At 30.7% G+C, this 144,179-nt stretch overlaps 4 protein-coding genes across 7 annotated transcripts; 1 reads left to right on the top strand and 3 right to left on the bottom strand.

Moving 5' to 3' along the window:
• Positions 1-43,927: 43,927 nt before the first annotated feature.
• Positions 43,928-65,702, bottom strand: LOC112679361 (heterogeneous nuclear ribonucleoprotein L-like). The gene is made up of 6 exons (XM_025549139.1): positions 65,640-65,702; positions 45,961-46,714; positions 45,408-45,561; positions 44,905-45,010; positions 44,713-44,826; positions 43,928-44,643 (listed from the first exon to the last, which is right to left on the bottom strand). The coding sequence occupies exons 2-6, from the start codon at positions 46,536-46,538 to the stop codon at positions 44,297-44,299; spliced, it is 1,299 nt and encodes a 432-aa protein (XP_025404924.1). The 5' UTR covers positions 46,539-46,714; positions 65,640-65,702; the 3' UTR covers positions 43,928-44,296.
• Positions 65,703-69,167: 3,465 nt separating this feature from the next.
• Positions 69,168-99,793, top strand: LOC112679380. The gene is made up of 5 exons (XM_025549164.1): positions 69,168-69,428; positions 75,703-75,935; positions 76,950-77,166; positions 85,705-85,854; positions 99,193-99,793. The coding sequence occupies exons 1-5, from the start codon at positions 69,336-69,338 to the stop codon at positions 99,325-99,327; spliced, it is 828 nt and encodes a 275-aa protein (XP_025404949.1). The 5' UTR covers positions 69,168-69,335; the 3' UTR covers positions 99,328-99,793.
• Positions 99,794-103,748: 3,955 nt separating this feature from the next.
• Positions 103,749-113,794, bottom strand: LOC112679337. Of its 3 annotated transcripts, none has more exons than XM_025549105.1 (4): positions 113,614-113,794; positions 112,309-112,406; positions 109,219-109,428; positions 103,749-104,217 (listed from the first exon to the last, which is right to left on the bottom strand). In XM_025549105.1, the coding sequence occupies exons 3-4, from the start codon at positions 109,360-109,362 to the stop codon at positions 103,978-103,980; spliced, it is 384 nt and encodes a 127-aa protein (XP_025404890.1). In that variant the 5' UTR covers positions 109,363-109,428; positions 112,309-112,406; positions 113,614-113,794; the 3' UTR covers positions 103,749-103,977. The 3 variants fall into 3 exon arrangements, with proteins under 3 accessions (XP_025404890.1, XP_025404891.1, XP_025404889.1); XM_025549106.1 differs by lacking the exon at positions 112,309-112,406 and adding an exon at positions 111,399-111,654; XM_025549104.1 differs by lacking the exon at positions 112,309-112,406.
• A 14,111-nt stretch (positions 113,795-127,905) lies between these two features.
• On the bottom strand, positions 127,906-137,707 carry LOC112679307 (leucine-rich repeat extensin-like protein 3). 2 transcript variants are annotated; one of them, XM_025549056.1, is made up of 3 exons: positions 137,546-137,707; positions 137,356-137,481; positions 127,906-129,051 (listed from the first exon to the last, which is right to left on the bottom strand). In XM_025549056.1, exons 2-3 carry the CDS (start codon positions 137,372-137,374, stop codon positions 128,195-128,197), a joined length of 876 nt encoding a protein of 291 aa, XP_025404841.1. In that variant the 5' UTR covers positions 137,375-137,481; positions 137,546-137,707; the 3' UTR covers positions 127,906-128,194. The 2 variants fall into 2 exon arrangements, with proteins under 2 accessions (XP_025404841.1, XP_025404842.1); XM_025549057.1 differs by having other exon boundaries at positions 137,356-137,460.
• Between the last annotated feature and the right edge of the window lie 6,472 nt (positions 137,708-144,179).

The following is a 144,179-nucleotide window of genomic DNA, read 5'->3' as shown; positions in this document are numbered from 1 at the left end:
AAATAAGACAATTATCAATAAAATGTTACATACACTTTTATGAAGTGTATGATATTTAATTAATTGATATAGTTATGAAAAATAATTTAAGAAAAGTGTATAGAACTAATTATTGTCTTGAAGTATTTAATATTGAAAGGTAATAAAAGTTGATCGGAAGAATTGTCCCTTCCCACTCACCTGTTTAGTTAACTTATATTGAACACGTCACGAACATAAGATCATTGCACGCTTATTTAGAACATCAGATTTTTCATTTATTGAAGTATAATAAATCGGTTTTTAAATCCAAAAATGAATTTAAGTATAACCGTATAGTTTACAATTAAAATTAGATGCATCATTATAGTATTTAGTATTAAAAATCAATGACGTTTTTATGGAAATCCATTGTTGATCGTTTTTTTTTTCTTGGTAGGCGATACGTGCGAAAGGGGTAATATTTTCCGTAATTGGTTGCATAAAAATATACCAAAAGAATAACCAGTAATTTATTTGGCTCGATAACTCTAAAGTATTTACCGAACCATTGATAAACTTAAGACTATTTTTGGCAGACAATAGTGACAAATAAACACAATAAATGTTTAGAGAGGTATTTTTTTTTCATCTTTTCATACAGTGAATTAGTTAATCAGTCTTCTGAAATATTAATGTGAAATAAAAAAAAAATCAATTTGATTTCGCCGGGGCTTTTAGCATTCGGTTCTTTCCCCGTTTTTATTTTTATACGAACGACACGCAAAACGTGTCAAAAACTCTTGGGACGGTATTTGAACTTTAATTCGATTTTTCGTCAAAACATGTGTTTCCGTTCGCATTAGTGGATGTGTGTGACTTACGACGAATGAACCAACAGGGGACTTTGAAAGGGTTCATAGCGCATTGTGTAACGGTGTCATACTTTGTCGTATAAACACTGATATCGATTGATACGTTTTTGTGGTAGAACGACTGAAATGTACAGCGGGAAGACTAAGGAGCACTAAGACTCGAAGATAATTTAATGACTTCGGTCGCGTACGCATGCAGAACTTGGTTTTAACAACTTTTTAGGATTAGCTAAACCTATTTTATTTTATTTTTTATAATTTTTAATTAATCGTAAACGAAATAAATGGTTGGTAAAATATTTGGCCTATGATACGCACCAACTGCAACGGTACCGTATTCAAACCGAATTCAATGCCAAAATGTATGCATTTTACGAAGAATGTCATATATTTTTCAACGACTTGATTAAATAATTATTCAACTGTGTTGAGATCTTTTGGGCTAGATGCTATTAGGACATCATTGTTGTTCTTATTGTTCATATAAAACACTGTCTTAATACAAGAACTCACAGACGCGTGAGTACGTACTTCACTGAGTGTGTTGAATCGCAAAATAACGTACACTCCCCTCAGGCAATTTAATTTTACTTTTATTTCTTTATCGAGAATATATTACATTTATAATGTAATAAGTTATTTGATAAAATAATAGGTTACAAGATGTGATCACACTATAGAATAAGGTGCCTATTAATATCAGTTCAAGAAAAAGGGAGTAATAGGGTATAAGGTAATAATGAACTAGAGCCAAATTATTTTTGGGGCGACCTAAGGGAATATTAGAATTAGTGAGTTAATAAAGGTCGGAAATTCAATGGCTAAGATGATTTCGTGTGTTTCATTGACATTTAATATTTTAAATCTTAATATGAGTGTGATTACTCACATATCAAATATAGATTAATTGACTGAAACGATTGAAGGATAGATATGTTGGACTTTTTAACTAATCCTTAATATTTGAAACCGTTTGTCATGGTTGGGCGCATAATTTTATTTTAGTTGTTTATGATATATTAAAGAAGAGAAGATGTCACAGAAAATCTATGCTTAATTTGCGTTAATTTTTAATTTGATAGGCCATGTTAAGTTTTTTTATGTCCAGATCGATGGCTAGGTATTTTTTTTTAAGTTTTTTTGGAATCTTGTTGTTATTGATATACACAAGAAGACCGTTGATGGAGCGTAGAGGAAATATAATAAGGATTGATTATTTTTCATTAATTTTCATTCTTCAGATTTACAACAATTTTTAGAGTTAAATGAGAAGGATTTGAAATGACTTTGAAACGTTATTATCGTTGAAGTTGAAGGACAGTATAGCAATAACGTCATCGAATATAGCAAGGTAAGTGTAATTTAAATGCGGGATATCGGAGGTAAGAATATCATAAAGGGTTGGGACTAGAATATTTCCTTTAGTTATACCCAGTAGCGCAAACTAAGTGGTGTTTTAGGTTTCTGAACATCCCCCTTGAATTTATAGACATTTTATTCGATGACTGTTGAAAACATTTTTTTAAATGAATAGCGTTTAAGTGCCATTATATTTTATTCATAAGGTTTATTAAAACACATTGTAATACTATTATGACAGTTGAATGTAAATCATTGTATGTTGTAACTTATAAATATACATGTTTAATATGTTTTTAACATGTTCATAATTACTTTTATTCATATTGTATATAGAAAAAATTCTGAAATGCATCATCAATTATCATGAAAATAAACATTTTCTTACAACCATGTAAACTATTATATTATCACGATGATAATTATAACCACAAGTGTGTATTTTTTTTATTTTTTCCAAAAAACAGCAATACATCCGCCTCCTGGAAATGTTACACTAGTTGGTACCTAATCAGTGTCGTGATCAGATAAAAAAAATATCTAGATAAAGGTAAAATAAATGAAATTTAAACCACCTAGATAAAAATAAAGTTAAAGACAAAGATTGGGCAAACAATTAATATATCTAAATAATTATAGATAAAAATTAGATACATTTTTTAAATTGTATATATAATTATAAAAAATTGAAAACATGGTTTTTATTTTAAGAAGATTTTAAATAATATTAAGGTAATTCAATTTTATTAGCACCTTAGATAAGTATAAAATAATACAACTAATATCGTAAATACTATGAATATTTTTAAATATGAAATAAATACAAAAATTTTTAGAAAAATTAATTTCAATGACGAATGACTGAAAACATTAACACATAATGGAAATAGAAGATGGTAAATTGCGGCAATTTATTTTATATATCTTCTATATATACTATATATACATATCGCTAGGATAACTTATATATACGTTTATCGTTTAATTAGGAATAATATGTGTTATGACAGCTATTAGTCTAGAGACTCTTAGAGTATTAGGCATAAAAATAAATAAAAACCAATTTTTAAAATTGAAAAATATTATTATTATTAAAAATTATTTTAAGAGACCTTAATGATCACGTGTACCTAAGGGTTAGCATCTTGTCGCTTATTTTTAAAACATACTTTTTTCAAAAATTCATATCTTGAAATTCGTCCATCTTCTTTCATTTGTCGCCGTTTGTTGATAAATTTGTATTTTTGCGTTGTCACTTTATTTATTTTTTGTATTATCCCTTCTTCTGCACTTTTAATTTTATATATATATATATATATATATAACTAACTTATATATAACTAGTATTATCAAAAGTAAAGAAATCGATATTACCAGTATGTTTTGTTAAAACTTAAAAATATATTTGAATTTACCTTACCACTTTGTACGCAAGACGCAAAATTTCATAATTAATTAAACAATATACGTACATAGGTACAAATAGGTAGGTATATATGATTTAGCAACTATAATAAATAGTATATTTAGTAGGTATGTATATAAAATAAATTGCCGCAATTTGTATAATGTGTCTTATCAGTTTTTACAGATTGTAAGATCTTAAATATTTTTCTGCCGCAATTTACATACAGCCGTAGAAACATGATAATTAACATATAGGTCATCAATTTTATACAGACGCAACAATTCACAGGTATCAACCGACATCATGCTTGACCTTTTTACCGGAACAGTTGAACGCCACGCGTAGAATGTGTGAACTTGTCGACGATGTGCGTGGCAAGAAAGAGCAATTCGACGGAGGACGGCGATGACCTGTAATACAAGAAAAAAATAAACCACCAGAGATTTGTAAAATGATAAGCGGGCGCCATTCTAATGTTAAGATCGTTAACGCCTGCAGCGTGTCCGCGTCGTCGTGGTCGTTCGGATTCGACTCGACCAAAACGGGTTATCAACCGTGGGCAGTTATTAATAGCGTTAATACACTTAAGTATTTAAGAACATTTTAACAGTCGTTCCCGTCGCGACAAATGTGTTGTCTCGTCGAATGCAAACGATTGCAGCGGCATCCGGAGGTTGCGCCCGCGTACGAGTTACCGATTTCGACGGTCGCACACAAACTTTTTTACTTGAGTGAACCGAAAGAACGGACGACGAAACGAAACGTAATAGTCTACTCCTGTTGTAGTAATGCAGCCGTTAAAAAATAACGCGTGCGCAGGGTCTCCACGCCACCTTAGACGATCAAACGCAATGATCACGGTATACGGATCCGGCGAGAACTTTTGAGGGCCCAGGGGCCGATCGGTTCGGGTCCCTTTTACTTGCACCTGTTTGACTAATACTACTAGTATACGTGATCTAGTGAAATAAAAATATTGCATAAAAGGCCGAGACAGGATTTTCTTTGGGGGGGAGGGGGGGTTGAAAAATGTTTTCCCTTGGGATATTTTTTTGTAACATTGCAGTCAGTGATTTATAATGAAAATTATTGATTTTAATATATATTTTTCCTGATTTGGTGGTGGTTAAGCCCCCCCCCACCCCGTGGATACGCCACTGATGATGAGAATAATATCGTCGTTGTTGCCGCGTTATATGATCGTTCGGAGTTTCGTTATGTGTTTATTGTGATCGATGACAACATCCAGCCACAAACGGATCAATAATTATTAAAACAAAATATCTTCTTAGTGTTGGCTGCAACACGATTGCACAAATTTTCCTTTTTCGACCCAACTAATTACACCACGATTGCGCCCAGATCCTTTTTCCTAATAAAATCGCAACACCATTGCGCACTAAATAATAATATGCGTATATGTACTATGTATAATCATTTATGTACAACATAAAATAATGTATACAAATACATACTTTTTATATATAATTTTCATATAAATGCACTCAAATGTATTACATATTAATTCACAATTTTTCTTCACAATTATTACAGGCTTAGAACTGTCAACAAATTATCATCGTTGGCTTGATTAAAAATAGTTCTTTTTTCTATACTAATAGTCATAAGTCGATATTATTATTATAACCATCATTAGCTCAATCAACTTTTCATTTCGATTTTGAAAAAGTGAATTTTGTGAATTAATAGTTTGAGTGCATATATATGCAATATATAGTATGTATAATATACATATATATACATTGTATATATATGTAATATATACGTTTTGATAATTGTCGATACGTTTAATGAAAAAAAAATTCTATTCAGTATCATTGGAGATACGTCGTTGTACTACTAATAAATACTTAAAAAAATGAATAATTTATGCTAATAATCAAAATATCACATTTTCGGTTGTTACTTTTCTTTAATACTAGACCCTCGATATAGTCCAGAGATTTGATCGCATCTGAGTGAACGTTTTTACTACTCTGTGCCGATAAAACTGAAGCGGTTAAAGAATGTTTTTATTTTCACCCCCTTTTATGATAGGATTGTTTACTCGACCAAGATGGTTCGAATCGATGTCGAAATAAAACGGTAAATTATGTTATTAAATGGTGCATATTGGGGTGGAAAAATTCGAAATCCAACCGTACTACGACTACAACCAATATGTTATGTAAACACACGGACACGCACGTATATCGACAATATTGTTTCCACAAAAAGAAAAAATAAACAAATCGAACCTATAATTTATCAAATGTTTGAACGAAAATGAATGAAAATGTTGCATGGTAATTGTATGTAATAAATAACTATGTTTCTACTAGTACTCTGCATAGTACGGTCTTAATTAGTCCGGACTGGATCGGACTGGACCATAGTCCGGTTTAGTACGGTCCCAACATACAATAATTATTGAATCGTCGGTTTGGTCTGGTTCAATAATTTTTAGGAGTAGTTCTGTCCAGTCCTCAAATCAAATGCATTATTTCCAGTCCCGGTTTAAAAAAAAAAAATTAAAATCAGTCCGGTCCCAATCATGGTACTTAAAATCTAAATAATTATATTGTTATGTATACAAATAAAATGAAAAAAACCTATAACTTTAGGTATATATTTATTTATAAAGTCGGGTAGTCCGGTCCAGTGTAATACTAAACGCATCATATGGTGTGGTCTGGGCTAATACAAACTGAACCTTACGGACCGATCCATAAACGGTTCAAAATGTTTTAAGATTGGACCGACAGTCTAGTCCACGGTCTACTTTATTAAATGCTATTTAATTACTGGTCCGGTCCGGGCTAAAAATAATATGAAGCCGTCGGTTTGGTCCAATTTTGGTCTTTGATTAAAGTTTAAGTGTGATCCGGTCTGACTTCGGTCCCCTGGTAAAATTTGAAGTCCGGCCTGGTCTTTAAAATAACGGACCTTGCAATGCACTAGTTTCTACGATCGATAGGAAACGATAATTAACGAGCAAAACTATATCTTAGACTATTATTATTTTACAACAAACGAATGTGTTCTTAAATAATTTTCTCGTGGTAGTACATAATTATTTATTGTGTACTTTGCAGATTTATAATTGATTACGTAAACGAAAACACTTTCTTTGTCAATATACAAATCATAATAATGTTTCAAAGATTTAATTCACCATAGTGTAATCACAAAAGTATATTTTAAATGAATTATAATAAAATATTTATGTAATAGAATTTATATAAATGATATACAAATAATCGCTATCGTTGCAACAGTATAGTTGCAAACTTGTAACTTTATTAATTACACATTTATCAACGAGTATTAATTAAATTGCATAATAACTGTTCAGTTCAACGCGGTTAATTCAGTGTTATTGTGTTTAAATCAAAAGTTACCAGTATAACGGTTATCTGATTAATACAGGGAAATTTCGGTTTTATTAGCATAATGGAGAGTACTCGAGAATTCATTTATTTGACATTGTAAACCGATGAGCTCTCATGAATCTTATAATATTATGGTTTAAGAAAAAAAGGCTGTATAAATATTCAAAACATTCTTGTTTGAAAAACTATTTTTTTATAAAATCATAAATTACAATTACCATATATGGTAATAATAATAAAAAAAGAATGTTTTTGATTTTTATGTATAATTTATAAAAATTCATGCAAACAAATATAATATAATATAACATGTGATTTTTCGTCAATATACTTATGATTGATGTTTATTGATTGTTTTATTATTTCAGATAAAAAACTAAAATATAATTACGTTTATACTTCCATTATTGTAGCTACTATTTTAGAATAAATAAACTTCAAAATAACGAAAAACCTTTCATAATCACGTATTCAACGAGATCTATTCGGTTTAGTATAATTTTGGTGGTATTAAAATATCGGAGTAATTGTTGATAATATTATTTCATGATTATATCAGATACCTATGCAGGACGGATAATTTAATATCGTTAAAAATCTTCTCGATAGTAGAACAAATAAAAATAAATAAATACAAATAATACATGATAATAATAATAATCAATATGCGTACGAAGTATAATTTTTAATCACTACACGAAAATCGACAATTAAGACAGTATGGAAAGGGGAAAAAAATGAACGTGAAAGAATGAATCCAAACCGATTAATAAACCAAACGAGACATCAATTATTGAAGCATATAACCTGCATGGACACGATAAACTATTATTGTACGTAAATGTGGTTTAGCCATAAAACGAAATAAATGTAAGCATTTTACCCGTAAGCGGCCGCAGTCGTGGTTTGTTTGCCACTCGCATGCCCTTTGACATTGCACAATTTTCAGGGTGAACAGATTATTTGGCGGAAACCTACGTCAGTTATTTATTACGGTTGATTGGTAGTAACCTATGTTTTGGTGAACCTTTACCGTAACACATTGCACAAAACGCGCTCGTACGTTATTCGACGCGATATCATTCTTTGATATATTTTCACAAGTCGAAAATTAGGTTTTTCAAACGTTTTAGCAGTTTCATACTACGGAACGCGCATCAGTCGAAATTAAAAAGAATTAGTCATGTATACCACTCGTGTACGGGCGTGCAGTGAAAGCCGGTGAAAGACGACGACGTAAAAATGACGTCCAATAAATGTTATGATTGCAGACGTTCCCCAGTTATTGACGTCTGTTAGAAGTCAAGTCGAATTATGATATTCAACAAGATTGGATGAAGTAACGGATAAAAATCGAAGACAAATAATTAATATTCTTCGGGAAGCCGCAGGACAAGGAACAACTGATCATCAAGAAATTAAAACAAATATAACTGCAAATCTTAGTTGTGACAGTAAAAAATGCGAATGCGACCAAAGGCAACGTTGTGCTATTTTAAATGTCCCAGTCCAGTTATAATCATAATCGTACAAATAACCGATTATTCTTTAACTCGGTTTTCAAATATTTCAATTAAATCAGCTTACACATCATTTATTAACAAACAAACGTTTGATAAAAATAAGATACCGACTAAAAATGTTAATAAAAATAAACAAATCACACTTTAATTTGACGAAAATACATGGTGTTATTTAAATAAAGAAGCAGCATAAGATAAAAACTTATAAGTTGTACTATTATCAAAGTAGTAGTCAGATCAAAGTACTTTAATTTATCGTTGGTTTTGTCGTCGTTTTGTCATTATTTCTTCATTCATATGCCATGTCATGTTCGTAACAGTTGATCAAGTTGGATAAATCGAACAAATTTCAATTTTGAATTAGCAAAGAAAATTGTGATACATTTTCACAAAAATATTTTTTTGTTTTTTCTAGATTCCACCGAAAATGTAAAATATGTTGGCTTTGCAACAACGTTTGATGATTTTCCTAAAACTCTCATGTCATCCCATTGTTGACACGAAATTCCATCTAAGGATATAAAAGAAACACTGTCGGATCTTCGCAATATTTTATTTTTTATTTTTTTTCATTTAACTCCATCAACAAAATCCTCACAAATACTTTTACTGTTACATACTGTTAATATCATATTATACTTGTATTAACTTATTTCCATATCTCCGTAATTAAAATTAAACTATTTAAAAAAAATCAGTTATTGAATTGAAAAGCCAATTAAAAACCTTATAATTGCTAATCACGGGTTTTGGCAGCAATAAACGCGTGATATCATGATCGAGTACGTCGATTTGTGGTTACTTAATCGGAAAAATGATGCTTTTATCGTTGAAAATTACCAGAGACTATTGTAACTTTAGAACTTTCGACTTTAGAACTTCTGTCATTATATTATCCACACAAGTTACCAACTGCACCACTCTAAAAAAAAAAATAAATAAATAAACAAACAACGAAAAAATTACTACACACACATACTTCGTATGCATCGTATGTTACATTCTAAGTACGGAATTGTACGTTTCGCAATGAGTACAAGAATTTTTGTACACATCGCGAACTATACAATGTTACTGTGCATATTAGATAGTTTGTGCGAAGTACAATTGAATCGTGAATTTCAAAAAGGGTCTTAAGTTTTTATCAAAATAAACTGCTAAATTTTTTTTTTTATCGACATATAAAGACCGATATTTTTTAATCGAGAAGTGCTCATATCTCTTTTCTATTATAACGAATTAATTAATTATTTTTATTTAATAAAATACAGGTATAACCCCATAATAATCATTACGATTATCTAAACGACTTTAAAATTATTGCATATCCTAAGACTGAAATACCGTCGTTGAAAAAAATAATTTTAACAGACTTTAGTCCATAGTGCACTACAGTATTTATACGTGTACCTTTTAGTATATTTAAAATGAGAGCATATGAAAATAATTTTAATTTTAAAACTTTGACGAAAAAATGAAAAGTATTAATTTAAGTGCTAATTCGAGTCCAGAGCTAATGAAAAAAATTACAAATAAATAATAAATTACGTACTCGATGCTAAATATCTAAAAAATAAGACTTCATTAGACTAGGTACAGACGTTTGAATCACAACAACATTATGAAAGTAGGTGAAGTTAATAAATTTATTGATTTTCCATTAAATGGATTTGAAAATAATGAAGTTAAATATTATTGTACTTAATAATAAAATGTACGATATTCTTGAAAAGTCTCGTGAAGAAAAAGGGGCACGGTGGACTACATAAAATTGTTTATAATTTAAAGAATAACTACGTTACTATATCTCGTCCTTAAATTATTTTCAAACAATTATTTAACGTGTTTAAAAAAAGATTAAAAAAAAAAAAAAAAAAATGGTAGTAAGTTTTTAAACCTGTTAAACCTATTTATAAACCTGAAAAACGTAAGGCATATACATAAATACTCCTATAATGTAGCGTTTCTCGTGTTAGTTAATCCGTCCAGAATATCATATGCAAAACGTCTACACAGTACAAACACGCACGTATACACATCACTGCGCCTCGTACGGGTGTTCATAGTTTTGAAATTACAAGAATAATGTAGAACGCAGAAACAATAGATGAGATTATGACGTAACGTAGAGCAGTGTCGCGTAAAATTCACACGAGATAATCTTTGTCGGAAGAAAGCAGGGGATTCATCTGAACGAAATTTGTATTGCAACCGGGTATGCTAATATAGGTACCGGGGATCAGAAAGTGATCAATACGGACCGTAACTAGTATGTGATCATATAAATCTTAAGTAAATTCGTTTTATCCAGATTTCGTGTAGACCTATTATATAATATTCAACATCATACTGTTATTTTTATTCAAAATATTAACAGTTATCGGACTTAAACGTTTCATGATTATTTTCATTCGAAATGGTAACTGGTGAGTACTAAGTATGTGACAATAATCTTATAAGATTATGTTAACAATTCTCAAAGGAGGCATTTCAAAGGAGCGAGGAATTAAATAAAACACATTTCTACCGCCAATAACTAAGTGCTGCAACTTTACATTTTACCCAACAAGCAAAAATGTTAAAAGGTAGTTAAAATACAAATAAATATAAAAAAAAATATTAAAAAAGATAAATTTCTAATGTTATAATATACATGTATTATTATTATTATTTATTTGAGACCTTTGTACAGAGACAAAAATTCTGTTCAAGCGATGGTAGTAACGTACGTGTCATATCTGTTTCCACGTCCGAACGATTCTTACGAACCGCTGAGATGAACAGACGTTGTAATATTTTTGTGTGTAATGTATAAATGATTCGTGCGATTCGTTCACAAGCGAATCTATTACAAGACGCGGTGATTGCATTGTCGAATCGTATACACTCGCGAGCTTCTCGTCACGTACGACGTTCACCCGACTTCAAATCACATATTAATAAACAATTAATCATTATTTGTTCAGCCACGTTAAACGCGCACGTCATTACCGCCGAGAACGATAGACATTATTAATATTATTTCGATTGTTCAAATGGTGTTTGGATATCACGGGGTACGATTTGCACGGTAATTGCAGCTGTTTTGCCGACGAGTTTGCCGAGTGTATTAATTTCGATTCCGTAACGATTATGTTCCAAGCACAGCAACATTCTACAAAAACACGTAAACGCAAACGACGAACAATGAGTAATACGACACGACGAGTGGCTTTTCAACGGTACAACTATTCGTAATTGCAATAGTGTGACGTAGATTATATAGTGTCTTGCGAGACGGTCAATTGCTCAGAATTTGTAAAAAAAAATAAACGCGTGCAAAATTTGTTTATGTTTTGAACTTTTTCTCTTTCGTACTGCGTTTTCGACAGTCCAGGGTCGTGTTATAAGGGATTTTTGGCTGCCGAGGCATCTTCAAAATGCTACCAGGAAGGTTGGGGCGGGTGTGAACGTGTTGATCAAAAAACAGAAGTGTTTTTTATGTAGGCGTACTAGAAGTGCGGGTAAAATCTTTTTTTATTTTATATTATACATATTGTTAGGTAGTAATAATGTGCAATATCTGCTTGAGAAGTTTACAGCGTTATCGCCGTTTTGGACTTATCACATACATTTAAGCACTCTGAACTCTTTAAACTTCGGTGATCAAACTTAATTGGTATTCTAAACATAATGTTTTTAAATTTTTACTAAAGAATTTTGGCTATAAAAAAAAAAAAAAAAAAGTAACTAATAAAATATCCAACACCCTCTCCCCCCTTCCATCATAACAAGAGTATAGATTGCAGCAATAATCCACCGTGTTTACGACCAACGAACAAGTTTTTTATGAAGTTTGTTCTTAAGTACGAACAGCATCACATGAAATCCTTTGAATTAAAATAAAATAAGTCGCGAAAAACTTGTATGCGTATTACAGTATGATATTAGGAGATAATCTAATATTTAAGCGAATATTCATTTAAATTAAACGATATGAGTTTTTTAGTTGTTATACTGTAAATATTAATCATAACGACCTAGAACATTTACCGAGGACATATTAGCATTTAAAGACATTACATAGTTTTGAAATATTCTAACGAAATTCGTGATGTTAATAGGTACTTGAAATTGACATATTAGATGATTTATATTTTGTGAAAGTCAGAAAAATTAAAGTTCAATCTACCTTATAAAGAAATGTAGTTCTACTGTATTACACATATTTAGAATCATTTAACTTATTCATCCGACCTCTTTTACTTAGAATCGTTTTTTTTTTTTTTTTTTTTTGAGAGCAATGATACATTGGTTTTATGTTTAAACGACCAATGCAATCACTAATTCAACCATCCTAATAACTTACCCGACCTTGGAGTTTCACCCCTTTTTAATATATTTTTATATTTTTATTTCGAACACGACCTCTAAAAATAATCATTTAAACGTTTTTGGAATTACAATGTTCACTCATTGTTAATAATAATTTGAAGTTGGCATATTTGCGGTATACTTGCAGGTAAGCAGTAGCGTATTTCCAAATATTTTATGAAGGAACTTTAACATTTTTTTTATTTAAATAAGTGATTTCATAATATTATAAAAAATTCATATGAGATATGAATTAATAATTATATTATTTTATTGTTATTATAAGTACAAATGAAAATTTATTTACAACATCATGATGTAAATTAATTTTCTCTTTCTCTATACCTTTGGAACAAGTAATTTAAAACTTTTGAACCTTTTTTCTTCTGGGTGGAGAGAGTTAAAATTCGAAATCTCCCCACCCCAAATATATACCACTGCAGGTAAGTTATGGATAGAGAATAATTTCTCTTCTCTTGGGTACGTGACCGAAACACAGCCAACGAAAAGCGTACGGAATGTTTCGCGAGGAAATAATCGAAGTTCACCCCATGAATATAATCGTACATTTTATTCCGTCGAATGGTTTACTACGGGACGAAATATTAAAATCGGCTAATAGAAAAAAACAAGAAAAAACAAAGCGGTTCCGCGTTTATCTTTGAAATTTAAACGTTATTTAATAACCGGAACATCAATTAATCGCTAATTATGTATATCACTACGAAGTTATTATAGTCAATGTACACTTTCCACAACGTATTTATTTGGATAGTGATTGAACAATAGTTGATTGACACTGTGTGCGCAAGTACATCTGCCATAGACAATCGATAATGTATTTATCATTGGGCGCATTCAAATCCGTTCAACGATCTATCAATAATGTACTAAAATAAAAAATAAAATCAATCGGCACATTTGTCGGTTCGACAAGGAAACGAGAAAAATCTTAAATTTCACCACGTTACCTATCTACCGTATAAGAGGACAAAAATTTAATAGAATGTTTCTACGTAAACATCATGTTATTGTATGCGAATAAAACTCCTTAGTTGCACCAGTGATGGGCCTTATCAAGTGTGCCGTGTGTACTGTCACGATGTATAATTGAAATGCACACTCAGCCAGACATTTCCCTTTTTTGAGTATCATTATTATTTCCTTTAACAATATAATGTTCAAATTATTCCGATTGAAAACAGAATTAATAAATACATTTTATAATACCATGGAGCACTTTCATGGCGATGTAATAAACGTAAAAATTATAAAAAATTTTTACTAAAATATCAGTACAAATTATTAACGCAAATAATAATTCCATTTGTGTTATTGTGGAAACTTTTTGGTACAAATATTTTTGACTCTAAGCAAAGGAAACAACTTAAAAAAAGGATATCTGTAGTTGGTTTGGTTGATGGTTATATTATCTGGGTTCAAAGAGATAACGTGCAGTCAACAACTATTATAGATAATAAAAAAAATAAAAAAATAAAATAAAAATTAATAAATGATTCATAGTCGTAAATTAATATTCAATAATTAATGATGAATAAATATATAATATAAATGAACAATAAATATATGATAATTTTATTGTAATAAGTCGCGATTTTATTTACTTTATATACCTGATGATGAATTTTTGAATCGAAACCAGTAGAACTTTGCAAATATAATAATACTTCAGGCCAAGGGCATAGCTAGAAATTTCATCAGAAGAGAGCAACCAATTATCAAAACATTTTTATAGTTATTTATCAGGAGTATTTTTAATTTTTACATGTATAACATTTTAATCTTATTTTATGATATTTAATTATCACTTACGAAATAGAAAAAAAAAAAATATCATAATATATTAAAAATAATATGCGAAATTGTGCTGTTGAAAAAAAAATTAAAATATCTGGCATTAGGTAGGAAACGGAATACTTAGAATATGATTTAAAAATATATATATTGGAAAAATAAAAAAAAAGTTATGTGCAGTTTAAATATTGGGTCATATAGTATATTGGGAATTTTAAAATTGTGTTAAAAATTAATATATTTTTCAACTATAGTCATGCGATATCAATTGCCTCCTTCCCTAACCCTTGGCTACATCCTTGTTCTAGACTAAATATTTTTATTTTTTTTTTTACCTATTTCTAAGTATAAACTATTTAATTATATATTATTATCCTTTGTAAAAATTGAGTTATGTCCAGTTCGCCGACAAGAATAGAAGTCTTTTTCATAAAAAAAATTTTTTATTTCCTGGTACTTGTAATTCATAAGAATTTAACGTTATATTTGATTTATTATTATTATTTATAAAAAACAATAAAATATAAAATTTACCATGAAATTTATACATTAACGCTTGTCTAAATAATCAATGTCCAAGACATATTTTCAGGTGTATTAAGATATTATATTATACCCTTATTCCCTCATATTCCTCCGAAAACTCAAAATGCAAACATTTTTTTTTTCATTTTTATTTAATAATATATTATGTACTATAAAAATAATAGCGAAAAAAAAATATGAAGCATGAATGATTAAACTTTAATATATGACAATATTACTGTTGATGGATACATATATGAAGTGAAATATGTACTTTAACAAAAACAATATTTTGTGGTTTTAACTTTAATCTCGTGAAATTTTATTGCGGCATAAATTTCAGTTTGGTTATAACTAATTATAACTAATATTATCCTTTTTAGTCAGTACAACTCCATATTTTTATGTTCAGTGTATTGTAAACAATATATTATCAAATCATGTCCTATTAATTCGCATATTATATTTGCATATAAAATGTCTGGAAATTATTGATTTACAACATTACTTTTGTATACATAATAGTTGGCCAAGAGGCGTCAGAACACGATTAATCATTTCTTTTAAATTTAAAGACTTCCCTTCTTCCATCACCCAACCCATAGTTATATATACTTCGTCTTTTTCACTAGTAAATCCTATATGTCAGTGGCACATCTAATAATAAAATGTTCTAAGGGCTCTCCCATGGCCATTGATCTTATGTTACATTTTATATCAAAAGTCTTAAAAGATAAAATGAAATAGTTTTGGCAGCAATCCTTTGTTCAATAATTGAATAAATTCTATATAAAGAAATTAAATTTTTCCTAAGACAAACCACTTACATGATATAACACAATTATGTTGCATTAGTTTGTAAGACCAGTATCAGTTAACTTTTGAAACATTCAATTCAAACAAATTGGTTATTTAATAAATGTAACAAATAATTTTGATTGAATGGTTTATTATTGGTATATACCATTTCATAAAACGTATTTTATTTGAAAATAATATAGTATAGTAAAAAAAAAAAAAAAAAATATATCAAAATTTTTTTCTTCTTAGATTCTAAAACAGTCTGATACATTTGATTATTTATGTTATCTAAAACTTATCGTTATTATTAATTATAAATTATAATTGATAACTTATCTGCAAGTTTTTTTGACTTTTCTGAATAACTGTAGAGATTGTTTTTGTTAACTAGATAAATTAAGTATTATCTTTTACACGATTTTTATACACATTTTTAACATGATATTTACGTACTTTACGCAATGCATATTTCATAGTATCTAACCGGTTGGTTGTACAATCTGAATAATTATTAAACTAAACAATGAATCTTACATTGGACTCTGATACAATAAGCGTCGGATACTGGACTTGATTGCTTCTCTTAAACTAATACATCTTTCTCAAAATTCTATTTTGGAAATGTTCAAAAGATAAAATGTTGATGCATTTGTAGATTTAATAAGATTTAAATACATTTAACCAGGACTTGAAATCGAAATACAATTTTACAATTTTGATTTTGATTTCGCTTATCGATATCAATCTTTTTGATTTAATAATAAAATATTGATTTTAAGATTTTAGATTTTAAATCACTTTAACACTTTTGTGATTTTTGTATTGCTATATTTTCTATTTATATGTTTTTTTTATCTGTAATTAGTGATGCAAATTTATATTATACAAAGCTTTTTCCAATAAGGTTACTTTATTGGGATGAGCAGTTCGTATGTGTGTCTTCAAATTTTGGCTAATACTTCCTTTAAGAATGGGTCTGATGTCGATCCATATTAATTACTCAGATACTGCCTATAAGAAAAAATGATGGATGGTTTATTTAAAAAAATATAAAAATGTAAATAATAGTAAATAATAACAGACAAAAACGAAGAAATATATACAGGATTCGCTACAATAAAGTGTAGATAGTTTTATGTAACTTGTATTACACCAGTTGACAAATGACAATTGATAAGTCGAAGTCACGGACTCGCATTTACAACTATACTGTTTGGTCGTATAGTAGAGCTAGGCTATATTATATGTGTTGTATAAATTATAGTTCAAAATATCTTTAACGATTTCTATCGATATTTTAAATTAATATTTAAATCGATTTCTAGCCCTGCATTTGACAAAAATATAAATGTTCAGCATTTGTTAATATTTCACTACCAATTTATTACTAAGAATAATAATTAGAAATAATTAAATATAATAAAATATAATAAAAATAATAAATAATAATAATAATAATAATAATAAAATAATTAAATATATAGCACCATCAATAGTTCAGCCCGATGCTCAAAAATAACGTTACGTGGTTACAGCTAGTTCTGATTGAAAATTTGAATTAATTTTTTTTTTCATGCCACAACACGAACAACACTCCTTAAATTTTAATGATCACCGAGTTAGGTAATAATTTTCTAGTTTCCTCTTTTTTTTTTTTTTTTATTTTTTTTTTTTACTGTAGTAACACCGATATATTGCAAGCCGGTAGAAATACAATTGTTTTCATTATTAAAATTGGTTCGGTACAATACCTATAACTGAACTTCACGATTTTCGTTTTTCATTACTGTTTTGTTGTTAACCATTTATTGCTTTGTGGATTATTGATTACAGGAACTATGTGTTTTTAATATGATTTTGCAGTAAAACAGAAAGGCTGAACATTTGACGATGTTTTAGTTTATGGTTACGAAACTCCTTTTTGGTCAAAAACAAATAAAAATCATGAATAAAAAATAATATTTTATTTGTTATAATTTTAATATTAAACAAGATAAAATATTCTGAATATTTAAAATCGTCAAATATTTAATTATTCTGAATAATTAATTTGATAAATTTTGAATAATATACAACTTTTAAGCAGCAAAATGTTGAGAACAATATAATATTTATAATAATAATTCAAATATTATAAATAGTAATAAAAAATGTTAAGTTAATAACGATTATCATAAAAACAACAATAAAATATAATAATATAATACATATATTAAAATACCATGATATTACAATTGGAAATATGAATTTGATTTTGGGTCTGAATTTGTTATAAAATACGAAACACATCGATTAAAATTAAGTTGGAACGTCAAGTTTTCTATGATAAATATATAATACTCTTATAAGAGTTAAACGTGATTGTGTGGACTAAAAAATTATGAATAGTTAAATAATAAAAAATTAATAACAAAAAATTTAAATAATGATTAAAAATAAACAATAATAATCAAACGAAAAATAAATTAAAACATTTTTTTCTGACTAATTCTCAACTCTGCATAAAACATTATTCTTCTTTATTTATTTATTTCTTCGTTTAAACAAAAATGGTAAATATTAATGAATTTTCCAAACGAGAATCCTAATATTTTCTCGTATAATTAAAGTGTATAGTGTAATTTGATTTTACTTTTTTTTTATAAAAATCCTGATCCCTCGATTACCTACTATTATATCAGTAAAAAGTATATTCTAAAGACTATTATAATGAATTACACTAAAACTACTTATTTCTATAAATGTATTAATTTTTTTTTTACTTGGAGTGTATTATACTCGTATTTTATCGTACGCTTCATATTAATACTAATCCACAGATTTATAATATAAGTTACTGTAATAATTCTAACGTACTTTTTACTATGTTATTCATAATTGTTTTTTTTTTTTTTGTAATTCTTATAACGCAACGGTTTTACAATATAATATCTTATAATTATAGTTACCCATAAACAAAATTATTCACAAAAATGTATAAACATAACGATACCATAAAAGTTCGCCATAAGTGCACGAACTGACCGTGATATTATGTTCCACGAACATTACATTACCATGACGTTTATTTTACATAAGTGCCAACCGAGATGCTTGCAGTTCTGCATAAATCTTGCTTAAAGTTTTATTTTCAATTTTTTCCAAAAACATCATCATGTAACGTTAGCGGTTCAAGTGCAAACATTTCAACGTGCATTTTTCGTTATTCAACGCGTCGTGGTTATCGCGTGTTCACGTGCATAAAACCTCTTGAAGAGCTCGAGAGTAATATTATTATCGTCACGTCTTTTTCGACGCGCAAGTACCGGATTAATCAGCAATCGTTCGACGTATTACGATCAAAAATGAATTCGACGAATCAACATTTAAATCGAAAAATGTTTTCATCACCTAGTTATTACTCACAATCATCTCAATCCGGCAACAAATGACCATACGATTTAACACGTGCTACTCGTAAAACTTTGTATTTTGTTGAAAAAAAATGAATAAAATAGTGTTCATTTTACTTGTTTTATTTATTTATTTATTTTTTTATCTTATTCGGTTTTTTTTTGTTCTTGCAGAACACGAATTATTATATAAAAAAAAAATATATAAAAAAACGAATCATCAATACACAATATTCTTTACTAATCGGAGTTTAATGATTGGGGCGATCCTCGTTTGTCGGGCGCTCGGTGGACATTTTCAAACACCTTAAGCGGTCCACGAACGAAAAAGTTTAAGAACTACTGTATGCCGTTGTGGTGCTGCATTAAATCGGCTGAAGCTTTTGATGTCGTCAAGTTGATTCGCCGCACGAGACGTCGTTTTTCCGAGATTCCCAGACTTCCGTTATGCGATCCAAAGACCCATAGACGTCGAATAATAAAAATAAATATAATAATAATAATAGTATTAACATTCATAATAATAATAATAATGACACACTCAGGGGTCTCCCCGACTTGATTGTTGTAATGATTTAAAATTTTTCGGCTTGTAGTTGCTGTGAGAAATATTTATATATCTTTTTAAATCATAACTTATTATATTATAAATATTTAATATTACCTCTTCGATGGTTTTGTCGACCTGCCTGTTGAAAACCGTGGTTGACGTTTGAGGAATAAGATAAGGAACCAATTCGTGCTTTAAAATATTAATAACTTTTTCTTTTACTCAGTTTTAATAATTTTATTTAAACTTCTTTTTACACACATTAATACACGTATTTTAAATTTTTACAGAACGTTTTTACGACTAATTATATCTTTCAGCATAGACGATCTACGTAGTATTTTACACTCGCCTTTGACCTTTTATACATAATGACAACAAAAACGCGTCTCTCCTGTGACTAAAAACTATGCTCCTTGTATATGATGTTGTGTGTGTGTGTGTGTGTGTGTGTGTGCGCGCGCGCGAGTGTGAGTGTGTAATATCTTATCTTTAATACTTACGACTTATTCTTATACTTAATGGCTATCGATTATTATAATTATTTTATTATACATTACATTTTAAAAATGTATGATTGATTAGACGCATATTATCACACTATATTCATTTTTCGAGTTCACTGGTGATTATTGTAATTTTATTTTACTTTTCGTTTATCAAGCATTCCGCGGATGAACGCGAAAATATACCAAATACTTTTATAGGGGGATTTTTATGTTTATGTTTAAAAAATATTCACTCGGAAATGTTAAAATCAGTAGAATAAATTAATTGAGTATTACTAGTACCATTATTGTTTTTGCTATTTCCAAAAGATATGGTAAATATTTTCCAATGGAAACGCATCGAAATAACTTACTACAAAGCTCGCGGAAGAACACGTTCCGGTCTAGAGCTTTCGTAATAGCGAATTAATCACATGATTGCGGTTTAATGCATCCATCGGTGACATTTCAGTGGTCTGCTTTGTTTAGGAATAGTTTTGAAAACAGCTAATATTTTAAGTGCAAACGAAACATTGCGCCCGTTTCTCGTCGAAACATTTATTTACCGTTCAAAAGACTCAGACCACGCACTGTTGTAATGTCATCGTATCTACCGGCGGCGCCGTTCTTTTAGTATTCCTTTTATGCAACGTCAAAGCCCCCCCCCCCCCGAGTGTATTGTATGCGTTTGCGTCCTTCCGTGCACATCACCATTGGTTGGCCTTCTCACAACGAACGTCAACGAGTGAATGTACCCTCGTGCGGAATCACCATTCACACGTTTCAGCGAATGGCACACGCAAAATTAATGATTTAATTTTACAGTGGACGTGTACTGAGTTCGTTAGTCAGTTATTTTGAAGTCGCTAGGTATGTAATATTATAGCTCTACAACTCTAGAAGACAATATGAGACTAGGTCTTTACACAATTAGCCCTCGACTTCCTCAACTTTGTGAAAACCACCAGGGCCAAATTTCCTAATCAGTTTTTACACAAATCATTATTGTTTTTTTTTTTCAATTCTTTTTTTTAAAAATTTACATTTAAACTTTAAAGCGTCAATGTTTATTGAATCCTGAAACTCAAATAAATTGTAGGTGCACTTATTATTTTTCTGTGTACTGTATTTATTTGTTTGTTACTTCAAGTGTTATTCTAAAATACGAGTACACAGTTAAGATTATTTATTTTTTGATGTTAGAATGACGTGGTGTTTGATTCTAGTGGCTTAAGGTGACATGAACGAGAAAAGGATGAGAATCACTGTACTATTTGTTCCACAATGTGTACCTACACTATTTAATGTTATTTTATTTTATTTTTATCGAGTTATTGTGTATTTTTTTATCGACTATCATATATGTATAGTTGAACTCATTCTGACATGGTAGTCAAAATCTAATATATATCTATTATACATAAAGTTTTAATTGACGACTCGTCGACCATGAATTAACTTAAACAACTACTAAATCATAAATATTAAATTGCAATGGTAATCAAATTATCGCAAGCGCTGCGATATCAAAAATTGGGAAGAATAATTTTGAGTGGTTTAATTTAATTCATATGTTATACCTTGTCATTTATGTACACACAATTTTTGTTTCAGTACGTAATTAAATTATAAATTATTTAAAACAATTATCTTTACACGCAAGACGAGTAGTAAGTATAAAAGTTGAATGTGGTTGTATTCTGAACGTCAAGGCAATAAATCTTGCTATAATTTGTGTAAAAAAGTTTACAAATATTTCTATGACATATGACTTAATATATCCTGCTCGTAATATTCAATTCGTGATCAATAATGGATTACGATAAATTAGAATTGATACTCTTATTCAGTTGAGTAATAAAACGGTTTGTCATTTCAAACATTCTAATGAGGCTGAACAAGATTTAACAAAAGTGAAAGAATAACTCAGATTAACCCAACACGGCTTAATTCAAAGCGTTAAAACAAAATGTAACTCTGTATGATGCTGGTTCGTCTTTATGCAAATATATGTGCTGTACATGTCTTAGCCGAACGTAGTAAAACAAAAGTTGAAATGGCAAGAAAGTTAGAAATTACGGAAAATGACTGAATATTAGTGGATAGTCTATTAATTTTGTTAAAACTACAAATTACAAATTGTTAAAATCCTTTCATGTGCCGAAACACATTTTTCAGTAAAAATGGTCGGACCACTTTTATCAAATGTGATTGAAATACATTTAAATATAAAATAAAATGATAGCGAGTTCGTTGAATATTTTAAAGAGACATTGGAATCGCAACTTAAAGGACGTTTTCTACTGAATAACTTAACAGACATTTTATCTGCATGAAAAGTTTCTTTATTTTTGGATCCACGATCTAAAGAATTGGAACTTGGAGAAATCGTAGTAAGAAAAATGATTCGATCCAAAGTAAAAAATTTACTATCTAAAGTACCTAAATACTTCGGACAATAGAGTAGATTTTGATGTTTGTGCTAAAAAAATAAAGAGCACTTAAATATTTATATTGTGATAACATAGTGATGGGAAAGCAGTAAAAGTTATAGAGCGTTAAATATAAATTTATAATGTTGCTCAAACGAGACACGGCTTGTTACAAATATTGTCATGGATATCAAACAAGGCTTGCAGATTTGTCAATAATAAAGTCCATATAACATTTTAAACAGCAAAATAGTTTTGTTTGCATTTTTTTCGTATTTGTGCAGCGGATTAAATTATCATAATTTTTTAAGCTTTTATAACTATAAACAGCTAGTAAACGTAGGCATTTGTACGTTGTATTACAGAATATTTTGAATACATATTATTAGAAGCAATGGCACAAATGTCAAATTCGAGCATGCAAAACAACATGACAGAACTGTCTGTAGACGAACAGCAGACCCCCACACGAATCGGAGGATGGTTCAATTGGATTAAATGGAATAGATGCATTGATCACGGCAAAAATCAAGAAGACAGGCGAAATGCTTCCAAAACAGAAGCACGAACATTCCATAATGTATGTTTGAAGAACGGAGATGAGGTTTCCAACGAGAGGGTGGAAATTTATCCAGGTTTGTAAAAATGTGATAAACTATTATTCTATATTGGAACAAAAAAGAAAAACCACAAATTATACGATATGAAATAATGTTTACACGTTTAGAAACTGAAAACAAAGGACACCAGACCGATGACATGTCCACAACGCTGAATGGGATGTGCTCCAAATTAGAAATAGCAACAAAAGGTAGGCTACTAATTTATTCTCATATTCGAAAAATTTGGTATAACATACGGTGTATGATTATATGTATGGTATGTGTATGGTTTTTAGTTATAACTGAGTTACAAGATAATAATTACATCTTCTGCAATGAATTATCACTTATGAAAGAAAAATATCATACATTGGAACGGAGAATGAAATTTATCCAAGGCAAAACTATTAAATTCAAATACAGTTTAAAATAAATTTAAAAATTGTATTATGTTTTAAAATATGTATTATTTATAAATGTAGATGAATACATAATGACGGTGCAAGATCAAAAGGTGAAGAAACATGAATCAGAGAAAAAATACAAAGAAATGAATATCCAGATGAACAAGCTTGTAAATATTGTTGACTCGTTAAAATCAGAAAAAAAATTGTTAATTCAGACGGTCAGAATGATGGATAAGGAAACCAAGAGTATTTTATTTTTTTTTTTAATTAATTAATTAAATGATTTTTAAGTATTTTTTTCAACCGAGGTTAAACATAAATAATTTATTCTTAGATAATAAAAAACAAATCGCTGTGTGCATAAAAGATTATAATAAATTCAAAACTCAAATGAAGATGGATTTGGACAGCTATAGAAAACATTTATATACTTTAGGAAGTAATGCATCGTTTATGTTTCTATAATTATTTTCTGAAACAAAAATGTATTTAACACATGTACATTTTACATTACTTATTAAGATACAACCACTGAAGTTATAAACTATGAGGACATCGACGACATGGTTCATCGTAAATATGACAAGTTAAAACATCGACTGTTTATGCTCGAAAGTAAGATTGAGTCTTTTCAAATATTTTTGTGGGTATTTATTACAATTACTTTACAAATAAATTTTAGAATCGGAGGAGACAAACCGAAATCTCATATATCATATCAGTGCTGAACAAATGCGACAAAATGTTATGGTTACGTCAGGAGCGTATTTAAAAGGTGAAGTGAACGATAGAATGGCAAGCGTTCATCGCGCAACAAAAAGTCAACAAGCTCATTCTATTCATTCAGCGCCATCATGTGAACCGGAATCAGAATCACTAAAAATACCTCCACCTCCTCCACCACCATTTAAGCTTCTGAAGCTACAATCTGAATCCCCTAATCAAATTCCTAGATATGCAATCGATACAGAGATGTTGCAATCAATGACCAAACAATTAAGGAAACCTGATGGTAATAATGTAAGGAAAATCCCAAAACGAAGTGATATGATAGTTTCTACTAGAGTCACAAAAAGTGCTGAAGATGATGCTTCTTTGCAACCACCAGCACTTCCATCGACAATCATAACGTCAGAACCACATAAATTGCCTTCAGAAAAATCTAAATCCCTTAATCAAATTCCTAGATATACAATCAATTCAGAGATATTGCAATCAATGACCAAAGAATTAAGGAAACCTGATGGTAATAATGTAAGGAAAATCCCAAAGCGAAGTGATATGATATTTTCTACAAAAGTCACAAAAAGTGCTGAAGATGATGCTTCTTTGCAACCACCAGCACTTCCATCGACAATCATAACGTCAGTACCACTTGAATTGCCTTCAGAACAACTAACACCTTCGGTAATATTAGGAGACACGGAGTTACCAGCTGTGCTCCCAGCTCTACCAGACCTTCCATTACCGTTACTAAAATCGGAGTCAACTGTAGATCCACCAACATTTAAAATAATTCCATTTAGATTAGTGAATTCGGATTTAACTGATGCAGCTGATGTCAGCATAACCGATCCTTCCACTGACATCAATAGAGTTACCTTTAGAGCCACTAGCGCTAGCAGAAATATCACTGTAATTTGTAGAATCTGAGTCACTTGATGTGTATGACAGGCACTTAAACCACTCCCATTACCATTATCATATACATTAGTGCCTCCATAATTCTCCCCATATTAGTTTTATAAGCCTTAGGTTGTACAGTAAACTAGTACTCTTGTACTGAACAAGTAAGATTTTATTTTATTTTGTAGGAACAATTTTGAAATGATAAAATAATCTTACTCGTCTTTCATAAATTTGATATATTTAGAGAATTTACCAGGAAATTCAACCTTTTTTTAAAATTTTTAAACGACACGGTTCTTTAAAAAAAAAAAAAAAATATGACTTTATTTTGAAATATTACAATCTATACAGGGTGTAAAATAAGCAATAATTATGGTGAAAAGAAAGAAAAACTATGAATTAATGATAACATGGTAGGAAATCTTTCATTAAAGACACCTAGTGGCTTTACAATAACATTTACAATTTATTACAATGATTTAATTTAAGCAATTTATAAAAATTTTAAGTCGCGACACCAGTTCCGCTTGAATCGTCTAGTTTAGATAGTCGTAAAGTTGCATTATAAATATAATCGAGAAGGATTATTGTTTTTGCAGGAAGATTTTTGATAACTTTGTTGGTTATGAGATCGTGACCAAGAGATTTTCTGTTGGCCAGTTTTTTTATTATACCACTTATTTCAGCTGGTGAGGTGGGTTTGGTGGGTAGTGCCATAGGTAATGGGGAGTAGAGTGATTGAGCGACCGTCTCTAGGTGCAGAGGTGGTGGTGAAATTGAATGTGGAACGAATGCTGATGATAGTTCCTCAGCTAGTGTGTCCGCTTTTTCCTTGTCAGTAGTTGCTAGAGAGTTGTTTGGCCGGCGAAGAGGGGGCGTGGTTTCCTTTAGTCGAAGAATTCATTTAGTTTTGCGCCAGAGAGAGCCGTTTTTTAGTGATAGATTTTGTAGATAGTTTTTATATGGGTCATTTTTGTGTATTTTTAGCAGTGATTTAAGTTTGTTTGAAAGCATGTTGTATCTTGTCTTATCGTCTGGTTAGTAGGTTCGCTGCCAGGTAGACCTTACTCGACGTTTCTCAGCTAATAATTGCCTTAGCTCTGGGGTTAAATTGTTAATTGGGCTCTTGCTTGGTCTCTGAGTTGAAGAGTCTTTAGCTGCATTTTGTATATTGTTGGTAAGTAAATTGATTGCGCTGTTAATATCAGCTGATGATTTTAACTTAACATTAAGTATAGTTTTTTTCGAAAGAATATTTCTGAATGTGTTCCAGTTTGTGATTCCAGGAGTGATGGTTGGTCGATTTTGTTTCAATAGGGGTTGTGCTCCTATGTGAAGAAGAACTGGGGTATGATCAAACGCTAGATCGTTTAGATTTGTAACGTGTGTGATAAAACGATTTGGCATGTTAGAAACGACATGGTTAGTAAATAATATATTAAAAACATAAAATAAATAAATAATATATATCATCTATATATCATCATGATTAATTAATAATAATCTGAGGAAATTTAGATATATTTTTCAAAATTAGCATTACTATTTTCTAAAACATGCATTCCATCATCATATTTGAGATCTTTAAGGAAGTAATCAATATTTATGTTTTATTTATTAAAATTATAATGCTAAGATTGAAAAAAAAGTAGGGGTCCAACTAATTATTATTAATTTATTATTAATACAGGGTGCGACAAAAACCTCTATGATTTGTGAAACTTATAAAAACTAAATCAAATTAAACATAAAAAGAATTATTTTGTTTATAAATTAGACATGTAATGCCATCTTATTTTAACTATTTTTAAAAATTACATCTCTTAAGTGGTGGCTTACATTTTCAATACACTGACTGGACGTTCCTCGGTAGTTTTCAGTGATCCTATGGATCGTTTCAAACAAGATGGCAGAAACTTTCTGACTAATTAACACTCCTTTAGGGCTTTTAAGGTTTGAGGACAATGTAGGTACACTTGGCTTTTGAAATTGTCCTTGTGGAAAAAATCGCATCGACTCAAATCTGGTAAACGTGGTACCCACCCAATCTCACCAAGTAATATGATAAAATGCCCATGAAACATGTAACGAGACAGCATGTTCTCCTACATCTCTATCACACGGGTACGTCTCGCCTTAGCGGAGTGTTGACGGTTTGCGGAATGGATATTATCGATTAGTCCATTGATTAGTAAATGCCCATTAACATCATAATATCGTGAGTAATTCGCATTATTATATAAATTTTCTTTGTGACCTCAGTAGAGAGGAATATTCATTGTAATCGTATATTTATGTGATATATCTCCTTATAATTATTATACTGTGAGACGAACATTTTTTATTATGTGTTTAATATTAAAATGATAAACATATTTTTTTAAATAAAGTTAACAAAATTAAGAATTCATATACTGGCATCACGTTTTGTTACAAACATTTCTCATATAATGCTGAGTGACTGATGCGTTGTGTGTGCAGTTGCACCATCTTGTTGGAATAAGAATGAAACAAGAATTGAAAGAACTATTGACAAGATAATATTTGGTTTCGACAACATGGTACAACCATACACATAACGCATTGGTCACTCAGCATTCTGCGAGAGAAAATTGTATAAGTGTATTATCAAGACTTGACTTAATGACACTGGGTGACCACTTCGTTCACCAGGTTAGTCCGTATAATTTTTTCTGTATGGTTTTTAAAAGCCATATGTATCTATATCGTCCCCAAAGTGTGAAAGTCTTGAAAGAGATTATAACCTAGGATGTTGATGCCATTCCGTCTACCGAAAAATACTTAATCAATGTATTGAAAATGAGGCCCGTCACTTTAGTGATGTTATTTTTTAAAATAATTAAAATAAAATGTAACCATATGTAAAATTTATAAACATTTATTTTTATATTTGATTTGATTTGGTTTTATCATAAGTTTCACAAATAAAGGAGATTTTTCTGCCGCACCCTGTATTTGATATATTTAATTCATATTTTACATTAATTATTCTGATTAATTGTGTTTTTTATATATTTTGGACAATTATGAATATCTTTATCGTATTAAATGTTTTGTAGTCTTAGATCTCTTGGCAGATGCCACGATTGCAGTGATAAACTTATATATTGTACTGATAATACCGAACAATCCAAAATTATCTATTACGTAACTTAATCGTCGTCTTCTGCTTTTCGTATTGTATGCGGATGGGCCGACGTCGGTGCCTTATTTCTTGTGTTTCCAATAACAACATCACGACGTCATAGCAGACGAATCTACTTTCGACGGTACGTTCTGGGACGACACCACAGGAGCACGCATTCTTGGTGTTGTATGGTCTTATATATGAATGTTTACAAAATGTTGTAGCTATTATTTCATGAGGTAAAAACAAACGAATGCCCAGTCATCTCCATTTCAAAACCAATATAAGGCTAAGGTGATCGTGCAGTCGCGGAGTATCGTGACTAACGACAAGTTTTGATTAAAATTGAATTGTTTTTTTTATTGTATAATTGAAATTATTATAATACAAATTTATTTTAAACTAAAAAAAATTACTTATTTTTAATTTTTTCTAATATTTTACGAGTGTCAAATCTCTAATTTGTGTACTGAAGCGTTTGTGGCGAGAAAACACTTTTGTCAAGTAGCAAGACGTTTCTGTACTTACTTTCTCATTCAGTACTGGTTATTGTGATCAGTTGTTCGAGAGTACCTAAAGATACATTAAAGTTATAAACTATAAATCATGTAGCACTTGTTAATTTATCCTTTTGTGCAGTAATATTTATCGTGGTCACCAAAAGAAGAATTAAATAATTTTTAACCAAAGTTATCAATATTTTCTCGTTTGACGGTCTGAGACTCAATAACTGAAAAATATCTGTTATGTACGTCAATCCTTTACGTGATGTATACAACACTTGGGTAAAATATATATTAGAGTGGCCTTAAGTTATAGTTGAAGAAAAAATAAACGAGTATTTTCCATTTCTCACTCACTCATTTTGTTCATTGTTATGAAATAATGAGTTAAATTTGGTCATGATTACTAACTCCCTTCACGTGCTGCTAGGGGATCGAACAATTGCAAAATAGAGTTGGTTTATCTTTTTTTTTACATAATTAATAAACTATTAAACTTATTATAAAAATTTACATAACTTAAATTATAGATAATTATTTGATATATTATATATATATATATATATATATCAGGGGTGGCCAAACGGTCGATCGCGGACGATTTCAGAGTGGATCATAATAGAATTTATTTTTAGGCCACGTGCACAAAAATTAATCGTAGTAGTTATGAACAAATTGTCAATAAGTTTTACCTGTAAAGCTTTTATATTTTATTCTGGTTCATAAAAAAAATTTCCAAGAAAATGGATTTTCAAAGCTGAAGTATATTTTCAGTAGATCGTGGCCAAAAGTTTGGCCACCTCTGATATATATTATATATTATTATGATAGTTATTGAATTATAAATAACTTAAGTTATAGATATTTATATATTTAATAAAAAACATAATATGTATACAATTTTTTATAAATCTGTTATTTTATATAAAAAATATAAAATAACAATTATTTAATTTATTTTAAAAAAATAACTTTTTTTGTGGATTTTTTAAGTATAACAGAATAAAATGGTTGATGAAACGACAAAATATCTCATGTAAGAATGATAAAAAATAAAATTTTCTAAAAAATATTATTTAGTAAAAATGCATTGGAATGATTGTTTTATTATAAGAGTTAACTAACTCAATAGTTTCATTAATAATATAATTTCGATGACTTTACCCGACTCTTGCCATAAAACAATCAACCCAATGCAATTTATACTTGTATTTAATAAGTATATAATTTAGAGTTTTGCAAAAATATTACAATACACCTATGTCTTAATTTTTCGCGAATCTTAAATTTGAAATGCACAATTTCGTGTTGTGTAAATTATTTAACTAAACAATTTCCTCGTTTCCCTGATAACAGATAAATTTTATCAAAATAGTTAGTATAAATATGAGTTTTAATATAATATATAATATTCATTATGTTTACCTCAACCTGCAAGATGGAGTTGTATTGCTTAAATGTTAGTAACGGTCAGGTGAATCCACGATGAAAACATTTAAAGGAGTTCAGGCCTCTTCTTCACACACGATTTTTCGCCGTGAAAACTAACGGGTTAATTGGCCGTGTGTAGGCACGGTCTCTGCACAACAACCGTATGCACCGTAGCGTTTCTTCAGTGCGCCTCGTTTACGGACGGTACGATATACATCGGTGTAGTGTGGTAGTGTATAAGGGCGGATTGGCGAATGTTTTCGACTAGATATGTTGGATCGAACAGGCACATGCACAGCAAATGTAACTTTCCACCTTCCTTCTCCAACCATATTTTAGGGCATGATTTTACATACGTTTCGAAATTTGTTCAGTTTCGCCCATAAATTAGTAAAATATAAAAAGTAAAATACCTATAATTATAGTTTTTCGTTACTCAGATAAAATTGACCTATTCCAACTTGAAATTTTATCCTATTACATATTTAAACGCATAAAAATAATATCCTTAATTTTTTTGTAATTTTTAAATGTAATCTTTCATTCAATGTTCTAATCCTTTTATATAAATATTAAATAAATTTTATTACTCCTCCAAAATGATATTCATCACCGTTTCAATACGCACACTAAGTTTTATCAGATACTCAAGAATTGCATCCCGAAATAAAAAATTTGATAGACGAATACATGAATTACGTCCGGGTTTGTTTAAATGATTACATGTACGATGAACGTGCTTTAAAGCATATAATAATTTTAGTTTGTCCGTTAATTCAAATGAAAAATGAAGGTTTTATTTAGGTCAAAGTTGGTGGAGAAAAATTCAAACGGTTGGCTTAAGTCAAGAATACAAAAAAAAATTCAAATATCAGTATTATAGTATTATAGTCTTAAAATATTTTTTTGGTCTCCAATTTTTAAAACCAGATGAAGTGGAGGATTGTTTTACGGACGATATTGTATCAATTTTACCCGAAGATGAAAAAGTACAGCAATTTTTTGATTATATATTAAATACATACATAAAGCCTGATTGTGATTTTCTGCCTTCTGTGTGGGCAATGTATTCATGCTCTATAATTCGAACTACGAATAGTTGTAAAGCCTTTCACTCCAAGTTTAAAAGTATGTTTTACTCAACACACCCGAATATATTCTAATTTATAGATGTTTTAAAAAATGTACAAAAAGAAACTTATATTAAACAGCGAAGTATTTATGTAGTTAAAAGCAGACGGATGATTATATGTGAAAAAAAAGATTATTTAAGACAAAATATGCCAAAACATGAAAGTGGCCAATTGACCCGTCTTGATTATATTAAGAAGAACATTTTTACCAATTTTTTAATTTTTTAATTTTTTAATCATAATTTTTTTTATTACTGTTTATTTTAATTATTATATAACATTCCTATAATTTAAACCTACACATTTCATTTTACTTACATATAATTGCATTAAGAACAATAAAAATCAATATTTTTAACCTACCGATAGTCATAATTTGCTATCGACAGTCCTAAGTCTGTATGAAATGGGAAGAAAATTAATGTTTTTACGTTGGGACGCAATTCGTATAATCGTTAAATATCTTTGAGACGCAATTCATGCGGAAAAGGGATTTCGAGACACAATTAATGTGTAGAGGTTTTGTCTCGGTGACGAGTTTACTATAACGGTGTCAAAAAGACGCAACCATATTAATAGTTATTGGAAAGATAGCGATTTATTTGATAAAAATTAGCAGGTTCCTGCATAACATTCAAAAGGACTGATTGTTTTCAGTAACACGCGGCATCGAATATGATACACTGACGCAGTTTTATATTACTTTTTCTCAAATAAATTTTTTATTTTGTTTTTTCGTACAATTATGGACAAATGGTTAAGCAAAAAAGTCAATAACTCAAAGTCAAGATGAAACAGAGAAAATATCTGTGTCAATAGTTAGAAAAAGAAAATTAAATGATGATGAGTCTTCAACAAGTTTTTCTCAGTCAAAACGAAAAAAAAAAAGTTCAGAAAATATTGTTCTGAATATTTGCAAATAGGATTTTCGTGGAATGGAGACAAAGAACATCGATGACCACAATATGTTATTTGTAGATGTATACTTATACATGAGAATATGCAAACGAATAAACTACGTTGACATATAGATACGAAACATCCAGTAATTATGATTATACACTCGAATTTTATGAAAGAAAACCAGAATAATCTCTAAGAACATCAAAAAATAATGTTTTTAATTTTACTGCTATTAACCAAAAAGTTATGTACGCTTCATATAAAATAAGTTTACTAGTTGCTCAAACTGGTTAGCCTCACAAAATTCTTTGATTTCATCTGCAATAAAAGATGCGGTCGGGATCATATTTGATAAAAAAAGTTTAAAAGCAGTTAAAAAGTTATCGCTTTCAAATAATCGACGGAATTTCTCAATGGATAGAAGATGAACTGATCGAGATAGTTGATATGAGTAGATGATTCTCATTACAACTAAATATGACGTTACATATCATATGAATCTCGCGAGGATTTGCTGTGCCGTGAACCGATTATTCGAGGTACTAGTAAAACATTTTTAATACTTTAATACTTACGAGTAAATGGCAGCGAAAGAAATTTAATGGACGAAACGTGTCGGGTTATGTACGGATGGTACCCGGGCAATGTGTTGTAGGAACAGTGGTGTTGTTACTAAAATTTGTGAAATCAATCTTAATGTGCCATGAATGCACTGCAATATCCGTGTGGAGGCATTAGTATCGAAATATATGTCGGATTATTTCAGAATTGTATTAAACTCGTCTGTTAAAATAGTGAATTTTATAAATTCGTTGAAATCCCGTTTATTTGAGAAGCATCGCGAAGAAACGAGTAATATTCACAAATCGCTTTTCCTTCGCACTGAGATACGTTGTTCATCGAGGGGAAAAGTTCTTATAAGACTCGTCGATCATCGAACTTCGCGATGAAGTCATGTATTATTTGGACGAGAAAAACAATTACGTACAATTCTTACGTGACGAGAAGTTTATTTTAAATCTTACATACTTAGTAGATACATTTTCCAAATTAAATTAACTTAATTTACATTTGCAAAATATGGATGGAGATGTATTTTCAATCCACAACAAAATTTGAGCATTTATAAAACACATTTTGCTGTGGAAAAAAAATGTTAAAAATAAAACTGTTGACTGTTTTAAATCATTTTCTAATTTCTTAATTTAATATCAAATAGAATTTGATGAGAGCATTATTACATCAATATCTGATCATTTAAATACACTGAAGTTACAATAAATTTAATTTGCATACATTGAAAGATAAATCTTCAAGAACATGACATGAAAAATGAGTTATCGATAAGAGATAAAGCAGACAAACTATTTGAAGATAGTGTACTTAAAATGAATTTCAATCAAAAAAAATTAATAAGTTTCTGGTTGTCTGTTTAAGAAACTTATCCAACTGTTTCCAACAAAGCTGTAAAATGCTACTCCTATTCACTTTATCATATAAGTGTAAGGTAGGATTTTCGGTAATGATAGCTATCAAAAACTAATCACAGAGTATATTGAGACTGTCAAACTCACTGCAATTCAATTTCACCAATGTTTAAGTGGACATCGATGAAATTATGAAAATAGGAAACAAATACATTCTTCACATTAAAATTATATACTAATTAAATAACTAATATACTGTTCTCTTTTTTTCACTAAATAAATAATTATAAAAATTTAAAAATTACTTTTCTTAAACAAGTATAATTTTTCATTTTTTGTTGTAAGCAACTGATCCATACAACAGAAAAAAAAAATCATTAATGTAACATGTATTGTGTAACATACATTATTATAACAAATTTTCTATCATTTAATTTCAGTGATTATATATTTCATAGTATAAATATTTATTTTTGTTATCATTTTGTTACTAATATTCAATGAAAAATCAAGTATGAAAATATTCGTAACGCATGTATAATTGTTTTGGTTTTGTCATGTTTTTTTTTTTTTTTGAAAAAGTCCTTTTGCTTTTCATATAACGCTGAAATTTAATTTGTGAATATTGAAACGTTTATTATTTTAATTACAATACAATTATTACTTAATAAAAAACGTTAAATATATTGTACGCCAATATTCGTATAGATAAAAAATAATATTATGTATTGGTTTTTCTTAATCAACATTAGAAAGACTTACGTGCTCCTGTATCATCCGAACACGAGTTACATCGACATTTAACACACGGGTACAAGGTACGTGGAATCTAATTACACGAACTTTAACACCGTTTCCATAAAAAACACGTACGTTCATGTTCGTAAATATGCGTGAAATAGGGACTCTTAACATAAATTCGCGGTAGATTTCCGTATCAGCGTATTATATAGAATTCAAAGCTAAAACAATGTACTTCAATGAGGTTACACTGAATATCCGAACAATATTTGTAAAACTAATCAAATTTCGCTCGTAGAATCGTCACGTATTCAAGCATCCACTTGCGTTGTAGTATGTGCACACAAGTCCTGAGAAATTAAAAATAAACCGAGAAGTGTATACCTACACGACGGAAGATTCTGATAATTAACGTACACCACATTGTTCGTTGCACTACTTTAATACTGTATTTACTTCCTATTTTATTCACTAAAATAAAAGGAAAATTTTGAAATGCTTGTATACGATAGGACGTTACAAATCTCTAGAGTTTAAAAACAAAACGGTGATCAGATGAAATAAACTATAAACAAGCTCAAGTCACGTGCCACAATGAGATTATTTGACCTTTACAATTAACTTAAATAAAAATAAAACCCTCTAATTAGTAGCGAATGTTTAACACTTGTTGCCGAGAAAAAATAAAATCACCATACATAAAAAAAAAACTTATATTTAAAAAATTAATTTCTATATAATTATTTAAACTGCAGAAATATCTTACTTCGCATATTTCAGTCCTTTATTTAAATACGTATCACCACAGCATACGCTGCAACAGAACAGAATTCTATATAAAATTTGGCGTGTAAGTGTTTTCAAATGAAGTAAAATAGTAAAAAAAATAATATAATATTATACCAGTACTCACATAGTGCATTGGTATTGCAAATGTCTTCTTTTGTTACAGAGTAAAAAGTAGGTAAGTAAATCTATGCCAAACATTTCAGCATCAATAGAAGAAATTAAATAAAATCGGTACTTTGATGTTTTGGACGAATAATTATTAATTCTTTTCATTCAGCTTTTTTGAGCGTGAGATAAAGTTGCAAACTTTATACTTGAAACTTGGTAATTATGTGAAATCACGAAATCGTAGATGCTCATATTTATTTTAATACGATGAACAACTAAATGCCAATTAGCTTGCGTATTGTTCTGGAAGAAAATTTTTTTTAACATATAAAATAACGTTCAAAAGATTTAATACTTTTAATGAAAAATGTCTTTCCATTATGACATTATACTACTTATCTTAACGCTAAAATGTATAACAATTGACAGGCACAGTGTATCAGCTTATTAGTATTAGGTAATTAAAAGTGAATTTATAAATAGTTTCGCAATTTTTTATCCAAAAGTATTATTTGCTTTGATATTTAAAGGCAATCGCGGTGGTCAGTGCTCTGAACTCTTTCTTCTCATAAGTTTTTTACGAGTGATGTACATTATTTTATAAACCAAGGTGAAATGAATTATGTTCCGTCCGCATTTTATAATTCTATGTAACGAGAGCTACAGTGGCGTGATTTCAGTATTTTTTTAGAGTAGGCCAGTAGTAGTATATATTTATCGATCTTGGGACCGAGGAAATCCATTGTTCTCCGGCTCGTCCAGCTGGTCCTACTGGAAATGTCATCGACACCGACTCGTTCTCAATCGTTTGGTCCGTATTCGAGTGTACACTAAGGTGGCCATATTTAAAAAAAAAAATACAGAACAAAATTAATAATTGTTTAATTTTTTTTTTTATTAATACTCAATGTCTTAATATATATATTATTGATTTTTAATTGTGAAAAAACATAATTTTTAATAACACCATATAAAATTAAATTCATGTACTTTAATTTTTTAGAAAAAAAACTTATTAATTCGTTTTGATGATGATTGTTCATAGATGTCTTCACTATTTGGTTTTTCATATTTTTCTGAAGAAGTAATTATTTTTAATAATTGTGGGTGTTCTAAAAGAAATGTATGAAATTCTGTACATGAAATATTTTTAAAATGTTGTTTTACAATTATTATCGATCTAATTGTGTCCACAAGAAATCGATTTTTTTCATCTGTCCATAAAACATTTGTAATTAAAAACACCTATCTTCGGCTTTTGAATCATTTTTCCAGTTTTGCATTTTAACCTTCATTACACTAATCACATGATTAAATTCGTCAAAAAGTTTATATTCATTAAATTTCAATGTTGGATTTTTCTTAATAATGTATTTAAAACTTTCTTGAATGTCATTCCAAATTGGAAAATCTAGTATTTGAATCCAACGAAAAACTTTTAGTAGTTCGAAATGATATCCTCATTTTTTCACGTACGATAAAAACATGTCAAAAAACTCATCAGTTATCTCGATAAATTTTTTTTCACTGTACAATTTGTTTTTATCAAGATCTGAAATAAGTTGAGCTAGCTCTGTTGTAAAAAAATGTTGATTTTTCCGATTTTTTATTTTACCATATAACATTTCAATTTCTTCATACACCTCGCATTCCGATATATAATCACCTTCTATGCTCTTTATTGTATAACATACCACCTTCAACTAACTTTGTACAAAATATAACCATGCAATGGATATAAGATCATTAAAAAAAGTTCTTAAAACTGCAGGACAAATTTTTTGTGACATAAAATATGATTTCAATGCAGGATATAAATCTATTATTCTAGAAACAGTTGGATGTTGAGATAACCAACGCGTTTTTAGAGATCCTAAAATATTTCTATACTCAATAATAACAAAATCTCAAAAATCCTTTAATTTTAAACTGTATAAACTGTATAAATATGAAAATACTGAAATATTTTATTAATTGTGAGTTCAATGTCAGTTGGCAAAATATCAGCTCTACTATGCATAGCGTTGTGCAGAATATGAGCACAGCCAATACCGGAAGTATTTTTTTTATAATTTTTCATTTGGAATTGTAAAAATGTTACTTGCGCCTTTTCTCGAGACGCCGCCAAAATTGATATTGCAGTTGTCACCCAAAAATACAACAACATTATTTAATAAATTATATTTTTTTAAAACATTCATTATGTAATCTGATAAAATATTTGATGTTTCTCCTTGTAAATTCATAAATTCTAACACTTTAATTTTTACCCCTTCTTAGAGATTAAAATACCGTATTAGAATTGGAACCAGTTTTAATTTTTTATGGTTTGATGTGGACACCATAATTGTTAAAAATTTAATAAATTTTAGTTCATCTAACATTTGTTGAATGGCAAAAGGAGCTATTACAATCACAATTATAGATTCACATTTTGTACGAGCACACTAAAATTTTTTTTATAATAATTATAATATAATATAATATAATTATCAAATATTGATGTTGTACAATCCATATACCTAAATGAATGATTGTGTATGATAGTATGATATGCAAAAAGACCCTCTTCTGTCGCAAAACGTTTGCTTTCATTTGTTGACTGTATACTAGTGAAAAAATTCGTTATCTTATTTGAAGAACTGCTTGATACAGCCAATATTTCTTTCTTTTGTTTAACATGTTGTATAATATCTAAATGATTACCATTTTCTATTGAAAAAACTGATTTACATATAATACATAAAACTTTTCCGATTTCATCACTATCTCTTAAAAACGGAAATTAAACTTTCAAGTCGGGAGTAAATATGCACTTACACTTAGGCATTTTAAAAGATTATTTTCCTAAAATTTTAAATTATTATATTAATTATCAACAAGTCGACAACACTCAACGATTGTTAAAACCAAACTAATAGCTATTCGCTATAATAACGATAACCGTATTCACAAAACGGATTTTCAGTGATATACATACGTTTTCGTGGTTTAAACGCAGAATAAATTGAAAGGAATCGAAAGTATAGCCCACACTGATAAATTTAGATAACCCCAAGATTACAATTATAACCATTATTCATTACTTTCGTAAATTTCGTTTTCAAATTAATTTTGTTTAATCAAGAAAACTGGATAAAAAGAGCCCCGAAAGAAGTTTGTTAGGACAACAGAACACAACTCTTAAATAAAGGACAATCCTGTAAAAAATAGGACGTATGGTCACCCTAGTGTACATGCAAAGTTTGTGAACTCATCGTCCGTTTACAACATTTTTATAAAACCACGTTTTCGTTCACTTTTGTGCTGTGCCGGTGTTTTAGTAAGTGTTGTTTTACGCAGTTAATTGCAATTTTGTTTATTATTATAAAGTTTTCCTTCATTCAGCAGCTATTGTGAATAACGTGGTTCGATTCATTGTCATCATCCAGCAGTGTAGACTAATAAAATCGTGAGCTCGATTAACTAAAATTTTACGCTTACGCACGGAAGTCGTTTTTTTTTGGAAAATTCGAATCCTGCGCCTGTGCGTATGTTAAACGTGTACGCGCGATCAAATCGGTACTGAAAGCGGGTCCATATTATTATTATTATTATTATTGTTACGTTGAGTTAGATCGCAATGGCCTTCCGACAAAATGGGCAAAACTGTTTTTACGGTCTGAAAATGGTTCCTCGACGGTCGACCGTTAACTTTGTCATCTAGCGTTGAACAATATAAAAGGATAATATGACGCTCGTTAACGCGGAATCGTTACGTCATGAAATTAATCATACGGCCGTAAAGGTGTTAATCATTTATAGTTTAGCGTATATTTTAAGAAAAATTGCTTCTCCCCCATATTAATTTTTTTTGGTTTAAATTTGAATGCATATTATCGTGTTTTATGCATACAAAGTAATAAATAGTAAATGCAGTTAACCGGACCTCACGGTGTACACAAAGTACGTTGTCCGAAATATTAAATATACGGATTCTAGAAGTGTGTACCTATTAAACACTAATAAATAAAATCAGGCGCGTACACAAAAAAATATTTTGGGAGGGGTTTTAGGTTCTAAATTTTCATAATTATATAATATATATACAACTTTTATTACATAATAGCATATTTAATAATTATCCTGAATTTTAAGAGGGGTTTGAACTTTTGTCTCAATAAGACTATTATGAAGGTGTTTTTCAGAAATTCGTTAAACCAGTCATAGGTATTGCTATATTTTGTAACATGATTGGTATCGTTTTAGCGTTACGCTAACATTATTGTTTTATAGCTTTTGTAAATTATTTAATGATCTTGGAATTATGAAACTAAGATAAAAAAATTTGACTAGTTATATCCTACAATAATTAGATTGTTTAATAGACAATTTCACTCAAATTTTCGATATAAAAAATTAAAAACAAATCATTTTTGTTAGAAAAAAAATATGTATAATATAAAAATTTAACAAATCTGTTAAAATAATAACAATTTTAAAAACTATAATTCGTCTTTCGAATTTTACAAGTTTTCATCCGTGGTGTTGCATGACAAACAGGTAGGAGTTGTATGTTCTTAACATATATATACATCATCTAACGAAAATCTGAACTGACATAATCGATAATTCGAAATTTGACCGATCATAATATCCACAAATATATGATTTTGAAGGGTTTTTGTATTTATTTTAGTTTAATAATATTTATATAAGAGGTATATGGAGTTTCAAAACAATCTATTTTTATTTGAACAAGTGCTTCCTAATATAAGTTTAATGTTAGCGAAACAAACACCGATACTGATGACAGGTTAAGCAAGACAACTGATGAGGACTTACAAATATCTATTAAATTTTAAATGATATGTTAATAAGTTTCATATTTGTACCAGACATAGGTATATTTTTTCAGTTTAAAAGTGAATAACATATTGGTAGGTAACCTTATTGTTATGTTCAATTTGATTATTAAAAAAAAAATTATTACTGATATTGTACTAAAAATTATAATCATATGGAAATTCAACCGAAAAACAATGCGAAAATCAATGACTAAACTAGTTGTAAAATTACAAAATTGCATCGATTTCGATTTCTGTATTGTAACTTTTTACTTCACAATTCTGTCATTACGTTCGCACAGAACGAACAAATGCTGATTATTTTGATATCAAAACATATGATTGATAGTTATTAAGAAAAATATAAGCCACACAATTTTAATGAATCTTTGAAATAATTTATGAACATTTCGACTACAGTTCTAAAAGTATGAAATTATCAAAACTTAAATTTATACTACTGTTATAACGATTAATTTTCTTAAATAAATATATTAATCAACAAAATGTGACGGTGAATTCGTACTAGTTAAGATACTCCGAAGCAAAACCATCATAACGATGGTGGAGGGTAACTGGATGATATTCCCCAAGCCCAGTCTAGGAAAATGAAAATTTGACCCCTTTAAATTATTTTTCTTTTTGAAATATTTATACATTTAGTTAAATAAAGTTAAATTTATAACTAAGCATTTTAACATTGCATTTTCAATTATTCTAATTTATAAATAGTTTTAACTATAATTTATTATGAATATTTCCGGTGTGTGAAGGACGATACAATTTTATCCAAATTTACGTGACAACAACCAAGTTCTTATTTTCTACAACTGTTTAGAAAATATCTAAAAATAAATTAAATTTTTATTAATTATGGTAACTGATAATAAATTGCTGAGAAGTTATTAATTTTTTTATTAATTATATCGATGCATTGAAATTACATTGATTGATTGAGATTTGGAAAACTATATTTACAAAAATTTAGCAAACTTGAAGTGTATCTTTTTATCTTAATCATATATTATCATAATTATCGAATTAGTTCCATGCCCTAAAAATTCTTAGGACCTGCTCTGAAGTACACATTATAATGTTATCAATACAAAAGAGTTGCAACAATTTAAAACTATATTACATGCACAGAAAAACAATATAAATATGTATTACAAATATTACCATTATGTAAAATATTTGTTTTTAAGTTCTGCGACTTTTGAAATTTTAATATTTAATTAGTAAACCCCGAATCTCATTAATGTTTTATGACCTGTTATTATTTTGGATCTGGTATCAAAATTAACAAAACAATTGTATTGTCCAATCACAGTGGATAAAATACTTTCTTATAACTAACAAAACGTATTTATTCGAAACCCCAAGAAAAATATACATAAATGTAAATATAAATTAATGCATGTATTTTAGTTAATAATAAATTAATTTTAATTAATATTTTAATTTTTTTTTTTTTTATAGTTTTAATATACCTACTTTGTGTTTATAAACAATCTCGGTTATTTATGAAAAAAATTAATTCAATTCAACGTGTAACAATAGTATTTTTATTCAGAGAAAAAAAAAACATTCCTTTTCTACTTTTATTTCATTTTCTATTTTTATCCCCACTTTAAAAAAACTTATAAATTTTTATATCGCTCTCACTCTCGTCTATGAGCGTTGGTGTGAGGACGTAATAAAAAAGTGTAAGATGGACGTAACGATGTACATCATTCGACATTGTCACATTTTAGAAATTAATAGATAAATGTTCTTTCTATACGCGGGTAGAAAACATATATAAATTAATAAGGTATACATTTAGCAATATACCGATTTGGATTTCTCATTGATCAACCTTTAAAAGATACAAATTTTGATAAAATAACTTTTATCTCGCTATACTCAAGTATACAACACATTCTCCAGACCTTTTAAAGAACTCCTTGTGGCAAGTCCGTCCTTGCATGGGTACCGACTACCGTGGCTTGATAAATAGGTCATCAATATGTGCGTATTGACTGCCAAATATTTAATATTTCACTCTTATTTTAAAATTAGCATTCTCCATACGTGTATCAACAAGTGTCAAACATCAGTTCATCAAATTCTGTGTCGATTTCACTTTATTTCAACCTTGCTCTACTCCTGAAATAATCATAAGTGATTGAATAGCTCATTGATATCCGAAACCTGACTACGATTAGGAGTAAGTGCTATTATATTTAGCTTCCAAGACTGTCCAGTTGCATTGATTGTTTTTCAAATATTTGTGGCTCCGGAATACCTAACAGGAAGGTAGGTATTCAATTCAATTCCATATCCATATCTCTCGCCCTACTCTCTTCTCCTCATCCATTTCGTCTTTCTTCCATATTCTATCTTCTTAATTTTTTCTTTCCTTTCATGTTGAATTATAACAGTAGTCTGTCGAAAATCCTGAGTATTTCATCTTCGTAGACCGGTGAGTCGCAATCAACATTAGTCGCATTCCCTATTTCATTTCTTATCCATCGCTCACATATTGCATTCTTCCGACTGCGGGTCCACTGCCAGATTGGAATTCAGCCATTTTTTCGCGTTCAGGATAGTCATAAATTGATCCGAATTCCGTAATGAGATTACAATTTTTACTACTAATAGTATATGAAATAATCACCTGAATAAAATGTTTACGATTTCCCGTGTTACAAAGCGATGTTCTTGGTCATGAGACGATAAAATACTGTTATTTTCTGTATACAGCAGTGGTTCTCAACGTGTGGCCAATTTTAATTTGAAAGAGCGTCTTATTTAAAATAACACAAATTAGTTTGGAATTCTTTTGTCACTTGCATTTATACCATGCGAATTGTTTTGAATCAAATAAAAAACTATGCACCCTCGATTTCGAAAGAAGAGGAATTACTAATAATAGCATTTCCATGGATACTATTATTATTTGTACTTAAAAGACTGATAATAAATAATAAACTGTTTTTTTTTTATAAATGTTGTAAATGTGTGATAAACTAATTTAGATATAGACTCTATATCCATATCTATCTATATAATAGAGTGTACAAAAATAATAGATAAACTATAAAATATGAATTAAATAAGTATAATATATATACATTATTATTTTAATTATTGTTATGATAGTTAAAATTATCTATAGTTAAATTATTTAAATATATATGCCTACTAAATACAGATCAGTTATTTTTTAATCTATTCATTAAAATATACTAAATACAATTTTAAATAAATAGTAGGTAACGGTTGCTACTTATTACCTAGATCATTAATTATAATTAATTCATAATTATTGTCTTAGAAAATTAATACAATTTAATATTTTTAAATATTATATTCATAAATTGCTTCTTAAATTAAATTTAAAAAGTTTTTTAAAACTATGCACTCGTATTTCAGTAAAGTATGTATCGTCGTTCACTACGATGTCGGATTCACATTTGCCACGAGTGCTGAGTACGAAAAACGTTCGATGCGAACGTTTTGAACGATTTGGAAGCACTCGCCGGACTCACGTAGGATATGGCGTATACTCCCACCACCTACGTTTTCTCGACTATGCTCAAAAATGAATATTGTAAACAAAATTATGTTATCAAATTATTTTTCTATTATTTACTTGAATACGGATGGAATGAAAGTACACCGCGTAAATAGGAGTAACACATTATATAGTTATATTTTATTATTCGTTCAAATAGTTTATCGACGTTGCATCGCGAACAGGATGAACGAAAACAGATTTCCGAATGTTTACGCGTCAACCGGCAGTCCCGGCTGCACGGTCTGCAGGTTCTGGCAACGTACCCGACACACCACTAGATCCATACTGGGCGTCTACGGGATTTTCGGCTTCGGGGTCAATGGCCTCCGTCACAAGGTCCCTCGTATCCCATAACGTCCAGGTAACGTCTTCATCGGTCGCTCGAGTTACCCGTGACACTTTATACTTCACCGTGGATACGAGTTCGAGTTCATATCTGTGGAACAACCAAGGAGTGTTGCGCGACGTGGTGTTGAAAATCAGGGCGGTCGAGTCCCCGGACTTTTGCTGCATCTTCGACCATTTCGAAAAGCATAATTTCATCAGGAACGGGAATTCGGATCCTACCACAAACATATAAGCCATCGAGTGATAAACATTAGACGACAAGGCAAATGATATCAATAACGTACTCGATGATTCTAGCTGCATGTGATTCAGCAACAGTATAGCCTTGGCCGCCAGGTCGACGCTTTTCATTTCCAAAAGGCCCGTCGAACATTTAGCACCGGGCTGCTTTTGAGGTACTGAAACAAAAGAAAACAATAAAATCACTGCGCATATTTGTCACGCGTGAAATCAAAGTGTTTCGATGAACGACTAACAAATTGTTATCGATCGGACCGCGTCCTTGCAACCGAGGGTGTTTATCACTGCCGTACGAATCTGCGAGCCGCTAATATCCAACGGTGTATTGAAGAAATGCAAAATCTATTGAGCAGTTTGAATTATTTATTATAACAGTATATAATATCAATACGTCGACGCAGTAATATATTTAGGATTTTTCGTTAGGTAGGGGCGAGAGAGTGTCTACTTACTCATATCACTCTATTTACGTATCTAATATATTTTTAGTTGTATTGGTAATTCAATTGAGTTCTATAATAAAAGGTAAAATAATTTCTCTCGTCTTATCGATTCAGATTTTAAACGTCAATTACAACAAAAAAAGAAGAAATTTAGGGTAACAAATACGAGCCTCTCGGGAAATACATCACTGCGTCAAGGTGATTGTAAGAAGAAACTAAGGGAAACAACTACGAACCTCTCAATAAATACACCACTGCGTCAACTTAAACGTTATAATATATATATATAAATTTACCTTCGACGGTGCTGCGATTCGACGCTCGTTTACAACATTTTTTATGTACGAAAACCTATTCAGTTTACTGGTATCGTAGTATTTCTGTGCCGGCGTCCCGTCCGACAGTCTGATGATTTTTCCTTGGTCGCGTATATAAGAAAAATTGGAATATCTGAAATGGCCAATGGAAATCATGTGATGTCGACAGGTATAATAATTATTCAAATGCTCTTGTAGTCAACGATAAGAATTAATACATTAGAAATTTAACTTTCAAATTTCAAAATAAAAAACGTTTAGAAATTGCTTTGAATAACTATACTATTTTATTTCATTCAATACATTTGGGTCAAAATAACCGAATACGATACGCATAGAAATCACACCTGTACGAGTGACATAGAATGATGAACGTCTAAGGGCCGCCAATTTTAACTTTTTTTTTCTTGGTGTATTTAGTGTTATTGGAAATGTTTTTCTTACAGATGGCGAGAATCAAGATTGGCATATAAATAAAATTCCCCAAAACCGAGACTGTTACGATCCAAACATTTGAAAATTGATGGCTTACTTGACTTTCAACTTTTTGTGTTGATCCATTGGCAACAAGTGCAGGTAAGCCACACAACGTTTGGCGGCCTCCACGTCGTTTAGTTCGACGAGAACCTGTCCTTTTCTAAGTATCTTCACGGCAGTCACGTTGCCGTATAGACAGAATATATTGAATACCATGTCGCAATTGATTTTGCCTTCCAGCCCGTGTACGAGCAGCGTTTTTCCGGATCCTGCGCGCCGCGTCTGTGACGATGACGACCGGCGGAACGGCGGCACGGATGTATCTCCGCTGCCCGACTCTGGCTGCCTGCCGATCCACTGTACTTTGTTCGACCCTTGGTCCCTGTGAACATCCCTAGCACGAAAAACATTATTATTACTCTTACCGTAACTACGATTGCCTCTTTCGACCAAGAATGGACGTGATCGTCTGTCTTGAACGTTCGACACGTATTCCATGGTCGAACGGCGTCCTGCGGTTCCTTCCATCTGTCGTCCTCCATTATGAACCGGGCGGCGTCTGTAATCGGTGCATTGGTGGCGGGTAAGGTTCATCAACATGCGTTGTCTGTCTTCCTGTTGTTTTCTCTCCATTGCGAAAGAGTAATAAGTAAATGGTCAGTGACAGACGAAAATAGCGAAGGCTTCAAGATGACCGTTTTCAACCGTGAGTACGCGTGAAATTAGTAGAAATCTACGAATGAGATGAGATAGGCAATCGGAGTACACACGTACGTTTTCATGGTTTCGACTAACCGGATGTTATTCAGCTGTTTAATAAATAGCCAGTAAATGAAAATTACACGATATTATAAATTGCTATTATAAAACAATGGTCTTTACAATTTATCAATCGTTAAAATAATTATTAATTTCTAAGCTATTATTTGTATTATCTATGTAACATTATAATATTATAAATAATCAGCTAAACATTTAGTTAACTTAATCGTAATTATATAGGGGAAGCCAAATTCAAGCATTATTTTATACAAGCTATTTCTATGTATACTATCGTACGTTTTTTTAAAATCTATATACAACTGCCACATATTCTGTCGATATTCATATTTTTTCTTGATCTATCCTATGAACAATAGTTGCTCTGTTGTTGACTTTTCTCTTCTAAAGCCACATTGATAATCTCCTACACACTCTTCCACATACGGTGACTGATCGCACCACCGCAATGGGTACCGTACGATTACGTGCGATCCTTTTATCGGCAGTACCTTTTTAGGGGTACGATTGTGCCTGCTGCAAAATCTTAACTTCTGTGCAACGTTGTCAAATACATTTTTATCGAATATTTTTTCCGGAACAATAAAACTTAAATTTCATTTTTTGACTTCACTCGCTATGCCTGCCGGCTCCACTTTTAAACTCGAGTGCCACTGCAATTATTGAGTCTAACCGAGTTTTTATACAAACAAGACTATTGCAGATTGGATTATGCTTTATACGTGTCAAATTATTTTTTTTAGAAATTTTTAGTTAAAAATTCATAAAAAATCCAAATTAAATAGCTATCTTAATCGAATTATAGCAAATAAATAGTTAGAAATGTGTTACGTTAAAAATAATTATCATTTGTAATAATTGTAATAGAAATTTGACAACGATAATTCCAATTTCACGCGCAGTAGTACACTTTGTGCATTTGTACAAATTTACAAATTGTAAATTGTTTTAATCACATAGTATGTTTGGTACAATTTATTTTGCATAAATATGCACACATAGTCACCACAGAACTTTTTTAATTATCCCTATGAATACTCAACAGATCCTTTAAATACATAATCGATTTTTCGATCATCATGAAATATCGAATAGTCCTCACGTCATATTTAACAGTAGTCGTAATCTCATATTAAACTTTTGACAAATCATTGTTATTTTATATGTTTTTTCACTTGATCATTTTAGACGTGGTCATGGGGGGTAAAACATTATACTGTTGTATTTATCGGAATTTTTGTAAATACATCGTATATACCCGACAAACTTTCTCACCGAAATCCAAATCCAAATCTACTACACTAAATAATCGTGAATCAAACTAAATAATGTTCGGAAGTATTACCGATGGGTAAAATTCCTATGAAATTCTTTCGACGTTATGTTTTAAATAAATAAATAACTACTGAGCATGCAAATGATCAATGTACTAACCGTTTAATATTTTATGATGAAAAAATAATAATAATAACAATAAAAGAAGTTATGTAATGTAATATTAATTGTGCGCACAATCGACCAATATTATAAACGGTAGCACTGTTATGTACCGTTATCCTGGACCTAAATCGGTGACAAGTAACAAATCAATGTAAAAAAATACACACGGAACATAGCCACACAAGTTTACAACGTATTTCGTTTGTGTACGCGCACGTGTGCGTGTGTGTGAAAATCAACTGTACGGTAAAACGTAATTTTGTGGTTTTTTTTTTTTTTTTTATCGCAATGGAGAAAAATTCATTTCCGTTTTAGTATTTCGTCGTTGAGTGTGGATCCGATGCTCGTAATCAATCACATTGCACGTAATTGATGCGCTCCGCGCGTGCACGAGCCCACCTGTGTATACACGCAGGTACACGTGCAGTGCCCGTTTTATTATTATGTTGAAACTATATTTATTATTATAATTATATATTTTATTAATAAATTATGTTATGTTTGTATCCGACCGCGGTCCGCGTACGTTTTCCGTACCGCTTTTATACGTCGAGTACGCGGACTATCATTGTGAGCGACGATTCGATCGTCCGAAAACAGCTAAAAACCCAAAGAAGAAAAATAATCGAATCGACGAAACAATCGAATCCGTCTTCTTAAAGTTGCCCGCGTCCAACGCCGATGTCGGTTCGTTTCGTTCGGTGCGATACGTCATCTCGAAAGTTCGACGAAGAATCGGTTTGCGGATCGGAATAGGTAGTTCTTTGGTCACACTAATTGTCGTGGGCTTAGAACGATAAAAAAGAGGTAGGTACCGGCTTATCCAAAGTTAGTCAGTCTTTGGCTACAAAACGAGCGTTATCGTCGAATCATACGCATCGGGAGAACAGCGCATCGGACCGCTCTCGACATTCTTCGTCTCCAGAACCTCTGTGGGGCTGACTTTTATGTCCTTGACGGGATTTCGATATCGACCCAATACCACCGGTTGGTGCACTATCACCCTCTACGGCGGATCACTTACGCCCACCTCGCACCACTTTCGCAAACACGATTAAGAACAATCACTCGAGACTATTTTTCAGTCCGTCCTACGAAAATAAGCGGGTGATCCGGATTGTTGATCACGTTGACCATGATCATCAATCGTTTCCATATCGTTTTTGTGTTGAATTTTACATTCAGGCTGTATTCGTGCTTACAGCCACGGTCCGGTTGGCCCGAAATGTAATTTTGTCAATGAATACGTAGGTTAAATTGAAGATTTATTAATGTTGTTCGGCTATACATAAAACGTCAAAAAGGAAAAAAAAAAGTAAAGCTATAAATCCTGTCATGGTCGTATTTTTATTTATGTACCCTTTGGCGAGGATACATTCGAGGAAATTTCACACCAAAGTATAAATGACACTATCTAACAAATAGCAAATCTTTGTAACTATATGTTAGATAAGATTGAAAAAATAAACAACAGATATATTAAAAAATATTGGGAAAAAAATGCAATCACACAATACAAAAAATATTTTCTTGTTTCACATGATAAATATTGTATGTAAGAATATTAATGGATTCGTTTATTTACATATCACGTGAATCTTTGAAGTTTTTTAAATTTGCACTATATTCGTTTTTACAACAATTCAGTAGTTTTTATTTTCTTAGATTTTCTATGTAGAGTTTGAATAAATCAAAAATCATAAGACACAAAAACTAACATAGAAAAAGAAATTTAAACTGCCGCTGGAGTAATTTGTGAACATTCAATTTTCTCTTAAATGATTAGAGGCGTAAAGATATACACTAAAAAAATTGGTTACAGTATAAGTTTTTAGTTGTATTTCTGATATTTTAGTATTTAGATAGATCATTGCATTTCAAATTAACATTGAAATATTTAAGCAGTATTGTAGATTGATGTGAATCAAAAACATACTATGGTGTAGGTTATCAATAACTCAACAGTAAAATTGTATTACGTATCTTAAATATATTACGTGTTTTAAAATATTTATTATTTTCTATAATCTTAAGAGCACCCCGACTAAATAATATTAATGTTAAATGTTGTGATGTGTAATTTGTATGCAGACATTGTGATTATATCATCCTAATCAATTATTATTCAGTGTTTACAAAATTTGTAACTAACACTAATTTAAAATAAAATAAATAAAATGATTATAGTTATTATTCAATTTTTTCATAAACTATATCAATGATTTTTATTGATTAACCGAAATGATTGGAATTTGTTTTTTTTTTCTAAGTATTTCATTTATATAAACCAAAGAGTTACCTAAAATAACTGTACTGTTTCGTTAGTAAAATTAATTGTTGGGTATTGGTAGTGTTTTCCGAAGTTACTTTGAAAAAAACACAGACGTAAATTATTCTGTACGATATTTACAAATAATGAAAATATTAATAATAACCTGGCAGAAAACGAATAAAACGAATTAAAAACTTGTATGGCTTGGCCGTTTAGGTTCACGTCCGCGCGAATTACCAAACATATTACTCGACATGGCCTTCAGTGGACCGTTTTGGAATATCGTTTACGTACTAACTCGTGGTGTACAATATGTGTTTATATACAATATAGCATTTGAACGCACTAAAACTATACATAAGCCTTTTAGAATTCAGTTGTTTATCGTGTTAAAATAAATATGAGCACCTACGCTCTCGTGACTTCACATAATTACCAAGCAACTTTACCTCACGCTCAGAAAAGCGTAATGAAAAAAATAATAATTATTCGTCCAAAACATCAAAGTACCGATTTTGTTTGATTTCTTCAATTTATGTTGAAACGTTTGGCATAGATTTACTTACTTTTTACCCTATAAGCAAATGAGATATATTTGCAACACAAATGCAAATGCGAGTTCTGTTATAATAGATAAAAGTATAATATAATTTTTTTTTTTACTCTTTTACTTAATTTGAATTTATAATTGTAATATTTATTAAAATATTCAAAAATCCCACATTTTTTAACTTTCATGAGCTTATAAAAAATAAACCACAAGTCCGATCCACGGGGACTTTTAGTATTTTACAGAACTTGTTTTATTAAATTTTTTTAAAAATAAAACTTGATTGGGATTTTTTTCCGCCAATTGCAAAAAATTTTATTTCTCTATTTCTTGGCCTAACATAAATCTATTGTAATGCATAACACAAAAAAAAACCTTGTTCACTTTATTTACTAGATTTATTTGTTTATTTGTTTTATTTTGTTTTATTTTATTTGTTATATTTTGTTTTATTTGTTTATAATTTATTTGTACCGAACTGCTAAAAATTGTATTATCTAATACATTTCAACAATAGTCGTGTGTATTAAATCTGGTTTAACTCAAAATGGCATATTTTTTTAAAAATTTGTTTATAAATGTCGAAATTGAACCGTTGATATAACCATAAATCGACTGGTTGTATACAATTTAATCTTCGAGGTCGAAACAATTTATTGTCAAATGATATTTTGAAGTATGTCAAACTTTCAATTCGATATTACAATCATTCCTACCAATGGACTTAGATATTTTACACAGACTTTGTGTTGACCTATTTTTATTTTTTTATGGTTACGTACTAATATCCTTAACGATCGTAGTATAAAAATAAAAACTAAATGTAGCAACTTTAAACATCCATAGCATTGGTAGTTGCAAACATTGTTATTGAATTGTCTATCCAATGCCATCCATCCATACAACTCTATTGATTTAATCTTTTTTTTTTTTTTTATGCTACATCATATCGCCGATCATTAAACATATCTTGTAGCGCTATGACATAAGGTTTTATTAATGGTAACATTGACACACTAAACATTTTTTTACGTTCAAATATTAACATGAAAATTAGATTTTATAGAATGTATTTCAGCTTAATCCTAAGCGGATGAACATTTTAAACTATTAATTTCATATAAGAAATAGTTTTGGATAAATTATGAGTGGATTGCATTAAATATGAAAAATACAAATTTGTATTGCTATTTTTATTTTAACTTTTCGTTATTCTTCGAAAATTGTATGCATTCGCCAATAAGACCTGAAAATATCTAAGAACCGTTGTGGATTGCATAGAGTACATATGTATGTAAAAGTTGAAAAATAAAAGTTCAATATTATACTATGTATAGGCAATCAAAATTTTTTTTTTTTTTTATATGTTGAAAAATTTTTACTATCATCTATACTTGGAGAATGTAAAGGTACAATCTTGTTCGTTTTAAGTTTAAATTAATAATACAAAATTATTGAACATTTACTGACTTGTGATTGACATTGCATACGAATGTAGTGGGTAGAATTACAAGTGTAGATTGACAATGGTACATACAATCGTATTTACAGTGTTATGGTTATGCCATATTACATTTGCATATTAAAATAAAAATATTGGCAATTAACTTTCATAATATTCAAACAGAAGAAATTGTTTTCGAATTTTTACAAAACAATGGTTTATTATAGAACAATTATGATATATTTTATACCTGCCGTCATACTTTGCCAATGAAATATAATGGAAAAACGAAATCATATATTATACGGAAAAAAAAACCACTTATGTTCAACGGGAGTCGTAAAAATATTTTCATGCGCTACATAAAAAATAACGTTGGAAAACGGTCAGACGACCACTAACATTAATTTTAGTCTATAATCAAATGCAGCCAAGAACCAGTAGAGTTTATGATATAGTATAATATTGTAATGTTATTTTATTTTTTCAAAACGATTGAAACAATAAATAAAGAATAAAATATATAAAATTCAACCGAAAACAATGGGTGAGGTGACAGGAAAATATTTTTACCAATCGAAAACACAAATCTGTGTAGAATATACTATCAAGTATTATTTTTACCCGAAAAAGAAAAATTATTGATACTGATTATTTGCGTAACATTTGTTTATCACTTAAAATACGTGTTAAAGAACGTGCATGTCAATCAAATGTGTAAATTAAACCTTGAATACATTTTAAGAATTTTATACCGGGTTGATAATTTATCATTTTGATAAATTAATCAGAACTCGTCGACTAACTTATCGGTCTAAGGGTACCTTAGAAGATTTGAGTTTGATTAATAGTAGTGAATTGTATACTATGTGACGAAGGAAAACGAACGGTTTTACGATTTTGCAAAATGAGATAGTAGATATAACGAACTTTTATAAGAGGGGAAAAGAAAAAACGAAGAATATTATTTATTAAAATTGGATTCTGAAGCAGCAATAATGTCACCACAATGCCAGATAGTTCTAATTCTGGTGACGGACACATAGTTTCAATTTCGACAAAAAAAGATAAAAAAAAAATAACGAAGAAATAAAAGTGTTTTAAATGTTCGTGTATCGTACTGAAATGCAGTACGATATTAAACGTTTTCAACAGTCTTGATCCTGAAACGAATATTTTTACCACTGAAAGTTTTAAAAATAGGATAACATAGAAATCTCTGACTTATGAAAGTCTTATTACTCACACCCATAAATTGTGACACATCCATAGAATACTGACATTAAACTCTTGACCCAAATTACGTATTCGTGTACAACTCAAAAAGTCTTGTAGGTTAGGTACATGATTTATAAAATATGCATTGTCAAAAGACGATGTAAGGGATTAAATATTGTTTCGCGTTTTATAAAAGTGAACTACGGGTAACATATTAAATATTACTGTTGTTTTAAATATTAACATCAAAAATAGTTTTTGATTCACCCGGAAGTTGTCCGGATTTTATTAAAATTGAAATCGCTTGCTTGTCCCGATTTTTAATCTACTGATATTGAGCAAAATACTTTTTATCACCATAACAAAAAAAAAAAAAACTGTACAGTCCGAAAAAATCGTAAGAAAGATACAACATTACAAAATATAAAAAGAAAATTAAACGCGTGACCCATGAAAAATAAAATTTATGTTATTAAATTGCTGCTTGATAATTGATTAGATAATTTTTAATGTAACCTGATCAATTAGTTTTGTTTACAGTTTTCAATTATTATTGAAGAGATTCAAACGATCCGCACTTATATATAACTATGAATAGATACCGTAACTAAACATATTTTATTGGCATTCGATAAATGCTTATAGCACTTAGGACAGCAATTAAAAAATAAATTACCAAATTATTTTGAAACACGGCTTGTAAAAAAAGATCTTAAACCCAAAAACATTTGATCCAGAATCGTCGTATTGTTGTAATTTTTATGGGTGGTTTTCCGTTCGAAAAATAAAGGATTATCGTTCAACTGACCTGTTCTTTTTTTGCAATGTAAACTTCTCCATCCGTAGCTCTATATGACGAACGCATACGTGTATTGGTCGCTATCAACGTGAAAAACTAGTTTCAAGTTTTCCCCAGCCGTTCGAATAAATAATCCATTACAAAACGTGAGGTTTGATTTTTAGGTTTACGGTTTTAAAAATGGATCATCTACAGTAGACCACCATAGTGATATATGTTTTCGGAAATAAAAATCGACGAGAATGTTCTAGGATTTGATTAAGTGCATTCAGATATTATTTTTACAGGAACCTCTCGTACCTTTACAATACTGGCTGCTTACTAAATCGAAATCAATAAGACAACGGGATGAAGTTTAAACAAATACATCAATGCGAACAAGCGAATACACGCGTGCTACTTTAAACAGGTAACAACAATAACGATGCCGTCATTATTATCATTGTTATTATTATTATTATTATTGGTTTGGATAGCTGTAGATAACTTTTAAATTCGTTTTTATATCCGTATCAATAAGTAAGTGAGTACATCAAACATCTAATCCGTCGACGTTTGGGGCATTTCTTAACGCATATTGCCCACTGATGATCAAGATTATGTAGGCCTACGCGATAGTCATTCGTTAGGCTCGAAAATCGATAGTGTCAAAAAAATCAATTATTTCGATTAATCTATATATTTTAAAGATAAAATGTATATTCTTAGTTTTTACGAAATGATTTTATTCGCCATGTACAATAGTCAATTATTGGATTGAAATAATCGATACTATGGATATAATCTATACTATCGGATAACCAATCATTTTTTTTAACCCATGGCACTTTAGGCTATCGGGTTTTTGAACGTGGGGGGGTTGGATGTTATAGGATTTGAACATACGGTAGGGTGAAACACGTGTATGCATAGTGTATGTGTGTGCCATGTGGGGCATAACTTCGTCGCTAAAAGTTACTATTGTCACTGTAGTAGTATAGTCTGTTAAAGAAAAATAGCTATCAGTTATCACTGCTATCAATGTATCGAATATCGATTGTATCGATATTTCCGATTATATCGATATACCCGATTAATCGATATATATTTATTTCTTATTTATATCTATTAATCGAAACTATCGAGTATAAAAAACGATTAATCGATATGTCGGCACAGGCCTAAGATTATCATTGTAGTGATAAGCAATCTTATTACGACTAATAATCATAGTAATAATCATAACAGCAGTTATAACAATAATTGTCCGCGTCTAATCGTACCGTGACCAATAATTATGCGTGCGCGGTGTCCACCACCGGCAGCCGATAACAATCTCTTTCCGTTCGGAACGCAAAACGACGATATTGTTTTACCGAGAAAACGCGCGATCGACCGAACTTCCGGACTTCCCGATTTCCGAGCTCCGGCATCGACTGGTAACGCGAACCGTCGCATAGAGACATTGATCTTTTGGTCCACGTTCAGATGATACGTTTTTACCGATGCCATAGGTAGAGTGATCAAATATATGGGAGGGGGGGACTGGAAAAATAATTTATAATAATAAAAAATAAAAAAACACTGTAAACTAAATGAAAATAAGACATTTATTTGTTTCCAACTATAATTCCAAACGTCTATTGGTTTTTCAATAGATATTTAAAATATATCATTTGGATCAATATTATTTTAAATATCTCTTTCAATATTACCAGTATTGCCAGGAAGAAAATACGGTCTTGAGTCATAGTTGACCGTATATATGTGTTGACACGTCTCATTATCGAAAACGACCTCTCACATGATGCTGAAGAAATTTTTAGGGTCAGAGCTAAATTCAAAAGTTTATATACATTAGGAAAAGTTGAAATTGTTGACAAATGTTGGAAAATCAATGACATGATGTTATATACGAAACGGCTGGTACATATAGTGTGTACATACAAAAAATGAAGAAGTGATATCATCAGTGTTGGGATTTATTTAGACAAATTTATCTAGATAAAATATCTTTATAGATTATTTGTCATATATTATCTTATCTAGATAAATAACGCCTAAGTTATCTAATTACTTATCTAAGATGAAATTTTTACTTATCTAGAGAATTTTATCTAGATAATTGTTTGAATTCTTACCAAGAATAGTGTTATTTTTATTATTTTATTTTTATTCTTGTATGGAGATAAATCCAATAATTAGAGATCATCAAAATCATTCCAGCCATTCTTGAATTATAAATTCTGTAACTAACTCGACTTTCTTTTATATATATATATATATAAATTTTGTATTCATAATTATAGTTCGTATATTATTAAAATAAGTAATTATTATTTCTTGGTATATCATTTTATTTGTATTTCCATGTCGGGAAAACATTTTTAGTATTATTGAACTTAATTTTTTATTTTTCCATGGAAGTTTCAAACATAATAGGTATTTGATTTTAGTATAGGTACACATGTAACTCATACGCCGAACAGTCATTATTTCACTCTTGGAATCCGTAAAGTCGTAATTACTTATAGAATAATGAAAATCATCAAATTAAGATTATATGGAAAACAATATTGTTAACTTAAAATAATTTCTTATGTATTCTGTATTCATTCTAATACTTACAAAGCAATTTTCATTGTTTTTTTTTTTTTTTTGTGTCACATTTTAGTGATTACCTATCATTAAATATTATACATTATTTATAAATACTGCTTAATGGTACACTACATTACTACAATAAACATTAAACACTTAGGTACCTATTTATAATAATGATTATAATTGAGCCTTCATAGATATTATTACTAATATGAAATATTGACCAAAAAATAATATTTTTTGAAAATATCTTTTTTTTTTATCTAAATAAAAATGAAATTATCTTTTATCTTTATCTAGATGAATTTGGATATATTATCTTTCATCTTCATCTAAATAAATTTTGCATTATCTATTCCCAATACTAGATATCATTTTATAACTCATAATTACAATAAGCACACAAATATTTGTTAGGTGCAAAAAAACATTCACTTACAGTATTATTGCCAATAAATAATTACAAAAGTTGATAATTTTAGTATTATTTTCATTCGCTTCAAGTTCAATATAATAAGCACAATTTATATTTACCTAAACAGTATTTCCCAGTAAACACAATAAGCTAGTGCTTAGGGCGGCAAACAATTTTTAATATTACATTTTTTTTATGTGTAACTAAAACTAAAATAAATGCAACTAATAACCCGATGGGTACTAGGCGCTAACTATTTAATTTTGAATATAATTTCAAAGTGAACTGTTTAAGCATTTTTTACCGCCATATTTTTTATCGTTATATTTTATATCATATTTTTATAATTAAGTTTTTCATATGAGTGTACGTATTAATTTCCATAACAGCTGTATATTTTTATTTTACATCGTTAAAATTTTAAGTAATAAATGAAACGACTATAGTTGTATGCTTTGATAACATTTTTTAGACTAGAAAAATACTTATTTATAAAAGACTCCAATTTGTTTAGTACTAAATGGTTAAATCCGGCATAAGTCGTAGCGCGTCGGACCAACCTGTCGTAAAACCATCGTTTGCATCAGTTCGTTCGAATGCGGAAGAAGATACACGTGCGGCCGATTCGAATCGTTGATACTCGTAACATTCGTTTTTCGCGTACCACGCGGGCAGCGGTCGGATCGAAAGTCGACGAACCATCGACAGCAGCCGTCGATCAAATGTTGTAGAATATTTCCGCGGTAAATCTAGCACAGATGTGTAATTCCCGCTAATATTGTAGTGTTGAAAACCCTGTTTCGTTGTACAAACCAAATACGTAACCACTGAAGCACTACAATAACAACCAGCATTACACGAAGCGAATACGTAATGCAATTTCACGACAGCCGCGTTCTCAATCCTCATCCATCTCGAAAACGTAAACTGATTAATATCACTACGACAGTATTATGATAAAAAATAAAAATAAAAAAAGAACCCGATGAGTAATTCGAACTCGTATACATTTTTATTAATCATTATGAATAAATAAACGTTTTACTGTTTGTCATAACGTTTTTTTTTTTTATTTTGCCGACGAGGGTAAAATGTCTTTAAAGTCTACCTTTATTAAAAACCGTCCGATGAAAAACCTTAAACAGAAATATGAAACTGTTGTTTTCATTTCAAAACAAGTTTTTGATAAAATTTTAAAATAACGTCCGTCATGTCACGTTTGCTGTACCCTTCGTACCAGTGTCACCAACAATAGTAATTACCAAAATAATTATGTAGCTATACAAAAGCGTAATCTTGTCAAAAGTGCATTCGACTCGACGGACGAGTGAAAGGTGTAAACTGATAGAGAAAAAGTATACGAAAAAGGTAATTATAACCGTATAAGCTACGTAATGTAATAACAAATATCTATTCGATTACGTATATGGTGTCGTTGTAAACGGTACCAGGTTTTAAAAACAGAATTAAATTTGCAAATAATGCACTACGTTGGATGCCAGGTGGATATAATATTGTTCCAAGTTCTGAACCTGTATTCCGTAAACATTCTTGAGGATGTGGCACCCGATCCTTTTTTCGTAGATTTTTATCACCTTCACTCCCTTTACCTTTATTATTTAATTACATATAAAACCGTATTAACGGCGAGAACAGAAACGGTCTTGGGAAATCGTCGAAAGCTTGAAATTGAAATCACTTCAAATATCGACAATCGAACTGTATGTATGTATTTGCTTGTTTACGGGGGTTTGTGGAGAGGTTCAATACCTTCCCCCACCTATGAATAACCTACTTATGTGGTCAAAAATCATCAACATATTAAATAATACTAGTATTGTAAAATTTAGTTTCAGAAAATAGTCGGTAAATTTGTATATTTATAACCCATTACCCCTTCTCACCATTATGTGCTAGTGCTAACCGGCCATATCCATATTCGTCATTATACTCGGAGTACTCAAAATCCTGGTCAACTATCGTAGTTAACAGCTCACAAGGATCCCAGTACACTTTATAAGCGAATGCTATATTTGGTTTGAAAAATATATTTTAAGATGCTGATCAATTATAGTATTTTACCTAATCAAAGTTAACAAAACATTTAGAATTACATTTTTTTTAGCATTTACTACTTCAGGTTTATTTTATCAAAATTGATAAATCATAAAAATATGTTACATAATACATGTATAACTACATAATTAAAAATCAATTAATGGAGAGAGGGGTTTGGCGATTTCAAAATATCACGGGAATAAATACTATATTATTTTATCAGCTATAGGCTACAGACTTTAACCGTTATTAAAACATAACCGATAAAACGTACTAAGGAGAGGGCGAACAACCCTTCGTTCATCTCGTCAGCAATGCCACTGCTACATCATCAATACATAATTATGGATTGTCGTGATAATACTTATTTCTATACGTAGAAATGCACATAAGACATAAACATTTTAGTTCGATTAAAAAATAATAATCATTCTAAACCATCTACCGTCAAACGAATAAACCATAGACCACTCATTATGTCTCAATTAGGTAATAAATTATTTAAGCATTTATTTTATTTTTCAAAGGGTTTTTAAATTAAATATTATTATTTAGTTATTATACTTCTAAAACAATAGATATTCAGTAATATCATAACTGTAAGAAACTTCCAAGGTACGTTGTCCAATTACGATAGTCATTTTTTTTTTTTTTTATGTAGAAAATATTTTCGTTCAAAGAAAAAATTTACAGAATCGGAAAACATTGTGCAATCAACAACATAATCTATTTAATATTTAACTATTATATCACGTCAGCCGTTACACATTTTCTTCGGCTAACAAATATAGAAAGATCTATCTTTTATTCTTGACGTCAGACGTATCTCATAGTTATATGTACGAATGTTAACATAAACTCGATGTGTAACAGTCTAAAGTGTAAATCCTTATTTTGTTACGGCTATTGTAATGTTTTATATTGTATGAGTGAAGCATGTTACTATCAAAAGCGTACTATTTGTTCGTTTATAATTAAAAAAAAAAAAAAACGGCTACGGCTTACCGTTCTGCCGGTATATCTACTAACCAATAATACACAGCGGTATTGTGTACGTGAGAATGATTCGAAAACTAATATGATTAATATTCGAATTATTCATTATGAAACAGGATGACACAAACAAATAATACGCGCCTGCGTCATCTGTATAGGGCACGTTCGCTAATGTTAATTGAAACAAAATTGAAGTTGTTGGTTATAATATTAAAAAAAAAATTCCAATTAAATTTTGAAATTCAAACCATTCACGTGATGGTCATTGCAAAATCACGTGTACTCGTTCGGTGTAGCAATAATTCTCGCACAAAAGACTCGTTTACTTACTGTGGATACCATCAGTCAGTATTACATCGAAGTGCTATTACATTTTCTAACGCCTGCGTAATACGTCGTACGCGTGTTCGTGTTGTTCGATATCGACGCGTCAATATGCGAGTTTGATCCGCGACGGATCGAACGGAAAGTATAAAATTTATTTTTCAAGACCGTTGAAGCTACGTACATGTCTCCCCCCCCCCCCCATTCGTTTTAATTTTTCAACTTTTTCCAACGCCAATATTTAGTGTTCCATTCCCTCCGATTACTATCACCACTTCCAGAATTCCTGCTCAACTTCCGCTCCCTCAAAAATCAAAAAACTATGGGTAGGACTGGCGACACGTGTCAAACAAACAAGATTGAACAGGAATTCCAGAATTGGTGGCAGGGATCGGCAGAAACGGAGTACTAAATATTGGTGTTGGAAAAATTTGAAAAATGAAAATGGGTGGGGGTGGGGACATGTACGTGTTGTAGCTTTCGATTCTCGCACGACACGCCCGAACATTTGTACGTTTGTAGATCACGCGAGTAGACGTTGATCGACGCAGCTGTCTGACATTTGAACGGCTCCGCCGAAGAGATTTGTTCAAGTGGCCCGTGGAGAAAAAAGTTGGCAACCTCTGTTGTAAAACAGCACTTTGCAATGGTCAAACTCATCGTATAAAACGCAGTACGATAAGTTTGATCACTACCGCAAATGACTATCGCTGTTGTTACTCATTACTCTTAGTTTTTCTTTTTTTTTCTAAAATGGCCGATGGCCAACGTGTTTTTGACAATTCCACTGATATACGGTAAAACAGTATCCGTAAAACAGTATCAGTAAAACACTAAACAGTGGAGTGGTGTCGTATCCACGCAGTCTGCTGTGCTGTCGGAAAAATGTATTCGTTCGTTTCTCAATGAACTCTTGTGCCGCACATTATCGATGGATTGCAGTGACCGAATGTTAGATATAATAAATGTAATAGGTCTGCAGAACCGTGAAATTTATACTGTACACAATGCTAATATTTGTGTTATTATTTTTTGCAATAGTGGTTCGAATTGTTGCAAATGGTTTTTATTGTGATGTGTACTTCAGTGTATCTGAATTGGTACGAACCTATCAATACGTTTTATTGATAAATGGATTATTTTTAAGAAAAATGCGCATCAGTAGTAAACATTTAGGTTTTTAATATTTAGTACTTATAGAACTGTAGTCGAAATGTTTACAAATTATTTCAAAGACTCATTTAAAGTGTTGACAGTTACATTTTTATCAATGATCATAAACATCCATTTTTTTTGCATCAAAATAATCATCGTTTACTCGTTTTGAATGGACGTAAAGACAAAAAAACGAGACGCAAAATATCGAAATGCATGAATCGAAATCGATGCATTTTTACGTAATTTCACCACTCGATCTGTCTTAGATTTTTGCATAGTGCTTTTGCGGTTGACGATTCGTGCGAGGGTGTATACTGATCGGAGACCACTTGTGCAACCGATTGTGGGACTGGTACACGATTCGTACGGAATCGTGTCGTGTACAATCAGGCACGTAACCAGACATATTTCTATAAGGGGGCCAACATTTTTTGGCCCCTTTCTGTAGTTGTGTTTATCAAATGTGCGTTCGATATCCGTATTTGGAATTCCTAGTTTTCAATCTATTAATACACGTACTATTGTCTTATCTCAAATTGTTAAGTGACGAATATTTATAAAATAGAATCTCAGAATTTAATTTTTGTTATACGATCATTAATTATATGGAATGGGTGCATGTAAGCTCCGCCAGAAAAATAAAAAAGGTAAAATTGGGTTCATGTAAACTCCGCCACTAAAAAAATGCAGGTAAAATTGAATACATCTAAACTCCGCCAGTGAAGAAAATCGAGTAGTAGTATAAAATTAATATGTAATATGTAAGTAATAATAAGTGAATAATATAATTATAATATTATATAATATCATACTTCCATTTTATTTCACCAGACGCATATTTTATATTTTGGTTAGACTTGTAGTTGTTAAATAAAACCAATAAATTGCCTCGTTGACCAGTAATTAATTTTATATTATTACTTTGTTGCGACATATTTCGTTCAATATAAAATACGAGTATACACGGAGACACGCAGACGAATGATTACGTTCGTTAAAGTATACTTAACGTATACCTTACCTACTTCCGATATTATCATTGGAAATACTAATTTCACATAATATGATATGAAGATAAAATTATTAATAAATGAATCAATGTGAATATATATCCACCATGAAATGAATCGAACCATGACAATAGTTTTATCAATTTCGACATACATCATCGCAATAGATGTCAACGTATTTAATGTGAGAAGACATGTGGAAATGAGCACGAGCAGGTAAACAAAAAAAAAAAAAACTGGAGGAGTTTACATATACCCATTATAAATAAGAAAAAAACTGGCGGAGTTTACACTAGACCTTTTATTATCGTTTTATTTTAACCGATATTCTAGGGGAGTTTATAATCACCCATACAGAATATACATTCAGGATTTAGCCGGTTTGGGACAACTAAACACCATAATATTTAAAAATCAAAATCAAGGGGGCCAGTTCGGGGCCACTGATTTTTCTTAGGGCGCCAGGCCCCCTAAGCCCCCCCCTTGACGATGTGCTTGTGTACAATACCTGCAGGACTTTAAACAGGTCACGAGATGCGTCCGTCATCTGCGAAATGCAACCGACGGACGGTGTGAAGCGATCCTACCACCCTCGGCAATTTTCACCAGCCCCGGTGGTGAAAATTTTCTATATGCTATAGTTACCATGGGGTTAGTTAATAATTATGATACGCAGAATATCTTGTTATCGCCTGGGAAATGAATAACACGTTCAGGAGCATTTATAGCGCCGACAAACATACGTTGGGATGTAATTATATTTACCTACCTTTACTGGTATGTTTTCACCCACGAAGTGTGGTTCGACGGAAAAGGGCCACGTTTTTCCTCGCACGGTCCAAAAGGGAGTCGACTTAAAGTTCAACAGTTATCTAATTAATGTTTCAAACTTAAATCCCTTCAGCATTCTGTTTTAGAGTGTGCGTTAAGGTTTACAATTCGATCGCTGTTGGTGTGTTACCTACCGTGGACACGTTCCCGGGGCAAATAGATTTGCGGGTCTATGCACGACCGTAATGAATAAATCATGTTAGTTATTAGAAAGACTTTTGGTCCGCATAATAAGTCCGTATAATGCTAATTCAATGATAATAATAAGAACTTTGAAATTCTGAGGCAAGGAACAAAATAATAATAGCGAAATTATTTCGGTGACACTTAAATTTTAACATCCTTAAGTTACACCTGTTTTATGATATTGTACGGAACTATACATTTAGGTTGTGTATAAATACTAGAGTGATATTTTCTTATTTTCTCATAAAATTATCCGATATGCACGAATCTGTTCTGAGAATATAATTAAAGCGGTTGGATAGTTTTAAAATAACGAATAAATAATATTTTATTTAATACACATTTGGGTTAAGAATACATGACTAGTGGAGGAAGGCTTAATTTTAAAGTTTATTTTTAATTTAAAAAGACAAACAATTTGTGGTCTAAAATAATCCCGAATTCTAAAAATTTAAAATATAAACAAACCACCCTTCACTTTTTCTAATTATCTCTTTGATCCCTTTAAAAAATATATATATATATATATTTTTTTTTTGTACATATTATGTACAATGAATACGTTAAAAAGAATAATAAATCGATTCATAAGATACAGTAACGTAACCAGAAATATCTCTTGGGGGGTCCAAAATTATATTACAATAGATATAAACATAAATAATTGTGTTAATAATAAATGTATTTTTTATTTGTGCTACCATATTAATAATAAAATTAACGATCATTCAGTTGTTGAATGTATGAATCAAGTAAAGGAATAAATAAAGCTATTTTGAAATATTCTTCAGGATCATTTGCTGAAATATTTATGCAGTGTTTTTGGCGTTTAGCTAATCAAGGAATTTCAATTTTAATTTCAAAATCATTTAATATTTCATTAAGATCATTATATAGTTTGTTAAATTCAAGACTAACGTTTTTTCTTATGGACATTAACTGTTTTTTCACTAAACTTTTATGTTCAACAGCGTCAACTAAATCAATATTTGTGGTTTGTAAATATTTACAAAGCGAATGAGTATACTGAGAAACATAATTAAGAATAGTCAGGGCTACATTAAATTCCGATGCTTGCAGTGCTAATAGAAGTTGATTTGCTTTACTTGATGTATCACTGTCACTTCACATAATTATTTCTTCTAAACAATTTAAAATTGCAGGGAAAAATTCATAAAATGTTTCAATTGAGTTATAACGCTTAATCCACCTAGTTGGACATAATCTATTTAGTTTTTGTTTTTGATATGAAGATTCGTTTTGTTTTAGTTTGTCTAAATGTGTTAAAAAAAACTGTTGTCTCTTCGGAGTGTTAAATAAATTATAACATGTTTTAGCTGCAATTCCATTAAATCTCCCACTCATACTTGCCGCCCCATCATAACCTTGACCTCGTATTTGATGATAATTTTTTTTTATGATAATTCGTTTTTTCATGATTATTAAACCGTTCTACAGCATGCTTCCATTTATTAAAAGCCTCTGTGCAAAGCTGACTAAGCGGCTGATTACCCTTACCACCTTTTGATTGAGAAAAAAGCACACAATATTTACAGTAGGCGCCATCTTTTACTTTACTATAAGCAAGCCAATTCCATTTTTCTAGCCAGCTATATTGAAATTTTAATAGTTTCTTGTCAAGCTCAGTAGAAGGAAATGAAAACGTCTACCTGGAATCCAGATGTTTTCTAGGTATTTAATTTTTTCAGCATCGTTCAATGTTTACCAACATACATGTTAATATCGAAAATACTATGGTCAACTACACTCACTGTTTCTGTATTAAAAGTTAGAACATCATTAGTAGTAAGTTTAGAATTTGATTCTGATGAATCTAATACTTTAAATTATATATTTAAACGTTTCATAATGAAAGTATAAAGTACAAAATACGAATAGAACAGAAAAATACAATTTTATATTAACTGGACAACCGTTTACGACCGTTAAGTTGAGATAAAAAAAAGCAAATTCTTGTTTAATAATACGGTACGTTAGTAGGACCATAATTGTAGGAGTAGGTTAAAATATTACGAGTATATTGCGATAAGCAATATATATATAATTATCATAAACGTTATAAAGTAAACACGTTTAAGTTAATGTCTATGACCGTGATTAAAATGGTTGGTAGCATTAGTTCGATTTTCGATTCTCGCCTCGGTCTACGTCTCCTACAACTTACTACGATCCATGGATATCACAGACTAAGATAGGTTAGGTTAGGTTATTTTTACCTAATGAATCGATTCACGTGCTATAAGGATAAAATAGATAGGTATTTTAATTTAGTTTTTAACTCTAACGCAATTAATAATAGTAGTACAATTAAATTCATGACTTTCAAATTATATGGTTTGAAAATGATATTCACAATTTATACAGTTCAAAAAAAAAATTGCGATGCTTTTTAAATTAAAATTAAGCTCAACATATTAAGTAGAATGAGAAGTGCTCGGGTCAATTTTTACTTTCCATCACATCAACGAATTTGTATGGATAGCTTATCGGAATGTTGACGACAAAGTAAACACTTTCCGAGTGCATAAAATTCTAAATATTATTAGTTGATAAAATAACTTATACTTATATACTTACATTCTATTTGTATATGACGACCCATGCAGTCAGAGCATCGATGAACAAAGAGAGTCTATGGGTTGTTGAACCGTCAATTAGTCGATCGTTCTCTTTCAATTACGGTGCAATTACCATCGATATGTGTTCATTGATTTCATTATTAATTCTAGTAATACACTTATAGTATATAATATATGCATTAAAAATGCATAAATAAGAAGTACCAAAACATACGTGTGATATTATATGAGAACTTAAGTTGGATCGGAACACTAAGTCGAGAGTCGACTATACGATTATATTACTGAATAAATTAGTTTAAACGCTTACCATACAAGAACTAATTTTAGTTATTTTTCTTAACTTCCATGGTATATAAGTAGTAACTTAAAATAAATAAAAAATATTCTTACGTACTGTATCTCACTGGTTATTGCTCTACGGTTAATTATTAAATCAAATTATAAATCTTCGATTCATACGTAAACTTATTAATAAGATTACAAAACTTTTAAGAGGCCAAACTTCAAAATTTCCTTATCGAAAATAATTATTTAGTTAGAAGCTAGAAAACATCTAAATGCAATATGGGTTTATTTATATCTGTTACGAATACAACTATACTGTTGAAAACAATAAATGTATTTGTTCTCACTGCCAGAGATACATCTGAATAATATAGATTAATCTTTGATAGGAATCACAATTTATGGAATCAGTCGGACGTAATTGTTGTATGTTAGATTAAATCAAAGATTAAATGGAGATAACTCGAATTTAATAGGAGAAGAATCAATAAAATGGCTAATTAGCTGAAACAGCTTGAAGTCATCATCATCAGATACTATATTGTTTTATTAATTGTATTAATACAAGAGTACTGTGATTGATCGACATAAAGATAACAATATGTAGCGTGACAAACTACTTTTTAATTGAAATCTTAATCTCCAGAGAAATAAGTTATGAAATTACTTTTATAAAAATAAAATATATGATTGCTAAGTAGTGCGTTATACAAAGGACTATAAACATTATAGTTATTAATAATTATAATTTTTAATATTATTACATTAGGACTACAACATTATAGATTTCGGTAAGTGTCGAAGTTTCTTAATGTGTAAAAAAATTTTGTTATCAGATCGTCACAGTCAATTTAAATTTGAAATTATTTAAATAATTATTGTTACCCAACGCAATTTAGAAATCACATTTAAATAAATATAAATTGAATAATAATTGTTTGGTATTTTAAATAAATTCTCTATTTTTTTTTTTTTACGTAAAATTTTCTCAAAAGATATATAAAAAAAAAAGAAAACTTGACCTACCTCAAAACACTATTTTTTATTGACTTGACCTTATACTTTATATTAGCTCATACATTTTGACTATTGTATAAAAGACAAATGTTTGCAAAATTGTTTATGTTTTATTATATTGTTTTATATTGTTATTTTATTAAATCGGTCCTCTGTTAAGATTATTTGTGTTTTTAATGAATGATTATTTTATTTTAGATATTTTTTTTTTATTTTTTTTTATCTATCATATTGTGATCGAATTACATAGTAAATTAATGTTTTTATTAAATGCAACATTTTGGCACAAATATCAGTTGTTTTGGATGGTAATATACAATACACCACTTGAACGTACATTTATTTATGTAGAACATTAACTGTATATAAAATTACTCTTGGTTGTGAAAATTACAATTTTTGATTCTTCATCTACATGATAAAATGTTTCTTTACGATGTGTAGTAATTATTAATAATCTTAAAATAAAACTTATAGTGTAACGGGTAAAATATTTATTTTTGCGCTTTTATCCCACTACTAAGGTACAAAAGTGCAAAATGAATTTGCGCTTTTGGTCTATCGAAAAAAATTAGATGATTTGCGCTTTTGGGTTTCACCAGTCTTAACGAACTAGCACTTGTATCACTTTGTTGGACAATAGACATAAATACTGATGAAGTAATTGATAAACTAGCAATAGTATAGCATAGAAAACTTGATTTTGTATTATAATTGCAAATAATAAATAATTATATTATTATTACACTGCATTTAGTGAGAATTTTTTGAAAAACACCAAAAGGTTACATTTATGTATGCCATTCAATGGTCCATACCCTCCCTATAACAATTCCTAAATACGCCGCTGTAATGTCGTGCCGGACGTGACCGGTGTCCCATCGTCCGCGCGGGTACGTCGTAGTGTTCGCCGAGGTTTTCAAACGTTGTCGGGGCAACACCACACGGTCTCGCGTCACCACCGTCCAGTGGTCGGGTCTCACCGGAAGAAATCGAAATGGTCACCAAAAGTCGTAAGACCTGTTATGGAGCGACATCAACGCAAATCGTGCGGTCGTAAACCGTTTTTCTTGCGTTTGCCGTAGTTTTCGTTGTCGACTCGTAACTTGCACGTATTTATTTATTTTTGTTTTATAACTATACGCGATCCCCCCTCTTCTTTTCCGCAGAAAAATTGTAACTCGCGAAGAATTCGAAAACACAACATTGCCGGCGCACCAACCCCCACTTCCGGCACGGCGGAAGCCGTTCCCACCGGTCCGATGCCGTCCGGTCGCCCGACGCGAACGCGCCGCGGCAGTCGATTTTCTCGTGCGCACGTCGTCCGGTCCGTTCACGCCTTAAGGATTTTTGATTTTTATTTTTATTATTATTTTCGCGCCAACTTCCAATCGTCCGCGAAAACCGACCGTGAAACCGCGCCGACGGTGGACGCGTCGGATCGACCCCTTGGCCGCGGCCATGCGACCGGATCGCCGCAGCTGGCCGTCCACTGCGGTCCGCGTGACGTTGCTTGCTTTCATGCTCGTCCACGTGACGCGATCGTCGAGAAAGGTGAGTGTCAGTGCCGGGTTAAACGTTTGTAGGCCCTAAACAATTATTTTTTACGTACATCTTTAACGTTACTATCCAATATTTAAAATAAACAGCTTTATTAAATAACCGACTATTATTAATAAATAAAATCGTGTTTGTTACATTTTTTATTTGCAAGAAAAATTAATCAATCGTTATATTGTTTCTATTTTTTTTTTCAATCAATTTTATTATTATTACCGTATAAAACACCTACAACTTAATATATATTATATTTCATAATAACTTTGGTCCCGTAAATTCGTAAATAAAATACAAGTATTATTAAATTAAAAAAAATATATATAGTTTTCCGTTTTCACAGCCCCCTCACCCCCTTAAATAAGTGATGCCCTAAGGTGGGCACCTACTCTGCCAAATGGGTAATCCGGCACTGGTGAGTGTACACACCCTTTGCCAGTAGCGTCATTTCGAAAGTGTGTGTAACTCGAAATTCGTGCGTTTACCACAGTCCTTTCCGTATCTCGATCCTTACGCTGAGGCAGCCCGTAAATGATCTTCGTGTTGAATAGACGGCCTTCCGAAGAAGAAGATAAAAAACTTTTATGCCTCAATATAATAAAATCACTAATAATTTTATTACAAGATATTTTATCATATATTTTAACGCAATACTGCACAACTCGATTCTGAAATTTTTATTTTGGAAACCAAGATATTTTTCTCGGCGTTAGTTTACGAACAGTCACCCAATGTCGGGTCGTAACTCATTGGTCGGGTAACTTTGGTCCAGAGTTTAACTATTCTAATGTCGACGCATCATCAAAATATAAATATGTATTTTATAAAGCTATTGATATTTTACGAAACGCAAAAATTAAACGTGTACTAAACGGATGCTTGAGTATAAAATACAAATCATTAATAAATCGACGCTTTGTTAAAATGAACCGTCGAGTCGGCAGTTAAATAAATAGAAAAACCTCAAATTACGTCACTGCCCTTAACATACCCGACCCTAAGCGAAGGAACAAAACGTCCTTACTCGTCATCCGTCCACCGCGCCCGAGCCCGTCGTTGTGTCAGTCGTGTCCATAGGTACAACTAAAGCTTACATGTCTAGAAAGTGGGGTTAACTTAACACCGATCTGCATACGACCCTACATCACCACATACCGATTTACGTACGGAGAAAAGTCGGCTAGGGACCATTTTTAGTGCTTTTCAGGCAGTACTCAAGTTGGGTCCGACGTTCATTCAAGTATGATTAAAAATTTTAATTGTTTTTGTATATACTAAATAAATAAAATAAATTACTAAAAAATTGAAAAAACTTAAACGTTTGATAAAAATTTTAACGAGTTAAAGAGCAAAGCCTTTCCAAGCTCCTTCCTCCTATTCACGTCATATTCGTGTTCCGGATACTCTCGGCCGCTACGGATCATTCACCATCATTAAACGTCCTGTATCGTCTCGTTCTTCGACCCCGAAAATCATTTCCGTTTCATCGCCAAGGTGCGTAATTTGTTCGAATTATTAGAGCCGTTTCTACCGTGATATCATTCGTGCGCAAACGCGTTACCACGTTGTTTTCATGTTATTTAGTTTTTCGAAATCCATCGTTTTCCTTTGCGCATTACTCATCAAAAAACACGTTTCTAAAAAAATCCACACCAATGATACTTTATGGCACTAATAGCGATTGATCTTAATTAAAATTCCGCTGTTCAATAAATCCATGGTCGATTTTTTTTCTTTCTTACTTCCAACTCAAATGTTAAGACCTTTCGTTCTTTGATGAAATATGGTTCAATAACGTTTGAGTCTTTGATGTTTATAAAACTATATATAATTAGTATACACCGTGTGTTCAACGATTTACAAAATAATTGTATACAAATACACATTTATAGGGATATTTCAACATTTTATTATTTTGGTATGTGCATATACAGTACAATTTTTTTTTTTTTTATAATAGTTACACCTATTTTGAGCACAATATACACATATGCCTATATTTTTAAATTATTATATGTCAACTATGGTTCTAAATTCAAAACTGACTGAAAAAACTCGTACAAGACTCGTAAAAGCCATTTCAATTTTAAAAAAAATAATACATTTTTATGTTTCATTAAAATACATAAAAACATTTATAATCATTTATTATATGTTCCTTTTGAATATTTTTTAGGTACTTTTTTTAAAAGTATTATAAATAATATTAATATACTAACAACATACTAATAATTAAAAACAATAATTAATAATTAAAATAAACAATTAAATAAATAAATAAATAAATAATTAAAATTAATAATTTACTAAACCCGAGAAAATGTGCATTTGCTTTTAATTTTTAGTGTATGCAATAGAAATTTGTTAAGTCAACAGAAAAGTATGCTAAACAATACTCAGGTTGGTACCATTCGCCCACGTCAATCCACTACACACACATTTCATTAAAATAGATATATTGCAGATCAAACCTGGATCATATATTGTAAACGTAGTCCATAGACTACCCAAAGAAAATAATATTAATGAAAATATGAAACTTTAAGTTTTAGTTTACTTATGGTTGAATCAATTTTTAATAAATAACATAGTATCTATATTATATTAATTTTGTTTATAAAACTTTTAATTCTAAATGGAACAATAATAAATAATTATAAACCACTTTATGCATTTTAATGAATGTTAATTTTTTTTTTTTTTAATTAAAAAGGCTAGGTTAGGGTTGCTTATACACTCAATTTTGATTTTGGAACCATAATTGATACAACAAAATTACATTAAAAAAATAGACCTATTCGTAAATGGTTTTCAAAATAGGTGTTGCTATTTAAAAAAACACATTTTTGACTGCGTATACGCATATCGAAATGATAAATATTTTTAAATTTGTTATAAATAAATATTTATATACGACTAGCTTGTGAAAAAGAAATTCGATTTATTCCAATTTGATCCGGCTAAGGTATTCAGTACTCTTTAAATTAGTGAAAATATTGTATTATATTTATTACTGACAACTATATTTTGTTATTATTCAAGACCCATCGTGTCAACGATACCATACTATTTAATAAATAAGTTCACTCTAACCTTTAGTGAGTCTTAATGCTAAAAACTCACTATGGATCGACGTCATGCAATAAAATAATCAGATGAAGACGTTTCAGAATGTTATCTCATTATAGGAATAATTCTCTTTTAGGGTTATTATTTAATCTTTCGTCATATCTAATTTGCTGTTATTTCATACTTTGATATAGACATCACGTAACCTTTAGGAAAAGCTATTGGTTTCATATAGCCTATGTAACATTATCCCATATCATGGACCGACGGCTAAACAAATAATGTTCTACTTTTAAACAAGTATCATTGCAATGTATTATATCATATTTATTTAATATCTTTTGAAACGAAATATCGATTATTTTTTAACTAGAATCTTTTCTAACTCTCATAGTTGCCACTATGTTTCACACCATATAATTCTTACGTTACGTGATTAATTTCAACGCCATACGATATACACGTATATTGTATCATATTTAAATGTAGGTCCTTTAATTGATCAACCAATCTTTTTATAAAAAAAAAAAAAAAATTAAAAATAAGCTGTATTTTTGTTTTTTATCTTTCTTTTTTTTTTTTTTTTTTTTGTTTATAAACATAAAATTTCTTATTTTTTATAACATTTATTTAATAAAAAAACAGAAAAACTGCTCCAAATCAAATAAAAATCATAGACTGCAAATTTGAAAAAAATATAATATTATGATACATAAACTCAACCAACTTCTGAGATAATACATGTTTCAATATTTTATTGTAGTCAGGATTCATAATTATTTATCTCATTATTTACATTCTACCTAAATCGTTCCAGATTTTAATTTTTATTTACAAAATGGAAAACTTTAGACGATGAAGAAATGAATAGGTACTTATTTCCTGAACGCGTTAACGTATTGATATAACATACAGATTTTTATTTACACGTTGCACCATTCAGAAAATATCTGAGTGCTTCCACATCCTCTAGTTGGGCCTGCCAAGCAATTAGGAAAATATTCGTACAATTATATGAAGTTATTGATTATGTTATATATCCATTAAATCACATTTTTCTTATTCTTAGAGCCAAAATACGACAAGAGTTGTCAGCACATGTATTCTTGTAATAAAATCCTTTTCGGTCTGAAATTTGGGCACTAAAATATATGTATATGATGTAGTAAGACGACGACGATTTAGTGCTTGTCTGTGAAAAACGAACATAAATCGGAATCTTCTCTCAAGCAAACCAAACGTTGTACCTGACATTTGCTTATTCAAACGCAATACAATAACATTTCCATTACAGTATACATAATATGTAACGAGGGCGTTGTTTTGAAAATACGTCAATGTCAATTTAACATGTACACAAATGATATTTCAACAACAGTGTATTGGTTATGTATATATACTTATTCGCACCCAATGACACATTGTCGAAAACACTTCTGGTGAGGTTTTATTTTACATTTTTACATAATGTCCATAATATTATATTGTTGTTATCCCGTCATTAACTGATAGTCACGTGATACGTTTTTAATGATATTTATTTATTGTATCTCTATTTCGATAATCGAAGTACTTTAAGAGGGTGCAGTACGTTTCGGAAAAATACGTGTAATTCAGTGATGAATGGTCGTAAAAAAGCCTTATAGAAAATAGCGAGCAACAAGTGGAATGGAATCGCTGGATAGCGAAATAATGTACAATATCTTATCTCGTCTTGTGTTTCGTTTTTCTTTTTCTCTTTTCGCGATACCGAAGAGTGCTGGGAGGATTATACTTTGGTCAATTTTCCATACGGTTCACTGATCAGAGTATATGTATACACAGGAAGTAATTTCGTTTTCAGTAGGTGTCCAATTATTGGTTAATCCTTTATTCTTTATTCGTACTTTCTACATAGCCGTCATCGTAGCTTGATCGTGATGAATTTTATACTCATCCGCCACAGTGATAATGAAGCGATGATAATACGCGCTCCATTATTAGAAGACTGCAGGAGGCATAAAAATATTGACGAATCAATGATTATTATTACCTTGGAAACGATGTATTCACTGTTTGAGAGAAAACCGTTTTTTCTTACGAATAAAGCGTTCAAGTTGAACGGACTTTTTGGACGGTGAAAAATCGACAATGAACGCGTTCGTTTTGGGCACGTAAACACGTATAAAATCGTTATCGAAGTGGAGCAGTAGTGTTCAACTGGTGGGTCAGGACCCAATTTTGGGTCGCGATAAGCCTTCTGTTTAAAATTTAAAAAACTCATATTCATTCATAATACATATCGTCAGACTAATTCGTAACAGTTCTATCTCCAAAAATGAAATTTTTTTGCTTATGACTTTTTCAAATAAAATTAATAATAACGCATCATTTAAAAGCATGTTGCCTCAAAAATAATACTTTATTCTTTTATGATATTTTAAGTTCCATAATAATATTTATGTTAAGATGTTTTTATTAATCAATTTAGTATAAGAAGAGATCCTAATACAATTAAAAATTTCTCCTAATTACTAATTTTACTGTTAACATAAATAATCAAATACATTTATTAAACACATTTATTTTAAGTATTCTTATTTTTGAGTCAATAATACGTTTTTTGTCCCACATGAAAAATAGACAATATTGAGATAGAACTTCTATGAATTAGTCTGATGATAGAGTGTATGTCATATGATATCCGATAAAATTATTCTCGAATATACCAGACAGAAACCGTAGGAAATATTTTATATTTCTAGAACATGAGAATAAACACTGCTCTCTCGTACACTTATACCTAATTAAAGTAAAAATATAAAAAAGGTTGAAGACTATTGAAATAGAAGACTATGAAGGGGTATGTATAATTTATTAGGTCACGAATGTTGTTGCATTTGGAACTTTTTTTCTACCGCATAAATTTATTGCTAAGTAAGTTTGAATGCTATTGAAATTTTTTAGTACAATTTTTAATATTTTTAGCGCAATTTTCGCTATTATTTTTGCACAATACTGCAATAGATTTTACTACTTTTTTACCGCTATAGTACATCCGTAAGATAATTGTGCTCCGAGATCGGTTGGTTTTTCGACGTATTTCGCTTGTCGGTTTTCACCGGTAATGGATCGAAATCCGGTTTAAAAACACTCTCTCGACCTCTATTGTCTCGGTCGATTTTTGATTAGTTTCATGATTCACGTTTTGGTTTGTTCGCAGCAAAAGCGTCAGCTTTTCCACGAGAACCTGTTGCCATACTTCGGCGGCAAAATACCGGACTCGGCGTTCCGGGCCGACCGGTTGGCGCTAAACATGTTGAACAAGGAAGGGATCTCCGTGCCAGACGGCATACTGTTCGAGGCCAGGCCCAAAGAGTCGTATCACCGGAGCCCGCGCAACGATCCGGAACTCTCGAACTCCATACTGAAAATGATCCACACGCCGGACAACAGGTAAGTAGATTTACACCAGTAACGCGGTAAGACGTTTTATCTTGAAAATTTGTTTCCGGTACTTGAACGGCGACGACCGACGAACTCGTTTTTCTTTTTTTTTTCTTGTGTCGAACGTTTTCACGAAATGAAAATATTCAACGCGACAGTGCACCCAACGTCATCTAAACGTAATCCAATAAAAATGCGATTTAATTTACGAGGACAGGAGGAGCGCAAAAAGCAAATAATAATTTCAATAATTAAATAATCAACTTTTTTCAGAGAATTATGTCACTTCGGTGTGTGTGTGGACAGTAAAATAAAAGTTACCGTCGAAATACAATTGAAAACTTTAAGAATCGATTTGATATAAGATAATATGTTTTCAAATTATTTTTGAATATAAATTGTTTATTTTAAAAACAACAAAATATACTGAGAAAATGTTTGTCGTTTGATAAAATATCCTCTCTGTATACCATATAAATGTCAGTACAAAATCAATTAGTAAACATCATGAAATAAAAATTGGAGAAATAACGTGAAAATATAATTATTTGAATAATGTATAAATTATGACCCAGCAGTATGACGAAAATTAATTCAATTTACGTTAATCGGTAAAATATATTATGAGTATTAGTGCAAAACTGAACTAAAAGTACAAAAATAATTTTCATTACACTCTTGAGTTCTTAGTAATAATTAATCGGTTTTAAATTGTTTTTATTTTGTTAATCGACGGATACAATTAATATTAAATTAAATTGTCTGTATCTTAATGCACTTGGATCATAACCGAATGATTCTAATATGATTTCATTAACACGCATAAACCTTATGTGCTCACGAAATAGCTTTTGAAACTTTAAACTTTCTTATATTAGACTACATAGTTCTAATTACTTATTATTAAAATAATGACATTAATAATTTAGGAACATTACAATTGTATGCGAATATTACTGACACAATCTGGCAAACATAATCGGATAAATGTTTTAATCGAATATTTATGTCTTCGTATCACAGGTTTAGTCCTTTGGAAGGAAGATACGAAGGCGAAAACGAAGTGGAAACCACGTACAAGATCGCCATACCCACATACATGAAGAATTACCGATTACCAAAATTTAGGCCTATATCAGAAGCCCTACAGCTGCCAACTCATCAAGTATACAACAGCGCGTTGTCAATCATTCCGTTCAGGGAAATGATACTGAGCGTTCCTTTTCGCCCGACGACACAGGTAAACCATGGAAAAAAAATATTCCTGAAATATTTGCATAGTTAGTAGTTAACATCGTGAGGTTATTATTAGTTTTATATTTTATTTTTGTAAACAATATCTATAATCTTCTGGTTCAGATGGATATATTTTATTCTTTAGCGATCACATGTAACGGTTGGCAATTATCATCATCACTTTTTTGCTCTAGTGATAACTCACATCGTCATCATGTTTGCCAATACATTTTGTCATATCCTCGTATTTCGGCAATGTACACATTCTTAAGTAGATTTTATAGGTGTATGGCAAACAGTTTTTTTGTTTTTTTTTTGTTTAAATTCATAATGGAAATTGACGATGTACTGAACAACGGTGTGAATACAAAATTATTGGCGAAGAAGTAAATATTTTTCCTATCATTTTAACTCCGTGTACATTTTTTCGCCTAACAAATCAAACCGTGACTGAACAGATCGATCACTCTGTAAATATTATATTAACTGTATGATTTTAAAAATAAATATTATAGATTTTACGAGTATGTTGTACGATAAAAATAATAACAATTAATAAAAATTCCCATTGTTTTTTCAAAATAAATATGTATTTTTCGGTACCTAGTATTAATATAAAATAACACATAATCTGAATACTGGAAAAACGAAAAAGTAACTAGCGAAAATTCGTCTTAGCATCATAATTGAATGTATTTCAAAATATTTTCTTCGGTCAAAAAATGTTTATAGAATACAATAGGACAAATACCAACACTTAAAAATAGAAAAATATAATAATCAGTTGAAAAAGAATAAAAACGTTAAGGTGGGAAAAAGAAGTTATATCCTATGATGCTTTTAATTGAATCTATATACATACAAATGGATTTCTGTCAGCCCTTTGTGCATTTTAAAAAAGGCTGGGCCGATTACAACGAAATTTGGGACAGAAATATATTAGACCTATGGGCAGAAGATAGACTAAGTTAAAAAGTGATAGGCTCAACCCCGGAAGATGTTCAAATAGACAATTTGAGATTTATGATGGACATTTTTGTTTACAGATGGTTGCTATTAGTTTCAATAATAATAATAAAGTAGTGCGAAAGAAATTATTATTCCTGAATTTGTTATTATTTTTTATTATTTATTTCCATGGTACGTGCGTCTATGTCATTAAACGACTTTATTGATATTTTGTGTAAAAATATAAAATATAAAAATATACTGCTAACGTAATCACAGACAACGAATTTAACACACAGTTTGAAACATATAAGAGATTATATAGGATTTTTAACGGGCTACGAAGTGCACGGATTCAGCTAGTTTTTAATATCGAATGATCATTTTGACCGGAACGCCTCCTAGAAATCATATTTATTATAATTATATTATGTACTTATTACGATTTGAACGGATGTATAAATGTGACAGTTTTTCGACCTCACGCTTAACATTTATATTGGAAGACAAATGTTCAAACAATTGTAAGAACATTTATGGATAAATACAAGTTGGCATTCAATTATTTCAACGAATCCTTATATGAATTTATATTAATACTGAAAACTCTCAATAATTATTTAAAGTATCTAAACATTGTTACTAGTACATTGAACATTAATTTTTATTTTTGGGTGGTGTTTAATTTATTTAATTTTTTTTTCAGCATTTTTTGAACTTTAATTGATTATGAATGCTTCTATTTTAAAAACAATTGTACGATTAATAATAAAATCAATTGAATTTAAAATACTTTTTAAACATTTTTTATCTATATTAAAATATACTATTACATACGCGTTTCTAAACTGTAAGACACTCGTCTGATAACAATAATTTCATTACTAACACACGATTTTAAAAGTGTAAAATTGCCATTCCCAAAAAAAAAAACATTTTACGAGAACCGTTATGTTCAGCGTGTTACGCATAGTTTACGGTGAACAATAATATCAAGAATATTTAAATGCTAAAAAAGATAAAAAAAAATAAAACGAAAACATACAGCATTTAATGTTGTACGCGTTTTATTCACGTTTCGTTACATATTATTATTATTACTGATGTTCCTAATGTACCGAGATTACGTTGAGCGTCATTAATGTACCTTAAAACATCTAAAATATTGAACAAATGGTAGGCCAAAACGAGTTTCCCGTTGCAAATTCATTTCCGACCTAAACGATTCAAATAAACAACGCGTAGTGCGGCGGCGAGTACGATTATGTTATTTTTTCGTTATAACTAGAGCCCGGATTTATATGCATTTAAAAAGTGTCAAATATGATGCAAATATGCAAAGAAAGAGTGGCTAAATATACAATAATATGCATTATGTTACATTTTATAAAATGTATTTTTTTAAAAAAAAAAAACCACACTTTTATACCAAATAAAATTCTAAATATTTTATATTTTATCAAAAACAAATACAAAGATAATATCCACTGCTTTATATTTCAAATATTTTAAATCAATCTAAAACTTTTAAGAAACTTAAAAACGAGGATACAAATAAAAAAAAAAACTAAAAATAAATATTTTAGATCATTTGAAGTTACCTGCACTCAGAAAACGAATAGACAACTTAAACAATTTTTTTCAACTATTATATTTTATTAATTTATTAAAAACCCATTAAATATACGCATATTATATGCATTTATGAACAAATATGCAGTATAAAATTTGGTGTTTAAATTCAGTGTGATATGAATCGTTGAAATTTTAAATCTCCATAAACGTTCATACACATAGTGCAAACATGCAAATTAATATAAATCCGAGTTCTAGTTATAACGTTACAGAACACATGACAGCACATCGATGATACGCGAACGAATATAAATGGAATTTCGACTATCGTCTACCGGACAACGAATAATTGGTAACTCGCGTACAGCTTGAGCACAGTGATTTCAATAATGCTGTTACTATGTGCTCGTGTAATTTTCTCGGTCGTGAATTTGACGCATTTAACTGTTAATAATATAGATTCATAGATAAACATGAGACCAACAACAACACCGTAAACACATTGAATAAACCGGGAAGTCCACGTCCATATGTTCATGAGTTTACCGCGAGTTTCCAATAACAACTCGTCGAATTGGCTCGACTCGAACGTGAACGGTTACGATACATAATAGCTGTAGATTGTACGATGATTGTGTACGCGCGTGCGCGTGTTTGTGTGTATGTGTGTGATTACGGTTAAGTTTATTTGAAGAAATTCGAAAAAAAAAATACCAAGTGTTCGATAACTGTTCGCGAAACGATTAACGAAATGATTATTAAATCGCAGTACGATATAGTTTTTAATCGAACTAAACATCTGCGGGTATACGTACCCGTAGTTATAAATGAACGTTTTTAATGAAACGTGCATCGGAATCGTCCGATTAACTTTTGCGTGGAGCTCACCGCCATGCACGGCGTACACGTCTGTCCAGACGCGTGCTGTTATCAAAGGCGGAACTAGGGGGTGGAAGACGAAGATTCCTCCCCGGGCGAAAAATTTTAGAGGATGTAATTTTTGTAATTATTAACAACTAATTTGATATTTTTAAATTTGTTAAATACCGATGTTAGGTTAAAACTCAATAAGTATGATTGTATATTAATTATTAAAAAAAAATTCTCGAGAAGAGTATTTGATTATTAGTCTATGATAGAGCGTACTTTCCCCGGCGTGAAAATTCCTAGTTCCACCTCTGGGTGTTACGAATATGAAAAAAGGCCATATTTTTATGCGCGCGACAAACCGACCGGTTCGTTAACATTATCACTCGTGTCCAGCCCCCGATTCGGCCGATCGATACGCAGTTTTTCACGCGGTTCTCGTGGCAATACGCGTTTTCAACCAACCCCGTTTAACGACGGTGTCGCCACTGGACCGAGGGAAATCCATCATGGATCTACGGACCTCACGTGCACGGCGATTAACGCAAACGTGCGCGATTGAATTCGACGATATTACATAAACGTCGTACCGTTATTATGTGCGGAGAAAAAAATTAGAAAACCAACACGACTGCGTTTGGCCGATCATTGGGTAGTATTAATCATTGGCTAAGTGTCCCGAATAACTTCTAGTTCTTAACCGGAAAATTAAACAGTCCGTTTGTAAAACGATGAGATAACGACCGGTTCCAATATTTGGACATAACGGCGGTGACGGGGACAAATAAACAAACGTACACATACACATATATATATATATATATATATATATATATATATATATATATGTATATGTATATGTATAGAGGAGAGAGAGTGCGATCGACGTTGCTTTTGCGTGTCATTGACTGTGGTATAAATAAAACCGATTCAATCTAATCGTTCAACCATTTAGAACAGTCGCATTTTTAAGAAAGAGAAAAAATAACTATTATAAGAACGAATTTAATAAACTTAATCGCTTCTGTGCAACGTAACAGATGTGTTGCAAATAAACAAAAAAAAAAAAAAAATAATGAAAAAAATAAAATATACTCCAAACTATACAATAAAAATCACTTTTTATGACGGCTAATTTATAATACTATTATCAATAGCTGTTATTTCCAATGATCAATTGACAATTTTAAAGGCTTAGAAATATTAACTTGCTGTGACCTATTCACATTTCATTCGACATTATTTACAAATCAAGCATGATTTGATTGCTGTTATCGTTTTGATATTTTATTCGTACGTGCCATATTGTAGCTATAACTATGTAATTTTTCGACCGGAGCAATTAAACGACTCTAAAAATCATACGAATCAATTTTTTGTCCCGAATGCTCAAATCGTTAATTGTACAGTAGTTTCTGCACGTATATAAAAGTTAAAACAATTTAAAATTATAGTTGGCAATAAATCTTTTCAATGCTTACAGTTATTTCTGTGTAAATTAGACTAGGCACGAACAAATATTCAACTACTCGTAAAAAGTAAAGTTTACGAAAAATATATAGACTTAATGAAGTAAGTTTATACAAAAATTATCGGACTGTAAGAGGAGAAATTCTCATTGTTTTCTAAACCTAGTTAATGGTCTCTTGACACTGAAAAATTGCTCATTGAGGATTGAAGCATAAAATTTATGTTTTTCTACTCCCGTGACTAATTGATTTGGGACCATGTATATCGTACATTCAGAGTAGGCAAATTTATGCATTCTCAAGAGTACTTGAGAAAGGGACTTTTAACAATGTGATATTTTATTTTTAACTTTGGCTTCTTCACTTGACCAGACGTAAATAAGAAATCGCTATAGATAACGGTCAACTGTAACCAAAACCATGATCATGTTTGTATGTGCTAGAAGTCCATTGCATACAAACATTTTCAAAAATATAGATTAGTTCGGAGGACATTATAATACTCTGATTCCCAGTGCTTCGAATGTTAAATATCTTGGCTTAACCATGGATAAAAGACTGACCTGGGCACAGCATATTAAGTCCAAAAAAATTAATCTAAACTTACGCCTTCGACTACTTAAAAACCTCATCAATAATAATAAATATACTCACATCAATACCAAATTACTAATTTACAAATCTCTACTAAAGCCTGCTTGGACATATGGCCTACAGCTTTGGGGAAACGCAAAAAAAACTAACATAAACAAAATCCAAACATTTCAAAACATCGCACTCCGCAAATTAGTAAATGCCCCTCCCTATGTCTCTAATCACACTATACATACAGATCTTAAAATGCCTACAGTCTCAGAAGAAGCTAAAGCATATTATAAACGTTTCCACTTCCGCACTTTAACCCATCCCAATCCTCTTGTCAGAAATCTTGCCAATCCTACTATCCCTGGTAACCCGCCGAGACGGTTAAAACGGAAATGGTGTCGTGATCTATTGTTGCCTAATATTAATATAAATATTAATTGAAAAAACTGAAAATATAAAAAAAAAAAAAAAAATATAAAAAAATTTAAGGCAAATTAAAGTGTTACTAATGGGTGGCTGCTTTTCTCAAAATTTTTCACGTGTTATGTACAAATTTTATTAAGGATACGATGTATTTTTTTTTAACTATCTGTATATATACTAATCTCATTCACATCTACTTATTGTGCCACGTGGTATAGATCGTAGATCGCATTTAAAAATAAAAAAAAAAAAAAAAAAAAGTTCGGAGGACTAGAAGACAACAATGACTTCGTATGCTTGTTGTCTCGTGACCGTATTCTAATGTTTTTATGCAACGAGGCTAACCGTTCACTACGATCGCAAGGTACGGTCTAGCCCAGCGGTTCTCAACATTTTTGAGTTCGCGACCCCCTATAATGTTACCAATATTTTTAAAGACCCTTTGTAATGTAAGCATTAAACATTTTTATAAAATGTTTGTATATAAACTGTTATTATTGTATTTATTTATGTATATATTTTACATAAAAAAGTAATTATAAAAGCCGATTAGCGTTAATTAATAGAAAAAAAAATAAAAATTATGTAAATTTTAATATTTTTTGAATTTAATGATTTTTTTGCTGTTGTTGATTTAAAATAATTTTTTTTTTACACGATGCGACCCCAAAAATTGTTGGTGACTCCCTAGTCGGGAATCGCTGGTCTAGCCGATGATCTCAAGTCCGCAAACTCGTGCGTTTCGCTAATATCAAACGATAGTTTGAACTATGTTGCATATGTCACCCTCACTATTATTTTTATCATTAACCCTAAACTAACGTATTTGGCATCATTGTTACACTTTATTACCATCGACTCCAAGTACTAGTTATGGCTCATCGCATAACAAATATTTGCAAATCATATTAAAATATTATTTTCGTTTCTACCCTTTTTGGTTATCGATTCACTAAAGATAATAAACGATGATGATAGTATAGATTCATTATAACGTACATGCACTCGAGTACGGGGTGAACCTATAAATCGACAGAGTCAAGCGTTTCATCAATACGTCCCGCTTTCCATCCCATTTTACGGGTTATGCTCACAAATCGAATTAATTTAAGTGTTCACTGTACGAATTCATATTCCACTTCAATACATTAGTATATTATACCGTATATTAACGCTGTACACAGGTGCCCTGCGGTCACCACCCCCTAAATATACATTTCGATTACTTCGATACCTGGCCATTAAACCAAGGTAGAAACGTCCGTTTTTTGTAACTATGATCTCCGAACAAATAATAAAATGAAATGATAAAATAATTAAAAATAATTAATACTTGTAAATTAGTATATAAAAATATAGTTTACGTATAGAAATAAGCAAATAAATAAAAGCTTAGCCAGGAGTATTGTTACATTTGTAAAGTACTACAGGTTTCGAATTAAAAATTCATCGCGAGGTGTACAAAGTCAATAAGACCGTGAATGAATACGAACAAATTAAATTTAAATCAAGTTAAAAAAAAAATTAAAAAAATAATTTAAGTTGAATTTGTTCGTATTCGTTTGCGGTTTTATTGACATTGTATACCTGACGATGAATTTTAATCCGGAACCTGTCGTACTTTACAAACATAATTAACACTCTAGACTTAACTTTTGTTTATTTATTTCTGTGTGTATACCGTTTGTTTGTTTACGTATCGAAACGAAACGGTAGTAATGAAACGCGAAAAGTATGACCGCGGCGAAGCGGTAGACGGAATTGGTACGTCGATTACGATAGAACGGGACGTTTGTCGCGTACGGAAAATATTCCTATGGACGTTCAATCCGCCGTAGAGCGTGGAGATTCGGTTAAAACACATTTCGGCATTTAAATACCATCGAGACGTCTAACCGCTTCGCTACCGGTCGGCCGATCAGATTTCTCGTTCTATATTGTATGGTAACGTGATCAACTCTTCTGGGTGGCTGTTTGCGTAAACGCATCACGTCGACACCGCAATACAGGTGCTGTTTTCGTGTCCGTCTAGTAATTATGTATTCGTACGTTTTAACGACGGTCGAAACGTAAACGCTTTACGTTCGGAGTATAACGTTAAAACGCGTGTGTGAATATCTTTGCGACCGAATCCGTCCCCGGCCGCGTAGCGACTTGAAAAGTATTTTCGGAATTCTCGACGAGTTTCGCGTTACAAGTGAGATTCCAACCGAACGATAGAAGCACCATGAAAACGCCCCTTTCACGCACGACGGTTTCGTCCGTACGATCTGTGTCTGAGTCAATATCCGTTATTTTATTTCTGTTTCAAAGCGAAATAAATTATTTTTAACATCTAAGTAGTTTCGACCACGGACGGCGGATGGTTAAAAACCGTATACTGTGAATACGCGTACCTAATCACGTAGGTTAGCGGCACGGTGAGCACGGTGACGTACCCTTCAGTCGTTGTATAACAGCGACCCTACGGGAAAAATCCGTCTACCATCCTGTGCGAAAGCCTCAATCTTAATTGTTAATCTTAATCTTAAGTTTTATGTGTTTACCGTCAATTGAATCCTTATGGTTAAAATCCGTATGGACGAAACCGTGGTGCGTGAAAGGGATGCGCCTTTGGCAACGTGTGAATTACGCGCCACCACACTCGGGCACTGCTACTTTTGGTCTTGTTTCAGAACTGGTATTCGCGGGACGCACAAAGGCCATATGTCGATCCGTTCAATCAGAACGCCAACAGGATTGTGAGTTTCGACACCGCGCACCCGACGCGATTCGTGTGCGACAGACCGGGAAAAATGTATCCAGACCCGGAGACCCAATGCCAGGTAAACGTATCGCATTTTATTTTTCACGGTGTTTACGACGGGCGGACAATGTCTGCGTCGATTTGCCGTTCCTTTCGCCGTTCGGAGCGGACGAAGGACAATCGTGTAACGCGTTTTATCACGTCTCGAGCATAATTGTTTTAAAAAAATCATCGTGCGCACATTGCCCCGTATCGGTTTCCGTGTAAGTCTTAATACCGTTATTTCGAAAAATCATCCCGCTAATAATCGCGCATTTTTTTTTTTTTGTGACTTTTTCACGGTGTATGAACGGTTTTCGGCGCGAATTACTTTTTTTCAGTGTTTTCCACAGTAACGATATGTTCTCCACTAATCTGTCAAATTTTTTTTATTACGCACTATGTGTACGTACGTGCACGTGCGTGTGTGTGCGAGTTGTGAATTCAGATGACACAAACGAGAAAGTGTTATTATACCTTAACGATTGACGACGCGGTGCACAGAGCGGACGGTTTTTTCTCCGAGAGTCCATTAACGAACGTCACGCTAGTTATATTATACACTCCCGGATCGAGAGTTTCCGCTATCTGTTTGATTTCATAATAATTTTATCCTTCTACTGCATTGTGCTCGTGAGTGTGTCCGGGGCACGTGAAAACAATGAGGCGAATTGTACGTGAAAACGCGCGAGTGGTTCGCAAACACAAATCAAATGCTAGGTGTCGACATGAATAAATTAAACGGCATCCTGGGGAATTTCTAATAAGATAGGTGCGCTCTAATAAATAAATTAATAGTTCACCTACGCGAATTCCGTCGCGCGGCGTATAACTCTAAATTCACCGTGATGTACATGTCATCGCGATGAAATCTCGATAAAACAAAAAAAATTCGCGCGGAACCAACGAGTTTACAAAGTCCCACGACTCGTTTTAACTGAGGAGACGGCCAATGATATGCACAAGTTGTGTGTAAACGTACCATAGATTTTCCAAATGTTCATAAAGCCAAAAACGGAAGACAATAGTTTACCGACTGATTTCGAATTGGCCGGGACAAAAAAAAAAAAAAAAAAAAAAATGTTCATAATAACGAACATCGCATAAATCATAAGTTCGCTGAGTTTAATTTGGGTATCAGGGGTGGATCTAGGGGTGGTCGAGGAGATTAGCTAACACACAGATAATATTTGCTGATAAAATTGACCTCTCGAAGACTTCTTATATTTTATAAGTGTGCCAACCGTACGTTAAATACTAAACCGAAGCAAACGCCCCACGGTTGCTACCATCCAAAAGACGCCACTGGTTCAATTATACTCGTATAGTACGGTAAAACTTCTCTATTTCTCTTCTTTCTAACGTTTCCCCTTGCAACACGGAATCATCAATGATATAAACGTTAACGATAATTATGAATAAACTTAAAAACACATATTAAACGATCATAATGTGTTTTTTTCTTTAATACGAGGTATTCGTTTATGATCCAATTTCAATCCCAATAAATGGCCGCTTTAATTATTATTTTTATTATTATTATTATTTCCGTTCCTCGGGGCAGGCGACTCCGTTTTCTAATTAAATAAAACAGCACCGGTACACGCGTCGTACATACGTGAACGCACGTACGCGGTCTTTTATGGGAAACACTCTGTTACATCTAAACTAACCGTGTTTCTACGTCACCCGCACGTTTTGTATTAACTAAAAGCGGTTTATGCCACGGAAACGGAAAACTTGTTGCAACGATAATAAATAATAAACAATTATTATAATAGTAATTATAATTCAATCGTGAGAGCGCGAAACGGGAATAATTTGATAACATATTTTATCGGCGTCATTGACCGAAACGATTTTATTTTAAACTCGACGAGACACACAGCTAGGGTAAAACGACCAATAAATAATCAACACAAATCCTGGCTGAGATTTAACAACGCGACGATAAACGGTCGGTGGCTCTGCGCATCGTTCGTGATCGTACGAACCGTAGAGCGGTCGAACGAAGTTTATGATTTAAACGCATTCAACTTGATTTCCAAACGAAGAAATTATTTTTTATTTTTTCGGATTAACGTTCTATTGCTGTTATTCGTTTAACGGTGTGAATTGATTACACGCCGAGCTTACGAATCGTCTCACACCGCGTACTGCTATCACATGCAAGGGCGTATTTAAGGGGGGTGATATGGGTGTTAGAACTCCCCCCCATCGACCGTATTTTACCAAATTGCAAACTTACTTACAGTATAATTTAAATAAACGTTGTATACAACTTGTAGATTTTACATATACCGTTTTAATATAATAATTTATATAAATACATGGTATCTATTGATGTAATACGGGAGGGGGGGTTGATCTCCCTACTTACCATAAGTCTCTTACATTTTAAAACACCCCCGTTAAATGAATCCTGGATACGCTACTGATCACATCTACAGCATACGCCTTTTAAGCCGCGGTCACAGGGTAATAGTAAAACGTGATAGTTTCTATCGACGCTATCACGATAGCTACTATCGCTATCACTATGATGTTCTCACCAAATTACGTGATACTGTGATAGTTTCATAACATGGTATTGTATTGTATAATGTATTGAGTACTCGTCTAATATGCTACCTACTGCTACTTCGTTGGTGTAGTATGCTACCTACCGTAAAATAATACCTACTAAAAACGTTTACTGATTAATAACAAATTTACACAATATTAATAACAGTTCATTACTGAATAGTTTATTAATTTATCGTTTTCGAATACTTAATAATATTTCAATACGTCATTCTAATAAATCGTGTTGGGTATTAATGGATGTCCACCATTCTTTTATTAATTGTCGGTCTAACAAATCTATCGCTCCTCAGGTTTGAATTCCGTATTTAGTTTTGACGTGTCTCCATATACACTCGACCGTTTGTGTTTGGGCACCCGTTGTAAGATCAACATAAAACTCGGAATGATTGATGGTTTCATGATGATAACCTATATCTTTTAAGGTACTATATGCTCGCTATTGATCTGAATAAATAATTGATCCTAGTTCTATTTCATTTTGTATTATTGGGAATGAAGTTGCCTTATCTCTTTTTCCCACTTTAAAAAAAATCTTCGTTCTATAACCCCATCAATATTTTTACAACACATACCAAAAATCCATGGACCTTGAATGCGAGTACCATAATTTTTTTGAGTCAAATGATCATTATCAATATTTTCAGCATCACTTGATACATTGTCATCTACATTTGGAATTATATCTCCATTTCTCAATCTTCTTCTAATATATTTACGCATGCCTTAAAATAGTGACTCGTCAATTTGAACAATTTTCCCTCGACCACCCATTTTCTTATGTTTATCAAACATTGCAACTGCTAAATCTTTACATAAATTATTTCAATCTACAATCATTGTATTATGAGTTTTTATTGTAAATTTTCTGGCCATTGAAACGGATATTTGATACACCCAATACCAAACTAATTCAACAATTTCATTTAATGCTAAACCACTATTACTTTTACCATTTTTATCGTAATATGTAAAAAAAGGATTTTTTTTTCTTAAAGAATGATAAGTTTGACAACCTTTTTTTTGACATCCTAAATAAGTAGTTTTTAATAAATCACCATTTGAGTCTCTTTAACGATTATTTTTTTAATATTCCTTCAACGTATCTCCACAAATAACACCATCGGTTAATTTGGAACAACTACTAAGTTCTGGGAGCAAGTTTCTCTCTTGATGATAATTAACACATGTTTCCTCATTACATATTATATGCCCGTACAAATAATGCATTAATTTATTTATTTTTGTTTATTTAAAAAAAAAAAAAAAAGTAAAACTCACGACGAATAGGACACTTATGCAAACACAACACAGACACGATATAGACTAAAATAATATATTTAACAGTAAGTTATCATGAGTCTTGGTGGATCAGATATCACAATGGCTATTAAGATATAATTTTGTACAAATGCTATAATATGTTATTTATCTTAATGACTCAAATGTACTTTCTTGTGATAAAATAAAATAAAATAAAAATAACTACGGTAGGTAGCATACTACACACATACAGTTTTTTGGTAGATACCATTTTATGATAGGTAGCATATTATACGTGTACCATGTATTGCATTGTATGTATAGTAATTGTAATTGTTTTTTGATAGCAAAAAATTATACTTTTTGAAGCTTTTTTATTTATTTTTATGAGTTTAAAATGTCATCTGAACAGATTGAGATTGCTATTATACAAATAATCTTAAATTTCTGATCTTCTGCCTCAATTCTTTGACAGAGTCAAGTCCTGTACTCTCAAGTAGTTTTTCTTCAGCAGAATCACGTTTATTTCTCAATTTGTATTCAGAATCACTTTTAAGCCAAAGGTACGGGAACCTTTGGTACTCTTCCAAAAATGTTTGAATATTAAATGTACTCTTATTCATTTTGATTTTAATTAATAAAAATAAATATAATTTGCACAAATAATAATAATATATATATATATACATATATGTATATGTATGTATAATAATAACGTGTAGTAGTGTGTTAGTGATAGAAATAACATCAAACTTTGGTAGTTCTCACGATGGTTATGACTATCATTCTCGTGATATTTACTATCCACTATCATGCACGTATGATAGTACGAGAGCCGCTATGATAATAGTTTGATAGTCACTATCGATTTGTTCACACAATGACAATTTTTCGATAGTATCTTTCACGATAGTAACTATCACGTTTTACTATCACCGTGTGACCGCGGCTTTAATAATATATTCGTAATTTTCGTTCGTCGATCGAGTCGTAGCAATAACACCACACTGTACATGTGAACGGTATGTGCTGGGTGTGCTCGAGGATGGATAAATCGAAAATTTCCACGATCCGCTTTGAGAAAAATAAATAAATGTACGTACTTAATCGTCATCCTAAATTGGACAAACGGAATATCAGGCGTAGGCGTTACCGCGAAGGACGTCATATTAATATTATTAATGTGTGGACGGGAAGAGACGATTTCACGTAAAATCTAAACGAGCGTGAATTATTAATGGATGAGCGTGCACACTAATGGTTTTGGTTGAATGGGAAGCTAGAGAAAAAAACACGCGTCGTTTTCGTTATAATATTATTATTGTCATCGATATTCCTTTCGTACACGTCGAACGATATAAGAAGAAAAGTGAAAAAAAACCGAAGAAATGGCTGATGCACCAGATCACCACCATCTTTCACGAGCGTACACGCTTCGATCACGAATATTTTTATATTTTTCCCTTCGTTCAATTTCATATAACATTAGGTTTAGTGTACAAAAAATCAATCTGATGTTCTGCACCAGGGGTATCCACTGCGCGGCTTTTAAACAAATTTTGCGTGGCCCTTACTAAAACTGAACTGATCGTACCTTGAAATCCAAATTTTTAAAAAAAGGTAATATATATATGTATACAATGTATACTATACATATTAATAAACTTATTATGTGGTCACTGTTACATATAATATCTTTTGTTGATCATAAAAATTATAATTCTTATTTATTTCATCTTTTCTAGTTCCCTACTTTTATTGAATCACAAGACAAGCTGGTACATATGAATTAAAATTAAAGATTATTTTATCTACGTTGATTATTTCCACCGCACGTCATAGTCTTGTACAAACAGTCCAATATTTAAACAACTCAAAATAAGATAAAAATGAAAAAATAATAAGTTAGAAGAAGGGTATTTATAGGATTAAACTGTAAGGAGAGTGAGGGTAATGGACATAGTGTTGGATTTATAACCTTCTTCCTTGTTTTAGACAGTGCTTTCGGGATCACAAAAGTATTAGCTAAATAAAATAGTACTTACTTAGTTCACAGTTGATGTTTGGATATCGACGAATCGACCATTTATGCTTCTCACTTGAGTAGAAAGAGGTTGAAATAAAGTGAAGCAGACATAGAATTCGACGAACTGATTCTGGACACTTTTCGATATTTGCCACAGAAAACAAAAATTGCCAAATAAGAATAAAAGATCAAACAACTGGCAGTTGGTACACTCGCACTGATGACTTAAAACTGAGAACCTCAGCATTCGATGTGTATGCAGGGACGACTTACCATAAGAAGCTCTTCGAAGGGTCTCATTAACATATTGTGTTAACGAGTACATCGAAATGGTAATTTGACCAAAGGTAGTCCATTTTTAGGGGTGACTTATTTAAATTCACAATGGTGTACTATCAGATTTGATCATTATTTGATTTATGTTTTCTGTGTGTGTGTCGAAAGAGCCATTATTTATTAATTAATATAAAAAATAATAACTGTGACAATCTCGAACGATGCACATCATTACAATATAGTTTATTTATAATTTATCGCATATCGTTATGAAATGGAATAAGCCGCTTATTTTAGTCATCCATGGTGGTAAAACGTAAAATCAAAGATGAACACAGAATACACAGTTGAGAGATGGAGTTTTTCAATATTATTATTCTACTTGTTTGATTTTTCGTAAAACTATAAATATCCGTAACCTTCAAATATTAATTTTCAATCTAAAACTTTCATGTATTTTAATTATTTTTTTTCGAATATCTCAGGGACCCGTAAGTAATTTTCAAAATTAATATTTAGCCCTTTCTAAAATCCTAGTCAGGACCGTTGTTCTATATTCACACGACATCTATACAACAGTAGTATCGGCACAACGATGGCGTATTATTAAGAGGACAAAATCAATAGTTTAGTAAAAACGACCTAAATCGCAATCAATAATAATGCATTTTCGACATATTTTACCCATGTCCTAACTGGTCATCCAATTCACAGCCCATAAAGTTTTTTTTTTTTTTACTGACAATAAAACCTCTACCTTGAAACACCAATTAGCAGTACTTCAGGTGATAAAGCTCTTGCAGTCTATGTATTATAAAAATAATTAGTATAATTTTTATACCATAATAGTCATGCACATCAAAAATATAATTATTGATTCCGTTTAATGATATTTTCATTACACGTATCGTATTAGAAAAAATTGGGCAAATATCTTAGACTGGGTAAAACTCAACGGTCCGAGATTATACAGATATGGGTGAATGAATATTGCTGTATTGGTACCTATTCTCAGTCCACCACTAACATAAACCAATCTATATCGAAAAAAAACGATTCTTAGTGAACGTGGTTGGATGGGTCAAATTATGATATTAAAGATGATTTATATAATGACTTAACCTGAAGAACCAAGTTTCTTAATAAGGTAAGTTAAACTTATAAAGTTTTAACTTTAGTGACAAAATAAATGCATTTAGTATTTGGGGAAATCGAAAATTTCATTTGCCTATAAACAGCACAAAGTTAATTAAAATACTTCAAAACTATTAAATGTCTTTAACTAATTATCTAATAGAATTTAATGGAAATTCGTCGAAAAATCCGATAATCGAAATTTCATTTTGTAACGCCTATAACCATTATTTCGCGCCTCCTAATATTTTTTTTTGTCACAAAGAAATTCTTATATCCAATGTTGAAGTCTTTAGCGTTAAAATTTATAATTTTATAAATTTTCAACTGTAAAAATGGAGCAGATAATGTGATTTTTATAGTACTGTCAAAATGTAATACATATGCTTATGCGTTTATATTTTTAAATTAAGTTCAATATATTTTTTTTCAGTTATGGATATAATAATATGTGGAATTATGTGTTAAATGTTCAATACTTTTTGTCAAACCCATATTATTTTCGAAAAAAAGCTAAGGAAAAATAAACATTTAAATTTTCAATGAATAACCCAAAAAACAAAAATCTTTTTAAAATTGTATTATCAAACTGTAAAATAAATATTTAATAAAAATTTCAGGTATTAACATTTATTATTTTTTGAGTACTTATCAATGAAACAAAATTTCAATTTTTTGAAAACCGGTATTCCGAGAATATTGCGGTTTTTTAACTTTACGTCAGTTTAGAGTAATTAATAAGAACACTGTTGAGAAATTCCTAAAATAACTTCTTTCATAATATTAACCAAAAATCAATTTCCTTTCAAATTTTCTTATAATCATGATGATTGGAATAATACTTACACTCAAAATCGTGTTCATAGACAGAATAAACACACATCATAGCATAAATAATACATTCCTCGTTTCACTTAAAATCTAAAACGATAAATTAAATTATTAAAAGTTAAATCGATGAAACACGAAAAAAACCCTTAAACAATATTTTATAACAATTAACGTTATAAATTAGTATATACATCGTTTGAGGCTGTTGTGTGGAAAATACATTTGGTATCCAAAAACGTTTAGGAACTCACGCAAGGCATCATGTTGTGCCTGCTAGTTTTGACCGGAACGTTCATAGATTTTTATAAATCTATTTAAATTTGCCCAAGTAAAGTACGAAACGAATTTTTTACCGTACAACACGCAGAATTAATGTTAATGCATCGGAACAAATCGATATTATCGTTCTCACGACGGTCAAAACAGGAATGTTCATGTGATGCACAAAAGCCTTCGTCAATTTGTTATACGAAAACGTAGGTAAGATTTTTTCTCGTTTCGCACTATTCTTCTGCGAACACTAAAATCCATAACAAACAATACGGCACCAAGTGGAGACCGGCACCTGCATTTTTCACTTTCATCTCCTTAATGCCATTCGTCTACTTCACGTGATGATCCGAAATCGTCACACGACATCATCGGAAGACATGACTCTCAGTATTCCATATATAATCGATGTACAAAACGATTTCCGATAAATCATGCCTTTCACCTTCTTCATACACACACACAACAGTTTTAGTATTCTGCACGCCACGATTATTATAGTTGATAAACCGCACTTACGTGAAAACCAACCAGAGTGTGATTCTTGTCTGCCTTGCTATGATATCACCTGAACGTACAGTCATCGCAATCCATAAATGCGTATACTCGTACGTTCCCCAAAAAATAATAAAATCATAGTTTGAAAATGCACTACTAAAGCTATTTATCGTAATCCACCCCAACTACCGAGCATAACCTTCACGATTCCTTCACATTAAGTTTGAACCATCATTAAACATCGAAACATTACAAACTTCTCTCATTTCCGAGATTCGCGTTCATCGCAAAACACATTATTCTTAACCTGTCTCCGATACAGTTTCATAGCTAAATCAATTAAACATTCTTTCGTTTCCCGTTGTTTAACGGAAGTGTATTTTAATATATTTATTTTACTGTACTATGTTTGCACCGGTATTTTAAATTAATAATGTATAATATTCATGATCACTCCGTATATAATTGTCGAGCTGTAATTGTTTGTACGGAATGCTCTTCAGAATAAAACGTTAGAACTCAATAACAAAACATTTTATCCTAACCTGTTATTAATAACGCATTTAATAATAATAAAAATGTGTAGGTCTAATAATATTCACCGAATCTACTCTGTTGTATTTCTGACCTAAATGTTATCAAGATTCAGCATATTTTTTTTACAGCTTCGATTTTGTAACGATTGTGGCTCCAACATATTATCATATTAATACGTAATTAATTTGAAAATTGAATTAGAAGTCTTCGTGTCCCAGTTATATTTCATTCCTTCATATCCGGATGAACTAATATTGATAAGTATTGGAACTTCATCGCTCTCACAAAAAGAAAACAAATTAATATGTGATAACGAATCTTGGCCGCATTAGACTTGTCTCTAGGGTTGTATTATTTTTGAAATGTCGTTAGTAATTAATGGTTATAACTGTTCTGATCGTTCAAAATGTAAATATTTTAAAATGTACTTTCCGTACTTCTGAAAAACACAAAAAGAGTATTCAGACCAAAAAACCATTGGGAATTAATACGGGTTTTTAATTTTATATTTTATGAATTCGGTTGAAAAAAGATTAATTTTTATTTGCCTGTAAAAATAATCGAGTTACAAAATGGATAATACTTAATTATTTAACTCCTTTTATAACTGTTTTATAATTACATTATTGATAATTAAAGAACATATTATCACGAATTTAACGTTATGAGTCTTATTTCACACAAATGTTATTCTTATAAGCTTTGTATAATTTATGCGAAATTTTATAGTTTTATTAAAAAACGATTAAATTGTTCGGTAAAATAAATAATATTGAATTATACTCGTTTCTCATTTCATAACACCGTATGATATACTTATGATTTCTATGTTAAATATTTATCCATCGAATATTTACGTGTTTTTAAATCAATGGGTTCTGAAAACATTAATTGTTCGTAATAAAAAAGAAATTCTTTTGAAGCATTACTGTGTTATCGTTTAACAATAAAATTAAATGTGTATTTTTCACTATAACAAGGGGAATTTCGTAATCTCCAGAATAAAGCACCAACCTTGTGTACAGCGTTGTATAACATCATTATAACACACACTTTTATTAATGTTGTTCATCGATTCTTGTATACCTAGAACAAGGCGCTCTAGATGCAAAACATTAGTCTTTCGAAACAGAATGTAAGCATCGGTACGAATTTATGTATAAACCAAAACCGCAAGATAAATTTCAGTGAATTACGGTTAATATCAACTGTCTAGTCGGTACACATGTGTGTATGCGTGTAATTTATCTAATTAAATATGTTGATATAAATTACCATCGAAATATTGTAATCCTGCGCTTTTGTATTGTGCCGCAGGGAATATAATAACACATACTCTTAACAAAATACGTACCCAAATTAATAATATGCTTGACAAAATCTCAATACTATTTTAACCCTAATATTGTGTATCGAAATATACTTCTTGATTCCATGATGACGCATAACGAATTATTATTTTATCCTTAACGGTATTTCGAAAATTGTTTTTTATTTCTAATCCTAAAAGATGCGTAACGGAAAATGTAACTAATGTAACATGACCATAATAGTTGCAGATCGTTGTAATAACCAACAGAAACGCTTCCGAATCGAGCAGATATTTTTTGATTTACTGTATTATAATTTGGAAAAAAAACTTGATCGAGTGAAGAAACTCACATTACACATTTCATTACTGCCAAAAATAATAAAATAAATTAAACATTAATCAATCAAATAAAAAATTCAAAAATAAATTTTTTCATGATTGTGTTATCATTAGACAATTTAGTTTTTATATTATTGTTTACCTTTGAGACTGTATGTGAGGTTTTATAATTTTTAATAGATTTTATATTACATATTTTTGTTGTTTTTATTATTATTACTATTTTTTTGTCATTAAAAACCTTTAGGAATAAAATTATATTACAACAGAAAAAATAATTAGGGTTAAAAAAATTTCTTATTTTATATACGTATCTATTTTTGTGTTCGTGATTTTTAAAACTTGTTGAAAACTTAAAATTGTTTTAAGTTAAGATAACAATAATATTATTATATATTTATAACAAATATAATATATATTTTTGAACCAACGGAATAAGAATATGATATACCATTTATTTATTTAACCATGATATATTTGAACGAATATTTGTAGCAAACATTTTTTTAAAAAATCAATACTTACAGGAGTTTTAAAATATGACCCTTGTATCATATTCAGTTTTGCTGCCATTTACGGCGTTTGTTTTGTTCACCTCTTATTTGGAAATACGTTCATTAGCGTAATATTGTATGTATGAAAAACAACTTTTACATTTTTTTTTCGATGTGGATCAAAGTTTTTGCGATATTTTCTAAAAAAAAAAGTTACTCCAAACATTCATGGTTTTCGATACTCACTCGTGAACACGATTTACCATTAATTAATTTTTAAAAATGCAATATATATTCGCCGTAGACTAAAATATCTGTACGTTCTAATAAACGACGAATCGGAGCAACTCGAGAACTGACATTAGAGGAATTTATTGATTTCACAACTATAGTAATATTTAACGTTTATATGATAGTACACGCGTCGAACGTTTTACGCAGCGTATGATTTAAACAGGAAACTAGACACTACTGTACTGATATTTTTTCAATTTTTTTCTATTTTAAGTCTTATTTGGCACAAGAACAATAAGATAAACATTGAAATAATTTTAGTTACATTTTGTCTTACAAGCATTTATACTTTTTTTTTATAATTAAATAATTAAATTTGTATATTTTCGTTTGAACATTTTCATTAACATTCATTTTCAGCTATTTTACATTATTCAATTTTTTTTTTTAAGTATTTTATTTTTTTGGGAAAATTAATTACTTTTATAAATACAAAAGATTAATTGCTTTAAATTTTTTGTGCTGAAGGTAAACGCTTCACCGAGTACTTGTTACCAACGTTATTTCATACGAACCTTTGTTTGGGTTCGTTTTTTCGAGTGTGTTCGAAGTTTAATAATTTGTTTACTCCGTTTTATTTGGATGATGATGAATAATCAAGTAATGTGTACCGGGTTATTAGGTTATTGAACAACTCAAAGCGAATGTCAACCAACGGTTAACGAATATCTGTTAAATTGAGTCCGACTCGGTACCTGAACCTGTCGAATCAAAGTTACTTAATGTGATGTTTATTTAACGTGCACAGATATCGGTCGGCCGGTCGGTTACCTATCGTTACATCGACCCGAGGTGCAGCCCTTCTGGTACGATCGGCCTGCCGTGTACTCGAAATCCTTAAGCCATAATTGTGTTCTTATTAATAATTTATACGCTTTACGGTTTTCCCGATCTTGCAAGTTTACGTTTTCTATCTGATTTGTACTTATTTGTACACCTTTATTTGACTTTTGCCGTACTTCACAACTCCATAGAACGATAATCGTATTTTACCGACACACGTAACAGCAACATTTTTATTAATTTGTTTTATTATTATTATTTTTTTTTTTTCATACACAATATAAAATATTACACGGTGATATTACTCGTATTTATTTCTATTACTTATTAACGCGATACAATAGGATTATAAAGAGTTCTCGAACTTGCGAGGGGACGCAGGGGACGGAGTACCCCAACTAATTTTCAAAAAAATTTTGCGTCCCCCTACTATAATTATGTTATAATTATAACACTTGACAAGTTTTGGGGACGCTTTTTTTTTTAAAAAAATAAATTGAGTCCCTCTTATTTAATTTTGCCAAGTCGAGCACTGATTAGAACAACGAAAACAAATATTATAATAATAACGAACTCGTGGGCGCCGCTTCGGTACTGTTTACTCGAACACCGATGGGTTCATTCGCTTTTGTTTGAAATCGATGCGTGTGCTGTTACGCGTTTTATTTCATTATCATAAATTTTTGCGCAACGTATGATCATGTATTGGTATACTATTTCAACACATTTGTTTTCTAGGTTTTTCATTTATGCCATTACAACGGGTTCAAAGAAACGTTTGTTTGCCCTCGAGGAACCCGATACGATCCAACGGCACAGGAATGTCGGCTCTGGAACACGACGCCCTGTTTGAACGCCCGCAGACCATACTAAGTCAACAGGGACGGCAGCTACAACGGTTTTCGACATTGGTCGCAGAGCGCAGAGACCGGTGTTCCAGGATGAATTCGGAATCGTATTACAACGTTGTACAAGAGCAATAATCGCACGCGAATACGTATTTTTGTTTTTATCTGTTTAACTTCTATTCTATTCAAACGGGTCCGTCGTGCATTACGACACGTAATGTTATTCGAATTAAACAACCTATTTAGAAAACATTTATTTCGATACGTTTCGTGCAAAGTAACTCGTATTACTTTTGCTCCCTTAATTTTTTGATGTTATTTATTTCGTTTAAAAACAATTTAATTACGTACGTGATGCAGTGTAATGTGTCAAAAACATCTATCAGAGTAAAATGATATTACAATGATACGAGTTACGTGTGTTACATTAAATTATGTACGTACACTATATTTTACTGAAATCGTGTGATTTTTTTTTTTTTTGTTAATTGATCAATAGGTTTTTACATGAATTTATTTTGTTTAATTTTTTTTTCCTCAAAAACTTATTTATTCGAAATTATAATCAAAATTGATTACATAACTTTTAAAGTAAAACTAAACCAATAACTTGGATTAACAACAGCATTGGTAATTATTTTTTATTTATATTAACAATATTTTTGATTTTTGTACATTATAAACAAAATAGTGTTCGATTATAAAGAAAATAATATTTTCATTTTTCTCTCGGAATATAACTTTTGTTTTGAAAAAAATGTTTAAATTTTTTTTTTTAAATTATTATCAGATTAATTCTAAAGACTGAAGACTAGACTTTACAATTTTATTTTAATTTTTTTTTTCTAAATTCATTGTACCCTAATATTACCATCCTACGTTGGAAAGTTGAAAATGTAAACGGTGAATTTTTAAATTAAAAAAAAAAAAAAAAATACACTAAATACTTAATTTAATACTACCTTCTTTTGTAATCAAAGATCTTAAAATATTGGACGTAGATATTTTCTCAACACGCTATCTTAAAGTTGATTAATCATTGTTAAAATTAAAAATATTTAATATTTACTAAATACGTAATATTATACAAGATGCGTTAAAATCTGATTTTGTAACCGTTGTGTAGCTAAACAGCTAAACAGTTCAAGCGACACACGTACAATCCACAAGAAAAGAAACTCTAGTTGCATATATGCAATGGAAAATACAAATACAAATTTAAAATACCACAACGATAGTATTTTTAACGATAGTAATTGTGTATATTCATGTAAATGTGTTATGGTAAATTTAATTTAATTATTTGCAAAAAAAAAAAAAAACTATTACTGCTAAATTGGAAATTTTCTTTATCTCGTTCACGGCCATCGTGTTTTTATTTATTCTAATCCCTTCCATACTCGTCGTCACGTAAGTGCGTTTTATTTAAATCAAATCAGAATATCGTCGTGTAACGGATTTTGAGATAACGATCTCGGACAATCGGTCAAACGCATGTGGTCACCGTGAATGAATAATAATATGATAATAAAGCACAGTGTTTGTGAACAACACGAACCGGCAGCGTAAGAAGTAAGGACATGATAATAATGACGACAATTTTATAACGTAGTGATGTGTGAGTGTGTGTGCGTGTGTTTTTGTTTGCGTTTTCGTTGTTATTTCATCACGTGCAGTTAGTTTCACGTCCCCATTAATCGCGTTATGGTTTATCACAGATGAAACGCGGCAAAAATCATAATGTACAACAAGAGTTATGATTTGTTTTCCGTGAAAATAATAAAAAAAAAAAAAATAATAAAAAAAAATTTGCTTGCAACCGATCCGCAACTGTGCTGCACGAACGTTTGACCGGTTTGACGTCCGGCCGACGTTTGATCGGTGCTTTGGTAAAACGATCTGTCGATTCGGCATTTCGATAAGAGCACGTCGACTACCCTACTCCAGAAATGATTGAAATGTGTAACTGTGGTGCAATGTAAATCGGTCGACCGTCTGACTAGCATTGCGACGAATAGTTTTTAGCAGAAGTCCTCGAACGGTAATGATCGATATTATAAACGATTGTGCGTACCAAAACACAAGTCCAACAGGTGTGTGTTGATAAATATTTGTACGAAAATACGTGAACGTACAGGCGTAAACGACTGAAGGTGTTTTTTTTTTTTTTTCTAAAATAATAATACGAATTCAACAATCTCTTCGTCGTCGTGCGCTATCATTGCGCAACGTTTATCGTCGTATAGGCACCCGTATATTATACATACATGCGCTCGTTCGCTAAACACTGCGCGGACGCAATACATTCTACAACGTCGTAGGAAACCATGTCGAAACAACGTTTTTCTAGACGAACAGCTGCTCGCGGCGTTCAGTAGCGCACATAAGATTTTTTTCAATGGGGGGGAGGGTTCCATTAATAATTTACTACAATTATTAATGTCTTACCTAATGTTACATTAGTGTTAACCCTATGCAAACATATCGATAAACGTTGCACAAAAACAGTGTATACTATTTATATTTGTACATGGAAAATAAACCCCTAATATGATATTATTTGTTATTATTCTGTATACATATAACTTCTTAAATTTATCATGAACAGTTTATAAGGTCAACAAAAACTAAATGAAAAATGTTAACTTGTTATAATAGAATAATGGTAATAATAGTATAATTTTATAAATGCCAGTAATGCCAATCTTCTTTGTAAAACTTATTCAGGAGAGGTTAAAAATTAATGAAGGAAGAAATTTCAGGGAGGGTATGACTTCTTAACCTCCCCTCTGTGTGCGCCACTGAAACCATTACCCGCGCTCCATACCGAAAAAGGTGCACGCTCAACCGGTCATCATTCGAAACACACTTTTGGTCGGAAAACGCTTTTTTGAGACGAAGGATAAGCAGTACGGGGAACGTAAAAAAAAGAAAAAGAAACTTAATGATAACTTTACTTCATGCATTAATGATTTCGCAAACGAAGACGTTGTGAGACGTCACCGGCATAAAATTCAAACTTCGAAAACAATACGACTCGGAGCAGTGGCGTATACAGAAAAGATTTTCGAGAGAGCTACATGGACAGAGTTAAATTACCACTACTATCCAAGAATTACTAACAAGACACAGTAGAAAATTATCTACATTTCGTTTACAGAATGTCCCAAAACGATTTGACGTTGTACGCAAATTCTAAATAAATATAAAGCCACCGACTTGGACCCGCTATGCGTGCACACGGAAAACGGCAGCAAATGACCGATGACTAGGTTCAAAAACAACACGTACCTACTGAAACAATGTTATTCGATCTGCGAACGCCGCACGTGAGAACGGTGTTTTCCTGCATTCGTAAATCCGACCCGTCGGCTCGAACCCTATGTATTATTCAGACTTCGGACGTCGCTTTGTCCAATAAAAATAAGTTGAGCTGGTGGTAGGCGCGTAAATGCGAATCAATGTTGAAACACTGGTTCTTCTACGCTCTCGTAAACGCGTGTGAACGTTGCAAAACGAATAAATATTATATAACGCCGACGCACTCATGTTATTATAATATTATGTGCGCGTACATTTTCTCTGATGTGTTCTACGACGCGCGCCGCTCGTGCATTTGAACAATTATTTTACGAATAGCAAAACGAACTGTTAAGATTCCGAGTGAAACGAGATTTAATCGCGATAGATTTTTTTTATTTCTTTTATTTGTGTTTTCGATTTCAATCGGAAAGAGTGTTCCTCCGGTCATCCAACCAAATAAAAAGTTAAAAAGTGAGGAATAGGTTCTAGTTGGTACTTCTGGAAGGTTGATTTTTGAATTACCGAACAAACAAACTTCAAAAAAATATACATATGAACGAGGTTTTAAGTATTAAATTTTGACAATATGATAAAATCAGAAAAGTCCACTAAATATTGGTGGTAAATCAATTTTTCAAGTTTCTTGCGATAAAAATTAAAATAAGATTTTCTGACATTTTTATTTGATCCTGTTCTTATTACTATGATAAATTTGTGACAACCGTTTCAAATATATTAAACTCTATCGTTTGTGATCACTTAATTCATATATAAGTAAAAACCAAAGAAAAATGTTTTAAAAAGAAAAATATACTTATCAATTTTGTCTAGGAATAAAACCGTATACTTCACACTCTTCGTTTTCAGCCAAACCAATAGACGTAGGGTACATTGTGTGAACATAAATTTAAAAATTAACCATAATAAAATGTCGATGCTCATTGGTCACCTGAACGACAGTTAAATGTTCTCAATAGACACTTAATTTTTATTGTAATATGTCGTTGAATGTTTCTGTTGTTTTCAGAGACAACTTTGTTCAGCTTCAATCATTTGTTCTCGGATGCATCGAGTTTATTCTCGTGGCTGCTATTTTAAATATATATAACGAAAATAACTTTGATATACGACGAAAACGAACAATTACTTTTGATTTGAAACAATTATGATGAAATTATATTTATATGATGTTACAATGTTGGTCTTTTATTTACAATGTACACGCGCAATACGATACAATCGATTGGTTGTTTGCGATTTAAGAGAAAATCGTTATATATAATTTAATATAAAAATAAACAGTAAAAATAATGACAATAATAGTGAACGAAAAAAATTACTAAATAATGTCTTAGAGTTCAAACGGGTCGCATTAAGGCGTGGGCAAGAGTCCCGCGTTTTTCAGGATGATAAAGATTTTCTCTCTGGGGATTTTTTCCGTTTCCCTGTTGACGGCGTGCTGTTCGCCCGGACCGAACCAACTGTTCTGCGCTAAGGTTTCGGCTATCTTCGGGTTCTTGTAGAACGAGTTTTGCATGTGCGGCGGCAACAGGGCCTCCCTCTGGAACGCAGCCACTACAATTGGATTGGTCGGCTTATTGATGGCGTTGATCTGCGACAACACGAAATATTTATACAACTTGGTAACTGTCAACGGTGTTCAAAGTTAGTCAATCGTATCGCGATGCATAAATAATAATAAATTAACGAATAAATAAACGACAATATTATACCGAATACCACGTCGTGGGCGTAGTTGTGCTCACAGAGCGGAAAAATATCACATGGCTACTAACAGAGTAATTTATTCTGTTAATATAATTTTAAAATCGTCATGATAATAGTTTGTGGTGATTTTTTTTTTTTTTTTTGTTCCTCTGTAGTAATTCGCATCGTATAATTATTGTCATTCCAATTACATAATACTTACAAACGCTATTTATGTACATTCAAACATAGTACCTTAGGTCAATTAGGAACTTGAAATCGGTGGCCACAAGATTTATTATGTATTACCTATGCGAAACGATACAATTATCAATCTAATATGAAAAACTCATGGTTGAAAAACATTTGTTTTCAAATTCAATAACATTCATAATGCGCATTTTTCTCCTGTCCAAACGGAAATGTAATAAAGCTTGTAGAAGAAAAAATCCCCCGGGTAGGACATAATAATAATATATCCTTCTTCACAAAAGCACGTGCCTCTGTACAGATTCGTATTGTACTTACGACATATAATATTATTAATATTGTAAATATTGTAAAGGATTTTTCCACGAGGGACATTTCGTATCATTAAAAAACAGTAAATCATGTTATAATGCGTATGTTTACTCACATTACAATATTTACTATATGTAACAGAAAAAAAGCGAACATGATTTTGAAAAATAATGACCAAAATATTAATTGGTGCATATATTTAGGATTAGAAAATACCTTAATTTATTATGAAATAAAAATGGTTCCTATTTAATTTATTGTTGCAATAATCGATATTGTTCTTAAAAATATTGGAACAAATGTATGAATAATTCCTAAATTAAAAAGCGCATTGTACGTACACGTATTATGTTGCGCTGTTGAAAACGAGAATAAATATAAAATATAAAAATCCACTATTTTATCATAATAATTCCGTACGCGTTATTCTGAGAAATCCAATAGTTTTTTTATTCAATCCCGTGTGTATGAACAGTGTTTTTATTTATTTTTAATACTTAACGGTTCATTTGTGATTTTCATTTGATGATTAAAATGAGGATTTAGAATTGCCTTCATTATATTCCAAGGAAACTAAGTATATTAACGTATTAACGCATTTTCACCGTCAACCTCTGACACGGCCATCAAAAATGTATGCTCAAGTAACCATGAATGAAAAATGAAATATTAATAATAGCCAAAAATTCAATAAAAACAGAAACTTTATTTATTTTCAAGTATACCTATATAATATATATATATAATAAATTTTTCGTTCATATTTTTATGGTTTAACGATAACGAAAACGATTATTTTTTAAGTTCTAATAGTTTGTAAATGTAAAGCCGAGGAAACGTTCAAAATAAGATTACATATTTTATAGTGACTAATGGGATTTTCGATACAGTCGAAGGAATAAGAATTGTGTACCTATTGTAAAAATTATCGTTATTTTCATTCGTACGTCATTCACGGAGAAATAATAATATTCATTAAGAAATTTAAATTTTTAGTTCGTAGCAGACGGTTGCTGGCTACAACGAGAGCGGATTATTATAAATGTTAAAAAAAAAATCCGAAAGTTAATTAAACTTTAAATTTTATTGAAATGAAAAAATTGTCTATATCATTTTAATTAATGTTACTCGCAGTGCGGGAATTATTAAACTCAACCCGCTCATGTAAAGATTTCACTATTAGTTTAAAAAGTTTGTATCACAGTAACGTAGTAAGTTTATAATACACTGATGAATTATACTGCCATTTTACACATAAATATTCGTGTTTAGTATGTTAGGAGTAGGGATGACAACATTTTTCCCAACCTTGATTCATTAATAACCGATATATAGAAATGCTAAATATTGATATATGAATACGATAGGTCATTTCATAAAATATCAATAATTCGATATTTCTCAAAAAAGATTTTAGTTTCATTTTTGAACCATAGATAATATTATTGAAGTGAAAAATTCTAATATCCTCTACCCTATGAAGGTCTAGCGTAATATCAAAGAACTAAAATACCATTTAATATCAGTACAAAATGAATCACTGAAATTGTGTGCTTACATAAACAGAACATTGTAATTGATTTGACTCAATTGTTAATTTAAAACTTTTGAGTACTATATCCTCATCTAATACTTAACCAGTATGACCATTAACTTTACTCTCTATCATAATTTCTATTTTTTTTATTTAAAATAGAGTTTTAACCAAAAATATTGATATCACGATATTATAGAAAGGGTAATATTTATATATCGTTGACATCCCTAGTTAGGAAATATTTTCTGCAGTCGAATGAAATCAAAAAACGCTATAAAAATGAATTTGTTTATTTAAATTCTATAGCTAAATGAGTTAATATTTATGGAAAAAAACAAATTCATGCAGCAAAATAAAAATTGTTCTCGTGGGTGAAAATCGAGTTCTAGAAAGAATCGAAAAAAATCCAAAACATTTTTAAATACACTCTCCATGCCATATTTATTGAGGGTAGAGTAAGAGCAACAAATGTCCTGTTTCTTCGAATAGCAGATTTGAAGAAGGTAACTAATTTTTATATTTTTAATTTTTTAATCTTACCATGACTTAATTTTTTTCGCCCCTAGGTATTAAATTCTTAAGTACTCAATATTTCTTTTTGCAAGTTTTTCACCATACTAATATTGCATAATAACATAATATAAAATTGTAATCTAAGCAAATACTTAATAAAACCTCAGACGCGTTTAACGCTTGAAGCGGCATTCGCTTGGTTTAAGTGACTCTGGTTAAGAAAATAAGCTACCCTATTGTAGGTATAAATTATAGCATTCGAATTTGAACGTGAATTAATATTCACGTGATCATGGAAAAATATAGAATAAACTTGATTTAATAGTAATAAAAAATTGTTTTTATACGTTTATCACCAATATGACGTTTGATTTATTAAAAAAAAAAAATGTTATTACATAAAAAACATTGAAGGGAATATGGAAATATAATTAATTTAAAAGTATATTCTCCCATATGTTGTTACCGAGACATTTGGAGATGCGTAGAATTCCAGCAGCAGCGTTACATTTGCTTCTATTTGTATCACATTTTTTGACACAAAAGCGCAGCAGGTCTTATCCACGGCCCTCTAAACCGAAATACCATCTAACTATTTCTATTGGTGACAACTGAACTATTTTCAATACATCAAAATCGATAAAAATATTATCATAATATCTCGACCAGTGGTTCTTAAACTGTGTGGCCACATGGTGATAGAACGGAAATTAAGAATTCGATATTTAACTCGTATATTAATTTAAAAACACTAATAAATTTGTATTAATAAATAAATAATAATTTTATTTTAGTATTTTACTGCATTTTTATTTAAAATAAATGTATTTAATTATGTAAAGTTTGTATGGTTCTATTTTTAATCATTAACGGCCGTGACTGATTGATAATATACTCAAGTAATTCGTGAAAAAAAAAAAGTTAAGAACCTGTGATCTAGACGTCGAAATGAACTTGTACATATGATGTTTGTGTATCATATGAATCAGTTTCAATGTTATAAATGACCGAATGTTGTACGGCAACAGCTAGTTTGCATTCGAAATTAATATTTATAATAATTTACAATGCCCAAACGATCCGTCGGTGGATGTACGCAACGACTGAGCAATGTTTACAATCTATATGGTGTTTTCTCGGACTGTAACACATACTCTATGCGCAAGCAGTCCTGTAGGGGAGGGGACAGTACTGGCGTTAGGGACGGGTCAGGTTGGGCCATGAACTTACCACTGGCCTAACCTTAGACACAATAAAAGAATTATTTTTTTATAAGTAGAATTATTCTAAAGTAGTTTCGTCATACTGTAATCATTTAAAATTTTTAAGTTTAGTTGTTAGCTCATATCAATTATAATTATTATTTTTTTTCCTGAAATCTCAATTTTTATGACTCTGCCTTATAAATTTTTGCCTCCTATTAGCCTTGCCTCAAAAAAATCCTGGCAACGCCACTGGAAAAGATGACCCTCACGTGGGTTGATTGTTGGAACCGAATTCGTTTCCGAGATAAAACTCCCTCATGTCAAATTGATTCCCGTTTGAATTTGTATTATAATCCATTACTAGAATTGTTTTGGTGCCTATTTTTCACATTTAGATGGTCAATTACACTTTTTCCTTTACATTTTAACAGGTTTAGGACTGTCAACTTAAAAAAGTAAAGTAGATATGGTTAAAAATGTTGATGCGACCGTTGATGTGAAATTCAACCAATCATCACTTACATGAAATATAAATAAAAAAAAACTATTATATAATATTATTACTAAATTATTATTAACAAACGGAATTTAAAATTTAAAGTTGTTGAGACAAATTCTCTTGAAATATTTTATTCGTGTAAGTATTCATTAATATACATCCATCATACAGCTTTCCGAGGGGTGGTTTTTTTTTTCTGGTAAGTTTCCTTGCATTACTATTGCAAAACTTAATATAATTCAATGTTTGAGCATTCTTTAAAGTCTCCATAAAGTAAAATATATTACGATGGGCCCTTATAAATTTTTTATTTAGCTTCAAATGAGATCATTTTCAAAACAATTTGTCGTCTTATCTTGTCGAATATTCAAATATTTAATCTTTTGTCGTTAAGTATTAACCTCTGAAGTGATAGTCCTGAGTCTATGAAAATTAACACGTACTTGGCCATTTAAATGTAAAAAGTAAGCACCAACACAGGGTAACCACACAAATTTAAACGAGGACCAATTCAGCTTACCTTTATAAAATATAATTTTTAAACGAGAACCGATTCGGTTACTTCTGCGCAAACGACGTTTCTCGTCGCCTAATAACGGTGAACGGGCGTACGACAACGGTCGAACTTACCGAAGGTTCGATGGCATTGTTCTGCTGTGCCGGTTGTACGAAAACCTGTTGGGCGGGCGGCAACAGGGACAGCGACAATTGCTGAGGACGGGCCGACGTACACGCGACCAGTGCGATCGCCGAGTACAGAAGTTTGATATACATGCTGCGTTGACGGGCGCCGTGCAAGAATTTATCTATATGTCCCTATGAACCTCGTTCTCCGTACGTCTGCGAATCAGAAAATTATGTTTAAAACCACACGTCCGACGTACATTTTAAACAACAACGGCGTACAATGCATTTTTTTTTTTTTTTTTATAGAATTTTCACCTAGCGACAAACTATTTTTTCTAAATCATACTCGTAATAAATGCACAACAATACGACGGTAGTGTTTCACGTTCCCTCCACACAGTTATTAAAAATAAATCGTGATGCTGGTAGAAAACGTAAACAACGATATTATATTCTGTCGTATGAGTACATGAATAAAAAAGAAAAATCTTCTTTTGACTATTAATTGTATTCCGCCCAGTATTTCGAAATACTATCAACTGGGTGACAACATATTCACTGGATGAAATTTGTGTAACCCAGTTGACTAGTTTAAAAAATACACTGCCGTTGTGAATCATATTTTATTTCACAAATTACCACCAGACGTGGTTCCCTTGGGGAGGATTTTTTTTTTATATATATATACAATAGAGCACGAGGATCGTCCAAATTCGGAAATCCTACAGTCGTCCTTCCGGCAGCCATCAACTACGATGAAATATCATTATTATTATTATTAAAATGTCGATCGCCGTCTTAAGTATTTCGAAATAAAAAAAAAAAACAACTACGCTGTTATAGTAACGGCTGTGATTCGGATGCAGAGGAGAAGACTAGTTGAAGATGAATAATGTTCCGACCTCGAGTATAGATATGTCCCCGCTCCCATTCCACAATAGTAAGTCATGAATGGTACTTAGATAACCTTACTTACAAATTCTATAGTTATTTCAAAGTTTCCTATAAGACTTACAAATTTATAAATATTATACTCATATACATATATATATATATATTATACAATGAGTAATAAAGCATTTTGTTTATCAACATATTAAATTTTAAATATTTTTAAACGCCATTCACAAAATGTTTTTTTGCGTTCGCCACTGTTGAGATATCAAAATTTTCCAATTCCGGAGCCATCGCTTAGATCCTACAGAAATGACCATTCTTCCAAAAAAGTCAATACAAAATGACTTTTCTGGTCGATTTTCATATTGCTCTATTGAATCCACTCTGTTCGATAACGTTACAAGATGATTTTTTTTAATTTCTCGTTCCGGAGCCGTGCCATCAACGTGATTCCATGATAAACGAGCAGATGATGGAGAGTTTCATCACGTAGAATGGAATTCGTTTATTCGTTTCGCGGTCGCAAACGGCATCGTGTTACCTATTTTTGTTATCGCAATGTACAACTGTACGCGTCGACTAGACGTTTTGACAGATTCAATACCTACACGCTAGGTATCCAACCTAACGTCAATTGGCTGCGATCATGCGACGAAGTCAATGAGTATAACGACAGCAAATCACTATTCGCTTTTCACGGACTGAACTCATTCCGTAATCAATTCAGCCTTTCCGGTCGGACCGTCGTTGGGTGCTGGATTTACGTACCGTTCAACAAAGTCGACCGCGGGAAAATATTCAAAATGCCTAGCCATCGGACGTTAGTCGTACCACGAAAATCTACACAAATCGTTTTTATTGTCACATCTGAATATATTAGCATGTTTAGACACAAAAATAGATACATACGTTTCAATGCAGAACGTAAACTTTAGACTTTCGACTAAATGCACGATACCAGAAAAACAGAATTGGAATTGAATAGTACACGGTTTATACGTTCAAAAATCAATCGGCGAAACAAAGGTTTTACGTTTAGTTTCCTATAATTATCTGAATAATAATAGTAATGTCCGTAATAAATAATAATTTTAAAAAATGATTTGTCGACTGCAAATGTGTAGGAACAACCTAAAAAAATTCGTTTTTCATCATGCCAATGATTGAAATCATTTTCAGTCCTATAAACCTATAAGCAAAAAGGGAAATGAGTTCTTTAAAAAAAAAATTTATTTTATTCTTCAACCATCGCTTGTTGATTATTTGAATCGTAGTTCAGAACTTACAACTCGACCGTCCCCCGTTTTCGACACAGGGGGTCGTGGTCGCCTTAAGTCTCAACCGTTCGGTGCATCACTATCACGGCCACTTCGATACGAATACCCTGTTTGTAATCTGTATCTTAAGGTAGAAGTCCTCGTCGTTTTCCTCTGATCGTTGACAGCCGATGACGATTACTGTTGGTCGACGATCCCTCGGTCCAACATCAGTATTGTCATTGGAAGGCATGTAAAACGCTCTTCGTACACCACCGTTGTCGCGCTGTAACCGCGTGGTCATTGATCAACACGTGCCGATCATAACAATACGATGGTACGGGTTTTTTTTTTTTAGTTTAAATTTTTCATTTAACGAGATCGATGGCTTTCGGCCATTCGTTTCAAATACACATCCCTCAATAAAATCGGTCGATTGAGATCATTTGAGTGTTTTTTAAATTATTGTGTTACGCAACGATGTAGATCACTACGAATAAAAAAATGTTCTGGACGAAACATTATTTTCACTACTTTTTTCGAGTAATACATACTGGTCGCTTATAAAAAAATTATCGATATGTATAAGCTAATGCACTTGAATGCACTTTACGTAAACCTCTAGTCTAAGCAAAAAATATTAATCATTTCATCGAAGGAAAATAATAACGTTATGATAAATCAAAAAAACAAATGTAAATTTTTAATAGAAATAAGAGACAATCGTAGAAAAAATATAATGTGTCCGTGTGATTTGAAAAAATTAAAGCGATTTTAGTTTGTCTAGAAGCATAACAAGTGTAATCATTAGTTTTTTATGAAAATATAGATATCCTTTATTTGTGATTGTTACACGTAATACCATTGTCAGTGCATCTAGTTGTTAAATTGAAATTATAATATTAAAATCGTGTAAACGTATAACTAATTGTACTCGTACCGGTAAACTATTTGATGAATCTACGTAGGCCAATGGTTTGGATGTAGGTGCTAATGAGAATCCGTAATCGAACGCGAAAAAATGATTTTCTGAATGAACTGAACCAAAACAAAAAAAAAAACAGAAAGTAGGTAGGTAATTACTCATTAAGACATGCATCGATTCATCATCAGTTTCCTGTTAAACAACCGGTTTTTTTTTTCATTCGATAATCCTATGGTATATGGGCTCTTCTGTATAACAAAGCGGTTTACGTAACAATGTGTTGCTCCGTAATTTTTTGGCTATCTAAAGTAATTTTTTGGCGATCTAAGATTAAAAAAATGAAATAAAATGAAATAAATATGATAATTTGTTTATTTTAGTATTTAGGAGGGAGAGGGAAATGTTTGACCTTGTAGAAAAATATTTAAAGTAGAATGAACATGAATAATAGTAACCTATTCGTATATTTCATTTGGTCCCGTTACAAATTATATTTTAAATACCATCCAAGATAGGTCTAAATGCCCGAAATTTATCTAAAACGTAATATTTCATTTGTCGCATGCAAATTCGTCTTATATCGTTATAGCTACTGTAAATCAATTAATTTGTAATAGTTTTCAATCAGGTTTAAAACCGCTTGTTCTAAACCGTAGGAAATGAATTACGTGTATTTAATTACTGCTTTATTAATAATTAGTAGTGCGTACGATGTGATAACAATCGTGGTTATGTGAAAACAAAACTTAATAGAGTGATGAGCTCAAATAGGAGAAAAAAAATTACATATATTTGCAATGTTTTTCTATTGAAAATTCATCTGGCCTTAGGCGTTTTTGATTTGACTATAATTTATAGTGAAGTAATGAAACTGAATATCTATTTTTAGTCGACGAAAAAAAAAATAAAATAAAAATAAGAAGCAACTCCTTTATGAAAATACTTTATATAAATTATAATCGTCTAAACAATTTCTAAAAATTAAAACTTGCTCAAAACAATGTACCGTTGGGTTTTCATTCTTTCGCCAAAAAGAATTTTTCGACTTGAGCTAACAAAGTTTGATACTTCGAATTGGTGGCCATGCATTATTAACTAATATTTATCTGCCAAATATTTTCATTGGGAATATTAATTTATTTTATATGTAAATGTATTGTTTTAAAATTTTTATTTTTAACATCATCATTATCAATTCATGGAATAGTATTCCTATCGACGAAATGATTGTGCTTCATTGCGCTGTAATCGTATGCACATGCATCGGTTATTATACCTCCTCCCCCGGGATACGGTGAAATATATAAAACAAAAACTTACAGACGAATTTGAAAGCTGCCGGGAAACTTGCACGACGGTTGACTGTGGAGACTTATTTTGAGACGAAAAGCACGATAACGCGGCACGCGAAATGATAATGCGGCACTCGGCGCTCGGCACTCGGTCGAATGAAAAATACTTTCACTGTCGAAGGTCTGAGTCGTTTTGCCAGGAACTGCTGAGTGCGACGCCGAACCTTCGTCCTACTTTCCACCGCACAAGGCAGCTACCTATATTACCACCACTGACAAAGATACAACTGCGAACGCAGATTCGTGACAATGTGTGTTGAGCAACAGCCGATTCGATGGAGCCGCACGTGCGTCGTTATCAGTCTTCGCAGCGGCATATGAACGTACTACCATAGCTTCACTTAGTACAATTAAAAAAGGGTGACTCTGTTTACATTAAAGAAAACAACGTCCCCAAGACTTGTCAAGCATTATTATTATAACGTAATAATAGTAGGGAGACGCTAAAATTTCTGAAAATTAGTTGGGGTACTTCGTCTACCTGCGTCCCCCCACAGGTCAAGCACTGCGTACTACTGATCGTTCATTTAACCCAGCGTTTCTTGACATCTTTTATTCCACCCTCCCCTCATCATGTACATCTTAATGATCCCCTCATGCTGTACATCTTAAAAAGCCTCACGACCCTCCCCCACTCACCCCAGTGCAAAATCATCCAAATCAATTTGAAACCAAAACACGAACGTTTTTTGTTTGGTTTTAATGGAAAAATCATTATTATTTTTCCCTCATTTATGTAAATGATTTTAAAAAAAAATGTTATTCCGTGATGACTGCTCGACGAGTGTTCGTGCTTGCCCAACAATTCGTTTACACCTTCATCTTCCCTTTAGGTCGGGAAACACTGATCTTTTTCAATTACAATAAATAATACATTACAACGACTTTCGTATGATCTAATTACGCATCAACGTTAGCGGTACAGTCGAACCTTTATCGAACCAACTCAACGGTTGCGTGATAATACTTCGTGAAATAGAAATATCGTTAAAAAAAAAAGTGGGTACAAATTGCATCTTTTAAAAAACTCGTCCTTACCTTATAAAATTTATGCAAATAATAATTATTAACTATTATACATATTAATATGAGTACGTAAAGTCAATCAAAACCCAAAAATAATTTTTTTTAATAATATTGTACAGCAACAAATAATGTTAATAATACAATATGTTCGTATAGATCCATTATGCGCATATGTGCTCATATCATAACTCGTTAAATACTTTTTCCTCCTAGATTATTAAGATTGTGTACTCTGGACATAACAAATGCTATAATATTTATTTTAATAAAAATTATACTAAGTATCTATGTTAAAATCGTTGTCATTGAAAAAGTGACCATGCGCATTTTTTTCAAATTAAGCTTCAAAGAAAAGAAATCATAAAAAAAAATTCATATTCGCTGTTTGAAAAATTTTTGAACTCAATAAAAATTGATGAAAAATATGTATTCTTCAAAGGTATTTAATACTAAAATTGGTACTCCTGAAAACCATAAAAAAAAAAACCACGCCCTAGTCAGTTTTTACACGTCGATGACGAAATAGACGTTTTTTCCGTCAAGCAAAAACGTTTTCTGATGAAAATTTCACATGTGATGAATAAGTTCACTAAAAGTTGAATAGTGTGGATAAGGATATTGATTTTGCAATAAATAAAATGCATTTATTTTCGATGTCTAGAAATATATGTTTGAACATTAATAATATTTCCCTTTACATTTGCGTATGGATAGTGAATCGATTAGCAATTTTGCAGACACTTTGAACACGTTTAAGTTGTAAATTCCCTCCCGCCGTTATAATATAGACATAGGGTAACAGTATGGATATTAAATGTAATAACGATAAAAATATTCAATTTGTCTGGTGTACTCTATTATATTATGCATAATGCAAAGAACGAAAAATAAAACTACCGAAAAAAAAACCTTATTTCTGTAATAAATTCATGAATCCGCATATCACATAGCTTTATTGAAATATTTAAATCATTTTTCACTAGAAGAATTTCAAATATAAAATCATATTCACATATACTTATGTATATTCACTGATATTATCTATAAATCGATTACGAAACATAATAAATGTATAGGATTTATGTTGACCTACTAAATTAAATTTATAAACGTAATTTATGTTACGTATATAATTACAGAAATAATATATACCTATAAAAATATATACTAAAAGCCATACAATTTGATTTTTGAACATAAAGTTCACCATTTATACTTTGATAAAATTTTTTCTTTCAGTGATTCAATGTCTAGATAATGTAATTAAAATTTGCTAAAAATATTATTAGTATGTTAAAAAATGTACGCGCCAGACAAATATGGTTGTAATCATGTATTTTTCAACGTAACACTCCAATAATTAGACTAACCAAGCAATATCGGTGAGAGAATTGCAATTTTGTGCTACTGTCTTCAGTAATGTTACATCATTCACTCGTAGGCATTTAAATCTACTAACTTCTACATTCAAAAAAGAACAAAGAAGTCCTATTGAAAGAAGAAGTGGATCAAAACTTAATCAAAAATCAGAAGAAGTCACTGAAAGTATTAAAGCGTTTATTATGAAAATGAATTGTCGAAAAAGTCACTATGCTAGGAATGATACCGGAAGGAATTATTTACCACCTGAAATGTCTGTAAAATGTTTGTGGGAGCATTGGAAGGAAAAAAGAATTAAAAATGAAAAACACGTGGCTTCAATTTATAAGTTTCATCATGTGTTTACAAGCAATTTTAATTTGAGTTTTGCCACCCTTGACAGGATTTTTGTAGCAATTGCACAGAGTTAATTACTAAGACTAAATTAGAAAAAGATAAGGAAGCAAAAGCATACTTAAAACGAGAACTTTACAACCATAAAGAAAACGCGAAAAAATTTATAAAATTATGTCCGATGTTAAACCAGGGTCTATTCATGTCAGTTTTGACATGATGCAAAACCATACCGCTACCTAAACTATCTGTTACAAACACATTTTACAGTCGTCAAGTTTGACTGTATAATCTAACATTTGTAATAAATTCTGAACAATATCAATCTCCTGACAACTGTTATTTATATACATGGCTAGAAAATGAAAGTGGAAGAGGACTCAACGAAATTTTTTCAGCTTTATTAAATTTTCTAGAAAAATTAGAAGAACGTCTAAAACAAAATCTAAATCCACCAACTACATTAAATTTATTCTCGGATTCATGTTCAGAACAAAATAAAAATCAGTTTCTAGTTGCTGTATTATTATACTATATAAATTGCAGACAAACAGTTTTTCAAGAAATTAATCATATTTTCCTAGTAAGAGGGCATAGTTATATCCCCTCTTGATCAGGTTTTTGGTAGAATAGAAAAATGCCTTCGCAATAAAGAAAACATGATCTGTCCTACTGAGTACTACAGAGTTTTTGAGAAATTCACTAAAGTCCACATATTTAATAAAGATTTCTTTATTTATGACTTCAAAAAAATATGCAAGAATTTATTAAAACCAATCTCTTTAAAAACTACCGAACAAAAAATATTTATATACCAAAAGAGCAAAAACACTGTGGGTCTGTCAAGCGCTTGCAATGGTGTTCCTGATTTTACAAGGATTCTTAACGCAATGCAAATTTAAAAAATCTCAATTTATTGTGTTCAAAATATTATAAATATTACATTAAATTTTATATTATCCAAAAGGTCTACAAATGGCAAAAGCACATTTTGAAGAAATCAAATTTATATTATTCAAAACGTTCTATTTCTTTGGAGTGTAATTCAGAACGTTCTATTACTGATGATAGCACGTTTTGAATCAATTAACATTTTTAAATGTTAGAAAAGTATGTAAAAAATTTAAAATAAAGTAATTTTGATGTTACCAATCTTTTTAAAAAAATATTTTATAAATGGCACCATTTATTTTTGAATTCAACAGTCATTCATATTTGAAGTTTTTTTAATTTTACCAAAATTTGACTTTTTTGGTAATAGCACATTTTGGAATGTCACGCTTCAATTATTGTAATATTATATGAAAAAACCTGCCACCCGAAGACACCAAAGGACTTTCTGGTGGTGCATAACACAGGCATTCACTTAATAATTTAAAAAAGTTTTAAATTTAATAGTTAAATAGTTTCAAAATAGATTTCATCAAATCAACAAAAGTGCCGATGGCACATAGGTAAGAGTGAGTGGTATACACAAGCCCCACGAGTACGTGTGGCCTACGAAATTTTACGACACACCGTATGTTCCACGGCTTACAATATTATATAATTGTTATTAACTGTAGAAAAATATTTAGTTAATAGTTTATAATTGAGTGTAAGATAATTTAATGAAATTAATATAAATAATTTTTTTTTTTTAAATAGTTGCATGATAAAGATTACATTTTTGGTATTTTTATTTATTCCTTTTTTTTTAGACTTTTATCGAAACGGTAAATGTGCTATGGCTGATAAAACAATATAATTTTTCTACTTCTGTGATTTCATTTTTTCAAAAATAAATGTACACCAACAGTTTGATGCACAGTTAATAGCTAATATTTTCATCATACGATCATTATACTATAAATTATGATATCTCGTAAATATGTAATATAATACAACTGTTTATGTTAAAATCCAACACAATGACGATGAAATATTGCAGTTTTTTCTTGCAAAACAATACAAAATAATATTGTCCTGGAGTTTTTATGGACACAATTAAAGTTTATGATCGAGTATATGAAGGGAATGCCTACTTTTATCTATGACTTAATTTTTCTTGGCAATTATTTAATAACTTGTTTGAAACCCGTCAATTCCCGCTCATTTTGTGTGAATTTCGAGCTATAAATTACAAAACTACTTATTTCTTTTGGAATAAATATATACGAGTAATCATGCTGAATGAAGCATAACTTTTGGTTTCGTTTTTATACGGGAAAATTGTTGAGTGAATTGAAAAATAAACTTTTTTAAATACCATGTGAATTCAATTACTTGTTTAAAAAGTTATTCCGAAATAACTATGGTAATAAAGTTTTTTCAACCGATGCAACTACGTGTTTACTTGTGTAATTGTTAATAATTTTACTACAACACACACAGATTCAACTTTTAATAGCTACAGAATTAATAACTATTTTCCCGTTTTACTATATTTCATCACATTATGAAAAATGTAAAACATGTTCCGTACTATACTTTAAAATACCGATTTCTCTCATTAATAAAATATGACAGATATTTTGATACAAACAAAAATAAAATTATGTTATACATACACGATAACCAATCATATATCATAATATCGCTGCTGCAATTAGAAATTAGAAATTGCGTAAGCTATTAATTTCACCTAAAATAATACAACAGTACATATGTTACGGGCAAAGCAAAAATTCGGGCATAGTGCACCGTGCCCGATTATTTAAGACAACACCCAATTTTCAAAGGCAAATTATGAATAATTTTACATTATATGAATATTGTATACAATTATATTAAGTCACTATTAGTTAAATATTAAAAATATAAATATTAAATACATCGTCTTGCTGGACATTTGATTAAAACTTGAAATAAAGACCTTGAATATTAGTATCGATTGTAATTAAATTAGTTATTCAATTGCGTACTATTGAAGAATTAATATTATTATCTAAACGTAATTTGAGATGAATAAAGTTAATACTATTTTCTGTTAAATTATAGTTATTTTAATTAAGTGTTGCTAAAAAGTTGTGTTAGGTATCTACATAGAATTATTTCCATTAAGATATTTTACCGGTGGTCTTCATTAGGCTGGATAAACACCTCTGCATACCGTAAATTATTATCACTATTATTATTATCATTAATACATTTTATTATCGACCGCCGTTGTCGCGTATATCGCGTACAATTATATAGGTATTTGGTAAATCGTTGTATCAGTCTAATGTAATATGTAGGTATAGTTACGTGTAAACGCTATTAGAAAACGCAGCTCATTAATTCACATTGTCCATTTGAAACAGGGATGAGTACACTTTACCCGGACACTTTCTAGTACAATGCCCGGTCTCGATGTATGATAATTTCTAGTGTTCAGAAACTAATTTTTTATTTAGCCAAAGATATTCGGACATTGTGTACAGCGCCTAGTTTTTCTATTTTGCCTGTAACGTATACGTAGAGTACGACTATACGAGTGATATCATAATAACCAAGACCCGGATTTTGATAGCTTCCTGCATATTTTCTGGTTACATCATAGACGATTCTACTTAAAATATGTTATAACAATTTACGAAACTAAGTAAATAATTTTAATTTTCAATTTTTTTTTTAATTTTTTTTATTTTAGTACTATTGATTTGTTTATTATGCAAAAAAAATCGCGCGCACGTGCTTCCACTCCGAAATACAATCGTTTTGCGTTCAAAGTGTAGTATTGCGTTTCACGATAGCATTACGATCTCATACCATAATTATTCTTGAAATGGAATATTCCGAGTTACCCTACACTGCACTGTTAACTGATAACTTAATTGTTTTAAGCCGAAACGATCGGAGCAACTTTATGAAGCACGCGATATAGTAAACATATAAATGTATAGTAATTTTGTAGAGAACAAAAGTGTTTTTATGCCGGTCAAAGGCATTACACTGCGATACACGTAGCACGGTAAATTATTATTACGCGCGGGCTTAAACAGTAGATAAATATCAATCAAGAACACATCGGATGTTTTGCCGGGTCGTATGCACTGTACGTGAAATAAAAACACGCGAGTTGCATCAGGTTACGATTAGGGCGAACCGATTACTGAACAGTTTGCAACTGGTGCGCTGTGACGTATTTATGAAATGGTTTTCAAAATTATGTTTCAACTATTCGGACCCGATTTTCGGTAGGTCTGTTTTGACCAAACCGTATTAAATTGTTCGACAAATTCGACGTCTTCTCTTCTCTGAGTAACTAACCATTGCTTGACAACGTACAAGGGTGTTTATAATAACAGTTCATACTATACTGTGTTATACTTACTCGCATGGCAGACGACATTCGCGTAGAAACTTCGTACCGAACATTACCGTATTATTGTTACGAGAACGAGTCTTCGAGTATAAGAGCTCTACCGGCCGCATCAATTTTTCGAGTCGTTTCGTTATCGCGATCGCATGACGTATTCTTTAGCAGACTCGCAGAACCGGTCGAAGTAGCTGACCTACCGTTTTGCAAACGCATTTTCGCATTCCCCCTGTAAGTGCGCGTTGTAATACAACTCGTTCGTACTTAACATGAGCAATTTATAAACCATTTTGTCGATGTTTGTTTCTTTTTTCCCCAATTGTTATACAACCGGGTTTCGCGTTATACGTTTATTTTGCGCCGCGTTATTTTCGCGCTCTGTTCACTCCGTCACTTTCCTTTGGATTATATTATTTTATTACTTTCATTGTGTTGTTTTGGTAGATGGCCAGAAATAATGCAATGGCCCAACACCCGTTTTCGTTCATTTTTAAGGTCACATTATACGACACGACGCGATGCCGTATTTTCTGCGATTTAATTATCGTAACATACAAATTCGTGACTGCGTACCTGGAGAACCTGCGACGCCTTCTTGGTTACAAAACACTGTTACGACACAGTCAAACAGCAGTGACGGTCAGTTAGTGTACTCTTTTGCGCGTGAAAGGAAAATAAACGAATTTCTTTTAAGGTAATATTTTAGATTGAGTTAGGTGCCCGATGGCGATTGTTTTCACGAATAAACAAAATTATGGCGCGTCCGTTGATTGCACATGTCGTTAAGTTTTCCTACGTGTAATATTTCGTCAATTTCAAAGCGTTCGATATTTTTCACGAGCTGCGTATTTTGAACGCCATATAAAAGAAGACGCTCTTAATGGTAATTTTTCGAATAATCGGTGAAAATGTACAATGATCGGTTACTGTGCGATAGTTATATTCCCAAGTCAATGTAATACATACCTTTCGTTTGTGAGTTTATATTTTATCAACAAATTGTTAAATAACAGTGACGGTCAGTGAATTTACTCTTACGCATGTGAAAGGAAAACCATTTTTTTTCCGCTATAATTATAAGTTGAGTTAGGTTCCCGTAAAAGGTAATATTCGTTAATTCTACGAATCATTAAAATGACAATGCGTCCGTTAATGTTATTACGTTTTCTTACGTTTTATATTTCATATATTTCAAAATGTTATTGTTTTTAATTTTTTTCATAAGTGATGTGATTCTATACTGTATATATTTATGATAGTAGGTAACTAATCGAATAAAAATCATTTTCAATTATTAGTTTTTTTGTAATTATATCCGATTGAAAATAGTTCATAATTTACTACTTCATTTACCACTTGTGTCATATTTGATTGAAAAATTGAATATTTTAATTCGAGCATGAGTTACACAATCTTATATTTACCTACTACTTTCTACGTTTAAACATACGAGTATATTTCAAATATATACTAAATGTTAACATATTTAAATTATATATTTTTTGTGATTTTTTTATTTGACCAGAAAAAAAGTTTGAACATGTTCAAAATAAGGGATGATACTGGTTTGCGCACAAATACCAAAAAGACAACTTATTTGGGCACAAAACTACCACTCGTTTGGGAAAAATCGAGTTGTAATCATACACATGGTTTGCGCACAGTTACTTTTTAGACTTTAATAGCTTAATACCTTTAATATTAATATTTCTTTATTATTAAAGTACTTACATACATTTTCTTTCCCTCTTAACAGACTTAGGACTATCTATGAATGTATTCATAGGTGTGGTTAAAAATGTAAGTTAATTGCTTATTAATAATTGTAATAAATAATATTTAATACTTGTTCAAGTTAAAAATGCATGTTAATTTTAATTTTAATATAATATGATTGGTATATATACTTATAGGATAATATATACGTGTCTATTATTTTTTGCAATAAAAGTTTCCCATTATTTGAATGTATTTAATTTGGTCTATATCGCCAGATGTATATTTTATCCATAAGTTTATGCGATATTCAACTGATTATATTGACTCCTTACGGCAATAATTATTTATATTTTTGTTAATTGATGTTATTTTTAATTCTGTTTCGCTTTGTATTTTAAGAATTACGCTTATTACCTGGTGTATGTGGAGATGTGGAGTGTAAAATTGTTGGTTAAAATGTCTATGAAATGCTTCTACACCGTTCGTAGTTGGAGGTTCGTCTTTTGGATGTCCTTCCCATAACGTAGGATTAAATTTTGAATCGGGAATTATATATGTTTCAAGAACGAAGTAGGAAAATTAAAAATCTGACGTTGGGCAATCTAATATTAATTGTGTAAAGGCATCTTTTACTTCTTCTGGAGGTAAATACGGCAAACGAAAAAAACTTTTAAGCTAATTGCCAATATTGGAATTTTTGTTATTATACTCAAGTAATAATTGTTTATTACTTTGAATGTGCCAAAACCAACTTTGAGCTAAATGAAAAGTACAAGCCACAATTTTACAATCGGGATAAAGATTTAGTAAAGCATTGTGTGCGGATATCTCAAAATCTATATGGAACTCTTTAATATTTAGTTCTTGATTAAGCGTATGAACACAAAGATCCTGAATTGTTATCCACATTGTATTATACGTTGAAATTGACTTATTCTTCAAAAAACAAAAAATTACCGGCACATAAAAATGATTTTGATAAATATGGATCGTGTATAACTGATTAAACAATTTTGGACAATAATCGTGCCATTTCCAAAAACGTGTTGAGCATTGTATAAAACACTTAAATTTTTCGGACAAGTTAAAATTACTACATTTTCGTCTTTACTTAAATAAATAAACTGTTCACCTTTAAATAACAAATTTTCTTGCATTTCCCTAATCTGATTAATTGCTTCATTTATATTTTTTGGAAGCATTGGAAACTGTTTTTTTTCTGGCGGCATACATAGAATTTCTTAGTAAATGAATATCACTATGTTTAAGATTATTACCTTGGTTTAAATGAAATGTTTGTCTTATTATCTTACTCGGTTGTATGTGTAGCTCTGTTTCAGCTTTACGTTTCACAACACTGCGAACCATCTCTTTTTCAATTTAATTTGCTGAATACTCACTATGTTTACTATGATCATTTATAACATGAATTACTTTGGTGTATAGTTTATTTGCAACATACAAACCATTGCATTTTTTATTGGTACAACAAAAATAAAAATCACCACTATTTAAAACATGATGTGAGTTTAAAATTATTTATACTAATACAGATATTTCCTCGTCGCGATTCAAAAACTTTACTAATTTCTAAATCCATGTTCAGTAAATATAGGTTAGAAACACAATAATTCTATATACGCACACTATAAGTTCTCGAGACGTACTGTGTTAGGTCTATATTATATCGTTTGTACAACACTATGATAGTCGTAAACCACGATAAGGCCGATAACATACACCGGGTTTTATACCACACGACTAGCCGATACAGGCGTGACAAAAATATAATTATTTTCGTGTGCGCAAACCAGTTGTACATTTAATATAACCGTGTGCGCAGAGTTCCGATTTTCATGTAAAAATTATGAATTGTACGCAAACAAGTTGCAGCCAAAATAAGTAGTAATGTAGCATAAAAATAAGTAACGTATAAATACTAAAATAATTTTTAACAATTTAATCCTGTATAAGAAGTATTTGGTCTAATCCACCACTGAAATATAACCTCATATATAAATATATTAGCAAGCGTTATTTTATATTATGTTGTATATATTTTTGTGGGTAATGGTAATCCGTTTTTTTACTTTTATTAATAAATATGAATATAAATTGTGAAAATATTGTAGTATTACATTAAAATACACCGAAATCGTAAATTGACAAGACTCCTGATACAACCAACTGATAACCAAATCAATATACCATACTTCTGTTGCGACAATAATTATTAATTGGTCTAACTATGTATTATAAAACATGTATAAATTTGAAATGTTTAGATTTTTAATTTTATCATAAATATGACAAGGTACGATTGTAAAATAAAAACTTCTAACTTATCGGTATCATATATTTTTTATTTAACAAAAAACTAACAAAATATTTATTGGTTGAATAGCGATTTGATATTTGTTTGAAGTGTATGTATTTTAATGGTTTTTATCATAAACATGGTAAATCCTAGAAAAAATTTTCATTGGACGATGCAAAAACAATTTACTAAAGCCTATGGACATTTTTGGTGAATGATGACGCTCGGTAAATTGCGTCATTGTATTTTTTATGAGATATTGAAAAATATTTGGATTTGTTTATGAAAAATAAAACAGTTATGTAATAACGGTCACTTATATAAATCCAATAAAAGAAGTAAATTACAATTTTACTTAATAAATAGATATAGGTGCAGCATAATATACTATAGATACATATTTTTTTGGGGATAACATACGACGTATTAATAAATTAATAAAACGCATTCAATCTGAAATTATTAACATTATTGACTACAAAAATAAACTTTTTTTAAGGTGTGAAAGTGGATGCTCGGTAAAATTCGAGACAAATTCGAATATTTTTGTCAGTATTCTTATTACATCATTAGGTCAATATTAAAATAAAAATGACAATTTTTTTACATCATAAATTGGTCGTTTCTCACGAAACAGTAGCAGCCACCACACTGACATGTTTGTGTCATCTTTCACACGTTATTAATTTATTCTTCTCACACTCATAATCATTTATTTCTTACACAAACACACATTGTCGCCTTAGTAACAACTCACCAATACACACCTGTACATGATGTGTTTATAAATATTCACTTTAACTCAAACTCTTCTGTGGTAATGCGAAGCCATCTAGTGTTATATTTACAATTCATTTTTTAGTCAACAATTTACGATAATTTGCTAAGATATAAATTTTTATAATAAAAATAAAAAAATAAATATTAAAATCATGCTTCTTTCATTACAATAATACTATAATAAATGTATTATACAAATATTTTATTAATATATATCCATAATTATATTGTTAAAATTAAATACAAATATAATTAAAATATAAGTACAAATTAAATGAATCGGAAATATAACACAAATTTCTCTACGGTAACAAACGACAATAATTGTCATTATTAACAATTATAAACAAATATAACAATTATTGTTCTTTTTTTTTTTTTTTTGCATTGTTTCAGTGTTATACCAATAGACAAACATCCACGGTGAAGGTATTTTAATAACTAATTTGAAAACCTAAGCTAACCTAATCAATAATAATTTTTTTATTTTATTATTTTATTAATAAAATTTAATAAATAGTTAAGTACATAAAAAAAATAAAATTTTTGTTGCTGCAAAAATTCCAAGTACTATACATATAAGCTATGCAAATAAGAAGTTTTCAATAGACTGCTATCTGAAGAGTAGATTAAAAATGATTTTTACTGTACATTTCAGTAACTATTTCCACAATTTCTTGTGAAAATAAATGTGTAAGATAAAATAATTTTTCAGTAAATTAACCATACATTGTTCGTAAAACATTTTCAACTAAGTTGGATCATTGTACACGGTTCTATTATAAATTATTTCTACTATAATCAAATATATGGTCACAATGAATACACCTTTTCCATACAGCCGAGGGATTACCGAATCGCATAAGCATCAGACTCGGATAGTATTCAAAAACTTTTTAAGTATTCCAAATAATTTTCAAATACTTTTATTTTTAAGAATTTAATATAGTTCAATACGTTTAACAAGTATCCAGAATACTTTTTTAACGTTCAATAACCTTTTTTTTTTTTTAAATAATTTCACAATTTTTCCATCACATATGATATATTTGAATTCGTATAAAAAGAACGTAAATAATATTTTACAGTTGTGTACATTATATTATTTTTACTATTCTTAATAGGACAGTATTGTTGTTTTAGAATTTCGCAGCAACGACTAACAAGCATCGACGATTAGATAATAGAACGTTGACAGATACGTCTCGGAACAAAAAAAAAATATTTTTAAAAACTACTTATACATTATGATAACAACACAAAGTTAATCGAACAGTGTCGGGTAGGCATACGAGTATAATTTAATTTTGCGCAGTACGGACACGTGGTAAAACGCTGCTGGAACAAATGGACAGACTTGTTGGCGTACAATGTTTTGCACTCTTCTAGCCGAAGGAAACGGGGCCGACGATTTTCGTTTCGAATAAAACGGTCGTCAGCCCGATAAGAGCGGAAAACACAGTATAGTTTGCATATTATTATAATACTCGAGTGTTACCTACCGTGCCATCGGTACCTACCACGATTTGCTGCGATCGTCGCCACAACGTTTATAATTCGTTCGCGTACATCGATTGCGCCGGAAGTTCACAACGGACGGAGCGCAACAATTGATTTTTGAATGCATTACGTGAATCTATACATTTACATATTTACATACTTATACATGTTACGGGCAATATGAATTGTCGGGCGGTGCACACATTGCTCGATCGATTCGGTCCTGTCCCGGGAAACTTGAACCTCGAACATACATTAATATTTATAAAGTACGAAGTGTCATGAAGATCATGTGAAATCGATCGCTTGATCGTAAATCTTGATTATTGTTCATGTATTGCTTTATCTGATCGATGTATTGGCATAGCTATTGCTTTCATCAATGTGATATGGGAAAACGAGTAGTAAAAACAATAAATGATATAAACGGTGCGTAAGAAATTTTGTACTGATAAGCTTTTACGTTTTGTTCCGTATTGTGATAGAATTACAAGAAATTATTAGTAAAATGTTTTACATTATGTTATTGTGACTTCATTAACAATTATTTATTTCGAGGAATGAATTGCCTGGGCAGGACCGAGCGATGTGTATATTGCCCGAAATTCCGTATTACCCAGAGACATCCGGATAGGAAGGCCTGAGGGGACTGTCGCCCCTCCTAAGATTTTCATGTCGGTTACAAAATGTTTACAAATTTCATTCAGTATATAAGTTAATATTTAACAATGACCATTTTATTGTGTTTCAGCAATTTACACCGTTTAAAAAACCAAAGGTATGATGATAACAACATTTTTAATCAATAAATTGATTCACTTCTAACAAAAGGAGACTGTCATTACTTTATGAATAAAATAATTAAACATGATGTAAATTTGATCAAGTTATTTTTTACTTTATATTTAACTTTATTTCGTTTTTTCTTATAAATATTTGAGCTAATAGTGTAATTTTATATTAACTTAAATTAGTATACATCTGTAGAACATTATTTACGATAGTATTACAAAATATGAGCACATGAAAGAGGTAATTAATGGTAAACCTTCTCATAGATTATATTTACTTACGTTTTTTTTTTGCCTCCCCTGAGCTACATTTCTGCTGGCGTCCCTGGTGTTTCCCGTAACATATACATCTAATTTTACATCTTAATTTACTTGCACATTGCACGAAGATACCGAATGATGTTGTGTTTGCGCGACACGGTCATTTATTGTCCGGCGGCAGCAGATAGTTGGCCAAAATAAAACTGGACCTGTGCTCCGGCCCCCGGGAACCCGGATTGTCACGCGGCCCATTGCCGTTAGTGTCACGGGCGGCACCGGAATTGTACCTGGCCGCGACCACGATCGGTGCCGATCTACCCGAATAGGGGTAGTACTCCACGTTGTCTACGACCACGGTATCGTCGCAAGGAGCTTCGGTCGGTGCCGACGGTGGTGACTGCGGTGGTAGTGGTGGTGGTGGTGGTGGTGGTGGTGTGGTTGGTGCCGCGATCGAAGCCGGAGGTGGTGAAGGTGGTGGCAATGGCGACGGTGACTGTGGTGGCGGTGGCGGAATATACGACGGAGGACACGCAGTAGTCGTAGGTGGCGGTTGATCGACACACGGTGTCCCTCGGTCATTTCCGCCATCCTTTCGACCAATCCTGGACGTGTCCTGTGCCAAGTCGGCCGGCACGTAATAGTAATAGAACACATGCACGTGATGCACGCTATCGGCCGTGTGAACCTGATGCTGTGCCGGTGGGAATGCCAAAGGTCGCGGTGGTTGAAGGGCGATCAGTCTCACGGCCGACTGTGGATACGACGGTGGTGGCGGCGGCGGTGCAGGTCGGTATGGCTGCAGTGGTTGCGTAAAAGGTGGATGTTGCACGTGGTAGTAACCACGTGGTAACAACGGAATGGTGTCCTGGAGGAAGGGTGATCTGAACGGTGGTTGAGCTGGTGGAGGTGGCGGCGGCGGCGGTGGTGGCGGTGACGGAAACGCGTGAAACATGTTTTGAGGGAATTGCGTAGACCACGCGGACGCGAATGCTATTACCACGGTAACGGTTACAATGGCTGCAACACATGAGACGGTTAATGCATTAAACCGTAATCACCTCAATATTATTCATATTATTATTATTTCAAATGCCTATTATTATTATTATTATAGTAGAAATTCAATAAATCGCTATCCACTGCGATGATCTATATGGTATCGCAATGTTTAATCTATGTAAGAATATATATCTATATAAGAATTATACACTCAGGGGCGCAATTTAAATGAAAAAACTGGGGTTGTTGAAAACCTTTTATCTTTTTCATGTTTCTTAATGGTAATATACACTCACAACCCGTAAAATTCAACAGTTACTAAAATATTTAGTAAATATTTGAATATTAAATATTAAATTGTTCGCTTTGATTTTATATTTTTATTGCGTATATAATGAATTACCCGTCTGTTGACACAAATATTTCATCACATGATCACTTTCAGATTCTAATTAAAGCGAAGAATATTATGGTTTTATAATGATGTTTGTATTTTATTTTTTTAATACAATTTTTCGCATAGAAATACTGGTGCAAAAGTTTTTTCTAGGAAATGTTTAGATTTTAAATAGGCATGCAGTGGTACTTTAAATAGGTCATTTTTTTAAACTCCTAATATTTTTTCTAGGTGTGAGAAAAAAACTGTCCTAAAACGGTAAAAATACGCCGTAAATGAGACTTTCACTATTCAGATTTTAGTTATTTAGTAATAATTCCAAAAGTAATGTGGCTAGAAACTTGAAATTTTTACACTGCAGCAAAGAACGTGCGTGAAGTTAGCCCCCCGACATTGTCTGATCTACTCCGGACCAATGCCAATATTTTGTAACTCATTTGTAACTATTTGTAACACAATTTTCAGAATGTGTAACTCCTTACTTTTGGCGCAATCGAAATTTTTTTGATGGGGGGCCAATTTGTCAGGTCAAATCACGTCGGCTACTGCCGGGTGCGTATATAATAAATTTACATCAGCATTTAACATAATAAGACCTTGGAATTCGCCATGCAGTATACTACAGGGGCGTAATTTAAGGGGTAAAAACTGGAACAACCCCCCCCCAAGAGACTTTAAAATATAATAAAATATATATATACGAGAAAATTAGTATATTTTACACTATACACAACAAAAATAGGTAGGTACATAAGTACGCTATGAGATAGTAAGGTAAAATATATGTGAAGATTTGGAATGAATAGAACAAAGTGGGAGGGGGCTGCGTGAATTATCCTCCACTCGATTAAAAAAGCCTATTACGATAAAATTAAGAAGTTCTAAAAACTGGTAAGATTAAATTAATATTAATATAAACAATTATTAAATACAATTAATATAAATGTCTATTAATTGAAAAAAATAATACCCAATGAAAAATTTAAAAAATAGTTAGTAAAAATTAAATTTTCAAAAACACCCGGAGTCAGGGATCGCAATTTTTTTTAAGTCTACTATATGGACCATATGGAAGGGGAGAAACTTCATAGACGCTGGTGGGCTACGTGAAGTTTCCCAATCAAATATTTTGTATGGCGCCCAAAGTAAAGAGTTACAAATTCAGAAAATTGTGTTACAAATAGTTTCAAATGAGATATAAAAGAATGGCGTTGGTCCGGAGTCGATGAGACAAATTCGGGGGGCTGTTCCCCCGTCAGGAAAATGTTGATTTCGCCCAAAGTAAGGAGTTACAAATAGTTACAAATGAGTTATAAAAGAATGGCGTTGGTCCGGAGTCGTTCTGACAAAGTCGGGGGGCTACGTGAAGTTGGCCCCCCATCAAAAAAATTTCGATTGCGACAAAAGTAAGGAGTTACAAATTCTGAAAATTGTGTTACAAATAGTTACAAATGAGTTACAAAATATTGGCATTGGTCCGGAGTAGATCAGACAATGTCGGGGGGCTAACTTCACGTACGTCAGCAAAGATATTTTTTTTTCGTATTTGATAAAATTATCTAATGGCGATTTTGATTTAAATATAGAACTTTAAAAATACCTAATTTTTTGAAAGCCTTATGAGTCATTCAATATAATGGTTTAAGTTTAGGTTTAACCTAACCCTACCTATTACTATTATCCAGTTCGAGGACCGAAAAGACGAAGGACAAACTTTCACCATCATTATTTACATAATGAATTTATTTATTGATACAATAAAAACTCTATTTTTCTATACATAATAAGTAATGAGTATTTAAATGTAAATGAACATGAACAAATTTGGAGGTGCTAAGCACATCCAAGCCTCCTTCCCCAAATTGCACCTATGTATACACTACACTAGTATATATTTGCTAATCATCGAATCGAACGAGATTAACTTAAACATATATTATAATAAAGGTTTTGATTTTATGCAAGCACACGGTTTAATCCAGTGCTTCTCAACGGGGACGATATCGCCCCTCGGTGGGTGGTAAAGGAGTATCGAGGGACGGTGAGCTCGTTTTGGGCGATTGGGGGACATTGAACTCGTTTTGGGTGATTAGGTGACGGTGAACTTTTTTTCCGTTCAAAGCAACGTCTCAAGATTTATCTGTAATTGTTTTACGTTTATCGATTTCTAAAATATATTCGTGATTATGAGATATTAACTACATATATCAGAGGTACTGCGTTATTATCTGATAACGAAAAAAATAAATCAATTAGACATCGTAAAAAGAGGAGACTTACGGCTTCATCTTACAAATTTTGAACCAAACGTAAAAAAATTGGATTTGAATCACCAAGCATTTCACTGATCAATAAATTTCAAAACATTTAAATTATCCTTTTAAATTATATTTAAACATAAATTTTACATTTTATTTTTATTATATTTACGTTTATATCTATAGTATTTATTATTCAGTTATAAAATTTTATGTATACTATTTTTATTTTTATTTTAATGAAGTTAAGAGTGGGGGGCGTTGAAAAACATTTTTGCTTCTTAGGAGGGCTGCAGTTTGAAAAAGATTGAGAAGCACTGATTTAACCGAAGACGAACCGTTAAACTATGTACTGCTGCATGTTGATGGTGCCGTTGTTGTCTTTTCGAAGTCATTCTTTTCATCGATGTATGTATTACGAGTATTTTATATTTTCATACCTCTCGCGAATCAAACCCGTTTGAAGTAAAACTCTAAACACATTATATTATTATATACATTACCTTGATTTGTTTTCAATTAATGACATAAATGTTTCGTCATAATCATCGTATGGACTCGAAACGAAAAAAATATATCCTATGTTTTATTTTTTAACGATTTTTTTCATATTGGATTTATATTCTACGTATTATATTCAACTAAAACTTATCGAAATCCGAATAACGTCAGATGAGATACACTAAACAAATATATTTTAACTTATATCAATTTACTATTTAGATTGTATGGAATATACATTTATTAACTTTGTATTTTAGAAGAAAATTTCTTTATATCATTTCTTATAATTAATATTATATATTTTATACACAATACTAGTTACTACTCGTTACTATGACACCTATATTTGATTATGTATTTTAGTATATTTTCTATTTTTCATTTCGATTAGATTTCATTCGATTTAATTTAAGTATTTTTAGCTAATAACTTCATAAAATATGAATAACCCTAGAAAAAATGAAAAAGAATGTACTCCACGGAATTCTTCACAAGGTATATAATGTTCAATTTTATCTTATTCATTTTATTTGATTATTTTATATTTTATGGCTTACGGTTATTATTCAATAAATATTTACAAGTATAGATTTTCGTAAATTTGCGGAACTTCACTCAGAATCGTTTTTTCAAATATATTGATTTACCATAGCCTTAAAATATGTATTACAGAAATACCATATATGAAAATATGTAATCAAGTAAATGATGATGAAAAGCTCGGTCCGGTAGAATATGAACAGCAACTCCTATCGAATTTACACGAAAAAATTATTGGTGATCATAAGTGATTATTATTGTCACGTTTATACGCAGTGAAAGTAAAAATGAGTTTACTGAAATTTACATCATTTGATTTTCAGAAATCGGTGAAATCTCAATGGATAGATATTACAGGATCGAGAAAAAAAAAATTAACCTTATAAACAAGCTGATACGAGAAACTTTAAAGGAGCGAACGGATTCTCAAATTCAGAAAGTAAAAGCCAAGTATAAAAAAAAACTGTTGAAGTTTATTAACGAACAAGAAAAAAAGTTTAAAGTGAGTATCAAAAGAAATATTCCCTCATGCCATGGAATCTTTTTAAAAATTGCAGATATGTTTAAATACTTAAATATTTTTAGGTTATTTTTCACTAAATAACTTGAAAACTTTTCTAAAATCATTGAACTCCGATCCGATTGGTTGAAAATGTTTACCAAACGAAAAACATTAAATATTATCTATCATCTCGAAATAAATGTGTTATTCCACTATCATACAGACATATATACAGGGCCGGATCTAGGGAGGGGAAGTCTGGGATTTATCCCCGGGCGTAACATTTTAGAGGGTGTAATTTTCATAATTATTAACAACTAATATGATATTTTTAACTTCGTTAAATACTGATCTTAGGTTAAAACTCAATAAGTACGATTGTATATTGATTATAAGAACACAATTTATTTAAGTATTTGTTTATTAGTCTATGGATAAGGCGTAATTTTAACATAACATTTTACCCGGGCGTAAAAATTCCTAGTTCCATCTCTGCATATATACATTTTGTTTTATCATTATACACGGCAAATTATATAATATTAACGATTTATATTATATATTTATATATTATATATTAGTTGTGTGAACAATTCTTAATACCATTTCAATCTTTTCTGATCTCTGATTAATGTATACAATTAATTATGATGAGTTATTAATTGAAAGTATTAACACAACTGTGAGGTATAAAATAGGAAAAATGAATTATTTTCCGAACTCAACATAAGCCGTTTTTAACCTAACGATTAATCATGACTGAACAGTCATATTTCATAAAATATAACTGCAATTTAAATAGTATATGTATGTAAAATAATAATTAATGCTATTTTTAAGCTTCCTCGTTTTTAAAATAATGTAATGAAGCAATTCTTTTTTTTTTTTTTTTTCATTTAGATTTTATAATACAATTAATCTCAACAGTTAGGAAGAAGCAAATTTATACGTTTATTTTGATGAACAAAAATTACGAATCTTTTGGGTACATTTTTATAATACATTTAAGATAATGTTTATCATATCTAAAATCATTTTCATTTTTTATCAGATGCGTACACCGTAAAATAAATCAAATAGTGTGTAAAATATATTAATATTGACTATGCTTGTGGGATAGTGTGACGAAGCATTTTTCAACTTATGGATCGTCAATCAATTTTGGGTTTAATTTTGAATGCGTCACCAAAAGATTATAAATTTGATATATTATTTTCATTTTATACAAAGAGAATTAAATGGTTTCAAAAAAAAAAAAAAAGAAAAAAGAAAAAAAGAAACATTTTTCATAAATTATTTTCCCAGACAAACAAAATTAAATACGGTATTTTAACATTTAAAAACCTTAATTTATACATTATCGGTCAACATTCACGAAAACAATTAAATTTCATACATTTTTAAATTAAATAATATATAAATTAACCAGAATTTTCCTTGGTGCTCATTATCAATATAATATGATATTTTCTACATATCTGTTACTCATATTATGTTGATTGAAAAAGCTAATGGGTACGGGTCTGTCCTCATTGACAATTATTTTCAAAAATTTCGTTTTAAAAATTGGTTAAATAAATGTCTTAGGTCGAATACGCACAAAGGTTCAGAACCCCTAGTGTAACGTTTTAGTCAGGCCCATATTTAGGGGGGGGGGGCACGGGTAGACATATGCCCGGGGACGTCAAGTCTCAGGGCGGCAAAATATTTCAGCAAAATTAATTTTAAAAATAATTTACCTAATGAAAAAAAAAACAACAAAAATATAAATTAGTATGTTTTATTATGTTATAATTTGTTTAATTTGTTAATTAAAAAAAGTATTAAACGATTTTCATTTATAAGTTATATTTTAATATTAAGGAATCTCGATTATGGAGGAAATAATAAGTGTTATATTATTATTTTTTTTTTTTTTTTTCTAGGGGTCATAAATTATATGCCTTTAGTTTATTTTTATTTTATTATTATAATTATTATTCATTTTAAATAATTGAATGCCTTCTTTCCGTCTAAATTTAAATATTTATAAATATATTAGTAATATTATATTGTATTATAATATCTCATAATATAACCCTTTGTAAATGTCGAACAATGATTGCGATATTGTTCAGTCCCATCTCTTTATATATTATATATACTTTGAAGACATTTGAAATTGAATTTGAATTTTGAAAATTAAGTCACATCACATCACCACGACAGTGTTTTCATCACCCCAGATTGATATTATCAATTGGAATTCTCACAATTTCCATCTTGTTCAGATTAATTAGTAATGCATTGTTAAATATGAATAGAGTCCTCATTTACTAAAACACAATATGTATTTCACTTATGATTTTATTTTACGTCGAAGAGAAACGTATACTTAATATTGAAGGAAAACTAATTTAGTTACAATGTTATGTATTTGCATATTTCATAGTAGAATTATTTGATTTTTGTCTAAATGTTGACAAAAATAAGAACCCAAATTAATGCTGATTAACTAAATTGGTTTATAGCAATTATTATATTTAAAAATATCAATAAGAGCATGATTGAAGGTTTTTTCTACAGTAATATTTAATTAAAAAAGCTAGAAAATATTTGAATTAAATTGCTTGATTATTACATCGATAATATCTGTAATTCATAAATATTGACCTTTATAATATATATGCAAGGACTAAAATAATTTTAACGATTTTAATTTTTCCTGTATACTGAATAATTTATCAATGTTCATAGGAATCCATACTCGCTGCAGAGAGGGATATGAAAGATAGTTACGAAAAAAAGTTAAAGCAACATACAATCGATACAGAAAAAATAACATTACTAAACATCGAAAAATCTTTAGAAGAACAAGAAGTATATTTAAAACAAAAATTTCAAAAAATCAAAGAACAATATTTAGCGAATTTTCAAAAGCGTAAAAAACAATTAATGATGTCATATAACGATAAATTTCAAAATAAACTGAATTATACGAAGAAAAAACACAATGAAAATTATAAAAACACAAAATTATCATTAGATAACTTCTATAAAAATGAACTTAATTTAATGAAACTTGATTTAGAAAACAAATCTAAAAAGAAAACAATTATTTCTGAAATACCGAATTTTGAAAATGATGAAGTAAAAGCAAAAGAAACACAATATCTCGAAAAACTTAAAAAGTTAGAACAAAAAGAACAACAGATAGAGTTTTTCAAAACAGAAATAAAAAGCGTGTTAAGTGATTTCGTGCAGTTGGTGAACCTAAAAGAAAGACAGACTGTGAACGTAAACTACGGAATAGATGAAAATAAAATGTTTCAAAAATATTTAGGTCCTATTACAGAAGATGACTTTAAACAGTTGAACCAATATGAAGATGAAGAAATAATAACTATTTATCCAAGATAGATAATTTTAAGAAATTTTAAAATAATAAAAATAAAATGTAAAAATTATTAATCGACTTCTTTAGTAAAACTATATTGAAACGTATTGAAATTTATAATATATTGGTGTACAGTAAGATATATTTTTAAAATAGTGAGTTATTGTTTTAGTTTAGTAAACAAATTTAAATTTAAATTTTTAATTTTCAAGCAAAAACAAAATGCGTATTAGGTGTATACATTTAAAATAAAATACATTTATCATTTATAAAATACAATAATCAATTCCGGATGAACTATGCATGATGAAATATACTTGTTTATCTAACTTTTTCATCAATACCACTAACACGTATGCACATACAAACACTGTACATCCTAAAAATATTTTAAAAATCTATAATTGATTAAATTTGAAAAATCTGACATCTTACTGAAAAATATTTCTAATACGAGATTTTTTTCCTTAATATTTTTATCTAACGTAAAGTGTATCCATACATAGTGATTATTGAGAGAAAAATTCAATTTTTTTTTTTTCATTATTTTTTTATTTATTCATTTATTTAATAATATGAGTAAAATAATGTTTATTGTAATTTAATTTAACCGCGATTTTGCGTACTCCCAAACGATATTCATTTGGGTATTTTTAAATTCTCATAATTCGGTGTTAACGATGATGATAATAATGTTGATGATGAAAATAATAATAATTATGATAAGTAAATACAAATAACTTACCGATTTTCAAAATGACCATCGTGTCAACTCGAAGGCTCAACAAATTGGTAACGTACACCTATCCGTATTTCTGTTCTTTGCAGGATGGCGGAAGCTTCTCTGAAACTGAATGCTCTGTGCTAACCACTTTTTATAGAAATCGATTAAATGTATGTAAAAATATAGAACGTTATTTTGTTATGCAAACCACCTCGGAACACACAGTTCGTGATCTAAATGTCGGGCCTTGATGTTATTCTTTTTACACCGGTCTGGTTTTTAGGAGAAATTCGACGATCGCGCCGTCGTTAATGGACTCGGATGTGATTTTACGTGATTAATTACTTATTCGATGTGTGCCGTCACCGTATACTTTCAGTGCACGATTTCTGAAAATAATATAATAATTAATTTGTACATAATAAATATGGAAAATTTCTAAAAATAAAAAAATCAATGTTGCCATACACGCGCCTTATACGTGTTGATGTGTATAAATATTCCATTAAATCGTCTAAGCGACTTATGTTTTCTCGTTACGTAAGTAAATCCTTTGCTTCGTCGAATTGTTTCGATGACGCTAATAAATGAAATAATGTAACATTCGTGCATTATAACACACTATCTGTAACGATTTACTTGTAATTGTTGATGTACAAATAATGAACTCGTAGACGCTATCAATGTTGTACTTGAATATATTTTCCGGTATAACTGATGTGAAAATTAAATTTCGACGAATTTATAGAAAATTCTTCAAATGATTGAATTTCGGAAATAGTTGAGATTTTAATGAAGTATTTAGCTTCAAAATTAATTTTGAATGCGACATCATCTCGTACAAATAAATCTCATATATACCAGTGGCGTATATAAGGGGGGGTACACCCCCCCCTCGAAATTTATGGTTAGTGCGACTCACGTGTGCATTTCTTTAATCTATGTATTAATTAAAACCAAACTGTCTAGTATGGGAAAAATGAAAAGAGTGCAGACGTACAAAAAAAAATAGTTAATTCAGCGTAATAAACTAATATATCATAATATAATAATAAAAGTTGATTGGAGTATACGTACCTACATAATATTATAGCGGTTAAAGAGATTGAGATTATTATTTTGTTTGTCGTGTACTCGTGTATGTGTAAAATTATTATTATTTATTCCGGATTTCTATGAATTAAGATAACGGACCTTCGCGCGACGTCGACGTCAAACTATAAACAACCTTAAATTCTCAGTAAAGGTACTATTATTAGATATAAGTGATATTAGGATTATTACGATTTATGACGAACAGAATTTACTATCTACTATTTAGTTGGTTTTCGCCTTTCGGACATCGGTTGTTTCGGTATTTGGTGCGTTTTTTTTTTTTTTCGTGATTCCTGTGACGAGATATCAATATTAAGTATGACATCTCAACGTTCATTATTACATTTTTTTAATAGAAAAGTACCTGTGACCGAACCTGAAAAAAGTGATGAAATCATTGAAATTCCTTGTTCATCAAATTTGGTTAAAAACACTGAAATTGAAATTAATACTGATACCACTGATCTCACAGATATTCGTGATATTGGTTTATATATTAATAAAAGAATATCTGACGATAAGTTTAAATATGATTTATTGAAAAAACCATGGCAGCCACCTACTTCATACAAATTTCCAGTAATTTCAACAAGAAAATTAAAATTTCAATTATCATGGATTACACGTTTCTCCTGGTTAATATATTCCAGTAAATTAGAAGGTGCGTTTTGTAAAATATGTGTATTATTTTCAAATGAAACATCGGGGAAAGGTAGCTCTGTAAAAGTAGGTGCATTTGTTAATAAGCCATTTATTAAATGGAAAAATGCCCTCGAATGTTTTATAACGCATTCAAATGCTGATTATCATAAATTATCAACTTTAAGAGCGGAAAAGTTTGTTAAAATAATAGAAAATAAAACATTTGATGTAGCAGCACAAGTAGATTCTTTTAGGAAAGCTCAAGTTATCGAAAATCGCTTAAAATTAATATCAATAATAGAAACAATAATTTTTTGCGGTCGTCAAGAATTAGCTATGAGAGGTCACGACGATAGTGGGCCAATTTTTAATTGTGAGAAAGATCGATTGTTATGATTTCGAGCATTAAGTGATGATCTGATTCTAAAAAATCATTTGATGAATTTATCGGGAAAATCGGTTTACATTAGTCCCATAATTCAAAATGAAATTATACAAATATGTGGCTCTCTTATTTAAAAAGAAATTGTATTTAAAGTGAACCAAGCAAAATTCTTTGCTATCTTAGCAGACGAAACATGTGATATATCTCGTATCGAACAAAGGTCTTTGTGTGTAAGATATATTGATATCAGAGAAAACTTTTTAGAATTTGTCTTTTATTGAATTTTAGAATAGTATATATACATTTCAGATTAAATTTTTTCTAACTCTACAAACTCCTGTATAAAACTTAACAAGACTGGGCAAGTTAATGATATTTTTTAACTCGGTTAAGTTAATTGAGTTCATGTTCAATTAAGTTAACAATTAAGTTAATGCACATGATGATTATATCAATTAAGTTTAAAAATATTGTTAACTTAACTTCAATTAATAAGTTGAGGTAATTAAAAAAAAAAAATGTAAATTAAGCACTGATATAAGTGATATATTGACAATATATATTAACAATATACAACAGATTTTATTTAACATTAACGATAATGAAAATGCAAAAAAATCTAATTAGAGTAGAAAAATATACATTTCTTTATTGGGTTATTTTAGAGCATTCAAATTTTAAATGTATGGTTATTTATGTATCGTTTGTTTTAATTCATTTTTCATACTAATCACATATGATAAATATAATTTGAAAAAAAGTATTCTATTTAATGTTCAATAACAATTTGAAAACTAAAATATATTACTGCAACTGATAGTATATTTATAAAATTATACAGGAAATATGTCTACAGTAGATACAAAACATTAAAATAAATATATAATACTAGCTGACCCGACAAACGTTGTTTTGTCATATAAATTATTTCTAGAGAATATTTTGCTAGAAAAAAATAATTAATTTAATATAGGCATGTAAGGATGTGGATAAGGATTAGGATGTAAGGAATAGGTATGGAGTGCTGTGAACGGTGACGAAATATAAAAATGAAAAAACATCAAACATTTATTTTTTTAATAATTCATTAAAATTGATCCATTTAAATTATATACATCGCTAATTATGACAATATTAGTAAAAAATAATATATATATTTAAGGGATATCCCTTAATGCAACAGAGTGTACAATACTTTTTGTTATCCCATCTTTCATCAACACAAACTGGATGGTTGTAGAGCACGCCACGTATAATTGTCCGTGTGAAAAATATGATGTGCTCAAATCTAAACCACAGACAGACATCGTTTGGCCTAAAGACTTATGGATAGTCATTTCAAATACCAATCTAATTGGAAATTTAAGGCGTTTAAATTGTATTGGCACATCTGTGAGTATAATAGGGATTCGCGGTAATAATATATTTTTACCTAAGAATTTGCCATTTAAATTGATGGCTTCGATAACATTTTTCATTAATTTTTTAACGACTTATCGCGTGCCGTTGTACAACCGTGGTGGTCAAATTACGAAGCAAAATAACAGGAGATCAAACCTTCAATTGTAAATTATGCGGTGTTATGCCTGGTAAATCTAATGAGTTTAAAAACTGTTGGATAATTTACAGCTTCAGTAGCATCGCAAACTGTATCAATAGATTTATATGACACCAAGTCACCTGGTAACAAATATTGTATCGTGAGATTCAATTCGTTGACGTCCACATTTTTTGCTACTAAAATTGCTCTTTCTGCCTGCCATTCATGATTTGTGTATTGTCTGTGTACAATGGGAAATGTCTGGTATATGAGAGCATCTTGCGAATAAATGATTGTGCAGAAATTGGTCGGTATTTTTATACATCCCGTTTCATCTGTAGTAACTTTCCCATCTCTAATATCTAACAATTGTTTTGAAAATCTTCCTTACACAGCTTTCTTTAATTGAATCGCAAGTATCGAAATCGTTCGCTCTCTATCTTTACATACATTTTGACCATGAATTGTTGACATCGTAGAATAACTTTGTCCTGAACGCGTCTAATCATCAACCGATATGCATAATAATTCTTCGAACTAACATTCTTATTTGTTTTGATACCTGTTGCGGGATCTTGTTGTTTACTATTTATGCAATACTCGTCATTTAATACCAAAAATAAAATTAATAGTTTTAAAATAGAAATCTATTAATTGTTTTATTTAATAATTCATTTTCAATTGCGCAGTTATCGACCGAGTCAAAAATTATTAAATTAAACTATGATTTATAAACAATAGCACTATTCCAAAATTTTTTTTCGTAAGAACCTTCTCCTGGCAATTACAAACAATTAAAAAAAATTTGAGCCAAATCGGCCCAGCCGTTCCCAATTGATGAAATGTTATACATTTTTGGCTCCATTTTTATATCTTTAGATTATTTAACTTAATTAAAACCTTAAAAAATAATACAATATAATAGACAGGTTAATCAAAATACCTATTGATTCTCAATAAAAGAGCCATCTCAAAATGTTGATCAGCTATTACATTTTTTCTCTAATTACATAATATTTAATAATATCATAGATTACGGACAGTGACGGAGCTAGAGTTTTGCGAGACCCTGGGCAAAATAAATGTTAGGTTTTATAATTTATATTAATAAAATATTTTAAGTTCAGTTAAATCAGAATCGCTGGGCCTTAATTATAATTTAAGGCGCGGGGCCCTGGGCAACTGCCGCTATTGCCCACCTCTTCGCGTCGTCCTTGATTATGGAATCATTTCAATAATAATTGTATTGTATAACCAATGATAATATGTACATCTTTTTGTAATAGAGATTTACGACCACTTTTCATAACAATGGTGATGTAATTCATGGGTGTCATGGCTATTTGTACTCACTCAATAGCCTTAAGATGGTTGAGTACTTTTCCCGAGACCGGAGGGACCTCTGTTAATAGTTTATATCGTCTCATCTAAAAATTCTTCGAAATTTTTATTTTTTAATTTTTTTAATTTTTTTTTTAAATTTCATTTAAAATGTATCGAATGTGGTATTTTACAAAAATATTTTTCTTGTCTTAAAAATCAAAATTAACCTAATTGGGATGAATGAAAAAAAAATACGTTAATTTCAAGTTAATTTGTAAGGAAATTAATTAAGTTAATAAGTTTAGTTAATTTATCAATAATGAAACAAGTTAAATTAATTTAACCTTTAACTTAACTTTTAATTTATTAACTCGTTAATGCCCTGGCATGGAACTTAGTATATAAGTAAGTGTTGTATTGTTGCAAAAATGTAATAACTTCTATTCGTCAATTGTATTTTCATCGATGAATGATGTGAAAAATCATCAGGGCTAAACATAATTACGATTATAGAAACTTGTTTTATTGAATAAGCTAGTAGTTTTTTGTATGGTAATACTCGTATGTATATTTTCAACTAAAATTATTATGTTTCCCGAATAATTTAAAATCCACGCCTTGTAACTTGTTTTTCTCGAACAACAAATATTTTACTGAATATCAATTCGTTTAAGTTTTAAAAAGTGTTAAACCTTTATTTTTGATATTTGAAAAAACAAAACCGTAGTTTTTTTAATTTGCATAATAATCCTTATGGTACCTTTCACTAGAAGGTTCATTTTTATTATTTTTTTAATTTGCAGCATAAATATGTGTATGTTATGTGAAATATATGAAATAATTGGATGACATATAAATTTTAATACATTTTAATATATTAACAATTTTAAAAGAATTTGTTCGTTATTGGTTAATAAAATATTAATTTTGTATTATAACGTTATAATTATCATGCTTTTCGCATTTATTTATGTCATCCCTATAAAATAAGATTCACTACATTTATGTTCCCATTGTTTATGGATTATTTTTTTATGCACATCTCAAACTTTTTCCATGATTATTTATTAGTCGGATGAAGGCACATTATAATTTGAGTAGTTAGAATTTCAGATGCATAAAGTTTCCATTATGTTAAAAGGAAATGACATGGCACAGCAGTTGCCTACCTGCGGGCTACGACGGATAAATGGTAAAACGATTACAAATGACAAGTATACAATTTAATTTCCATGTATTTGCTTCATACGAAGATATAAAAATAATATCCGCCAAAGAAAATTGTTATTTATATTAATATTTATCTCGTGGATTTTCACGACCCAACGTTTCGTTAGTTTTATAAACGAAATATTACCAAAGATCACGCGGTTCCTTAGGGACTCCTTAAACGATCGATGATTTCATTTACTAATAGCAAGTATTAATACTGTTGTATTTATCAATTCGAGTAATTGGTTTGGAAAACTAATGAGCAAATTAAAATTGAAAATTAAACTACTTCCACTAATCCTGATACCGAGCAGGTACATAGAATTCCCTATAAACTTATACTTATCGACGATTATTTAATATAGCTTTTAATCTAGGTCCGTTATCGATCTTCCGTTCTATTTTCCAGTACGATAACAGTTAAAATTTTACTTTTGCGTAAAAGAAATTCGATTCACTAATTATAAATGCTTATTCAGATGTTTTGACTTTCGGTTACAACTTCTTACATTATACTTTAACCGAAATTACTCCAAACGCCAACATTTCCCGCTTACTAAAAGAGACATTCGTAAGCCAAAGCTCGAAGTCAATTGTAAAAACTTTCAAATGTGTTTGAGCGTGAAACCATATCCGGATAACACGAAT

This window comes from Sipha flava, unplaced genomic scaffold, assembly GCF_003268045.1.
Source record: "Sipha flava isolate LNK unplaced genomic scaffold, YSA_version1 134_pilon_pilon, whole genome shotgun sequence".
NCBI lineage: Eukaryota > Metazoa > Arthropoda > Insecta > Hemiptera > Aphididae > Sipha > Sipha flava.
Note: the sequence above shows the minus strand (reverse complement) of the source record. Positions and strands in the feature narration are given on the sequence as shown.

Bases quoted from the DNA above. Each gene is read 5' to 3' on its own strand.
- LOC112679361 (XM_025549139.1), bottom strand. From the start codon at position 46,538: ATGGAGAGAAAACAACAGGAAGACAGACAACGCATGTTGATGAACCTT. The intron at 45,011-45,407 runs GTAAATTTATAT...ACTGCTCAATAG, and splicing joins GAATCGCAGCACCGTCGAAG to ATTTTGCATTTCTTCAATAC. The intron at 44,644-44,712 runs GTACGTTATTGA...TGTTTGTGGTAG, and splicing joins CATGCAGCTAGAATCATCGA to GATCCGAATTCCCGTTCCTG.
- LOC112679380 (XM_025549164.1), top strand. From the start codon at position 69,336: ATGCGACCGGATCGCCGCAGCTGGCCGTCCACTGCGGTCCGCGTGACG. The intron at 77,167-85,704 runs GTAAACCATGGA...GTCTTGTTTCAG, and splicing joins CTTTTCGCCCGACGACACAG to AACTGGTATTCGCGGGACGC. The intron at 85,855-99,192 runs GTAAACGTATCG...TTTGTTTTCTAG, and splicing joins ACCCGGAGACCCAATGCCAG to GTTTTTCATTTATGCCATTA.
- LOC112679337 (XM_025549105.1), bottom strand. From the start codon at position 109,362: ATGTATATCAAACTTCTGTACTCGGCGATCGCACTGGTCGCGTGTACG. The intron at 104,218-109,218 runs GTAAGTTCGACC...GTGTTGTCGCAG, and splicing joins ACAATGCCATCGAACCTTCG to ATCAACGCCATCAATAAGCC.